The following is a 135,029-nucleotide window of genomic DNA, read 5'->3' as shown; positions in this document are numbered from 1 at the left end:
AACCCTTGATAATTTATAGGTTGTTATTTTGTCATATCTTACACTGTCCGACGTCTCCTTTCACCCACTTTTCTGTTGTCCATCTCCCAGGGAGGAGGTTATATGCAGATCCTTGTGATCGGTTCCCTCAATCTACCCCACCCTCCTGGTATCGCCACTCAGCACTGGTCCTGAAGGGTTCATCTCTCCTGGATTCCCTGTGTTTCCAGTTCCTATCGTACCAGTGTACATCCTCTGGTCTAGCCAGATTTGTAAGGTAGAATTGGGATCATGATGGTGGGGGGGAAGAAGCATTAAAGAACTAGAGGAAAGTTGTTTCATGGTTGCTACACTGCACCCTGACTGGCTCATCTCCCCATTACCCTTCAGTAAGGAAGTGTCCAGTTGCTTCCAGATGGGCTTTGGGTCCCTACTCTGCGCACTCCCCCCTCATTCACAAGGATATGATCTTTTGTTTGATACCTGATCCTATTGACAACTAGTGATCACACAGGCTGGTCTGCTTCTTCCATGTGGGCTTTGTTGAATCTCAGCTGGATGGCTGACCATCAAGCCTTTAGATCCCAGAGGCTGTATCTTGATAGCCGGGCACCATCAGCTTTCCGTGCCACATTTGCTTGTGCAGTGGGCCCTTTTTTAGGGCAGAATAATTTCCCATTGTGTGGATAAGGCTATGTTTTCTTATCCATTTGCCAGTTAGACATTTGGTGTTTTTCACTTGTTGGCTTATTATGAATAATTGTTAGAAACACTTGTTTACAAGTTTTTGCATGGCTGTATTTATTTTGTCGAGTTTATGAATATTTGTATACATATGTAAGAAATCGTGGGCTCATGCTAACCACGGTCAATCTTTTGAGGACCTGCCAGACTTTTCCAGAGGCTGCACCCTTTTACGTTTCCAGGAGCTGGGTACAGGGGCTCCAATATTTGCATATCCTGATCAACAGTCTTGGATTTGATATACGTAATACCATGAAGCGGGACCCGAGGGCCACCGCTAGCAGCGCTAGCTCTCCCAGCCTAAGAGCGCGCGTGAGCGGGGCCAGTGTCAGCGGTGGGGCGGGGCGTACTACCGTTAAGGGAGGCGGGGCGTCCGGGCTCGTGCCCCGGAAGCGGAAGCAAATGCCCGTTTCCGGGCGGCTGATTGAAGGGTTGGTTTTGTGATCCGCGGCTCCAGGAGGCTGCCGCCGGTCCCGTTATGCCTTCCGAAGGCCGCTCCTGGGAGACCCTGCGGGCGCTACGCAGATCTGACAAGGGCCGCCTGACCTACAGCCGTGATTGGCAGCTGCGAGGCGAGGTGAGCGGACGGCTCCGGAGAGGGTTCGAGCCTTCGGCCCTCGAGACCCCTCCGCCTCGAGCGGGACCCAGCTCTTCTTCAGCCCTTGGCACCTCCTCTTGTCGGGGTCCCGAGCAAGCGTTCCAACCATCTGTTTCTCTCGTTCCTCCAGCGGTCCTTCCATTCCCAGCCTCGTTTAGCTGTTGGCGGAGCTCGCAGGCTACACTTAGGCGCCGCCTAATTCTGCCTTCTCAGTAACCGCGTCTCTCACGGCCGCAGGCCGGTGCAGGACTCCGCAAGGTTTCGTTGGGTCATTTTAAGTTCGAGGCCACTCCACGGCCCCTACCAGCCTCGTGTGATCATTTCAAATTCTTCTGGTCTCCTCTACCAAACGTAGTGCTGTCCAGCGAAGGCTACTGCAGAAGCAGCCGAACTCTAAGAAGGAGGCCGAAGGAAATGTGAAATTAAAATGACAAGTGGCGGGGGTGTGTGTGTGTCTTGTGTTCGGTTCTTATGTCCAATTAGATTGCTTTCAAAATAGACATGAGTGTCAGTCTGTGCCTTGTTCCTTTTTTTTTTTTGAGCCAGGATTACTTAGCCTGATATTCTTGAGAGGAGGACTAAGAATCAGGATCATTATCAAGGAAATATTTTCTTTTTATCTCTGTTTGTTAATGGGATTACTTTGGGCTTTGTGTTTTCTTAGGCCCTTGGATACTTCCAGGGAGCCGGTGTGTGTGTGTGTGTGTTCAGCACTGTGTGTGTGTGTGTGTGTGTGTGTGTGTTTTCAGCACTGAGCTGCTACCCACAAGGTTGGAGGTTTATTGTTTTTTTTTTCTTCTTTTACATTTTATTAGGGATTCATACAACTCTTACCACAATCCATACATATACATACATCAATTGTATAAAGCACATCCATACATTCCCTGCCCCAATCATTCTCAAGGCATTTGCTCTCCACTTCAGCCCCTTGCATCAGGTCTTCTTTTTTTCCGCCCCCCCCTCCCTCATATGCCCTTGGTAATTTATACATCGTTATTTTGTCATATCTTGCCCTATCCGGAGTCTCCCTTCCCCCCTTCTCTGCTGTCCCTCTCCCAAGGAAGAGGTCACATGTGGATCCTTGTAATCAGTTCCCCCTTTCCAACCCACTCACCCTCCACTCTCCCAGCATCGTCCCTCACACCCTTGGTCCTGAAGGTATCATCCACCCTGGATTCCCTGTACCTCCAACCCTCATATGCACCAGTGTACAGCCTCTGTCCTATCCAGCCCTGCAAGGTAGAATTCGGATCATGGTAGTTGGGGGGAGGAAGCATCCAGGATCTGGGGGAAAGCTGTGTTCTTCATCGATACTACCTCACACCCTAATTAACCCATCTCCTCTCCTAAACCCCTCTATGAGGGGATCTCCATTGGTCGACACTTGGGCCTTGGGTCTCCACTCTGCACTTCCCCCTTCATTTAATATGATATATATATACATATATACACATACATATATACATATACACATACATACACACATATCTTTTTTTTTTTGCATGATGCCTTATACCTGGTCCCTTGGGCACCTCGTGATCGCACTGGCCGGTGTGCTTCTTCCATGTGGGCTTATTTGCTTCTGAGCTAGATGGCCGCTTTTTCACCTTAGGTTGGAGGTTTTAACCCACAGACTTTTCCTTGGTAGAAAGATGCGGCCGTGTGTTCCTGTGAAGATGGACAGACTTGGAAACCCTGTCTAAAGGGGCCTGTGAGTCAGAATTGAATCAGTGGCTGGCGATGGCTTTCAATATAGTCCACTGAGCATAACTCTTCTTTCCTCTGTAGGATGTTTTAGAAGAATGCATGTCTACTCCCAAGCTGTCTGCTTACTCTGGATGGGTGGTAGATCATGTCTTACCCCATACGCAAGAGAACTCCCCACCTTCTGAGACAGCAGCATCACCTGAAGCTACTGCAGCCCGAGACCAGCTCTCATTTGTTCCCAAATCCCATAGCCAAAGTCCCGAATTCTCACCAGCTTCCCCAACACAACCACCAAATGGAGCCAAGGTAAAGTTTCAGTCATGTTAAGACCAAAGACTTGGTGGCTACAAAATGGAAGTGTCTAATATTGTCCTATGAAAATGACATGACCTTGGGGATATGGCTTCTTATTGCACCTGTGTGAATTGCACCTGTATTGCACCTGTTGGGACATGACTCATTACGTCTTCTAGTGAGTGGTCTCTGTAAGAAGGCCTAAAAGGAGAAATTCCTATTTCAGGTGCTAAGAATAGAGTATCTTTTGACTTACAGCCTGCTCTTTAACTACTGACCACCAGTGCTGCTAACCTGAGCGTTGGTGGTTTGAAACCAACGACTGCTTTGCCATGAAAGATGTAGTAGAGTGCTTCCAGAAACATTGACAGCTTCGCAATCCCTGGGAAGCAGTACGACTTTGTTGTTGTCCAGGGTCCTTCTAAGTTGAAATCCACTGGACAACAGGTTTGAATTTTTTAAAATTTATTCCAAAGATAACTCTGGTAAGACTGAAAAAGAATGTACACTTAAAACCAGGCATCCTCAAACTATGGCCTGTGGGCCACATCCGACCCGCCAAGGACATTTATCCGGCCTGGCGGGTGTTTTTGCCCCATTTGTTTTTTACTTCAAAATAAGATATGTGCAGTGTGCATAGGAATTTGTTCATAATTTTTTTTAAAGCTATAGTCCGGCACCCTGTTTAAAAAGTTTGAGGACCCCTGGTTAAAACTGTTCACAGCAGTATTAACCATATATAATAGCAAAAGATAAGAAATAATGCCAAAAACCATTCAAAGGGATTGGCTTAACAAGCTTTGGCATTCCTATGTAGCTGGAGTAGCATGAGGCTAAAAAAGAATGAGAGACACATATTTATTTGGTGTGAGCTCCAGAATATATTGCAAAACAGAAAACAAGATACAGAATAATATTTTTAGAACTCTACTTTCTGTTCCAGAAAACACCCCCTAAAAATAGAAAATAATCAGAAACAAGCAAACATTGTTTTATAACAAGTATAACCCACAAAGAGAAAGTATAATTACCCAGAGTGACATTCAGACACAGTACTGACAGTTTTAATGGCATTGGGATATTGTAGGATTAATAATGTTAATAATATAAAAAAACATTTCTAGCATTGAAAGAACTACAAGTATAAAAATCAAATATGTTAGGGTAAAACCAAGGTAGTCTTAACATTTTCAATAAAAATATTAGTGTGACCAGGGGCTCAAATAGAAAGGAAATGTTTTGAGAATGATGGCAATAGATGAGATGTGCTTTACACAATGGATGTATGTATTGTGATGAGTTGTACTAGCCCTCAATAAAAATGATTTATATTTCTATATATATATATTAGTGTGAGCTTGTTTTTTTTTCCTTAAAAAAATTCTTTTAGCTCTAATACAAAAAGAAGAAATAATATAACCCCATAACAATGACTAAACAACCTTAGTATCCAGTTTGAGGTGTTTAAATATCTTTCACATTAGAGCAACCAAAAATTTGGTGAGGAAATGGTAGATTTCAGGGCTTAGATGAGAACTATACAAGATAAGCCTGGGGCACAATGCAAGGAAGCTGTCAAAGACCACTGAGTTATTCTGTTTCCTTCTCTTAATCTTGCTCGGGAGGTCTTAGCCCAGGAAACGCTTCTGTTTGCACAGTTCACAACTTTACTATCTTTAACTCAGAACCTAATGTTTTGCTGTCTGCACGTTGTTTCCAATCAGTAATCTGAAGCTTCTTGAAGTATAAATAGCACTATATGTAAAACCAGATTCTTATTTATCTATCCTTCTCTCTTATCGCCCCACTCTGGAAAAAAGCAGTAGCAAACCCAACCTGGTCATGGACTGGACTTCTCTGCCCTGTTATTTAAAGCTGAAACTTAAGTGTCATCCTTAGTGATTTTGTCCTTGTCCTCCATATCTAATTTATTATTGTTATTGTAATAATACCTTCTTGTGTTTTGGTGAAGTTAAGTAGCAAATTAGCTTGTCATTAGACACTATATAAACTGTTGCATTCTATTAACTACATTGTTGGCAATATATTAGTCTGGTTGTTTCATTTCTAGTACTCTGATTTCTCTGCTCCTTTCTCTTTCACCTTGGCTTTAGAGTAATGGTTGACCTCTTTGTTTTTACAATGGCAAACTACTCACAGGTTATATTCGCTTACAAAATTTTTAAAGTGGTTTTATTGATGTACCATACAAGGCAGTGGTTTGAATGTAAAGAAAGTTGTTTAGTCATCATGAAATTTTAAAATCTAAAATCTATTTTAGAACATTTTTTTCATTTTTGTACAATACCCTTGACTTTGAGTGCCAATCAGGTCACAGTTTAAAGACTATCTCAGGCAGTCCGTTAGTTAACTGGTCGAGTGAGTCTGAACTTTTTAAGAATTCTGTGCTGTTTGTCTCCTGTTTGTCTCTGTGGTCTTGAATAGTCAGTGACTTGGCACCGTCTGTGTCTGGTCTGAGGGTAGATGAGGCGGTGGCTTCTGTAAGCTCTTGGCCGTGCACACTTACTTTTCTCTGGGGCTCGGTTTCCTTCTTTTTCCTTTGCTCCTAATGCACAGAAGCCACTGGGTGTGTCTTCAATGCCTGCTCACAGCGTTTAAGGCCTTGGGCCCCGTTCCCCTCCCTGGGATAGACAGCACGAAGATTGTCGTGTCTGTCGATGACGCTGTCCCGGGAGACTGAGGCCTGAACCCTTCAAAACCGAGAGAAGTTACTGCACCCTTAAATCCAACCCCAGCCTTGCCACTGTGGGTTGGGAAATCTTTATTTTTCTTTGCCAACAAGTAGGGGTTTATTTTTTTAAATAGAATTTTATGTTGAAAAATGAATAAACCAGGGCTCAAGTAGAAAGCAAGTGTTTTGAGAATGGTGATGGCAACAAATGTACAAATATGCTTGACACAATGGATGCATTGTCAGAAGAATTGGACGAACCCTCAATAAAATGATTTTTAAAAATAATGAATAAGCCAAACTTGTTGCTGTCAGGTCAACCCTACAAGGCAGAATAGAACTCTTCTGGGCTTTCAAAAATATTCTCTGTGTAGACGCTGCTCCTCAGAGCGCCCGCTGGGTTCACACCGCCAGCCTTTTGGTTGGCAGCCAAGCTCTTAACCAGTGCGCCACCAAGGCTCTCAATATGAGTCCAGTATTTCAGCCTCTTGAAACAGCAGGAGGGCAGATGGAGACCAGATTAGTGCTTGCCAGGGAGTAGGGAAGAAGAGAAGGTGGCTGTGGGTGCCGGGTGGTGATGGAACAATTTTGTAGCTTGATTCTGGTGGTTATGTGATTCTACACATAGAATAAAATCATACAGAAATGTATGTACACTATTTTGTTCTGTTGCTATGGATTGGAACCAATTCAATGGCACCTAGCAATAATAACATACAAAGGAATAGGTGTAAAAACAGGTGAAATTTGAATGAAGATTGGAGTGTGGTTTTCACCAGTTTGCTTTTTTACATATTTTAGAATATTTATGAAAGTTTTTTCCTATTGGAGGAAAGTAAGTGAAGAATACACAGTACTTCCCTATATGTGTGTGTATATGTGTATAATAACTTCCTATAATTACCTGTAGTTACTTGAAAAAGGAACGTTTCCATGAGCAGCCTCTCAGGAACAGCAGCGTGTGAAGGAAGGACTCAGGGTGTAGTAGTGAACTTGACATTGTTGGGTTAAGCCATTGGACAGGTCTTTTCCCCCTCATGGGCCTCAGTTTACAAATCAGTAAATTTGATAACAACCAGAATGCAGAGATCCTCTCCAAGCATAACATTTCTTAATTCTTGTGGTTTAAATAAACTCCCTAGATGATCTTACATAAGGAATTATTATTATATCATTTAGGAAACTTTTGGTACTTGAATAACAAACTCATTTTAAACTAGCTTAAGCAAGTGGTAGGCTCATATACCCAGGAAGTCTAAGAGTGGGTCTGGAATCTAAAAGATGGACATTTGATTTGTCAGTGCTTGATGTAATTTCTGACTTGATCCAGTGACCTAGACACAGGGTGTTGCCTTTTCCTATCCCTCTGCTCCTCTGCCTGGGTCTCGATGGTGTGATGCACTGTGGGAGGTTGCCTGCCCCAGGTGCACATCCTCTTAGGTTACCAGAAAGAGAGAAGGCTTCTGGGAAACTCTGCCCCAGCTGGAGTTATAGGCTATGTTTCTGAAGTAGACAGTGGGTACAGAGGGATTGCCTGGTTGGTTATAGGTGCTTGCCCTTGTAGCCAGGAGGGTGGAAAAATAGGGGTTATAGTTGGCTCCATCTTAATTGCCCAGGATAAATGGACTCATCAGAAGAAAGGAGAAAGATACATGATATACAGCAAAACAAGCAAAAACCACCAAAAGCAATATATTAATTTCCTAAGGAAAACAGACCAATGTTACTGTTAGGGTTCTCTAGAGAAACAAAACCAGGACACTGATGATTTTATATTTATTTATATAGATAAACAATCTATAAATAGCCCAGTGCAACTCCGTGAGACAGCTAGTACACTGGCAGTCGTTCGAGTCTTGAGGGCCGCCGGGTCGTCCTCTGTAGAGCAACTCAGGCTATCTGGGCACAGGCAGCAAACAGCAAGGCAGCTCACCAACAGCCAGATGACAGGGTTTGACAGTCCCCAGCTCAAGAGATGTAAATTCCAATGGTGTGGCAAAGCAGATTTTGAAGGAATCTCAAATTACAGCGACACAGTCCACGGGTAAGCTGTCCCACAGGTAGTGTAGCTTGAAAATGGAGGCAGAGAGCAAGCTAGGGCAGCCGCACACTGGTCTGATCCTCAAAGTGCAAGAGACAAGAAAGACGAGGCTTTCCAAGCCATTTATCTCTCCACCCTTCAATTAATCCCACATGTGTTCATTGGCCAGCTTGGCACAGTAAACCTACCTGTCACAGCTACTATCATGAAGTACACATTGGTTCTAACCCAAATGGTTTAGTTGTTGTTTGTAAGTAAGGATGTAATCTTCATTTAGAAAGGATAATAACTCATTCACCATCTTAAAAGCCTAACTCCTTATTTTCTATTTAGGGCAAACATAAATCCCAGTTTACGGAATCTTTGTTGCTTCGGTCCTCCCGGGGAATTGAAGTGGAAGGTTGCATCCGAATGTGTGAACTGGCCCACAGGATGAAAAGAACAGTAAGTGAGCCGTGAAGTAAGGCAGGCTTGACCACGGAGAGCCATACTTTAATGCAGTCCCCAGTGTCTGTGAAAGCCACCGTATACTAATCTGTACACTCTGCCTGTTTGCAACCAGTACTTCCCGTAAAAAGATAATGAAACAGAGCTTTTAAGAGTGGGCACTTTCAAGTCATATCTGATATTAAATCCCGGCTCTTCTATTTTATTTATGGCCATGGTAAAATTATTTAGATTCTCCTGATTTTTGTTTACTCTAAAATTTGGAGTTAATAGTGTTATGTGAAAATTAAATGGGATATGTATATGAAGCACTTAGGGCTTGCTGTTCTTGGGCATAGGATCACACGTCCTGTGTCACGTGGTCGAGTCAGATGGCAAGTTCTGAAACACGCATTCAGATCATGTGATATGCTGTAGGAGTGAGCGGCTGAGTTTGGCTAGGTAAATGAGCCAGGACGTCTCTCTCAATATGAAAAGATTCATTGGTTTTAAGACAAGTGCTTGGGACATGTCAGGAGAGACTCCGCCATGGAGAAGGACATCGTGCTTGGTAAAGTAGAGGGGCGGTGAAAAGGAGGAAGCCCTTCATTGAGGTGGGCGACACAGAGGTGACGAGTGGGCTCAGGCACAGGAGCCACTGGGAGGACGGCGCAGGACCCAGGCAGTGTTCCCTTCTGTTGTGCACGGGGTCCCTGTGGGTCGGAGCCACCTCGATGGCACCTCACCACAACATTGGCAGCATGTCTTGAAATCCCTTGAGACCATGCTAAGGAAGGACTGCACTAGCTTTAGATACGCTCCATGCCCAGGAGGGAATTACGATACAGACGGGAGCGAAGAAAGGTTTGAACACCTTTTTGAGCAGAGACTGTTGCGTAAATAGAGTGATAAAAGCAGTATTGGACAGCGTCCCTGCAGTTAATCTGCTCAGACTGGGAAAGCAAGACGTCTGCGTAAGAAATCTAAAATGCCTGCTGAGAGGTAGCAAGTAATTATTATTACTACTCAGTCATTCTGTAGGGATTTTAAGAATGGCATCAGGGTGGGTTGGGATTCTCGGATAAGCTTCTACGGAGAAGATGGAACTTATCAGACTCTTGGGGGAAAAGTAGCTCATCTTAGTAAGTTTATTTTGCCTTTTAAAAAAATTGGAAATAATACATGCTTTTTATAAAAATACACTTTTTTAAGTATACAAGTTTATAAATTAAAAGCCATATTAATGGATTGAACACCTGTGGTTAATAGGTATGGGCTGATAACCACTAGGTCGGCAGTTTGAAACCCCCAGCAGCTCTGCAGTAGAAAGATGAGGCTTTCTGCTCCTGCAAACAGAGTCTTGGAAACCCACAGGGACATTTCTCGCCTGTCCTATGTGGTCACTAGGAGAAATTGAACACCTGCATGGGAGAGACATTGTAAATAGTGAGGAAAGTAGTCACAAACCCATGCTTCCCTTGAACTTGCATGCTGGTGGGAGAATAAGATGCAGATAACTAAAATAGATCATGTTTTAATTATACTGAGTGACGTAAGTTAAATGGAGAGACATGTACAGGCAGCATTTCTTAGTGCCCACCAGAGGCTCAGGAATGGGAGTGAGTGCCTGTGGATGGGGTGGGGGTACTGGTAATGGTGGTGGAAGAGCACCTTTGTGATTACAACCTAACCTCCCTAGCTCAGGGTTCTTAACCACATCTGCAAAGTCCCTTCTGTCTGTAAGGCAAAATTATACCCAGCTTCTGGGAATTGGACAGAGGCCTGGTGCCATCGTGGGTTACACGTTGGGCTGCAACCACAAGGTTGACGGTTCAAATCCACCTGCTCTGCAGAAGGAAAATGAGGCTTTCTACTCCCATAAAGAATTAGTCTTAGAAACCCACAGGGTTTGTTGTAGCCTGCCCTATCGGGTCACTTGGAATCAGAATTCACTTGATGGCAGTGAGTTTGCTGTCTGGCATTCCCAGCTTATACCTTGGGCACGTTGGAGAAGTTTCCCCAGTGAGGTGAGTTTCAAGATAAACCAAAGGAAAGAAATGACTCCTGAAAATTGAACGGTGATTCCCTGTCCCTGAGTATCTGATGTTGTGAGGGGCTTTTGGCTGGGTGACATGTCAATGAGGAAGGTACCCCAAGCATGCGCTCGCTGACCCTTTCCAGGAGGGCCTGCGGCAGTGGCAGGAGAAGCAGGAGAGGAAGGTGCGAGCGCTCTCTGAGATGGCCTCTGAACAGCTGAAGAGGTTCGATGAGCAGAAGGAGCTGAAGCAGCATAAAGAGTTCAAGGACCTGCAGGAAGTCATGGAGAAAAGGTGAGTCCGTGAGTTAGGATGAGGGTGTTGGCGTGGTCAATTGAAACGTGTTCCCCCGCTGCTTCTGAGCGCTTCCGGAAATGACCGTCCTTGGGGAAGCCGCCAGTGCGCACCCAGGAGCGAGAGCCTGTCAGGAGAGGAGAGCATTTTAGTAAGCATGTCTGACCCGTCCTCCTGTTTTTCACTCAGCACCAGAGAAGCTCTGGGCCACCAGGAGAAGCTAAAAGCTGAGCATCGGCACAGAGCAAAGGTCAGCCGGGAGGATCAGTGTGGGTGTCAGTTTGTTGCCACTGTATAAGCTGCCGGAAGAGTACAATTCTGGCAAGCAGTCATCGTGGACGACTTGACGCTCCTATGTCTCTTTGCCCATGCCTTGGGGAGTCCTTTTCCTGCTCGGGGCCCGTCTGCTGGTTTGAGACTGTCCCGCCTGCAGAGGGCTGGAAGGATGTAGGAGAGAGCCCAGGAGCCCGTTGGAAGAAGTAACTTAACGGCCCTTTCTGTAGATTCTGAACCTGAAACTGCGAGAGGCAGAGCAACAGCGCCTAAAGCAGGTGGAGCTGGAGCGGCTTCGGAAGGAGGAGGGCCAGGTCCGCCTGCGTCGCCTCTATGCGCTGCAGGAGGAGCTGCTGCACCTCAACCAGCAGCTGGACTCCTCTGACACGCAGAAGGACCTGCTCAAGACGGACCTAGCTGCATGCCGGACCCGAGGCAACCAGCTCTGCGGCCTCGTCTCAGAGATGACGCGGGCCACTTCCCAGGTGAGGGGGCTTCAGAACAATTCTCTCGCTTTGAAACAGGGAATGTTATTTTCTGATTTAAAAGTAAAGCGTGCTCATTGTAGAAAATGGTGAGCATTACTTGCTAGAAAGGAAACCTGCTCATATTTGGGTTTGTTTCTCACACGATGTTGTGTACGTTTGTTACCCCCACAGCAAATTGAACTTAGGGTAAGGTATGTCACATCTTGGGTGAGCCAATAAATTTCTTCTGATCACAGAATGCTTGTGCTTATTCAATAATGTACCTCCTATACTTTTCATTTTAAAGATTCTTCTGAGCTTTTAGCAGCCATGACTGATTGTTGGTTAAATGAGGGCAAATACTTAAGATAAAAAATGAAAAAAACTTAAATGTATATCATGTTTTTCAGTTAACATTGTATTTTGAACATGTAATTATAATTGTTAAAAGCAAAGTTTTTTATGTTTTTTAAGGCAATGTAATTGTAAGTGTTGCCTTATGAACTACTGAATAGTAGCTATTCAATAAATATTTAATGAAGAGGTAGAATTGGATACTTCTAACATATAACCATACCAGAATGTATTGAAATACGTCTATTGTTGAACATTTAATTCCAGTATTTTCATTGCACACATCACACTGCAGTGATAACATTTCTTAGACATTTCATTTGTACATCTGATTATTTCTTTGATGTACATTCCAATTTACTTAGAATCTTGAAGTTCTCAGTTCAAACAATTTTACAGAAAGTTTGTACCAGTTCACTTGCACTAGCAGTGTCTGGGGCCATTTTTCACTACATACTTGGCAACATTGGGTATTGCTGTATTGGATCATTCCCTACATCTTTGCCCTTTGGAGTGATTTTTTTGTTGTTGTTATCATTCGCCTTTTAAAAAATTACGGCTGAAGCTGAAGGATTTTTTTTTTCATACTTGCCTGTCTTTTGCACTTACTTTGTGAATTGCATATTCTTGTTCATATTTCTGTTGGGAGTTACATGTTTTTTAAAAAGCCAATTTATGTGAGTTTAAAATTTTAAGAACTCTTTAAGTACTTACCCTACTTGAGACAAGTATATTTTTGTTATGCTCTTTGAATTTTCTTTATGGCCTTTGTTAACTTTTTGTGGAATTTTAAATCTAAATAAAAGCAGAGAATAGCTTCAAGACACTTTATGCGCCGATACCCAGTTTCAACAAAATAGTCTTTCATCTCATCTCCATCTGTGTTTTTACCCCACATTGTTTTATGGTAAATCCTAGACAAATATTAGTAAATCTCAGACATACTGCTTCATATGAAATGTACTGTAGTATTAATTGCTGAAAGATGAAACTCTTTGCTAACATAACCAAAATACCAAAATCACATCTAAAGTTAATTTCTTTAATAGGATCAAACATCTAGTCAGTGTCTGAATTTTCTTGGCTGTCACAATTTTATTTTTTGGAAGCAATTGCTTTGGAAATTAACGTCCACACAAGGTTTGAGCTAGGACTTACACTTGGTCAAACAGTCCCGTAAGCCTTTTACTCTCTAGACTCTGTGTCCCTTGTCTTTTTGTCTCTTGCTACTTCTTTTTGAACAGGTTCAGAATAAGGTTTGTTGTCCTGTAAAATTGCCTATATGCTAGAGAATTTCAGAATGCAGTTTCCCCCTGAGGTGCCTTTTAATGCTCCCTGTGTTCCCCATGTTGTTTGTGAGCTGGGGGCTGCATGTCGGGGATCACTGCCCTGTAGGATTTTTGTCTGCTCCACAGTGCAGTAGTGACTCATCACAGGTGGCTATGGACCACTGCATTTCTAGTTTTGAAAATTGTAATTAGAAAAATGTTATAAAACTAATTTGTTTAAATAGCAGCTTGTTGCTGCCTTTTTAAAAAGAAATTTATTTTATTGGGGGCTCTTACAGCTCTTATCACAATCCATACGTATATCTGTTTTGTCAGACTTCTTTACATATGTTGTCATCATCTTTATCAAAACATCTTCTTTCTACTTGAGCCCCTGGCATCAGCTCCTCATTTTTCTGCCTCCCTCCCCACTCTCCCTCCCTCTCCAATTCCCCCTTCATAATTTATAAATCATCCTTTTTTCCCCCCATGTATTACACTGACTGCTGTCTCATTTCACCCACTTTTTTGCCTTCCATTCCCCTGGAATGGGGGCCATACGTCGATCATTGTGATCGATTCCCCATACTCGCCACACCCCACCCTTACCCTCCTAGTATTGCTGCTCCCCTTATTGGTCCTGAGGGGTTTATCTGTTCTGGATTCCCTGTGCTTCCAGCTCGTATCTGTACCAGTGTACATATTCTGGTCTTGTCAGATTGGTAAGATAGAATTGGGGTCATGGTATTGGGGGTGAGGGGTGGGGAGGAAGCATTAAAGAACTAGAGGAAGGTTGTGTGTTTCATCGGTGCTATACTATACACCCTGACAGGCTCTTCTCTTCCTTGTGGCCCTTCTGACAGGGGGGTGTCCAATTGACGACTGCTGTGCTTTGGGTCTCCACTCTGCTCTCCCCTCATTCCCATTGATATGCTTTTTGTTTGTTTTGTTTTGGATCTTTGATGCCTGATACCCATCCACACCTCGGGATCACACAGGCTGATGTTGTTTTGTTTCCTTTTGTTGCTCTGTTTTGCTCTGTCTTGTTTTTGTGCATGTTATCTCTGCAGGTCTATCTAGGTAAGATGGGGGGGGGCGGTAAACAACCTAGAGGAGAAAACAACAGGACCAAAGGTCCCAGGGGTACATGGGAGAGGGAAAGGTGGGGAAAAGGAAGTGGGTGTTAACAAACCCAGGGACAAAGAAACAACAAATTATCCAAAATCAGTGGTGAGGAGGGTATATGAGGCCTGGTAGGGCTTGATCAAGGGCAATGTAACCTAGAGGAATTACTGAAACCCAAATGAAGGCTGAGCATGCTAGTGGGACAAAAGGAAAGTAAAAGGAAATAGAGGAAAGAACTAGGATGCAAAGGGCATTTATAGAGGTCTAAATACAGGTATGTTCATATGTAATTTTATTTATATATGACTATGGGGAAATAGATCTATGTGCATATATTTATAGGCTTAGTGTTAAGGTTGCAGATGTACATTTGGCCTCCACTCAAGTACTCCCTCAATACAAGAACACTTTGTTCTATTAAACTGGCATTCCATGATACTCACCTTCCCGACACAATCACTGGAAGACAAAGTGGATGTATAAGCAAATATGAAGTTGATGGTGCCCAGCTATCAAAAGATATAGCATCTGAGGTCTTAAAAGCTTGAAGATAAACAAGCAGCCATTTAGCTCAGAAGCAACAAAGCCCACATGGAAGCACACCAGCCTGTGTGATCACGAAGTGTCAAAGAAATTAGGTATCAGGCATCAAAGAACAAAAAAATCATCATTGTGAATGAGGGGTAGTGTGGAGTGGGGACCCAAAAGCCATCTGTAGGCAACTGGACATCCCCTTACAGAAGGGTCTCCGGGAGCTGACGAACCAGTCAGGGTGCAGTGTAGCAGTGATGAAACATACAACTTTCCTCTAGTTCCTAAATGCTTCTATCCACCCCTCCCCTACTATCTTGATCCCAATTTTACCTTACAAATTTGCCTAGACCAGAGGATGTACACGGGTACAGATAGGAACTGGAAACACAGGAAATCCTGGACAGATGGTCCCTTCAGCACCAGTGGTGAGAGTGCCAGTACCGGGAAGGTGGAGGGAAGGTGGGGTAGAAATGGGGAACCGATCACAAGGATCTCCATATAACCCCTTCCTGGGGGACGGACAATAGAAAAGTGGGTAAAGGGAAACATTGGACAGTGTAAGACATGAGAAAATAATTTATAAATTATCAAGGGTTCTTGAGGGAGGGGGCGGAGAGGCAAGGGGAAAAATAAGCTGATACCAAAGGCTCAAGTAAAAAGCAAATGTTTTGAGAATGATGATGGCAACAGATGTACAAATGTGCTTGACACAATGGATAGATGTATGGATTGTTATGAGTTGTGTAAGTAAAATGATTTGGAAAAGAAAGAAGCAATTTTCTTTTCTCATTACCCTATATACTCGAGTATAAGCTGACCTGAATATCAGCCAAGGCACCTAATTTCACCATTAAAACTGCATTAAAAATGTGCTGGGGAAAAAAGTGTGCTGATAAACCTCAGCTTATACATGCGTGTATATGGTATTCAGGAAGTAGAAACCCAGGAACACTGCAGTCAGGGCAAAGTTTTCTCTCTTTGACCATAGAGAAGGTCATTATTTTTTCAGCTTCTTCACTGTTCTGTAGACATCTACATCTACGTGGCTTAGTATCAGTCTTCCCCATCTGACTTTTTTCACTTGCTAATTTAACTTCTGATATTTCAAAAGAGATTAACTTAGATGTACCCTATATGAACTCATTTCACTAATATCACAGATAGTCCATTCCCAAATGAAGTTATAACCACAGGCAAATAGGTTAGAATCTACAACAGATATTTGTGGAGTGGGAAATATACTTCAATTCATACATAACATGCCACCCTTTGTCCCCCCCCCCCAAATTCATATCCTTAGCATATGCAGAAAACAGTTCAGCCCATTACATCACCCCAAAAGCCTTAAATCAATTCCATGCTCTAAGTCTTATCTTCTGAACTGTCTAAGTCAAATATGGGTGAGATTTAATTTATTTCAATTGGTGTAAATTCCTCTCCCATTTGTGAACTTGTGAATTCTAAAATACTAGTCATTTACTTCCAAAGTACCATGGTAGAACAGGTACAGGGTAGGTATTTCAGTTACAAATGGGAGAAATTAGAAGGGAAGAAGGGGCAACAGGCACCAACAAGTCCCAAAGCCAATTATATTAGCTCTCAAAACTTGAAAATCATCTATCTGAGTAAAGGCCTTACTCTTGACCCTGGACTTCCGCTCTGCCTTCCAAGCCTCCTAGAATGGCAACTATGCTCCCTTGACTTTGGGTAGCCACCTTGTCCTAGTCCATGTGAATGTGGCCGCCAACCGCTTCATCCCTGCAGGCCTTGTCTCCCTTGGGCAGGACAGCCCTGCTGTGTCCTGCCCTCTCAGTGTTAGAGTGCAGATGCACACTCTGCTCCTCACTGCTAAAGCTCTGACTCTGAAATGTAGGTGGCTGTGGCCTCCCCTTTGCAAGCAGAAGGCCTGTGCTTCCCACTCGCCTGCTCTACCAGTGCTGCAGGGTGAGCATTTCCAGGGAGGACGGCCAGCTAGCTCCTTCCCTCTGTGTCCTGCTGGAGAGTTCCAGGAGGCACTCTTTCTAGATGTGGACCTTTGTTTTCTTTCTTTCTTTTTTCTTGAAGGTTTCCTAACAAAACTAAGGACAAGTGTATTGCCAAGAGAACCTGGCTACAGCCACCCCCTGAGTACAAAGACACATTTCAGCGTGCTTTATTTGTAATAAACGTGTGCATATATGAATTGGAACACTACTGTAATTTTCTCTGTTTCTTCATTAGGTGTGGTAAGATTTCCATTTTTCTAATTCTCACATTTTTCCTCCATTCATTTAGAATTCTCTACAAAGAAGACATTTTTCCTATTAACTGTTTATCTTGAGGTGCAGTTGGAATAGAAAAGGCAAAGTAAATGTGTGATTCTGTCCTTTTGTGAGTTTTCAAAATAATGAGCTCGTTTCCTGTCCTGAAGCTGAAACTGTGACCTATGTGTTTATATTGCTGTGGTTTTTAACATCATTCTAAGCTCAGAGATTGTTATGTATTTGATGTGAAATATGTTTCAACCTACTGTGATTTTTTTTTTGTTCTTCAAATTGTCCCATCTTTGGCCCTTTTGACGTTGGCCCAGGAGGAGGAGTTCTAACAAGGAGCGGCCATTTTCCTGCCCAGACCTGGAAATAGCCATTTTGTTAGGAAAGGCTAGTCCCTTTTAGGAGGAAAGTATTGAGAGGCCACGGTCTGAGAGGGTTTGTCATATTTCTAGGCCTTTTGAGTAGACAGAGCTAAGAGAGATACCTGTTTCTTAAGGGAAAACTTTAACTCATACTGGCCTTTCCACTCAAAATATATGATTACGGCCTTTTTTACTTTGATTTTTTTTTTTTTTTTTTGCTAGTTAGTTCTTTTATTTGGCTTATTGGATGTAGGGGGCAGAAATTGTGGTACGGATAATAAGACTCAAACATCCACTTGTGAGAAGAGCCGTCCGGGGATGTTTTTCTTCCTGCATGGCTTTTTGCCTCTCTGTGTTTAACAAATTTCTGCTGGGGAAATGAATGGCTGCCCCTTCAAAAGAACATTTTTTAAAAATATTTTATTAGGGGCTCATACAACTCTTATCATAATCCATACATATACATACATCAATTGTATAAAGCATGTCCGTACATTCTTTGCCCTAATCATTTTCAAAGCATTTGCTCTCCAATTAAGCCCTTTGCATCAGGTCCTCTTTTTTTTTCCCCTCCCTCCCCACTTCCCCCTCAGGAGCCCTTGATAATTTATAGATTGTTATTTTGTCATATCTTGCCCTATCCAGAGTCTCCCTTCCCCCCCTTCTCTGCTGTCCGTCTCCCAGGGAGGAGGTCACATGTGGAGCCTTGTAATCGGTTCCTCCTTTCCACCCCACCATCCCTCTACTCTCTCAGTATCGCCCCTCACACCCCTGGTCCTGAAGGTATCATCCACCCTGGATTCCCTGTGCCTCCAGCTCCCATATGCACCAGTGTACAATTTCTGCCCTATCCAGCCCTGGAAGGTAGAATTCTGATCATGGTAGTTGGGGGGAGGAAGCATCCAGGATCTGGGGGAAAGCTGTGTTCTTTATCGGTACTACATCGTACCGTGACTGACACATCTCCTCTCCTAAACCCCTCTGTGAGGGGATCTCCAGTGGCCGACAAATGGGCTTTAGGTCTCCACTCTGTACTTTCCCCTTCATTCACTATGGTATGTGTATATATATATTTTTTTTGGGGGGGGGATGATGCCTGGTCCCTTTGGCACCTCGTGATCGCACAAACTGGCGTGCTTCTTCCATGTGGGCTTTATTGCTTCTGAGCTAGATGGCCGCTTGTTCACCTTCAAGCCTTTAAGACCCCAGTCACTATCTCTTTTGATAGCCGGGCACCATCAGCTTTCTTCACCACATTTGCTTATGCACCCATTTGTCTTTGGCGATCATATCATGGTTAATTTGATTTTTGTGTCTTTTTTTCTGACAGTGAAAACTTGGTTCCTAAAAACATTAAGATTGCTCAGTCTTACTTTATGAATGATGTATGTAACATTAAACATGCTTGTAATTTCAGAGTAATTCCAATGGTGACAGTGTGATTGCTGAAGACACTTAGGATGTCTTTGCGGTTCTTTTTGCCATAAGGCTCTGTCCCACGAGATAGAGCAAGTAATTACTGCTGCGTTTCACAGGACAGCATCCTACCAATTTCAGAATCAGTTGGGTTTGTTAGAGTGTTAAGAATTTTTTTTCATCTGGATTTGATTTGGGTTTGAAAATATGTGAAATATTTGCGCTGTTCCAATGTCAAAACTATAAAACCATGTATTCAGAGAAGTCTAATTCCAAGTGACCATTTCTAGTAGCTCTGGGTTTTGTGCCATTCTTTTAAATGAAAGCAAATAGATACATACCATATATTCTCGTGTATAAGCCAAGTTTTCCAGCCCATTTTTTAATGTAGTTTTTGTGGTAAAATTAAGCGTCTTAGCTGATACTCGGGTTGGCCTATCATTGAGTATGTACAGTATGTATGTATCTCCTTCTTCCAAGAGAAAAGGTAATTTCCCTTGGGCACTATTCTGTGCCTTTTTCCACTTAGCAATATGTTTTGGGGAGCACTTTTTATTAACATAGAGAATTTTCCTCATTCCTTAGATAATCACATAGTACGCTTCTGTGAATACATATCATTTAATCATAATTGGACATTTTTGATGTAAAGAGGTTAATGGTTTGTTTGGGGTTTTTTTCCAACTTCAGCTAACCCACCTGAATTTTATTTGAAGTTTTGTGGGAGATAAAGATCTTCATTTTTTAAAAATAGTTTTATTACCTCTTCTTCCTAATTTGTAAGTATATATCAATATCTATAGGGAAAGCTAATTATGAACTGATAGATCTTTGCACTAGAACTTAGTAAGCTAGAATTTTTTCTTTGTTCCTTCATTGCCTTGAACAAGGTGGTTTAAAATGAGAGGTGTGGGTGATTATAGAGGAAAAAAATTACAAAGGGAGACATTGGTAAATATGAGTACATGAAAATTAAAGACACATATGAAACCAAACCTTAATATCCTTGATTACAAAGAAAGCTCTTGCAATTTATCGGGGACAGGGAAGTCATATCCCATTCACTTTCTACCTCCATCTCACTAGAAAAATGAGCCAAGAATAGGATGAGCTAATAAAAGCTTAAGTAAAATTGTCCAATAAATAGGAAAATAAGTTCTAGAGCACCTTTAACATATCAAATACAAATTAAAACATTTTATTTTTTGTATATTGCCAGTTTTTTAATTATTGGTGAGAGTATTAAAAAACCTATACTTTAAAATACTGTGTATAAGAAGCTAAAATATCTTTAAGAGACGATAAATAAGTTTCAGCCTGCTGAATGTGGGCATTTTGCTGGTGCTATTTTGGGAATTTATTCTAAGGAAATGAATATGTAAAAATCTATATGTTAAAATATCACTTAGAGCTAGTTATGATAACAAATTGGAAACAAATACCCTTTATAAGGAGTTGTTTAAATTATTTTGGTGTATCCATATGGTGACTCATGATGCAGTTGTTAAAACCACAAGCTACAGTGCTGTGTGTGTGTACGCACTTTAATAACTGACTAGGGTGCGGTCCCCAGGGACTAGCCACTAAGCTCTGCTTCTGTCACTCTGGCAGAGCGACTTTCCCTCCGTTGAGGACCAAGCTGTGGCTGAGCAAGCTCTGCAGGAAATGCAGGACCTCCTTAGGAACTTGCAGCAGGAGATGACCAGAGCCTGCGAAGAGAAGCGGAGGCGGGATGAAGAGGCAGCCCGGGTCAGACAGCAAGAGGCACAGGTGCAGAAGCCCGAAGCCCAGAAAGCCTTCCCAGCTCCAAGCGCGGGTCCGGCGGGGAAACAGAACGAAGGTAGGTTTCACTGTGGCATGGATATAGTTCTTTAAATTAGCTCATGTTTTAGAAGAGGAAGGGAACCAGGATTGTATTTTGAATATTGTGTTCAACTGTAGGGCAATGAGCCCACCAGGGCCTTTACATAAGTTTGGTGGAATTGGAGTCTGACTTCAGATTGCAGCATCTTTAATGAGGTGTTGCCAGTCTCTCTAATTCTAGTGAGATATGTTGTTCCCAGTATTGCTTCTTCCGAATGTCTTAAGTAAATGCTTCAAAAAATTCATAAGTGTAATTGACAGAGAATAGAATTTTCCATGAACCTTTGGAAGCTGCCTTATGTGCGTATTCGTGGCTGAGAATGCCGGCTCTGACGTGAAGATCCGTGGGAGTCCAGTTCTACTTCACTAGTCAGGTGATCGTGGACAAGTTCCTAGAACAGCCCGGTGCCTGTTGTCTAATCTGTAGAACAGACTTTAACAGTATCTACTTCATAAGGTGGCTGGGACAAGTTCATGAAACAATGAGTACATCTGTAAAGTGATGGGAACAGGACCTGGCCCATGTAAGTGCTGCATAATTACTAGCTATTCCTAAAGCCTCTCTTATCCTCAGACCTCACGGTGAAAGTACAAGACAGTACAATGCAGTGGTACCAGCAGCTGCAGGATGCTGCCAGTCAGTGTACGTTGGCCTTTGAGGGACTGACCAACAGCAAAGACAGTCAGGTAGGAGAGAGCTGTACTGTGGGAATTCTGTGGGCCCAAGAACCACCCCCCCACAAAGGGACAACTAGTGTGGCACACTCCCTTATCCTAAGTGGCATCTGCTCATCTCTTCAAAACGTTCTCTCCCGGCAGACCAAAAAGATCAAGATGGACCTCCAGAAGGCTGCCACCATCCCAGTGAGCCAAATCTCTACTATTGCAGGTTGGTGAGAAGGACTGGGAACATGGCTCTTCACTTTATTTATTTATTAACTCATCACCCTCTTTATTTTACTTTTGTAGACACTAGAACTATTTGTCTGTAAACTTCCTGAACACTGAGTATGCTTGAATTAATGCTAATAATTGGAACATGACTTGTGCGTCCTATTTTACTCTCCTTTGTTTCTTCATCAGCACACAGAAGCTAACACATGCATGTTGGTTTGTTTTTATAAGCTGTACATTAGTACCATGTAGGGATGAGTCTGCACATGAACCTGCTGTACCCCTAACTGAAGGAGCCTAGGGTGACTTAGATTCTTTGATTTTGTCTTACAACACTAGCTTTTCCAAACTTGAAACTTGCCTTGTTTATACTTTAAGACTCATTTCTTTTCTTCCAAGAGACTGAGCTTTAGAAAAAAACAAACTAAGAGCTATGGACAGAGAACAAAGCTGCTCTCCCTTCCTTTAGAACCAGAGGCTGGATTGTTTGGAGCACCAGGCTGTGCTGCCAAGTGGCCAGGGGAGTGTGTACACCTGGGGAGTCACTCTGGCTTATTATCATAGGCTCTGGTACCTCCATTGAATTTTGTGATATTGTTACCTAAAAAGAAGGTGCAGTTCCTACTCCTAAAATTAAATGACAACACTTAAATACATCACTCTGCTGCCTAGAATGCTGCTCAGAACAGGACAAGGTAAGAGTAAACACACGTGTCCCCTTGTTTGCACTTGCAGTGCAGTGCCTTTGATAGCATCAGCAAAGAGAGCGACTGATGCGACATCGACAACCTGACTCCTGGTCCATCACAGGTGCGGGGTCCGCGGGATCCTGCCCTTCACCTGTGCAGAACTTTCTGCCGTGCTGCCCGCTCCTCCTGGTCTCCTGTTCCACACATGAGGGGCCTTCCTGCTCACGGCTCCCTTGCTGCTCTCTCCCCTTCCATCTCTGCCCAAACCGTGCCCTGTCGTTTGCCACCTTTCTCTCCGTTGTACAGACTTAAGGACAGCGTAAGGCAGTCATGCGCTCGGTACTTTCCTTGTGATTGTATTCCGACCTCCTGCAGACGTGGCCTTCCTCTGCAAATGCTGCTGTTTGGGTGTCGATGGCAGCACCTGTGTGGCGCTGCTTTCTCTCTCATGGGCACCTCACTCTCACACAGCCTCAGTGTCGGGCCCCGCGTGGGATCAAAGATTACCGGGGTGTATGTGTGGAGGATCACCAGATAGACCTCTGGTTCATTCCTCCTCCCTGAGCTAAAGATTCTTTGACTCCATTTGCTCTAACTACCTCCAAGACATCTTTGCTTAGAGCTCTCTCCGCTGCCTCAAGTGTAATGTGCCCAAATAAAAATTAATCCTCATCCGTGTACCTGCTTTTCCTTCCGGTTTCTGGAAGTGATCAGTAGCACCTTAGCTAAAAGCATGGCAGTTTCTTCAAGTCGCCCCTGTGTTTCACGGTTTCTAGTTTTGCTGTTTTCATTTTTCTGCATCATCATCATCAGAAGTCCTTTCAAGCAGCCAGCCTCCAACATGGAGCACACTCTAGAGTCAGTGCTTCGTGGGTGTTGGGTGAGTGGGAAAAAAACCTGATTTCTGAGTCTTTAAGAGAAAATAAAGGAAAAAATGGTTCTGTAACCATATAAATGAATATTGCTTTGAACAATGGATCAAAAAGAAGTTGAAGCTGATAGAAGTCTCATCTCCATACGTACAGAAGTGCTTGATAAATTGCTGTAAGGCCCCCAATGGGCTGGTTGGTTGAAGCTTTAAAAGCCTACAGGCAGCTAGATTAGAAGGAGACTGTGCGTGAGAGTACGTTGCTGGAGCAGCAAATGGGAAGGGGGAGCGCGCTTCGTGGACAGGGTCTCGAGTGGACTTTCCCAACTGGAGAGGAGGGAAGAGAGGGACTCGGGTTGAGAGGCAGAGGTTTCGCCAGTGGAGCTTTTGGAAGCCTGTGAAGCAGGACATGGACTCGGCAGGAATAGGAGTAGATGCATTTTTATGGAAATGTGCATATTTTAACATCGGGTTTGGGTCTACTTCTGGGATGCCTCGCCTTCCTAGTGTGTCTGTGTTGTTTCATTCTTTAGTTCTGTTTGCTTCCTTCCTAAGAAATGTGGGTGGCTCTCTCTCCTTTTTTGTTGGGTTTGACGAAGTGGTTTATAGAGGCTATTTTTGAGACAACACTTTTTGAAATGTCTAGGAGCTTGATAAGGTGTTTTTAAACTGGAGATGCTATAGTACTTTGAAACTCTGATTTCAGGTGACAGATAATTCAAGTCTGCTTACACACACACACACACACACAAGACCTTCTTCATAAAGGTAAACCAGTGCTTCATGGGACCCAGCGGCACAGACAGGGTAAGGTCTCGGGGACAAGAAACTTGAGGTCCCTCTCCTCGCTCGTCTCATTCCCTCTGTACATCTCCGTTTTTCCGTATAGCCTGCTTTTCTTGGTCCTTATGGCAAATGTAAGGTGACTGTCCTGTTGCCTGTCAGTGCACAGTTGCAGGGCCAGCCAACCACCTTAGGGAATTGTCGCTCAGCTTGACTGCCCCTAATCTAACTGGAGCAAGTGGGAGGAAGGGGCTACTAAGATAGACCTCTGAGGACCCCATTCTTGTGTCGTTGAGCATGGGGAGAGAGCGGGGCTGCCGTTGGGAGGTCCCTAAGCCCTTTGGAAGGTCTTAGGCCGCTCCTGCCGTCACAGTAACTGTTTTCATATCGTTTGTCATTTGCAAGTAGGACATAAACGCCTTGGGAACAGTGCCATGGCCCATGTTCTTTAGCACATCGCACACATGTCATTGATTGTCATGGATTATTCTGCCTTGATATTCTGCTTTCAGAGTCTGAACTTCCGTAGGGTGATGTAGAGCTGCCTCGTTGTTACCATGGTGAGAACGAGCGTGCGCTACAGCTCTGTCTCCTGTGGCTTTCCCTTTGTCTCTCCCCTACCCAGGCTCAAAACTGAAGGAGATCTTCGACAAGATCCACAGCTTGCTCTCTGGAAGACCGGTTCAGTCTGCTGGACGCTCTGTGTCGGTGTCACTTACCCCACAGGGACTGGACTTTGTCCAGTACAAACTGGCAGAGAAGTTTGTGGTGAGACACCTTGTTTCTCGAGTGATGGGAAGAAGAGGTTGGTGTATAATATTTAAACCATTCTCCGGTAGTGACTGACGGTTGTCCTGTCTGCTTCCAGAAACAAGGAGAGGAGGAGGTGGCCTCTCATCATGAAGCGGCATTCCCCATTGCAGTTGTAGCATCTGGGGTCTGGGAGCTGCACCCCAAAGTGGGGGACCTCATTCTTGCTCACCTGCACCAGAAGTGCCCTTATTCTGTTCCTTTCTATCCACCTTTCAAGGAGGGAATGGCTTTGGAAGATTATCAGAGGTACAGTTGTTTTCTCCTCACTCGCTGTCCCTGCAGTGGGGAAGCTGGATCTTTTACAGGGGTTTCGAGACTGAATGCTTTTTGCACACCCAGCCCGATCTTTGTCCTGTGGAACAGCGGTCAATGTCAGCGACCAGCCTTGTGGTGGTTTGGGTGCTTGTTAGGCGCCATCAGTCTGTCCCTGCTCACGGTGCCCTGTGTACAACACAAGGAAACGCTGCCCGTCCTGGGCCATCTTCACAGCTGTTCTGACTTTGGAGCCATCACTGTAGCCGCTGCGCCAGTCCACCTTGTCCAGGATCTTCCCCATGACTTTACCACGCACGATGTCCTTCTCCAGGGACTGGTCTCTCCCGACAACACGTGTGTCCAAGTACATGAGATAAAGTCTCACTATCCTTGTGTCTAGGGAGCATTCTGGCTGTACTTCCACCAAAACAGATCTGTTGGTTCTTTTGGAAGCCCACGGGACTTTGAATATTCTTTGCCAGCACCATACTTCAATTGCATCGGCTCTTCTTTGAATCTCCTTATTCAGTGTCCGACTTTCTCATACATAAGAGGCTATTAAAAATATCATTGCTTGGGTCAGGTGCACCTTAGTCCTCAAAGTAACGCCCTTGCTTGCTAACACTTTAAAGAGGTCTTGTGCAGCAGATTCACCCCATATGAAGTGTCATTTAAATCTTCTGATGACTGCTTCCTTGAGAATTGATTTTTGGATCCAAGCAAGACAAAATCCTTTGTCCCTTTAATCTTTTCTCTGTTGCTCATGATGTTAACTACAGGTCCAATTGGGAAGATACTGGTTTTCTATACAGTGAGTTGTAATCCATACTAAATTCTTCATCTTCATCAGCAAGTGCTTCAAGTCCTCCTGACTGTCAGAAAGCAAGGTGGTGGTGTCTGCAGATCTCGATTGTTAATAAGCCGCCCTCTAATCCTGATGCCACATTCTTCTTCTTAGAGTCCAGCTTCTCTGATTATTTTCTCCTGTTTCTTCATGGTATCACTGAATTTTCTCGATACAGATGGAGTAAGCTTGGAGAAAGGCTGCCACCCTGATGCACACCTCTTCAGATTTTGAGCCTGCAGTGTGTGCCCTTGTTCTGTTTGCACCACTGCCTCTGCGTCCTTGTGGAGGTTCTCCATGCTTCTCAAGACTAGCCACCGTTTTTATGTCACACCGTTAATGCCTTAGCATAGCCAACCAAGCACAAGCAAACAGCTCTGTGGTATTCTCTGCTTTCAGTCAAGATGCGTCCGGTCAGCAGTGATAGCTTCTTGGGAATTCGGCATGAACCTCTGGCAGGCAGCCTGTGGTTAGCAGCCCCCAGACCTCCCGCTGCACTAGGCCCTTGTAGGGTGACTGATGGAAGTAAATCAAATTGGAATTCTTCCTCTCCTCCCCACAGCTGCTTTTTACTTTGACGATTCTGTCAGCTTTGGGGATGCTGTGGCAGTCATTATAGCAGAAGCCCCGATTGCCTAGTGGGTACGTGTTGCGCTGCTAAACCCAACGTCAGCAGTTTGAACACCACTTGCTCCACAGGAGAGAGAGGCGGCTCTCTACTCCCATAAAGATCAACAGCCTTGGGAACCCACAGGGGCAGTTCTACTCTGTTCTATAGGGTCATTATGAATTGGAATCAACTCGAAGATAGTTTGGGTTTTTTAAATATATTTCAGTCCAGAATTTATGCTAAGAGTTGATCCAAAATAGTAAGAATGTGGTCGGTATACCCTGATACTGCAGAATGTGTCCACCACCACTGCCCATGGAAGCAGCAGTAAGTACCTCTGCTGTATAAGACCTTTTCAGAGTGTTGAAAGGCAAGGATGTTACTTTGAGGACCAAAGTCCTCCTGACCCAAGCCATGATGGAAGCTGTCTCTTCCATAACACTGACCTTGTTCAGGCCAAACAGCTTTCTAAAACTCTCAGACCATCATCTGTTGGCATTAAATTATCTAGCTTTAGACCAGAGCATGTACACTGGCACAGACAGGAACTGGAAACCCAGGGAATCCGGGGCGGATGATCCCTTCAGGACCAGGGCCGAGAGTGGCGATACTGGGAGGGTAGAGGGAAGGTGAGGTAGAAAGGGGAACTGATCATAAGGATCTCTACATATAACCCCTCTGTGGGGATGGGCAACAGAAAAGTGGATGAAGGGAGACTTTGGACAGTGTAAGATAAGACAAAATAATAATTTATAAATTATCTAGGGTTCATGATGGATAGGGATCGAGAAAGGAAGGAGGGGGGAAATGAGCTGATATCAAGGGCTCAAGTAGAAAGCAAATGTTTTGAGAATGATGATGGCAACAAAGGTACACATGTGCCTGACACGATGGATGGATGGATTGTGATAAGAGTTGTATGAGCCCCCAATAAAATGATTAAAAAAATATTTAGCTTTATATTCTGCACCTTTTGAGTGAAGTTGTTATATAATGACTTTACCTTTTCTAGACTCATTTTAGCCTATATTGCAAAGCAATCCAGTAACCACACAAAAGCTGCATTTTTAAACCAAGGTAAAAAATATTTTAGAAAAAGCCAGGTTGTCACTGGCGTAGCTGCGGTGACGGTGACGGCGTCATGGGCTCCATTCCTGTCTCACAGCAGCCCTAACGCGGCGTCACTTGTTCTGAAGCGTGGCCACCGCAGCCGCAGAATGCCATCTGGTTCTTAGGCAGCACTTTGTACCTTTTTTTGTAACTTCACGGCTTTACTTTTTGGGAGCATCTGCAGTATCACTAGTGGTACTTTATACTGGTCCCATGGTGGTGTTCAGGTTTTTTTGTTGTTGTTGTTGTATACCACAATTTATTTCTATTTAGACATTTAGGTTGTTTCTCATTTCTGGTTTTATGATGAAAGTTACTATTTGGGTTGAAAATAAAAAAGAGAGAAGAAAAAAAGCATTCATATTCTTATTACCAGAAATTACAGCAACAAACATGGCCATACTGTAAAATTTTCTTCAGCACAATTGTAATATTAAAAACAACAACGAAAAATATCGTATTTTTAGTGAGAGAGTTCCCATTAGGACAGAAAAACACCAAAGTCTTAACTTTGCTAGAGTAGATGTCTTGGATGATATTTAAAATGCATAACAGTTTTTCTTTTTTTACATTTTATTAGGGGCTCATACAACTCTTAACACAATCCATACATATACATACATCAATTGTATAAAGCACATCCGTACATTCTTTGCCCTAATCATTTTCAAAGCATTTGCTCTCCACTTCAGACCTTTGCATCAGGTCCTCTTTTTTTCCCCCTCTCTCCCTGCGCCCCCCCCTCCCTCATGAGCCCTTAATAATTTATAGATTGTTATTTTGTCATATCTTGCCCTATCTGGAGTCTCCCTTCCCCCCCTTCTCTGCCGTCGGTCTCCTAGGGTGGAAGTCACATGTGGATCCTTGTAATCAGTTCCCCCTTTCCAACCCACTCACCCTCTATTCTCTCAGTATCACCCCTGGTCCTGAAGGTATCATTCACCCTGGATTCCCTGTGCCTCCAGCTCCCATATGCACCAGTGTACAACCTCTGCCCTATCCAGCCCTGCAAGGTAGAATTCGGATCATGGTAGTTGGGGGGAGGAAGCATCCAGGATCTGGGGGAAAGCTGTGTTCTTTATCGGTACTACATCGTACCGTGACTGACACATCTCCTCTCCTAAACCCCTCTGTGAGGGGATCTCCAGTGGCCGACACTTGGGCCTTGGGTCTCCACTCTGCACTTTCCCCATCATTCACTATGGTGTGTATATACATATATATATTTGCATGATGCCTTATACCTGATCCCTTTGGCACCTCATGATCGCACCGGCTGGTGTGCTTCTTCCATGTGGGCTTTGTTGCTTCTGAGCTAGATGGCCGCTTGTTCACCTTCAAACCTTTAAGACCCCAGACACTATATCTTTTGATAGCTGGGCACCATCAGCTTTCTTCGCCACATTTGCGTATATACCCGTTTGTTCTTGGCAATCATATCAGGGAGGTGTGCAGCCAATGATATGATTTTTTTGTTCTTTGATCCCTGATAAGTGATCCCTTCGGGACCATGTGCTCACACAGGTTGGTGTGTTCTTCTGTGTGGGCTTTGTTGCTTTTGAGTTCGATGGCTGCTTGTTTATCATCAAGCCTTTAAGACCCCAGACACTATCTCTTTTGATAGCCAGGCACCATCAGCTTTCTTCACCACATTTACTTGTTCACCCACTTTGGCTCCAGCAGTTGTGTCGGGAGGGTGAGCATCATAGAGTGCCAATTTAATAAAAGAAAGTATTCATGCATTGAGGGAGTGCTTGAGTAGAGGCCCAAGGTCCTTCCGCCACCTTAATACTAAACCTATAAATATAAACACATAGATCTATTTCCCCATCCATATATATATATATATATATAATATATATATTTGCCTGTACATGTGTTTGTCTAGACCTCTATAAATGCCCTTTGACTCCTAGCTCTTTCCTCCATCTCCCTTGACTTTCCTCCTGCCCTACTACCATGCTCCGTCCCCACCTGGGTTACAGCTATACCTCTTATTTACGTAACCTTACCCATGATCATTCCCTACCAGGCCTACCATTCCCCCCTCACTACCATTTTGGGTCCCATGTTGTTCCCTTGTCCCTGTGTTTGTTAACACCACTTCCTTACCCCACCCCCACACCCACACCCCAAGTCCCCCCGGAACTGTTGGTCCCATTGTTTTTCCTCCAGATAGTTCATCCAGCCTGTCCTATTCAGACAGACCTGTGGAGACACTAACATGCACGAAAACAAGACAGAGGAAAACAAAGCAACAGTATACAACCAGACAACAAAACAACAAAAACAAACCACTGACAGAGAACAAAACAAATCAAGAAAGAAGAGCTTGTAGTTAGTTCAAGGATCGTTTGCTGGCCCTTAGGAGCGTTTTCCAGTCCAGTCTGTTGGGGCACCATGCCCTGGCCCCAAAGTCCACTTTCAGCATTCCCTGGGGACCTTGCCACTCCATTCCCTTGCTGTTCTGCTGCACTCCCCCAGTGCTTTGCCTCGGTGTGGTAGGATCAGGTCGGGTGCAATTCCCACACTGTGTCTCCGGTGCTGTCCCCTGTATCGCCCTTATCACTGAGGGGCATCATGTCTCATAGTAGGGCCAGCCATGTTGTTCTCTCTGTGGACTGGCTGCTTTAATCAGGAACATCATCCTCACGGCCTCGTGGGCCAGGCTGTGTTCCACTGTCTCCTCCTCCCCCTTCATCTGCTCCCGTGTGCTCTGATCAGATATATCCATCTCCCAGAGCTGCAGAATCAATGTCGTCCTTTGAAACAAATTATTCTTGGGGGAGGGGGCATAACGGTTTTTCTAAAATATTTAATAGTTTAAAGCTTCTTGTGTTAAAGTGAATAGGATGTCCCAGAAGCACAGACTTATGAGCATACTTGTTTTATTGCAGAACATTCCTTAAGATGTAGATAATAAACAAAAATCAATTTCCTTCTAATCCCTTGATGGTGGCTAGGGTAGCAGGAGAGTAATCACTGAAAAAATGCAACCAAACTGACCTCTCCTGACCCTTAGCAGAACAAAATCACTGAAAGGTTAGGGATACACTCATAAAATCTCTGTCTAACTGGCACAGCCAGAACAAACCTGAAATTATGTCCAGAAGCAACTCTCTTCGGTTTGTTGATGTGTGAAGTCTTCAGTCTTTGAGCTGAAGAGGTGCAAGGAGTCTCCGGGAGAAGGCGCTGCTGGGAGCGCTGGCTACAACGTGCTGGAGTTGCCTGCGCTCCTCTGGCTCCACGCGCCGGTGTTCAGGTTTATGGTGTTGGGGAAACTAAGAGAGGGCTGTTGACTGGGAAGTGAGCTGTCCCAGCAGAGATGATTGGCATCACACGGTGGGTTGTTTCTGCTGTTCTCGGTTTCACCTCCAGACTTAATGTCCGTTGCGATGGCTACAGTTCCCACAGACGATATTTATGAAGACAAACTTCTTTAAGGAAGAGAATAGGTTGTGGCGCAAGTGAGACCCACTCAGGATACAATTATTCATCAGGACATGTGGCAGAGTTCTAGGTCTGCTAATGCTTGCGCAAAGTCACCCACCACTCCACAGACACGCGCTCCATTCCCACGGTCAGCAAGCCGTTGCCCCAGTCGAGTGACAAGAGGAACTCCACTCCACAGCCAGCTTCTGCCCCAAAGCACTCAGCTTTCCTCGTGCTGTGGGCGGGAGCCCACCACTCTGTCTTATGTTCTGTCTCTTGTTCTGCGGCTGCTCTTCCTCTGATGTCACAGCTGTCCTCTGGATCCAGGGGGGGTCACCTTTGGTCCAGAGGACACCCTCCAATGCTGGCTCTTCCTAACTGATCCCCCCTCCTGCTTCTCAGAGGGCACCTTGTATAACAGCAGCATGGCTTCTAGGGAGTCCTGTTCCCAGTTACTCGGAGGTGAAGCCTATCACTATCTCCCCCCCACCTTCTTTTTAGACCCATGCAGGAAAAGGTCCTTTTTTGAGAGTTAGACTTTGGCTGAAAGTGCCCCATTAAATCATTTCCTGCAGCACGGGAAATAGAATCTCACCACCACTTGAGCTCACAGCAATACCAACAGGTAGTAGCGAATGCAGTTTTTATAGTAGTACAGTATTTACTATAGTTATTTTATGCTGTTATGATTAATACCCATCTTTATGTTTTTTCACACTTCTCTATTAATGGCACCATGTACATTATGTGTTTATGTGACTTTATAATAGACTAGTATATATTTTATGGTAATAAATGATAAAATAGGTTAGTATGTACATTTATGAATTCATGACATACCAACTTTTTCTCAATTTTTTGTTGTTGATATTTCTAGGTTATGCAGTATGACAGTGACTTTTTCAAATTGTTGCCAATCTCCAAAAAGTTTTCTCATGTATTTATTGTAGAACATCTCTGTATAAGTGGTCCCATTCCGTTCAGACTGTATTATTGAAGGGCCAGCTGGAGTTTACAAATGTAATCGTATATAACAATGTGCTAATAATCATCCTCAAAACAGTACTGTAGGTAGAAAAAGTGGATAGACACTGCTTGTGGTAGCAGTCGCACAGTTCTACTTGATGTGATTGAAGTATGGAATGATGTGTTATGTGTTTTAAATCCTAACTAATGAAAAGACCCAGTTTTGGTAGTTGCCTCTTGCAGCTGTGAGAAGTCATCTCTGAGTTGTCGCCCTCACTGTGGCTTTGTCACAAAGCACGCTTTCTTCCCACGCAGGATGCTTGGGTACCAGGTGAAGGACAGCAAAGTAGAGCAGCAGGACAACTTCCTGAAGCGCATGTCTGGGATGATCCGGCTCTATGCTGCCATTATCCAGCTCCGGTGGCCCTATGGACACCAACAAGAGGTGGGTAGAAAAGGCTCTTCCTTAGTGTCGCCACCTGCTTTCAGAGAGGGTCGTCTAGTTTAGTCATCATAAGGATGTTGCTACTTCGTAGGTACTCTTCACAGAAATTATATTGATTATTTGGATATGTCTCTAGATCATCAGAGTCATTTGTTCAAGGTCCCAGCTTCTGTGCTAAGGTACCAAGAACGAGAGGTGTACAAGGAAACTGTTTGCATATGACTTCTGTAGATGATAGGTGTATTTAAGGGATCCTGTCAAGAATGTACTGGTTGGAGGGAGGGTGGGGTGTACCAATTACAGGGATCTACATATAACCTCCCTGGGAGAGGCAACAGAAAAGTGGGTGAAGGGAGAAGTCAGACAGTATAAGATATGACAAAATAGTAATTTATAAATTATCAAGGGTTCATGAGGGAGGGGGGAGTGGGGAAGGAAGAGAAAAATGAGCTGATATCAAGGGCTCAAGCAGAAAGCAAATATTTTGAGAATGATGATAGCAACAAATGTACAAATGTGCTTGACACATGGGATGGATGTATGGATTGTGATGAGTTGTACAAGCCCCCAATTAAATTATTTTAAAAAAAGAATGTATTGGAACATTTAAAACCAGTTCAGTTGGTTTGTAGCATTTTTGACCTTTGTTCCTTGTTTGAAGCAAGCAAGAGGCCATGCCCCTTGGTAGTCGCTGTATAGTGACAGTAGGAGTTTAAGTTGTGGCATAAAGTGAGATCCAATCATGACCAAGTTTCTCCCCTCACAGATTCACCCTCATGGCTTAAACCATGGCTGGCGCTGGTTGGCACAGATCTTGAACATGGAGCCCCTGTCAGACGTGACAGCCACCCTGCTCTTTGACTTTCTGGAGGTGTGTAGTAGAACAGTGAGCCAGTGGTTGAAGCAGCGAAGAGCCACTAGACGACATGAACAGGGAGGAGTCACAGAGAGAGGCATGCATTTCCCCTTAGCCTTAGGACAAATTGAGCTTTCGCTTTTGCTTCCAACTCTACTTCCCTTCTCTGTGTGGACGTCTTTAAATTGCAAGAAGAGATCTCAACTGTGTGTGTAGCACACGTAGAAAGGAGTTTGTTGTAGCAACGGAGAAGTCACTTCCAGAATTAAAGCGTGCTCATTTGAATCTTATCCAGGCATGTAATCAGAAACTAGAATGACCAAGACAGAATCTCTGTGGGGCCATAATCAAGTGGCATTTCACATCTGCTCTCCCTGTACAGTTCTCTGTACACAGAGGAGTTGACCACCGTAGAGCATGCCACTCCGAGCCTCACCCAGCCAGCTAGTATCCCCTTGTTCTCATTTCCATTGGACAGCTTGAGTCCTTTCTCTCCCTAATCCCAAACTGCACAGTCCTGCCCGCTTAGGGAAGACCATGCTTGTAGGGTGAAGAATTTTATGGAGAGGAGGCATGTGTTAAAGAAGAAAGGCATGGGGCATGTGTCATGGCAACTCTGAAAACACATGGCCCGTAATGCCAGTAGGTCCTGGTCACCTTAGTATTCTCCAGTTACCCATGAGAACATAGGTGACACTTCCATCTACTACCGAAAGCTGGGAGGTACGTCCTACCTTTAGAAAACTCTTTATTCAGTACAATAAAATAAAGATAGGTACTTGGATTTGCTTGTACCTTTTTGAACTACCTGGCTTCACGGGTATGCTGGCTACATGGAGATATTACCAGATAGATAGAGATATAGATAGATAGATAGATAGATAGATAGATAGATAGATAGATAGATAGATAGATAGATAGATAGATAGATGAGATAGGTAGAGAGGATTCTTTAGGAGAGAGTTACAGTTTTCATTGAAATCCCTTGGTCAGCTAGCTATAAAGCATTGTGGCCAAATTATTATATAAAGGTAAAAGGCAAAGATTTGGCTGGACATCTCATATGAGTATGAATTTTCATTTTTGTGCTGACGGTATCCGTCTTTCCCTATAGGTGTGTGGCAATGCTCTCATGAAACAGTACCAGGTCCAGTTCTGGAAGATGCTACTTCTCATCAAAGAAGACTATTTCCCCAGGTATCAGACTTGTTGAGCAGGTAACAGGGGGTTCAGTAGGCAAAACTCGTGACTTAGGCACCAGGTAACCTTGAGTGCTGTTACTTACTATTTTTGGCTCAGGTCAAAATATTCTATGTTAATATGACAACTTCTCTATATTATTATGACAACTTCCTACTCCTAGCTGCCTTTTTGATATATGAATGTATATTTTTAACTCTTTAATGACAGTATTTTTTAAAGTATTGCCTAAACAAAAATAAACTAGGAAGGTCTTGCATTAAGAAACCTAGTAATTTTTTATTACGGTTGTTTTCTAACTCCTTCAGGTAATAATTGGGAGTTTGACTTCATGTAGGCATGCATTAAACCAGAATCAAGTCTCCTTAACAAATTGATTGTAGAAACTGACTTGTCAAAATTTAGCTGTGGTCTGATATATACCTCTAAACACCCTTCTCTTTCCATTGAATTCTTTGGCAGTTCAAGTGGCAGGGGAGGGAGGCCTTGGGAAATCCCCTTCCCCTGGCTGAAGATGCCTTGGAAAGGGATGGTTTTCTTCTCTAGCCCCTTGTTTGTACAGGAGCTTGGGACCATTGGGAAGAGCAGCCACAACCTTGGTCTAAAAGACATCTCTCCGAGTCACCTGATCAACGTTGCCAACCCAGAGTTGGCAGTACCACTCCCAGGGGACTCGGGAACACTCTATGCTGGATTATGGGCTATCAGACAAAAACTCTTCATTGCTGGGGGGGCAGGGGAGGGAGTCTTTTTTTATTTTCCTGAAAAGGGAGTGTTAAGCCAAATAAGTATGCGACCCTGTGTTGTAGATCAGCAATGTCTATGCCCCCCTCAGATGGTAGGGGGAATCATGTGCCTCTTTTTTCTCTTTATAGAATTGAAGCCATCACAAGCTCAGGACAGATGGGTTCCTTCATTCGCCTCCAACAGTTTTTAGAGGTAAGATGTCCTGAGACCAGCCCGCCCCACGCTGCTGCTGGTCTGACACACACCTATGTCTGAGAAGTGTGAGACTTAAACTCTGACTGCCAGCGTCTTCGTTTTTCTGAGCCCTTTTATTTTGTCTATGATTCTCCTTTAATGTTTGCACTCAGGATTGCTCTGTCATCATTTTCCTTGTAAATGTAACTTACCTTTCCCCTGTTACATATTAGAAGCAGATGCATCAGAAAGTAATTCTCTTTTGTTTATCTTTTCCTGACCAGAAGTGTTTGCAACGCAAGGAGGTTCCTCTCCCCAAGGGTTTCCTGACGTCCTCCTTCTGGCGCTCCTGATGTCAGCTCCATCACCCGTGCGCCCCATTATGTTGTTCTGTATACAGAGTGGCAATAAAGAAAGTCCCCGAAGACAAACGATCACGTCAGATTTAGAGATCTGCCAATACATGTGTTCGTATATTTGAACCTCGAGGCCACAAAATCTAGGAGTGCTCTTAGACTTGGTAGCTTCTCATGGGGTTCACATGACAACAGAATCAGTGGCACTTAGGAGAAGAGTTATAAGGAGAGGCATGCAGCACCCAGTGCCATCCTTTATTTCCCAGGTCTCTAGTATCGTTCAGAAAATAATTTATACCTTAACTACTTAACTTGGCAGAAGTCGGTCCACCACGTTCACTCTCCTCCCCACATTCCCCACTCCGGTTCAAATGACTTTCCAGGAAAAGCAGAGACTCTTGTGGCCCCTTCATAGATGTAACTATTTCAATATAATTTAATAGTGGAGACCTAACTCTGTGCATGTACGGGTGGTGGCGGGTGGTGCGCCTTTCCAGCCTGTGAAGTACTTGTAAAACCAGAGAAAAGGCATGATGCAGACGGACCGTCCCAGGTCCCATCAGGATGGCCACGCGCCTGGGGTGAGCACTGTTAGCACGTGTCTGTCGGACTGACAAGCACACTTTGCCTCCGTGTTTTAGGTACGGTCCCTGAGGGCTAGGCACACACGTACCATTTTTGTTTCTCAGTTTGCAGTAAGATGGGCTGAGATGGGGTTTTCAGCATCTGTAAGTAATGAATCAGGGTTAAATAAAGCTATTAAGGAGGAATTAAGAGTCCTCATTATTAATATTTTTGATGTATTCTGCGTAATGGAAGATGATAAATTTGCATGATTATTTCCGACGTGTTCTCTGTAATGGAAGATGATAAATTTGCCTGACTAGAACCACTGAGAACTTGGAGCTTGAGTGTTCAGCTGAGCTGAGGCGGTTGTGGTTTTTTAATCAGAGCAACAACCATAGCGCATGTCCTGTGTCGACTGAATAGTGTTCACCACACTCTTCCATGGACTGTTGACTGATGCCAAAGCAAAGGAATAAAGCTCGGTCTCACTGAAACCCAGTGTTGACCTGTAGTTGGCTCAGGATGGCCAGTTTCCCGTGCCCTGAGCTACTTAAAGCGTTAGAGGATCGGTAGAGGCCCTACTTGCCAGTGTTTTCTCCTTTTTGGTCTTGATCTTCACCTCGTCGGTTTTCCTGTCATCCTGTTTCTGGAATGATGCAGCAATAAGCCACCCCAGTGTGTCTGCTAGCACTCAGCGTTTCCATGCAGACACACTGGGTGAACACTGGGAGGCATCAGGAGACCTTGCACAATTCACTTTTGGGTTTGTGGCCTTGAATAATTTTCCCTCTGAACCTCAGCACCTCCATTCGTAAAACAAAACAACTGGACCAATCTGATCACTTGATGAGTAGTTTTCAAATTGTCCTCTCTAGCATTGTGTGTGTGAGGGCATGCTGATCTTCAACCCAGGGGCTCCCAGGTGGGGCCTTCAGTGGCCAGAGCCACTTCCTTCCAAACAGCAGCACCCCCTGGGTGTGTCACACCAGGCATGGCTATTGGAAAGCTTTGCCTTGAGAAAGAAAGGGTATTGAGTGTTGCATGCTCTCAGGTGGGGCCGACTGTCAGCCAACAGACGGATGTTTGTGCAAAGTTGAAAAACCACCCCTTCGAGATACTGCTGCCATCTGCTGGAAGATTGTCTTATTGATAACTATAAACATCTACGACTCTGCTGGGAGGTGCAGGGTAACCCCTGGAACTGTGCAGTTAATATGTTGCACGACCATCACATGAGCCCCTCATGGAGCCCTCGGGGCCTCTCTGCTCTGACATGTTCACTTTGCGCGCTTTCTGTCATTAGACCCCACGCGTGGGAAAAGTCCCGCTGCCGAAATGGCATGTGGCCACTACCTGGGCAAAATGATCTCCCTGTGGAAGAGGCCCTCTAAGGTTTGTATATCCTTTCTGTAGACATAGTTACTGGTTTTGCAGGTGCCATTTGATGCCGGGGATTCTTTTTTTTGGTGGTCCAAAAGGAAAGGGCTTTCTTGAGTGCTCCATACTAATGCATATGCTGAAGTTCAAGACAGTAGACCTCGGATTCATTTGTCTCAATTTTAAAAAGGACAAACCTATTTAGTGCTGCCGGCCCCTGAAGACTGAAATGAAATTCAAGGATCACACTAACCAAGGCCAACTCACTGCCCTCGAGATGCTGACTCATAGTGCTCGGGATTCTTCATGATTCTCGAGTCAACCAAGAAAGGAGGGCACTGGGGACACCAGCGTTTTGATAGGGATAACGTGGTAGCGTTAGATTTTTTTTTTTTTTGCGTTAGATTTTTAAAGGAGAACACTAAGGACGCATTTCGTTTTCTATCCAAGTACTCCCTTGTCTGCCTGCTTCCTTTCAATCGTGACCTCATTTCTCAGGCTGAGTGCCCATGTTTTTGTCCTACCACTGCCCTACATCATCTTAAGGAAAATTTGATGGTGACTTGAAAATGGCAATAGGACAAAAAGGCTAGAAGAATTAAGTTATTTTGGGGATTCCCCACCCAGGCCTTGGGAGCCCTTTTCTACATCTCAAGCTGCCTGTGATTACCCAGCCCGCTGCCATCAAGTCCGTGCACACGTGTAGCAACCCTGCGTAGACTCGGAACCTTGACAAGGGCAGGCAGTGTCATCTTGTTCTCCGTGCGGCTGACGGGTTGGAGCTACTGTACCAGCCATGCAGTTAGCACCCAGTGCTTAGCCAGCAGTCCTATGATGACAGCTTGTCAGTTCCAGAGCCAACAAAATGGAGCCACAGAGCTGTGTGCAGCTGTCTTGTCAGATCTGGTCATTCACTCGTCTCCCTTTCCTCTGTCCTACCTACTGATTCTGGGTGGTGTCCCATTTCCTGTGGAGCTGCAGGTATGGGCCTCCAGCTCTGATGGATTTATAGATACCCACAGAAAGGAACTTAATCTGGTAGTTTGCAATCAAGCTCCCCTTTATCAGTTTACATACATTTATGTATTCAATTATAGATTTTTTTTAGCTCCTTCAGGATATTTACAGTGAATGCAATTGATAAATGATTTGGATAGGTGCTCAGACCAGAAAAAAAATTATAGTTTAGTTTTTTTTGTTTTTGTTTTTTTTTTGCTATAAAGAATCTTAGAGCAATTTGCAAAACTCAAAGTCTACATTAGAAAATAGTATTACATCAATGTTAGTTTTTTTCCTTGATCTTTATACTGATTATGAAAATGACTATATTCTTTTTTTTGAAGGCTTAAGAAATTTTATTAGGGGTTCGTACAACTCTTATCACAATCCATACATCCATCAATTGTGTAAAGCACATCTGTACACTCATTGTCCGACTGTCTTTATTCTTAAGGACCATGTATTTATGTCAAGCAAACAACCCCACTGCCATCGACTCAGTTCCAACTGATGTGACACTCTATTGGGTTCAAGACTGTACATCTTTACAGGGACACACAGCCTCATCTTCCTCCTCGGAGCAGCTGGTAGTTTGGGGACACTGACCTTGGGGTTAGCAGGCCAGTGCTTACCTGGTAGCAATGGACATGGTGTCTGTTACTTATCCTCACACAGTTCAAGGGGAAAGACACGCATACAGAGGCATGTACGTACACAGTGACAAACAGTAAAATGTTAGCAGGGAATCTGGTTGAAAGGTTTATGAGAGTTCTATTGTAACACACTAGCAACTAAAAGTTATTTCAAAATTAAAAGATATCCTTTCCTCTGTCACCCCCCAAATTTACTTTTCATAAAAAAAGTTATGTACACAAAATCAAATTCTAGCACCAACAACCCTGAAAACAAGAAGGATCCCAGTGGTTGAGAGAGAAATCTTGGTGTCACAGTGGTGAAAGCACTCAGCCGCTAACCATAAAGTCAGTGGTTCAAACCCACCAGCTGCTATGTGGAAGAAAGATGTAGGCAACTCCCAGAAAGATGGACAGCTTTGGAAAAGACGGTTCTCTGTCCAATCATGACTTGGTGAGTCAGTTTGTCTCACATGTTGCCATGGAGTCCGTTCCAACCCACAGAGACCCTGTCAGGAGAATTGCTCCTTAGGGTTCTGAGATTGTAAACCCTTCTGGGAACAGAAAGCCTCAGCTTTCTCCCACAGAGAGCTGATGAGTTTGAACTGCTGACTTTACGGTGAGCAGTCCAGTGCTAATTGCAAAGTCAGCAGCAGTTTGACCCCACCAGCTGCTGCTCAGGAGAAAGGCGATCCAGAAAGATGTGTCTTAGAAACTCCAAAGGGGTAGTTCGACTCTTACATGGTGCCGAGTCAGAACTGACCCAAGGGCAGTGGGTGAAGATGTCCTTGACGCTATTAACCTATAGCAGGGAAAGTTGACTAAATGTGCTTTTCAAAGAGCTTATTCAAACAAAAGAGGTGACATGAGGGTGAAAGTTCACCTCAATGGGGAGTGTGATTTAAGTACGAAGCAGACTTGCTGTTTCAGTAAAAGCAATGAGCGAGCTCACAGAAGAGATTCATTTCAACTAGGCCAACCTTTCCCAGTGTTTCTGCAGGATCCTAGCAGAATCTAAGCATTCTTTGTCGGACAATTTGGGGAAATAGAGCAAACTAGGGTCAACCATGGCCAGCCCTGGAGCCATAATTCTCAAACTCGGATGACGATCAGAATCACAGCCCAAATTGCTGATCTTTCCTGACCCTGCCAATTCTGCTGGTCTAGGGTGGGCCTGAGAACTTGCTGCTGCCTGGGAGCACACCTTGAGAACAAGTGCTTTTAAGAGGAAAAAGGCGAGCTAATGCCTATGAAATATTGAGACCGTATCTGGCACAAAGAAAGCCCCAACGAATCTCCTTACTTTTAGTTCACTGATAGTGCTTCCAGGGGTCACCTTGGCAACTACCTGAGCCCATCTTGAGACAGCTCTGCTACCTACTAACAGCTGCCCAGAAATGAATCTCATCTCTCTCCCTAGCCTAGCCTAGGCCATCTTCCCAGTGGCTGCAAGGCCTCCTTTACGTCCTTTTCCTTTCCTCCTCTGCCCAGCAGCCTCTGTGCTAATGTGGCCCTTTGCTTCCTGAAGCAGTTACTGTCTTTTCAATTGATGCTCTTCTCTCAGCCCTGACACTGCAGAATGCCACCCGACAATGCAGGGCTTTCACCTGGCGGGGAGGGAAGCTCCTAGTAGAATTGCTTGCCTATCAGTTTTCGGGAGTGTGTGTGATAGGTAGAATTCCCAAGAATGAACAGATGACTCGACTGGAATATGAGAAAACATTGTGTTTTCTCAACATTTGAGCCTCCTGAACAACTTGGAAAGATACTGGGATTAACTAGCTGTATAATGCCTATCAAACCCTTTAGGGGATTGCTGGAGCTTAGAATTTAGTATTTGGGAGTCAGTTTTAGCCCCTGCTTTTCTGGAAGCCAAGAGAGAGTGGAGTTGATTGATTACAGATCTATAGGTTCCTGCATTTTTGTGTGTGTGTGCCTGTGTTTTTAAATGAATTTGTCGGGAAAAAAAGAGGATCATTATCTGCTTTTCCCTCTCCCTCCACCTAGCAGAGTGGGAGGTGAACTCTGCAGACAATCGGAGAACTCAGGAAGAAGGAGGGCTTTTAAATGTCTCATCTCTAGTGCCAGATGCAGGATGGGGTGGGTGTGTGGAGGGAGGATGGGCTGGGGATACTGTTACTTGGCCACAGCTAAGATCAAAGGACCAGAAAATATTGTTTTAGTTTCAGTATCCATACGGAAGCACTCTCTAAGGTCTCCCTATTTTGCACCTGGCAAAAGAGCAAAATCCCATGTCACTATGGGGACGGGGATTTAAAAGAAAAACTCCCTTTTCATAGCTTCTGCCCACAATCCTGACATCAGTTCTTCGCTGGGCAGATGATCCTGAGAATTCTGGAGAGCCACAATAGGCTAGCCTTTTGCACCCAGAGCTGCAGATCAGATTAAAGACGTTGCTGTGCCACTGGAGCAAAGGCAATGTGTGCGGGACAGCACACCATCATCAGTTCTCAGTAAGACCAAATCGCAGGGAGGAGGGGCAGGGCCCGCTGCTCCTGCAGAGGTGGTTACAGGAAATGCCTCTGCAGCTAGCTGCTACGTTTTTCCTCCAGGGCTGCTTGGGCCACGCCTTTTTCTTCTCTCCAGTCAGAATAAGAATTTCCCTCCTCCTATAGCATGAAAACAGGCAGGTTTTTTCTATCACACCTACCAAGACGCTCTCTAGAGGTGAAGTAGGGGTATGCATTGAGCTGCCAACCACAAGGTCAACAGTTCAAACTCACAAGTCAGTGACTCCAAGGAATAAAGATGAGGCTGCCTGCTCTTGTAAAGATCTATAGTCTTGGAAACCCAAAGGGGCGGTTCTGCTGCATCCTATAGGGATGCTTTGAGTCCAAAGGGGCTTAATGCCAGTAAGTTGAGTTGGGTTTATCATAGATGGCTACAGCCAGGGCAGCTTAGAAACCAGATCCCAGACACGGTTTGAAGAAGCCAAACCAAGGAAGCACAGGCTGGGCCCCAGCCCAAGTTTTGATGCAGTGCCCAATGCCTTTATATTTGTTTCAATAGGAGAGCTGCTTGGTAACTGAGCACGCTGAGACCTCCCTGAGCCTCACAGCTCCCGGTCTGTCTGACTCAGGAATGAGCCGGGTGTTACTGCCAATGGCTGTGGCCCAGCTGTCACCAGCATGGGGGTGGGGAACCGGGCTTGCTGGATAAGGAATTTAGAGCGAGGATCTTAAAATTGCTGGGACTGTACTGAACAGAAATTTCTGGAATCTTCATATTTTCTCTTTCAGCACCCAGGCATCCAGTTGCATCACAATGCCTCTCTCTGCTATGAAAAAGCGTTATAGCTTATTGTGTAAGAGAAAACATTCTGCCTGCCTGAATTATATCCTAGCTTTTCTGCTTGCTACCAGCCTGACATGGGCTAGAGACTTAGCTTCTGTGTCATAGTGCCTGTTTGTAAAATGGGGAAATAATATCTACTTCTTAAGATTATTGCCAAGACAGATATAAAAATGGTAATACACATAAAGTGCTTACAATAGTGCCTGGTATGTGGTGGAGTAAGTAGCCAAAGCATCGAACACACCCAGAGATGCTTCCCAACACAGGCCTGGTATCTGCCTCTGAAAAGCCTATGAAGCAGTCTGCTTGTCCACCTGGTATCAAATCGAGTTGGCCAGTAACAACCCTGTAGGAACAGCAGCAAGAGTCTTGTTTAGAAACTGGCACAAATGAATCCTCCACCTCCACCTGAGAGAAAGCTTTTGCTGTTGGGAGTATAAAAAGCTAATTATTTTTCATATCCCGAAATAGCAGGCTTCTACTGGGAGAAAAGAGGGGCTTTCTACTTCCATAAAAAGTCTTGGAAACCCACAGGGGCAGTTCTACCTTGTCCTGTAGGGTTATGAATCGGGATTGAGTTTGGTTTTGAGTTTATCCTAGTAAACTAGCTGATGCCGACGTTGTTATTATTTTTTTTAATTTATGATCTGGCTGTGGTCTTTTCTTCTTACCCCTCCTCCGCCTCCCTCAAACCAAAGCCCAACATCATCAGCAGCTTCTTTACCCCAGGCCTCATCAGAGTAGGGCTGGGTGGGGAGCAGGCTGATTTGAGTCCCCAGCACCAGCCTTCTGGGAAAAATGGGGAGGAAGATAAGCATAGGGGTGATCTCACCCTTTGGGATTAAACATTTTCTCCTTGCGGCCCGGGCGCAGCATCCCCAGCCAGACTGCAGCCCCAGCCCCGCCCTTCGCTGCAGTCCTGGAGGAGCTCTCGGGGCGGAGGGGTAGGGTGCAGATTCCCTGCAGGGCGGGGTGAAGTAGGATTGGCGGATCTGTGCTGCGGCGAGGGAGGTGCGCCTGGAGCATCTCGGCCCGCCCGGGCGGAGGCAGTGCCTCCACTGCACCATCAACCCCCCTCCCCAGGCGCACGCCCTACTTCCCAAGCCACTTGCTTGCCACTCGCCAGTCGGCCCCGCTCCGCCCGCCTCCCCATCCCTGCTTCGGCTCCTTCCGGGAGCATTCGACCCTTTCCGTCGGGAGCCGGCGAGGCGCGTCAGCGAAAGCTCCGCCCCCGTAGCTCCGCACGCTCTGTCCCCCCGCCCATCGAGCCCGGCTTGGGCGCTTCCCTCGCGCTCGTGCCCGCCCTCCTCGGGAGCGCGCGCGGCCGCCTATAAAAGAGACCGGGAGCGCGCGCCGCCACTACCCGCTGCGGAGCGAACGGCGAGGAGCGGAGGCCGCGGAGGCTCGTCGATCCCTCAGCACCCCCTCAGCCCGACGCACCCACGCCCTCACTCCCCAAGAGCTGGTGAGAAGGGTGCGGGGAGACCTAGGCCGGAGCGGGGTCCGAGGGCAGCCCCACCCGAGTCGGCGAGCCGGGCCTTCGGGACCGGGCCAGTGGGGCAGCCGCTGGGGCGGGGCTGGCGCGCGGACAGGTGAGCCGGGCGGACCGGCCTCGCCGCCCCCTCCGGTGGGTGCGGAGCAGGGCGAGCCGGCCGCGACCGGCTTGGTGGCGCGTGGGCTGCGGAGGAGCCGCCTCGCCGAGCCTCGGCGACTGGAATGTCATTGACTGGGGGGGGGAGTGCAGGCGAGGCCGCCAGGTCCTCCCCGCCCCCTCGCCGCATCCCGGCCGCGGCCGCGCCCTGCCCCATCCGGCTGCGGCAGGTGCGGGGTGGGGGCTCCCCCGTCGGGGTCTGCACCCTCCAGCTCGGCTGGCGGAACGCCACCCCGACGCCCCCAGGCCCGTCCCTAGTGGGGAGCGACGCCTGCAGCTCATTTTCCTAGCCCCCAGATTTGAGGTTCAGCAGCCATGCCGGCCCAGCCCTGGAGGAGGAAGAGGGCTCTTTGACCTGAATTTCAGCCTGTGTGGCGATTCGGGGCCCTCGAGCCGCGGAAAGGGCCAAGAGACCTTGTGAAAAACATTCGTTTCCTGTCCAGTTGGGACTTGCTTCTAAATAATAGCTGGATGCGGCGGCTGGCTTTGTTAGGAAGCCTCCATCAAAGAACTTAATAGCTTAGAATTATTTTTTTAGGGGGGGGGGAGGAATCATGTTTTTGTCGACTTTGTCAACATTTTTACAGCCTTGCCAGTGTTGAATGACAGCGCTGCCTTTTGTTTGAGAGCCCCGTCTGCTACTTTGATTGGATGCTCTCCAAAGGAAATTGCTTTTAAAACTCCTGCTAGGGAACTGCAATAAAACGTCTGTTTTTTGTTTGTTTGTTTAAGACAGGGCTTGTTAAATTTAAGGTTTGATGGTATTTTCTATTAAAGCTGGAATATCTCAGAAAACGGGGCTGAGATGGTACTTGAACCTGCAGCAACCCTCGTCAGATCTCATTTATATAGACCCTCAAATGTGTGGACCCTTTGTTTTTCTCCATCATGACATTTAGAAAAGGTTACCGTCACGGTTGTTAGAGAAGAATAGAAAAGAGACCATATGAAGTATTTCCACAATGTGTCGAGAAATTGCGTTGTCATAGCAATTGGACTTCAGTAAAACAGAATGTGTCAAAGATGGAAGGTTGGGGGTGTCTTGGCAGCCAAAGAACAGAAAATCTTCAGACTAGCAGAGGGAACACCCAGTTGTATGAAGCCATTAGGCCGGTGTTCCTGCTGCTTAAACTAGTCCTTTAGGTTCTGTTTCATTGCAGCTAATGCCTTAGATTTTGAAAGGTCAGATTGAAGTCAGAATTTTAAAATGTGCTGCAGTACGAAGTGCCTCTGTGCAGGAAATTAACAATACTCCTTTTTTAGTAACTGGGCCAATAATTACTCAAAGGGACCCTCGAAGTATGTTAGCTATTATCCAGGGGCCAAGACGAGAGAGCAAGAGAGAGAGAGATCTGCCTTACCGGACAGATGAGAGGCAGCTCATACCGGTAAGCCATCCATTTGAAGCATTTTTTGGTATGCTTTTGTCTTGGCAGTGCGTTTTGTAGTAATCTAATAATTGGAGCAATCTGATATGTCACGAGCTCATGTGAGCCTGTCAAGCAATTTGACGATCAGGTGTAGGTGGAGAGAGAGAGTTGTTTTTCAGTACAGCTTTTGGTTTCCGGGAGCTGGAATTCTCTCTGCTTTTCCCACCTGCTTTCGTCTCAGGGAGGGGCTGGCTGCAGACCCTGCGCTAATCCACCAGAGCCCAGTCATTGCTGAATCAGCATTGAAGACAGTGAACTTGGGGACGCTGCCTGGGCAATCAGTCCTCAGTGGGCTATGGGAAGGCCCGGGTAGTTAGACACTCCTGTCAGCTACAACCGCAGGACATCAGCTGGGGGCAAGCAAGTACAGTAGAATTCCAGGCTCTGGTGGCAAATGCTGACTGCTGGAATGCAGAGAAGGACCGAAGAAGCAGAGCTGGTCACTTGGGGCCAGTGGACTGGAACAGCTGTGCTGGTGAACCGCTGCCTCCCTCCCACCTTTTTTGCATACCCTTCTTGTACCCACTTCCAATAGGAATTAGTACGTTGGGGCCTCAGAAAGTTAGTGGGAAAATTCCACATTCCGTTCTCTCAGGAACCTCTTGAAGTTGCAACCCAGGCCCAGGTTTTGTAGCTCAAGTTCTTTCTCATTTCTGGTATGATTTCGTAGAATCATGCTCTTTTGTTACTGAATCGAGGGGGGTTTGGGATTCATTTAATCATGGGGTTCTTCATGAATTTACTGGAGTGTGGGTGGGTGGGGGTTGCATGTTTAGTTTTAGCAGGTACGTTCAGTGTGCCTTGACCAAGACAGCATACCTAGGTAGACAGTAACCACTGAGACCATAGAACCCTGGTTCTCAGTCGTTGGTGGGATTTAGAAACTGGAGGATATGAAAGAGCAAGGGACTAGGAAAATGTCTGGAAATGGATTTTTACTGGTATTCGGATGTATTTTTTAAAATCTGCTTTTGAAATAATTTTGTCCAGTTTGCCCTTAGAGGCTTGTTATCTTGCTCTTCCACCTCCCTCTGTAGACTCCACATTCCTCCATCATGTTGTCATCGTTTCGTAAACGCAGAGTCCAGGTATTTGACCAGCATGCAGGAAATGTGTTGCCTTTTCGGTTTTGCCTGGCTTGCAGTGGAGACACATTAATGTCAAAAAGGTTAACTGATCCAGAGAGAGGAGGGCGGGGTGGTGGTGTGTAAAACATCTTTCTGCATGACCTTCTGTTAAAGCAGATGGGTTAGGGGGTTATTTTTGGTCCTTTTCCCCCAACCCCCTTTTTTTCTTTCAGTGTTAGATGACCAGCGGTCTTAGTAAATGTACTTTAAATTTTCTAAAGCTCCCTGTTTCTACCTTCCTCTTTTCAAGGCATGAATATTTTAATATCACCTTACTGGTATTTGCATGTAATGTTTGCTGATTTTTCTTGGTTCATAAGAACCAAGAGACTAAATAGATTGTTTTAAGTTTGACAAAAATTGTAAACTTGGGTTTGTTTCCCATTCCCATTTTTCCCCTTGTGCCACAATTCAGTAATAAAATGGAGCTTGCGTTGTCTGTGTTCCAACAGAAAACACAATATATATGTGTTTTATCTATATGCAGTGTTTGCTTGCTACATTGGACCTGTTCCAAAACAAAGGCATATGCTTACAATTAAGGCTTGATTATTCCATAATGAGAAGTATAAGCTTCGCACATTTCTAGTGCTGGGAGGTGATAGTAGGCACCCCGGTGGTGCCGTGGGAAAGAGCCTTGTTGCTGAGTAGAGGGAACTGACCAGCCAGCCAGTAGTGGTAGTCGGCTCGGGCAAGGATGGGCCACCGAGTCCTGTCTTAAAGAGTCACTATGCGTCAAAACCAACTCAGCAGCAGTGGGTTTGGCTTATGTGTTGTTTTTTTAAAAAAAAATAGGTGAGAAATCCAAGGGAGGCCCTTTCATAAATCAGAGAAATTACTTATTTAAATAAGGTGTTGTTGTTTTTTTAAACCCTTTTCCTAGTTTGAATCACTAACAATATATTGCACTTAAATACCTCTCATCTGAATTTTACAGGTTAAAAGGTAAGTAGCAGCAAGATAGTATTTGGGAAGCGTTCAGAAGTAAGTTCTTTCAAAGTTGCTCTGCCTTTCTGCGTCTTGATGCAATGCAGTATGACTCTTGCTTTCTTAGAGCTAAGTCCCTGCTCACCTCTGCAGAATTGTGCTAATGAGTTGAAATGCATTAATCAGTTTGAAGGCTGAGATGTGGCTCCACAGTCCTGATTGGAATGTGGTTTGGGCAAAAACATTTGTTGGTTCGTGCCATTGAATGTCGTAAATTGTGTATTATTTACATCTGTGCTTATCAGATCTGCCACTAAAATCTGCATCTAAGCTGTTTTTGAGTGAATCTGTTTGATTTGAGAATTATTTGGTGTAAAATTTTATGGGTGCTAACCAGTTTCTTGGTGGTTGGTTCTGGTGGGGGGAGCCTTCTTCCACATCCGTTGATGTCTTTCTCTTGCTTTGCAAATCTAAAATTTGGTGACTGGGCTGACGTTAAGCCATGGAAAAATAGCATTGTTGGTTCTGCATATTTGAGCTCTGACTAAGCAACACAAACAAGATTGATGAATGGTTTCTGTGCCCTTTTGTTCCGAGTGACATTTATGAATTTTTCCAAAGGATCTGTTCATCCTGTTAGTGAGTCCCTCAAATTTCTTTCCATAGAAACCACTTTTCTAGTGCTCTTTCAGAAAATTGGAATTCACATGCCGGTTCCATCTGTAATGGTTAGCACTCTGGAGTCTGAACGTTGAAATTCATATGGTAGTGTTACTCCAAATGCCTTTTACACTCCCAACACATTCACCTTGCTGAAAGAATGTCATCCCAAAGCACTTTCTGTTCTTTTTTCCCTGGGGTTCCCTAGAGAAACTAACTGCTGGAGTTGTCCACCTTCCAAGATTTGTGTACGGGAAACGCCAGGCTTGCAGAGTCCAAAGCATTTGACCTTTGCTTTGAAAATAATGTCTGCAGCCTTCTGTATTGCTTAATATGATGCGATCCCCACCCCTGCCCTTCTCCCTGGAGGCAGTCTACAGAAGGAATGCCTTTTTGGTTGATAAGATGTATAAATTTACGTTGAACGTGAGGAGTCATTCTTAGGCATGCTAAAATTTTAGATCAAGCTAGAAATTTCTAGCCAACCCCTCTCTTTCCAGAGGTTTAGCAGTATTGTGGGAATGCTGACACGTCCTTTTTATTTCAATAAGTGACTTAGTTGTAATTCCTGTTCCATCCCTCTGAGATCAGTTCACATTACTTGCTGGTCAACACAGCCAGCATTCTGACTGCTGCATTTTTAAGTTAACTTGCATTTTCATTCCTCTCCAATATTTTTTTATGATTTGAGATCAAATAATAGCCTCTCCAATATTATTTGCAAAAATATGACCACTTTCTAATTGAGAAACTATCCTTAAACAATTGAGAATACAGTTAGCACTGTTGTGGTCCTCCTCCAGGCTCCTGACATACAGACTTGGTTGACAGAATCAAAGTTGACCTGCTGGTTTGAGATAAGCATTTGGTGGGTTATACTCCTAGGAAATCTCAGTTGGGGTTCTTAGGCAGGTGGTAGAATAGATAGAGTTGGCTAAGATTGTGGGGGGTGTTTTGTTTTTCTAGTTATCCTCAATGACACATTTCCCAAGTTTTTCCTTTCCAGGGCTCTCTAAAGGCGCTAACCCCATTAGGGCTGGCAACGGAGGCCTGGAACGTTCTCCCTGCAGTCAGCCTTATCAGTCTGCTGCTTGTTGCCAGGGCTGGGTGGGGTTCTTGCAGCATGAAAGGAATGTGCTATGCTTAGGCGGAGGCCAAGATATTTCAGTAACTCTGACGGACATAGCTTTGGGTGAGAGGTTGTAGCTCCTTTTGGGTGGTAATAGCTTTTGGAAATATGTATAAAATGCCCTGTGTTTACTTGTACCTATAGATATTACCTGTTTGGGAGCGAAAGAAACTGGAACTTGTATAGGTGAACTCAAGACAGTTTCTCATTAGGTTCATAAGAGAAAACTCCTCTTATTAACCCATAATCTGAGGCTCCTGTATTCATGCAAGTGAAAATTCTGAATGCTGACAGCTGTGGGAGAGGATGGGTGGCTTTCAGATGCGCCGCTCCCAGAGACAGCTCGCTGTGGCTTGGCAGAGCTCCCACCCGCTGACGTCAGCTGATCCTGCTGCGGAAAAGGAAGTCCATTATTGCCTGCCCAGAGCACTCGCTGTAGAATTGACTCGGTCTACTTCACTGGGGCCACAAAGAGGGCCTTTTAGGGTGGCTCGTGCCAGCAGCTCACTGGACTGTCTCCCTGGGTTGGTAGGGTCAAATCAGCAAGCAGGGGCACTGGCTCAGAAAGAACCTTTACGATACTATAGTGGGGCTTTTTGTTTTCATCATAAACACAGGCTGCTCCCCAAATGTGACGTCTTAAAGTGGCCATAGTAGATAGAGGGTTTTGGAAATACAGTGTGTCCTGTGGCCGGAGGAGGGACAGAGCCCATAAACATAAAGAGACATCTTTCAGGAACTTGTGTGCATAGTAACCCTTACTGTCCTTGGGAATTTTCTGTACAAGGAAAGTTTGTAAACAAGCAAATGTGGTAGCATTTCCTGCTATTTTTCCTTCTGAATTCTTTCCCCAAAGATAAGATCAAAAGAAATATATAAATGAATGGTGCGTAATCCTAATTCTTCACTAATTTAAGATGACTCAGTCTTAATAAAAATAAGTTTGATTTTAAAAACAATGATTAGTGAGCACTTCCCTTTTTCTCCACCCTCCAAAGTGGGGGTGGAAAAGAGGTATAGTGTGAGGAATTAATAAGCAGCCATCCGTAGAGAATATGTAAGCTGTACACATGTTAGCTTCTGGTAAACTAATCTGGGAACCAGAGGATCCTGGGTCATTGTAGACCAGACACTAAATGACCTTGTGTCTCTCGACTGCTTGTATTAGTTTATTTCCAAATTAAAAATAAATTGACTCTTAATATATTGCCAATGGAGCTCTGGTGGCATAGTGGGTTAAGCACTGGACTGCCAACCAACCACCAGCACTCCAAGGAAAAAAAGATTAGGTTTTCTACTCATAAAGATAGTACAGCCTCAGAGACCCTCAAGGACAGTTCTGTCCTGTTCTATGGAGTCATTATGAGTCAAAATCAACTCGATGGTAGTAAGTGTGTGTGTGTGTATTTTGAATATATACCAGTCCTAAATTTGTGCTAAGTGTGGATCCGAGTATGTAAGTGTGGTGTGCCCTGAAGGGTAGAGAGGAAAAAATACACGAAACTACAGAATGGATCCACACTCGGTGCTCATGGAAGATCAAACTGCGCTGTACATTTGGTAAAGCTGCTACTCAAGGCCTCTTTAAAGCGTTGAAAACGAAGGATGAGACTCTGAGGACAAGCCATGGTGTTTTCTCTTTGTTGAGCCATGGCGTTTTCAGTAGCCTCGTATGAATGTGAAAGCCGGACACCGAATAAGGAAGACTGAAGAAGAGTCCATGTATTTGGCAGAGAATATTGAATGTACCACGGACTGCCAGAAGAACAGACATCTGTCTTGGATGCTGTGCAACTAGAGTGCTCCTTAGAGGCAAGGATGGCAAGACTTGTCATATACTTTGCCCATGTTATCAGGAGCATCCAGCCTGTGGAGACGCACGCATGCTGCTTTGTGAAAAGGAGGAAGTCCCTCAGCGAGATGGACTGGCACTGGGCTTAGAAACAGAAGAACAATTGCCAGGACCAGGCGGTGGCTGGTTCTGTTGTACATAGGGTCTCTATGAAAACCAGCAGAATGTTCTAGTCCTGTCAGGAAAGCACGGCGCATGTGAGGGTTCCTGACTCAGAAAAACATGGGAGGATGAGGCGTTTGCTTTAGGCTTTGCATACTACACTGTAGCGTGGAGAACATTCCTAGCGAAGGAGACTTTCCAAGCATCACTAGGGCATGAACTCTGCTCAGGGCCCATCACTTGGAGTTACTGAGGAGTTTGTGATACGTAATTGGAGGAGATGATGGGAAGGTAAATGGGTGAGATCCTGCTTAACCACCGGTAAATGTGGCTGGTCTATGTACGAAGTAATGTCAAATAGGACTTTTTTGGGCCCTTGTTAAAATGTAGATTCTGATTCCGTATATCTAGTTTAGAATTGCAAATTCTCCAGGAGTCAAACCAGTTCTTTTCTCTGAACCACTGTGTTGGTGATTAATATTAAAGGAGCTCTGATCAGACATTTAGGTTTTTAAAATCATTTTATTGGGGGCGCATACAACTCATCACAATGCATACATACATCCATTGTGTCAAATACCCTTACACATTTGTTTTCCTCATCCTCAAAACATTTGCTTTCTACTTGAGCCCTGGGTATCCGTTTCTCATTCCCCCCTCCCCAAACCCTTGATAATTTATAAATTATTATTATTTTGTTATAGACATTTAGGTTTTAAGGACACGTTGAAACCTATTTTAAGAACAGGGAATATTTGAGACATAGCTTGTCTACAGGTTATGTAGCATTATGCCTCTTGAGATTTCCTTATTGTCACACTGTGAAAAGAGCAGCTGTCCGAAGAATTCAGATTTATGTGTTAGCTTGACACCTAGTCGTATAGACTCTCAGTCTTTGTAGCTTGTCAAGAATTTAGCTAGCGTTTTTCACCTGGATGAAACTCCAATTTTACAATCTGGAAAATGAACTTGGACAATTTGAGTTCTCTTGCCACCCCTTTACAAATGAATTTGGGGCTGGCTGCTGCTTAGCAGTAGGAACACTCAGCATGTACTCAATCATTTGTTCCACGAACATGTCTTAATGACCTCTGTGTGCTAGAAATCAGGGGTAGTAATTATACCATGGGAAATAGATACCAGTGTTCGTGTGAATCTAGGGGAAGATGTGATTCAATCTGAGAAGAAGTATTAAGTACAGCTTAGTAAGGAAGCAAAGGCCTGCACTTACTTGTTTTAGTTGGGTATGTTGAACTAGAAATAGAAGTTGCCCAGGCAGAGAAGAGACAGACTGGTAAGCAGAGGAAGCTTGTGCAGTGCATTGGTACTCTTCAAGGGCATTGATATGGATAAGGAGATGTTTCCATCTGATGAGAAGATACCAGTCAGGTGTATGGGAACAGATCTTGAAGAGCTTTAAGTGCTCCTGATAAAGAAGGTGGTAGATTCTTGTGTCCGAAGAGAGCTGTGATTGGTTTTACAGCACTAGAGGACTAATGGATCACATGAACTGCAGCCTCCACACGCTGAGACTAGAACTAGATGGTGCCTGGCTACCATTGCTTACCCCTGGGGAAGGGGTCACAAATAGGACATGCTGGATAGAGTGGGAGACAACCGTGAAACAAAACTCAAAATGGTCTGATGGAGACTGGTGGAAACTCAAGAGTATGGCCCTTAGAAACCCTGCTGGTCTGGAACTGACTCATCCCTGGCCAGGCAGGTAAAAATTAGCACAGGGAGGAGGGTGTGCACGCCATAGAACTACTGACCATATGTGTTAGTCTGGGTTGACTAGAGAAACAAATTCAGACACTTGTGCAAGAGAGAACTTTATATCAGAGTATTTGTATATTAAGAAAACATCCCAGACTAGTCCAGATCAAGTCCATACATCTGATATTAACCCATAAGTCCGATACCAATCTATAAATCCCTCTTCAAACAATGCAGCCATGCAATGACACCAAATACAGGAAGATCACAGGCCTGTGGGTAGAAAGTCTTGTGAACCCAATGGTAGTAGAGGCATCTCAGCGCTGGCAGGGGTCTCCACATGGCTCCTCCAGCTCCAGTGCCTTCATGACAGGAATTTCAGGGAGTGAGTATGTCCCGCCTCTAGCGAGCTATTTATCTCCTTAGCCACCTCCAAATGAGGTCATCAAGCTGCAACCTGGCTGACAGGCTAAATCCACCCCTACACTCTTAAGTCTCAAGTTTTGGCAACAGATTATGTAACCACCATACCATACAAGATCAAGATCAGAAAGACCGCGTGTGCTCAGGGATGAAGCTCAGAAAGCACAGGGGACAGGAAAGGGCACGTGGAAATGGTGAACATTAGGGGGAATGCTGGAATATGCAGAAATGTCCAGGAATTGTTGCATGGAAAACCAATTTGTAAACTTTTGCCCAGAAAAGAAAAGGTTTAAGTAAAGATTGGCTTTTGTGAAAAAACAGTAATGTAATAAAGATAACTGGTTACTATTTGGAAGAAGTAGTAATGTGCTTGTAGCAAAAATCACCTCATGTGTCCTTCCTTAAGAAGGTAGTCTAAAAATAAATAAATAAATAAAAGAAGGTTGTCTCCTCACCAAAAGGGAACCTTCAGAGTTGTGAGGTTCAGACAGCTTCTCCCTCTTGGAATGGCTTGAATCCCCTGCTGAAGAGCTGGAATGTGAGGAAGCGCTGATCTCACCAGTGTTGTTTCTTATTTTCCTCACAGCTCAGTGTGAATATTAATTTCAGATCCTTCCATTCATGGCCTGTGTATTCTATTACCTGGGAAGGCCTAACATAGATGTGGCCAAATTTATTTGACCTAGTGCCCCTTTTCAGAAAAAGAAATTACTTAGTGCCCTCTGGCACCTCTGTTCCCAGGTAAAGTGTAGGCATCTGCTTTTGCAATCCTGCCCCCCCCCCCCTTGTTCCAAGGCTTCTAGAGGGCGATGTCACCCACTTAGGGAAACACTAGTAGGGTACCAAAACTCCAAACTCACTGCCGTCAAGTCAGTGGCAACGCATAGCAACCATATAGGACAGGGTAGAATTGCCCCTGTGGGTTATCGAAGCTAACTCTCGATGGGAGTACAATGCCCTGTCTTTCCTACAGAGCTGCTGGTGGTTTCGAACTACTGACCTTGTAGATCACAGCCCAACACATAAGCACCACAGCACTAGGACTCCTAGTCCAACGGGTGGGGGATGGGGGTCGGGAATTGCAGGTGGTACCCAGGTGTCCTATTTACCTAAAACACACGTGGCTGATTTTAACAAATACTGTCTTCAGGAGGCTGAAGCCCAAGTTCAGTGCACCCGCTCTAAGGGAATACTTTCTCTGTTAGTAGTGAAGGGAAAGTCTTTGTCTCCTTTCAGTGTCTGTGGGCCCCGTGTCCCTTGGAGATATCCTCTGGATTTAGGGGGTTCTCAGAGCAGGGTCCCCAGGTCCAAAGGATGTTCTCTGTTCCTGACTCTTCTTTCTTGGTAGTAATCAGATCCTTCCAACCTTTGCTCACTTTCTCATATCTCAGAAGTTAACTCAAAATGCAACCTAGTCTTGTGGACTGTATCCTACTAATGAATCACAAGCCCACGGCCAGGGAGTCAGTTCTGACTTCCAATGACTGTGCGAGGTTTCTGAGGTCGTTAATCTTTATGGGGGCAGATCGGCTCATCTTTCTCCCACTGAGAGGCTGGTGGGTGTGAGCCACCAATCGTGCAGCTAGCAGCCCGGGCTTAGCTGACAGCACCCCCTGGGCTGATAAAGAACATAGCTGCCTCTAGTTCAGCCTTAGTCACATTGTAGACACTTACAAGATATGGGATAATTCATCATGGCAAAATGGAAGATGCTGATCCTGTGATTTGTGGCCTAGCCAATCTGACACCACTGTACTAGGGGGTAGATGATTCGACCCATAACACCAGGTAGCAATTTTTATACCTTTTATAAATGATAGAGCAATGGTGAGAAGCAATCGTAAAGCTTTAGCTGGTTTCCCCTACCAAATCTCACAGTCGTCTTCATGTAACTTTAATGTTGGAAGGCATGTGAGATCATCTCATTTGAATGTGCCGTTTTTAGTCCATCTAGGAATTGAAGCATGGAGAAGGAAAGTGGTCCGTGCAAGGTCAAACTGACAGCTCGTGGTCATTCCACTGCACTTGCATCACTCTGTGGACTTCAGTTGGTTAGCGGGTGAAGTGACTTACTCTTCTTAGAGCGGGTAGCATATTCCGAATGCTTCATGTAATAACTATGTTAGATTTTCTCTCTGACACGGAAATCTAGTGAAACTGCTCAGAAGCCTGAGCATTGGGTTTAAAGTACTGCAGAGAATTGCCATCTGTCCAGTTAACCTGCATTTGTGGTTAACTTGAAATTGATGCTGAGCTTTTGTGATGTCTTTGCTTTCCAAAATAACAAATAGAATAGGAGAAATCTTAACATTTTTTTTTAAGAACAGTAAAGTTTGGTTTTCTTTAAATTGTGCAGTTTTTGGGTGACACGGAGCCTGTTCATTGTCCAGGCTCGTGACAGCTTGAAGACTTGGAGGGGTGACAGATGAGGGTCACCAAGGAATCAGTTGCTTTATCTAGGTAATGTCTACTGGGTATTAAGGATTCAATTATTTTGTACTCATTTTTTGAGAAAGACAAAATCTAGCTTAAATAGAAGGAAATTCTTTCTAATTTGCACGTAGTAGATGGAAGAACTTTTGGAAGGATTTGTCGATAAGTCTCAGAGTACAAACGTTGGTGTTTCCATTGAATTTTCAAAACCCCTGCAGAATAGACGGTATAGACTAGCCCTCATTTGTGTTTTTCACTTTTTTTACTGCCATTTTGGTTAGAGCCTTTGGGGGAATCCCTGTCGGCAGGTGGTGTTGGGGTGGAGAGCTGGGAGTGGAACTTGGATTTCACCTCTGTTTTTCTGCTCGGACAGTTTGATGGTCTCTCTCTTTAATTTTGGGGGGGCTCATCCAATTCTTATCACCATCATCCATCCATCCATCCACCCACTGTGTCAAGACATAGGTACATTTGTTGCCATCGTCACTCTCAAAACATTTGCCTTCTACCTGAGCCCTGAATGTCGGCTGCTCCTCAGTCTGATGTTCTCTTGCTGCACTGAATGTATTGTGGTGCCTGTACTTACCTCGGCCATTCTGTCATTTCAGAAAATGGACCCAGCTGGGGTCAAAGTGCTGGAAACAGCAGAGGACATCCAGGAGAGACGCCAGCAGGTCCTCGACCGCTACCACCGCTTCAAGGAGCTCTCCACGCTTAGACGCCAGAAGCTTGAAGATTCCTACCGATTCCAGTTTTTCCAAAGAGATGCCGAGGAGTTGGAGAAGTGGATTCAGGAGAAACTTCAGGTTGCATCCGATGAGAATTATAAAGATCCAACCAACTTGCAGGTGCGTCTAATCTCCCTGAGGTTTTTGCCATATTTTGACAAACCCAGATGTTCTTCAATTAAAATCAGCAAAGAGAATCATCATGTCCTTGGCAGCAGAAAGAATATGGATGCGATATAAGGAAAGACGAATTTTACTATTCTGAAAGCCCTTAGTATATTAGGGTGAGTGTGGAATTTCGGCGGCATGTGTTTATCTTTACTAGGGGCTTTCAAACTAGTGGGTGTTGATCCTTACGCATGTTCAGGATCGAGCTAGCTTGATCTCTTGATACAGCTGGAGAAGAACATGCAGAAAGTTAGCTATGGTTTGCTGGCGCTTCTTTAGGAGTTTCATTGGTCTTACTAAAAGCAAAACCTCTAAAATTATTGAATTATACTTAGGAGAATGAATTTGTTAGTATGGTATAAAGCTCTTTTTAAGCAAAAGAGCAGAGGCTTTTTCTGCTTTCTTAATTGTGGTAACTAGTGGAACATTAAGAACAGAAAATGATGGGTGCTAACTTATCACTAGATCAATACTTAACAGCTCAGTACTTGATTTTTTTTAAGTGCTGAGAAATGGAATGTATGCAGATCAAAAAATGTGACTTCGAAATAAAATAATGAACAAAGTCATGAGTGCATGTGGATAGATTGCTTAAGGATAAACATCGCATGCTAAGAAAATGATTTTTCTCCACAAAGAGTTGACCTGATGGGCAATGAAATTAGGAAAATATATATATATATATATATTTTTTAATCATTTTATTGAGGCTCATACAGCTCTTATCACAATCCATCCATCCATTGTGTCAAGCACATTTGTACATAATGTTGCTGCCATCATTTTCAAAATGTTTTCTTTCTATTTGAGTCCTTAGTGTCAGCTCATTCCCCTCCCCTTTCCATCTCAAACCCTTGATAATTTAGATACATATTTTTTTTCATGTCTTACACCAACTGCTGTTTCCCTTCACCCACTTTTCTGTTGTCCATCCCCCTGGGAGGGGGTTATATATGGATCATTGTGATCAGTTCCGTCTCCCCCCCCCCCCCCAGTTCCCCTTACCCTCCTGGTATTGCTGCTCATTATTGGTCAGAATTAGGGGCATCTTCCAATTTGCAAAGCTAATGATTCTAATGGTCAGACTTATTTCAGTAATTGAGCAGATAAGAAGATGGGTCACATACCAATTGAAGTGTCCATACGAGGGGGATGAGGCTAAGAAGGAAGGGGGGAGAGGGAGGGAGTGGAAAGGAAACCGGAGATGGATGCTGTCGGATTGTGTTTTATGGATTTACTTTTATGGTTCACCAACAGGGAAAGCTTCAGAAGCACCAAGCTTTTGAAGCTGAAGTTCAGGCCAACTCTGGAGCCATTGTTAAGCTGGATGAAACTGGAAACTTGATGATATCAGAAGGACATTTTGCCTCTGAAACCATAAGGGTGAGCATGAGGAAGTTCTTGGTTGAGTGGCTTTCAACTGCTTGGATTAATTCTTATATGTCAATTAGGTTTCCTAAAAGGCGGCTTTTTCAACCTTTACAAGAATTTATGAAGTCTCTTAGAGGAGTTACTGAAATCTTGCCATTATAACACAATGATTCAGCATGAATATAAACAAGTGTTTCACTATTGAGTGAAGAAATTAATATTCTTTTTGTAGGACAAACTAGAATGTGATTACAACCTACTATTCTAAAGAAGGTTGTATAAATTTAACCCTAACATTTCTATGTGGTAATTAGATAGGAGAGAATATGAACAGCTCTAGGGATTAGGATAAAAGGATAAGATCAATCCTGGAAACTATTTTCATTTCTTTGTCGGGACATTTGCTGCTGAATCTCAGTGGCTTGCCCTGGGAGGAGTTTCACTGAGTTCTAGTCAGAAGGCCCAGTCAAGATGCAGCTAGAAGGCCTGACTGCTGAATGTTGTTGGTTACCATGGTGATACAACTGACTTGGGGTCCTCAGACTCTGGTTGATTGGGGCACTAATTGCTCTGTCTCTGCTTTATCATACATCCCCATTATCAAGGTAATTGTTTGGTTTCTTTAGGATATGATAATGAGGTATACCCATGGAGTTTCTCTTAATGAGTGCTCTTTTCTCTCAGATACACAGATACACGCCTCCACCTCTCAGGATCCTTTTCTTGCCCTGTGTCAGTGATCCTAAAGGTTTAGATGAAAGCAGTAGTATTAAGGCCTAGCAGAAGTGTGAGAGAGACACACACACACACACACACACACACACACACTCATCTCTGCTTCTAGATTTGGAGTTCTTATTCCCTTAGGATCTAGTTTAGCAGTTTCAAGAAAAAGATCTTAAATTAATGTCTCACTTTGCTTGGATTCACTGTTACACGTGAAGACTTTAGAGACTTGTAATTAGCCATTGCTTATTACTACTAATTATTATTGATAATAATAGATAGGAAAATAAAAATACATTCTAAATGCCATAATGCCAACTATATATTTATTTACATTTAATCCATTTGGGCATATGTATCTTTACAAACACTTAAAAACAAATGTTGATCTATTTTCCTACTATTTTTATACAGTCTTTTTTCTAAAATCATTTTATTGAGAGCTCTTACAGATATTAAAACATTCCATAATTCAATTAGATCAAGCTTAATTTTACAATTGCTGCCACCATCAGTTGCAAAACATTTTCTTACATTTTCTTTCTTCTTGAGCGCTTTGCTGTCAGCTCCCCCTAGCCCCTCCCTCCCTCCCTCCCTCCCTCCCTTTTTACACAGTCTTCCCGCAGAGAAAGCCAGCATTCCTTTATTTTCCAGATAGAAGTCATTTTTCAAGAGTGAATGAGGCCACCTTACAGTAGTATCACCACCCAGGCTACAGATTCAGACCCTCTGCTTCATTTGGAGATCTTTTAAGGTAGCTTCCCACCAAGTTCATTCAAGTTGAACTCCCTGCCGAGATTAAAGCAGTATTTTAAATTGTTCCTTGTAGAGCCTTAAGTATTCTGGGTAGGCACCTACTAGGCATTTTACATGTTGTCTCCAAGTGTTAGAGTGCTTTTGTGAGGTAGCCATTGTCCCCACATGCTATGCCTAAAAGAGTAAGAACGGAGGCTCACAGTGTTTGTGGTAACTTGCCCAAAGTTATGCAGTAGATGACAGCGGGAATTCCAATCTTACTTTTCTGCCATCATGACTATGCTTTAGTCTTACCTGCATCTCACTCCTGTGTGAATCCGTCTGCAACTGCTGCTCTCGCATCTGCTGTGACTGTGCATGTTCCTCTGAGTCGCTCAGGGATTCCCTCTCCCCTCCTGTCAGCTTTTAGTGGCGTAAGGACACCTGTGGGAGTTAGGGACTTTTTTTAACCCCTTCAGTCAGACCCCCTCTTAAATAGCAAGCTTCTGAGACTGAACCCTCTAGCCTACAACGTTTACGGAATTACAAGATCGGACACACCGGGAGTGAGAAAATTCCTCCAGTACTGGAATAAGCCCTGCCCTAGTTCTTCACTAGAGAGAATGGAATTTGGAAGAGACTAATAATTTCCTGATTGGAGGGTGGAGTTTTTCTAGCTTTCTACGGCTTCCTTCTGAAGAACAAAGGGATCTTGTTAAGGTTCACGCTCATGCACACAGTCCCACAGAGATCTTGGCTGTTTATCAGAGACCACAGACAAGTGCTAACAGAGGGGGGTAGGTGGTGGGTGTAGTGTGAAGGCTGTTAATGTGTCCTGGATAACCTGTTTGTCACTGGTTTAGACTTTCACCCCATACCGGACGGCCTGGCGCCCCATAGTCACTGCCACCCACATTGGGTCCCACATCCGAGTAGGTGGAGTGTTGACTTGCTGTTGATTGCTGTTTTGTTCTTTGCCTTGGAATGCCTTTTGCTTTCTTCTCTGTGGTGGGTTAGGGTGTTAATTAGCAGTGGTGGGAATGAGTTGTGTGAGCATTTACCTCCACTCCGCCACCCCATTCCTTCTCCTTTCAAATGCCACAGCCATTCTTGTCTCTAAGGGAGCCACCCACGTTGACGAGCCCATGGTTTCAACTTTGACACCTACTCCTCACCTAAAGTACTTTCCAAAGATGAGGTCCTTAAATGAAAGCTGGCATTGTACAAGCACGGAGGATTGACCTCTAGATCACAAAGTGGAGGGTGACTATGGTTACGTAACTGCCAGCTTACATCATTAAGTAACTGCCAAACCCCTCGTAGGTAACTCTCGTCCCACTGAGAACCGTGGCTCTGCCACGTGGACACAGCCATCACAGCCGCCAGCACTCTTGCTGCCCACCTTGGCATTTGTTTACTGCCGCACACATGTTGCGGATGTACAAAATAGATACTGGATTGTTTGCCATTCATGTCCATGGGAAGTGTCTGCTAACAAGATAGGTGGCAAGTGAGGAAGAGGTGTACTTTGCTGGGCATGGCAACAGTAGGTGGATCCAGACTTTTCTCTTAGCGTTTAAGCCTTTCGTGTTTGTTGTGTCTGTCGGAGTTACACAGAAATTCCCAGTGTCTTGGGTAGGTAGAACCAAGGCATTGCGGTTGGATTGGAATGCCTTCATGTTTTTGCTAATCTTGAATGATTGTCAGCTCTCCCCACTTAATGCACTGCCTCCCTGGGCCTCAGCTCTCGAGGACCCAAAGATGCTGGGAAGTGACTGTGTTGGGGCCTGTGGTTGCCATTTGGGTGAGATTTGAAATAAAATTAATTTGAGGTATATTTTGCCACAAACTGTGTATGCATATATTTTTAATCAATTTGTTGGAGTCTTACGGCTCTTAAAACAGTGCATACATCAGTTGTCTCGGTCACATTTGTGCATATGTTGGCATCATCACAACCTGCATGTTTTTACAGACATGCTACATTTTCTTTCTGACAACAATCTTTGATGGTTGGTTTGATAGCTGATCTCGTCTTTTCTACGTTTTAAAAATATTAATATTTTTCAAGGATCCCTGGTGGCACAGTGGCTGAGTGAAAGTCAGAGGTTTGACCCCATTGGCTGCTCTGCAGGGGAAGGGTATGTGACAGACTGCCTCTGTAAAGATTGGGACGCCTATAGACAGTTCTACTCTGTCCTGTAGCCACGAGTTGGAATCCGCTTGTGACAGCAATGGGTTTTTAAATCTTTAGTTTTTGCCTCATAATTATTTATTTATGATGCCACTTATTTTTGTTCTTTTTTTTTAAAAGTATATGCGCTGCCGAAGCGAGCACTGTTCTGTTTTAATTCCACGTAGCTCCATGAACTCTAGACATTCTGCTCCATTGCTGTGTTAAAGTCTTATCTTTTCTGCATAAAAGTTTTCTGGCTAACGGGACCTTGGGGCACACTTTCCTGGGGTAAGCTACAGTGTGCTTATGGAAAGATCAGTTCTTCTGTAACTGTTAAGACCTGTCACGCTATTATGTTCTCCCCTCCCCCCCCTTCACTTACATCTATGATTTTTCTCTTAGCTTTAAGGTTCATCTTTTTAAAAGATCTTCAGAGTTCCATGAAGTTTCTACGACAGCCAGATATTCCATGGAACTGGTTGTAACCTGTGAGCTTGGTTTTTAACCTCTAGACTCGCTTGCTGGAACTGCACCGCCAATGGGAATTACTTTTGGAGAAGATGCGGGAGAAAGGAATCAAGCTGCTGCAGGCCCAGAAGTTGGTGCAGTATTTACGAGAATGCGAGGATGTGATGGACTGGATCAACGACAAGGTATGTGTTGAAAAGGAAGCCTTGCTGAATCTGAGTGAAAAGGGAAGAGAGAGGCGCCTCTGACGTTTGTAGACTAGTGCCCAGGTGTGTGGCAGGTGCAGCTAGGGAAGCAAAGCGGGGGGTAGACGTGAGATTGCTGCTCTCTTACCTGTGCTCCATTCTTTGGCTCTGAAACCTGTCTCCCGCCCCATGAAAAGCTGCATTCGCGAGAGCAGAAGCTCGCATGGGTCTGTTTGATGTTGAGCTCTGGGAGCCATTGTTGACTTGTCACGCTGACTCTGTTCCTGGAATAGGAGGCAATTGTGACGTCTGAGGAGCTAGGCCAGGACCTGGAACACGTGGAAGTTTTACAGAAGAAATTTGAAGAATTCCAAACAGATATGGCTGCCCACGAAGAAAGAGTTAACGAAGTGAACCAGTTTTCTGCCAAACTCATTCAGGTAAACAGCAGAGGCGAGCTCCATGATCTCATAACATCACTGTGTTCACTGGTTAGTACATTCAGAAGAAAACCTTGAAAGTTAATGCTTGATTTCGGAATGAGCAAGTTCTCTAAAGCAAGTCTGAGTTGTATTTACACTTAGGAAGGGCACCGGGACTGATCACTCCTAAGTAGAGAATTAACACGGGCAGGGAGGGCAGAGTCCATTTGATCTGTTTTCTCCACCCGTTTTCGGGTAGGGCATGGGGAAGCTTTTATTGGGCTACTGAAGCTAAGTGTCAGAGTTTCTCAGTATAGGCAGTCCTCATATTTCAAACAAGTTCCATCCTAAGTATGTAAGTTGGAACAGGTACAATTAGTTCACATCTTTGATTGACTTGGGTGAAGTGGAAGATGGTGGTCCACAGGGGGAGAAGAGAAATCAAGCATCAGGGGAATGAATGGTAAATTACTGGGGGATTTGATTAGTACACTGTTGAGTACAAAAATGAAATGTAAACCCCATCTAATATATAAGTTCAAAAGATTGTTACAAAAATTAGTTTGAATCCAAAGTCAGTCAAGTGTTTCTTAGCCTAGAATGTACCTTTCTGTGTATAAAAACACATTAAACACTTCCAGATACACTGAGGTGTGTTTAATGTAATATAGTGATGAAAATGATTTGATGTACATTATAAAACAGCACCTGTTTGTTACTAATGAACTATTACATGTACTTTGGGCATTTCCTAGAATAGGCTCTGTAGGAATTGGTTTGTAGCGGGGTGGTGCCTAAGTCAGCAGCTCAGGCACTTCCTGTAAAGTCTTCCCTGGGGCTCACAGACATCACTAGAACCTGGCTGCTCTGCCTTTTCTTTTCCATTCGAAGCTCCCCGCAGTTCTCTAGGGAGTCTGGGAAACTTGGTCATGAAAAGGCACTTCTCTGGTAGATTGGTAGCTCATTAAGAACTATTAAGAGCTGAGTGAGTCAGCCTGCTCTCATTGCCTGGCACTTCTTTACTCTCACCGTGGAGTTTAGAGTACCCCAAAAAATCAAGTAGGAACTAGAGTTAATTTTTAGGGAAATTTTATTTTGAGTGTATGAGTTTGCTGTTTCCTTCTGGGTGGTATTGAAGAGAGTCAGTTTTCCTCAAAAGCACCTCACCCTTCCACAGTGACAGATGTGCCACTTCCCTGTTCAATGACTGTGTGTGTGTGTGTGTGTGCGTGTGTGTGTGCGCGTGTGTGTCAGATAGAGATGCTTTATATCGAGAAGTAGTTACATGTCAAGAAAACACCCTTGCCTAGTCCAGATCAAGTCCGTAAATCTGATACTGGTCCATAAGTCCCTCCTCAGACTCACGAAGCCACAAGCAATGATGCAGAATGCAGGGAGATCACAAGCTGGTGGGTGCAAAGTCTTGTGGATCTATTGGCAGAATCCACTGCCATCTCCAGGGGTCTGGCAGGTTTCCAGGTGGTTTGCCAGTAAGAGAGTCTGGCCCGCCTCCTGGGAGAAAGAGGAAGTTCCCAGAATCCTTATGAAAAGGCCACCCCCACAAGGAGGCATCAGCAGGCTGTGACCTAATTGACAGGCTAGACTCCACCCCTACACTTATCAAGTTGATAAAAAATTATGTAACTACTACACTTCCAAATCCTGTGTCATCTCAAGGTTGTGTGTCAAGGGATGCAAAGTGGCAGCTCGCATCCACTGTCAGTTTCTTAAGCCCCATGAGAAATGGCCTGTGGACGAGACTCGGTGCACTTACTTGAGGTACAGGTAGCACAGGCCTTCCAGGAGGTTAGAGAGCACACAGAGCAGAGGCTGAAGCCTGTGATCACAGCTTTATGCAACCTGTTACCTACCTAAGTACCCTTACTCTAGAGCCATGCGCCTTAGTGGCCCGTTCCTGAAAGAGTGCAAGCTCATCCTGTCTACAGACCCCTTGGAAGAGTTTGAGGAAATGGTGAAAGGCATGTGAAGAAACCTCAGGGGGAGGTCTGCTCCCTAGGAGTCCTGAGAGAACGCATCTGGCTTGGGCGTGGTCCTTATGGTGCCCATGTTCTTATGGATGAGGGCCTCTGTGTTACCGTCACCAGCTCCCCTCCCCACACACAGAAAGCAGTGTACTAAACCATGACATGTCCATGACTGCTTGACAGAGGGTCCACCCTAGGAAACAAGAACCCTAGGCTTTGACCGTGTTCCGTCTCCTCTCCTCCCTTTTGGATAGGAGCAGCACCCCGAAGAGGAATTGATTAAGACGAAGCAGGACGAAGTCAATGCAGCCTGGCAGCGGCTGAAGGGGCTGGCTCTGCAGAGACAGGGGAAGCTTTTTGGGGCCGCTGAGGTTCAGCGCTTTAACAGGTAATGGGCCCCCGCCTGGAGAGGCTGTGTAAAGCATGTGGCAAATGCTGATGAGATGCCTCAGCTCACTCGGTGACCACGACTTTCAGTGAGTCGTCGTCACTGAGCTGAAGTCCCTGTTGTCTTCAACTGTAGGGATGTGGACGAGACTATCGGCTGGATTAAGGAAAAGGAGCAGTTAATGGCCTCGGATGATTTTGGCCGAGACTTGGCAAGTGTTCAGGCTCTGCTTCGGAAGCACGAGGGTTTGGAAAGAGATCTTGCTGCTTTAGAGGACAAGGTGGGTTTTGGAGGCAGCCAAGTCTATAAATAAATGACCAGAGTTCAGGAGAAGAGTTCTGACTGTGTGTGTTTCTAGGTCAAAGCCCTGTGTGCCGAGGCTGACCGCCTGCAACAATCCCACCCTCTGAGTGCTACTCAGATTCAAGTGAAGCGCGAGGAGCTGATTACCAACTGGGAGCAGATCCGCACTCTGGCAGCAGAGAGACATTCGCGTCTCAATGATTCATATAGGTAGAAAGACCTTCAGTGCTCAACACCCACGCCCTCTGACACTGTTTAGACCAGACAGAAAAGCAAACTGTTGTGTGTGCTTTGACCTGATTTCACCTACTAATAAAATGCAAGTGACTCTGCTTGCCTGTATGATTTTAGTTTGCAGACTGGCATTTTAGTATTCTAAGTAATTTTTTTATCTTACTGCATTAAATACCAATGACTTAGAAATATCCTCGACTCTTATCTGAGCAGCACGTGGAATGTCCTGCACAAATTACATAGATCAAGATTTGGAAAGGAAAAGACGACGTCAAAACTTGAGAATAACAAGGACGGTGAAACGAGACTAACGTGTTAGAGGACAGAGCCTAGATTTTAAAGGACAGATCTGACCTCCTTGCTTTCCTTTACAGACTCGATTGGGGGGTTCCATGTTTCCCAGAACTGAAGTGCTTACGTAGTTCGTTAGACGTTTGAGGGCACAGAGGTGCCATCTCTGTTCTTCAGGAACCTCCACCGGCATACTCTTAATCACTTACCTTTGCTTTTCCCAAGGCTCCAGCGCTTCCTTGCCGACTTCCGTGACCTCACGAGCTGGGTCACAGAGATGAAAGCCCTCATCAATGCAGATGAGCTTGCCAATGATGTGGCAGGAGCCGAGGCCCTGCTGGACAGGCACCAAGAGCACAAGGTGATGTCTCTAGGGTCTTGAAGAACTAGAGAGATGGGCTTATCTTGTTAGTACTTCACTGTCCAGAGAAGCCTGTGGTCAGTTGGTGAAACCTTGTTCACAGGTGGTTCTCATAGGGATGGTTACTGGGTTTACCTTGCTCTACCTGCTTCTAGTGCAGGGGGCTTCAGACCTGTTGGAGGGCCGGACTATAGTTAACAAAAACTATGAACAAATTCTTATGCATATCTTATTTTGAAGTAACAAACCGAATTGGGCAAAAACACCCGGCAGGCCACAGATGAGTTAAATGTTGGAAGGGTACCTGTGATTCTTAAAGCCAAGGGACTACCCTGGCGAGGCATGCTGCTTAAAAGGTGTCTGTTTAAATGTTGAATTTCATCATGGGTTTTAGTAAATTCACATTTCTTCCTGTATTTTCCGAACATAAGTTTCCCAGTAGGAAACGACTGATAGGAGATTTTAGTAGGAGATTTAGAAGGGACTTGGAAAGCAGGACGTGTAAGAGTGATTACTACAGTGCTCCTTTTGGAATAAGAGTGGGGAGATGAGCGTGGTCCCTGGGCGAAGATGACATGACCAGCAGAAGTGTCCCTATCAGTGACACCACGGAGAGGTCTTACATGCTCAGTATAAAGTCAGTGTGCAGAAGTCAGGTGTGTTTCTCCACAGTAGCAATAAGATGTAGTCATATCAGGAAGTAGATGCATTTAAGAATGATCCTCACATAAGATGTGTAAGACATTTGTGGAGAAATCACTAAAACTTGAAAGACGCCAAGGAGAAATGAATGCGAGCTGAAAAACAAAACAACTCAGGTTGATTTCTACTCACAGCCACCTTATACACCGGGCAGAACCGCCCCGTGGACTTCAAGGAGTAGGAAAGCTCATCTTTTTTTCCTGTGGATCCGCAGCTGGTGGTTGCATACTGCTGACTTTGCACTCAGCCCAACACAGCACCAGGGCTCTGAATAGACCAGATCGCATATCTGATTTGTACATGGAGTTGACTTTCATAGCGGTATAAATTCTGCCCCAACAATATAAATTCTGTACTTTTCCACTAAAACATGGTTGTGTTGGTTTGTTTTGAGAATGCAACAAGATGACTTAAGAAGTGTTGGGAAGAAAAAATAGCATCCCAAAGTAACGAGGACAATTTTGAAGGATGAAGCTGGGCTGGGGTGTACTCACTCTGCCAAGTACGTAGTGCCGTAGTAACCAGACTGTTGGAATGCATAGGTTCCCAAGGTTACTTGGCTTATCTAACCTTTACAGGAAAAAAAAAATTCTCAGCACCCCTTGGCAATTATAAACTTGCTCCCAAAATGTACTCTAGCCCATAATCCAGGGTAGAGTGGAGGCATCTGCTTTCGCAACCTCTGGATCGTTCCAGAGCCCCCTGGCGGGCAGTACTGCCCACTCAGAAACATGGAGTTCACACTAGGAAGACAGATCAGTGGAACAAAAGGAGACTCGGCCTGTGTGAGTGTATGGAAAGTGACAGAGAGGACAACAAAACAGGTGACGCTGGCGTGTTCAATCCCTGCTGGTTAGTTTCCTTTGAAAGGTGTTGGGCATAAATTGTGTCTTTTTCTTCCCTTATAGGGTGAAATCGATGCTCACGAAGACAGCTTTAAATCTGCAGATGAGTCTGGACAGGCCCTGCTTGCTGCTGGTCACTACGCCTCAGATGAGGTGAAGGAGAAGGTATGAGAGGCAATTGTGGGTGGGTTGTTACTTTGTTTCATCTTCTTGTAAGTTATCCTTGAACAGCCGTTGCATCTCACTATGATAATGTGAGGAAGGGTCTAGCCTGAGTGCCAGGGCAGCTGCTCCAGAGAGTTGGAGAGAAGGTTGTGTACAGTCTGCTGCTAGGTGTCTGGTCTGAGAGAGAACATGCATCTGGGACACATTGCCCACTTGGAATTTTATAGCAAGCTGAGCCCTGTCTGTAGTAATTGTTGGAGCCAAGCGTCAGCCAGTGTTTACTAAAACTGTGATGTGTTTGTTAGTGTCAAACTGCTTTTAAGTCTTAAATTGCCCAAGGAACATTGTATAAAAATAATATATAAAATAAACTAATATATGTAAAATAATATATAAAAAGCAGTATTATATAGATTTATCAGGAGACATTTCACAGACTTGGTTTTTAATGACTTTGGGTGCAAACAGTTGAGTCTAAGGCATTTATGGGTTTATTTAACATCAGCACTCTGCTCAGTTGTCTTTTCTCAGTTGGAAGTCCCTGCTTCTTTTACACTCTCATTTTTAGATAGTTCTTTTTTCTTACCTTGAGTCATTTGTGATAATCTGACAATAAATAGATTAATTAGAACAGGACTCACGAGTATTTGGTATTTGTGACATGGCTTACATATACAGAGTGATTGTTATTCTCCTTTTGGATAGCAGAAACATTCGGATTAAAATTCCTTGGCACCTGACTAGAGGGCGTTAGGTTAGGACTGGCATTTCATACTCCATCCCAGTAGTGAATGCCCCTGCTTCCTGTTCTTCCAAGCTGACCATCCTTTCTGACGAGAGAGCTGCTCTCCTGGAGCTGTGGGAATTGCGCCGGCAGCAGTACGAGCAGTGCATGGATCTGCAGCTGTTCTACCGAGACACTGAGCAGGTCGACAATTGGATGAGCAAACAAGAGGTAACAGTGGAGCACACTTTTCCAGATGAATGACCACTCTGTTTCATCTGCTTCTCAGCTAGTTTACTTGGTTCTAGGAAATCCGTATCTTTCCCGTTCTAACCCAAATGAGGAGCAGATGCGGAACAGGCTTTCTCTCGGCGTCAGCTCTGCCAGCATCTATCCCAAAGGGCTCCAAACAGGCCCCAGGGGTACAAATGGGGACGCTGATAGGAAATTGCTTTGTATAAAGAGAATAAGCTAAATCTAACAGAATCAACAAAAACTATTTGAAGTTTTGGCATAATAATGGAATGAAGATTTTATGGCATTAGTAAATTGGTTTTTAAGTGAATCCAAAAACACTTTAGGCTTTCCAGTGGAACTCTTTGGAATGTGTTAGCTAGTTGTATTAGCTAGTATCTCTTTCCTCCTTTCTGCATTTTGGCCGAGTTGCCATTTGTTTTCTGACTTTCTTAGAAAGTCGCAGGAGAAGACAGTCTCCTGAGCAGTTTGCTTTCTTCTGCAAGGCGTTCCTGTTGAACGAAGACCTTGGAGACTCCTTGGATAGTGTGGAAGCACTTCTCAAGAAGCATGAGGACTTTGAGAAATCCCTGAGTGCCCAGGAGGAGAAGATCACAGTAAGAGCCCTCACTGGTCCCAGTGCCTTCAAAGGAGCTCTTTGTCCGGGTAGTGCAGACCCTGCTGCAGCTGCCCCAGTTCTGGTCGTGTGGAGGGGGAGACACAGCATTATAGAATGAAGTCATTCACTGGCTGGAAACCTCCAAATTGAGATTCGCCTTGCACTAAAAGTAGTCAGAAGTTAATCTGAGACGTGCTCTTCCTTTGAAAACACATCTTCGCTGTAGTGTTAGTGAGGCTTTGAATCTGCATCAGGCCTCGATGAGATCTTGATGGAGCTAATGCCTATAATCTTGACTAAAGCAAAAGTAATATTATATCTGATGGATACCGTCAAGCAAAAACTCAGACGTTAGGGAGGAAAGGTCATAGCTAGCCTTAGAGTGAAACGTTGAAGAAAAAAGGGGGGGGAAATGGTTGGCTTGTGACCTGCTCATTGGTTACTTTTCTCTACTGACCATGTTTCAGAATAGTGCACTCCCCGTGTCATCCTTGCCCCCCCTCAAGTCCCCCCCCAAAAAAAGACCACTCATTGCTGAGGAGGAATTGATTCCAACTCCTGGCCACCTGATAGACTTAGTCAGAATCCAACTGCCCCAGAGGGTGTCCAAGGCTGGGGGCCTCGCAGCATCAGCTTGAACCCTGTGCCCCAAGGCTGCTAACGGCGCACTCTCCTTCCAGGCCCTGGATGAGTTTGCAACCAAGCTCATTCAGAACAACCACTATGCGATGGAAGATGTGGCGACTCGCAGAGATGCTGTAAGTCTTCAAGTTCTCCTGTGCTCCCTCCCGCGTGCCCGGGAGCGCTCTTCCCAGACTAAAGTTGAAGCGTTCACGGGTGCCCGTGGGGCTGGCTGCATGCTGCAGAGTCACCCTGTGACCCTGTTCTTTCAGCTTTTGAGCCGCCGCAGCGCCCTTCACGAGAGAGCCTTGCATCGCCGCGCCCAGCTGGCTGATTCCTTCAACCTGCAGCAGTTTTCCCGTGACTCTGATGAGCTCAAGAGCTGGATCAATGAGAAGATGAAGACGGCCACCGACGAAGCTTATAAGGTATCCTGCTTTTTGTTGAGACGTGTGGCATTTTGGCTGGTGTGTATAGCTTAGGTCAACCTTTACCCGAAACCCTCACAAAGAATCACTCGTAGCTGAACAAAAAGAAATTACCATTACCTGAGGGGTTTGGGGCTCCTACTCACCTTCAGGAAGTGATCCCTGAATTATGATAAGGGTGCTACCGCAAAGTGTAGTGAAGAAAGCAGACGGTGTCTGACTATCAATCGGAAATAGCGTCTTTCAACTTGTATCAAACGAGCGCCATCTAACCAGCATATGTGACTCCGAGGTGACAGTTACAGAATTCTAACACGGTGAGGAGAGAAGCATCTGAGCAAATCACCCAATTTGTGGAGGGCTATGGGGCATGGTGGGAGCCCCAAACCCCTCAGCACAGTTTCTAGTCTGCCTGAGCCACTGGCAGCTCCGCTCTAGCCGCAGGCAAGAGTCTCGAACAGCCTTCCTCTCAGGCAGAGACCACTATCATCGTGATTCTGCTGCATCAACCTGGCCTCTTGGCCAGCTGAGCACCCCATAGACAGGACATGAGCATGTTCTGGGTGCAGGTGTCTCTCACTGGTTCCATGACAGGCATTTCTTCCCTGGGTTTTTGAATGTTGTCGGTGGTTTGCCCCTTACACGTCAGTTGCGTCTTTGTGTACTGCTGTGTTTTTATCCTTATTGCCTTAGTGCTATTGTGTCTTTTCTTGTTTTCTGTTGGGTCTCCCAGCTGTGAAGCACAGGAGGAGTGGATGCATAATGGGAATAACTGATGGAAGGGTTTCTAGGGAATGCAGGGATGGGGGGATGGTTGATAGGGAGGGAGGTAAGGAGATCTCAGGAGTAAATGGTAGACGGGATGGGAGGGAGGGAGCACCAGAGGGGATTGTAATTGCATAATTTATAACCATGGGAGGAGGGATGTTCTAAAAACTGATGTGGGGGTGGCGGCACAATTCTCCTTGATAAGATTGAATGATTGAACTGTTGAATTCTATGATATGTAAATGACTTGCCAATAAAACTTTTTTTTTAAGCGATTCCAAACATGTTGCCATTTAACGTAAACTGATTCTCTTATGCAGCTTTCCGTAAAGATAGTTGTGAAAGGTAACCAGGGAGTGATTTGACGGTGCCCCTCCTTCTGTTGATAGGACCCATCCAACCTTCAAGGCAAAGTACAGAAGCACCAGGCTTTTGAGGCCGAACTCTCGGCAAACCAGAGCCGCATTGACGCCCTGGAGAAAGCGGGACAAAAGCTCATAGATGTCAACCACTATGCCAAGGATGAAGTGGCAGTTCGTATGAACGAGGTCATCAGTTTGTGGAAGAAACTATTAGAGGCCACTGAACTAAAAGGTAGGAGTGCTTTTGCTGGATTCTGATGAGGACTGTTGGGAGAAAGAGATAGTCTTTCTTAGTTTGGTGCTTTAGGGACACCTGCTTCCCAGTTCAGTGAGATGCAAACTGCTTGGCAGTCGGGCTCTGCTCCTGCATACATGTTAGTCAGCTTCGTTTCTGATTCTTTGCCCATTGGGTAGATGGGGTTGAGTGGAATGCATGGGTCCCATCACTGTAAATGAAAATGTAGCATTTGCATCCAAGGCATTGAATAACATTCAAGAGCCTCCTCCCTTATGGCTGTGAGTGAGCATGCTTCTCAGAGTCCTTCCAGTTCAGCCTCTAGAAGACGGAGAAGCGATTGGAATTTATATTTCAATTATTTGATAGAAATAAACGTAAAGTTCTAGCCCATAATTACTGACTGTGACAGTATTTCCTGGAACCGTGCTGGTCAAAGGGTATTGGTATGAGAAGGAAAGTTTGCCTTGCCCTTTTGCCTAGGAATCAAGCTCCGCGAGGCCAATCAGCAGCAGCAGTTTAACCGCAACGTGGAGGACATCGAGCTGTGGCTGTACGAAGTGGAAGGACACTTGGCCTCCGATGACTATGGCAAAGACCTCACCAATGTCCAGAACCTCCAGAAGAAGCACGCCCTGCTGGAGGCCGACGTGGCCGCGCACCAGGTGGGGTGAACGGAGGGAAGAGGCCGCAGACACAGTGAGAGGGCGGGGCAAGCCTAGCTTTAGGCCGTGTCGTGTACTGTGTGCTCAATATGCTGCTCAGATCGCACGAAGCCGCCTTCCCTCAGCTTCCTGGGCGCCTCAGGACATGGCGTGCACAAATAAGCCTCTGCTGGGGGTAGGAAGAGGACCCGTGTCCTGGGCATCCCTAGACCATTGCCACAAAGGGCTTCTTCTTAGTGCTCAAAGGACGCCTGTCCAACACGAGTCCAAGCCTAACAGCCCTGTTCCTCTCATTCCCAGGATCGAATTGATGGCATCACCATTCAGGCCCGCCAGTTCCAAGATGCTGGCCATTTTGATGCTGAGAATATTAAGAAGAAGCAGGAAGCCCTGGTTGCCCGCTATGAGGCGCTCAAGGAACCCATGATCGCCCGAAAGCAGAAGCTGGCAGATTCCCTGCGCTTGCAACAGCTCTTCCGCGACGTCGAGGACGAGGAGACGTGGATTCGCGAGAAAGAGCCCATTGCTGCTTCCACCAACAGGGGTCCGTCTGCCCCGCCGTCAGATAAGACTCGAGTGGAGAAAGGGCGGTTATAACCCTGAGAGAGTACAGACTGCACATTTCAGAATAGTCACAGTGCTGAGGGTGGCAAGGCTTGTACTGACCTCTTTGTTCACGGCTTGACTTTTCAGGGAAGGATTTGATTGGAGTCCAAAATCTCCTAAAGAAACACCAGGCCTTGCAAGCAGAAATCGCTGGACATGAGCCTCGTATCAAAGCAGTTACACAGAAGGGGAATGCCATGGTGGAGGAAGGTGAGTGAGTGAGTGTAAATTAGGAACCATAAAAGGGGCTTTGGTTTTGCCCCTTGTGTCTCCCTGTGAAGTTGATGAATGTATTCAGACTGGCCTGGAATAAGACCATCCCCCCTTGTTCCTAAGCTAGACCCCAACTCCTCTGAGCCTCAGTGTTGTCTCTGTCAAAAAGAAGAGAACGCTACGTAAGCCTGCATGAGCTCAAGCAGCCAAAGAGCCCGATACTGTGCCTGACTCATATAAGTCTTGTAACTGTGAGCTATGGAGTCCCAGTATTTTTATTCACTCTTTATGATAGATTCGATGCCAGCTTAGAGTCTGGACAGAAGTGTGGGTTGGACGAGGGAGAGAGGAGACAGGGTGGGGGGAGAGGCAATTTGTTAAAGGTTCGAGTCACTCTTAGGAAAGAACCTGGCTCACCAGAATGCAGTCCTGACCGTGAGCACACGGCATACTTTTTTTTTTTTTTTTTTATGAAGTAGCAGACTTCATTGTCCTCTTTCCCTCCTGTTCGCCTTCCAGGCCATTTTGCTGCTGAAGACGTGAAGGCTAAGCTTGACGAACTGAACCAGAAGTGGGAGTCCCTGAAATGCAAAGCCTCCCAGCGGCGGCAGGACCTCGAGGACTCGCTGCAGGCCCAGCAGTACTTTGCCGACGCCAACGAAGCCGAGTCCTGGATGCGGGAGAAGGAGCCCATCGTGGGCAGCACCGACTATGGGAAGGATGAGGACTCTGCCGAGGTAACTCGTGCACTTCCTGGGAAACTGCCCAGGGGCTTGGACAGGGAAATGGCATGTGACATCGCAGCTGTTTTGGAATTGGTTTGTTAACTTCGTTTGGGAGGGTACATCTTACCAAAGCACAGGGGAGATTGTCAGCCATTGGTAACACTGGCCTTGCTTGTTTCACTTGTTCCCCCGCATATGCGCTCCTGTATCCATAGGCTCACGTTTCTGCTGGGCTCTGTTCTCACTCAGACATTGAGGCTGTATTCATGCAGGTCTCCGTGTCACGCTTGTCCCCACCTCCTCCTGCCCCTATCTTCACAAAATCCAGAGTGAGCTGAAGGGTGACACAAACCATATATGATTCTCCCCAAAGAGGGAGTGACACGGAAAAGTGTCGAAGATGGTAGGGTGGTGGTGGGAAGTGACAGGGCACGTGTTGGGATTGCTGACGGCGGTGAACTTGGCCTCCTTGTGCAGCTGTGACGTGAGAGTTTGGTTTCAGGCTCTGCTAAAGAAGCATGAAGCTTTGATGTCGGATCTCAGCGCCTACGGCAGCAGCATTCAAGCTTTGCGGGAGCAAGCACAGTCCTGCCGGGTAAACTTGCCTTTGTTTCTTCGCTTATGACTTGGGGAGGGGAGGGAGACAGGAAAGTTGAGGGGCTTGGGATTTGACCAGCAGATGGCAATTGTCTTAACACTACATTCTTGGTACACAAAGGCTTATAGATTGCTTAAAAACAAGCTTGCTTAGGATACTCAGTAGATAATTGAATAGAATTGTATTGCTAGCTTCCAGGAAGAGCGCTCATGAGTGTATATCTATTATATTTGATCTTGGGGTCCTGTGTCCTTAAATGACAACGTGGACAATCATTGACCCGTGTGTGCCTTTGCTTTGGGTTGGCAGCAACAAGTGGCCCCTATGGATGACGAGACTGGGAAGGAGTTGGTCTTGGCTCTCTATGACTATCAGGAGAAGAGCCCTCGGGAGGTCACCATGAAGAAGGGGGACATCCTCACCTTGCTCAACAGCACCAACAAGGCAAGGCATCGGCATTGACTGTGCGTGTGTGTGTTTCTAGCTGCGCCGCCCTGTGTGCGGAGCTGGGTGTCTTCTGAGTAGTAGATCACCCCAAGATGAAACTGGTTTCGAATTTGAAGAGAGACTAGAATTTTCTAGCATAATCTTCAACCTCGCAAAACCTCTTGCTACCTTTGAGTCAGTAGGACAGAAGATAGTTCTAAGCCTCTAATAGTAGAAAGTTTCATCTTTTTCCTGCCAAACAGACCATGGTTTTGAACGGCTGTCGTTGAGGTTCGAGCCCACTGTACTAGCAGGGCCCCTGTTTGACCGTGGTGCAGGTTTGTCCTGTACTGCAGGTGGTGGAGACAGGAGTGCATTTGTCACCTTGAATTCCTGCAGGTACTCAAGGATAGCTTTTTTCAGATCGAACTTCTCCAGACAAAATTCTTTTCCTTTTAAGGTGAAGTCTGTTTGTGTATAACTTGTATCTGTCTGTTGGGTCTTAACCTCTAGGTCAGTGGTTCTCAACCTGTGGGTCGCAACCCCTTTAGGGGTTGAAAGACCCTTTCACAGGGGTCTCCCGATTCATAACAGTAGCAAAATTACAATTATGAAGTAGCAACTATAAAGTAACGTGGTCGGGGAACTGCAGCGTTAGGAAGGTTGAGAACCACTGATCTAGGTACTCGGCTCAGCAGATGGTTGAAGGATAGCTGTGACGTCACCCCACAGGCCTTGTCTTGGAGTTCTGTACAACTTGGTTTTCCAGTTTCTCTTCCTTGACACATCCTGACTTGACAGTTCCTTGAAGTGAGGTACATGGTGTAGGGGTTTATGTAGGGGCTTTTCAAAGCCCATGGGAAAATTCCATTATCTCCCACCCTTATCTTTTGGTTCCTGTTTTCCATGAACTTCGTAAAGCTTCACTGTATTATTCTCACGACAGAGACACTACCTCCCAACTTTGTCAGGGTCTGGAGAAATGTGCTCAGTCATTTTTAGGAAGCACTCTATGCCCAACTCGCATTTTCCCTGAGTCTTGAGAAAACGACTTACATCTTTCTTTCTGCTGGATCTAATTAAAACCTAGACCAACTGCACTGGTCGAGAGTAGGTGTGTTTGAGCAGAGTTGAGCATTCAGTAACACTGTGTGGACAGAAATTTAATGTTTATGCTGCCCATGTAGTAGCTACTAACCACGTGGGGCTATTAAGCACCTGAATGGGGCTAGAGTCACTGAAGAACTGAATTTTTTTTCTTACTTCCCTTTTATTTAATTGTAAGTAGCCACATGTGGCTGGTCAATGGCTCCAGCATTGGATAGCACAGTTCTTCTCAAGTGTCAAAGCACAGAGAAGGCTGTCCTTCATACTCTGATGGCATCGATGCCCACGCCTGACCTCCATGCCTGGCAGGTCATGAAGAGACAAGGCTGAGAGTCTACTCCTTCTGCAGTGACTTGGCCAGTTCTGGGATTCTCTTCAAAGAATTAGTGGTCTCTTTAGTGTGAGTGTGTAGAAAACCCTTTTCTAAACAAAAATTTCTCCCAGTGGTTACACAACTGAAGAACGTAGTCACTGTCGCTGAAAAGACATGTGGAAGCTGTTGAATTGCTGTGTGTTTTGCTGGGTTTGTTTTCAACACCAATAGAAAATGTCATTGTCAGTCTCTCCCCCTGCCTCTTCACTGTTCAGGACTGGTGGAAAGTGGAAGTGAATGACCGGCAGGGTTTCGTGCCTGCTGCATATGTGAAGAAGCTGGATCCCGCCCAGTCAGCCTCCCGGGAGAACCTCCTGGAGGAGCAAGGCAGCATCGCAGTGCGGCAGGAGCAGATCGACACTCAGTAAGGGCCCAAACATCGGCTCCGGCCACCGAGGATGTAGGCAGAGTATCCTCAGGCTTCTCAAACACCACGTGTTCTTCAGATGCCGCCTGCACTCTAGGACACACACTCCTGCTTTCCCCAAGTCACTTTTTAACCCACAGAATGCCCTGTTTGAGACTAAAGCCATATCGGATATTTTACTGCCCTTTCCCCCCCATGCTGAAGGGTTTCTTTTTCTAAACAGCAGTTTTCTAATCGTGCCATCTTAACCTTTTGTCTCTGACTCGAGCTGCCTACTGAAATTGGACACCGAGGTGTTTGAAAGCCTCTCCCTCTGCCACGGCTCTCGTCTGAGAGAGGAGTTTGTCACCGAGCACATTCCCTCTTCCCTCATGGAGGAGTGACCTCCGTATGGCATGTCTTACTCAGCAGCTCTGAACATTTGGGAAATAGCCAGAAAATACATTCCACTAGACCATAGATTCTGTTGAATTTTTTTCACCCTGACAATCCCTGGAAAGATGTCAGGTACTCGACTCCTTACAAACTAGTTATTGTTGAAACAAGAGTGAGAGGTTTGGGTTTGCTTTTTTTTTTTTTTTTTTGGTGGCCTGAATCAGAAATGTGGGCTAAGTAATTGACTAAAGTTGTTCATTTAGTTCTAAGGGGAATCATATTTTATCTCCTGGCCCTGCTCTGTGAAATAACCAGTGTTTCCGCTACAGGAAAACCTACTGCCTTAAGCAGGGCAGGATTTTCAGGTGCATGAAGGCTAACTAAACCCTCCGATTTACTGTTGCTGCTATTTCTTTACCATGGCTTCGTTCATGGCCAGGCCTGCTTCTATTGGCTTTTGAATGATTCCCTGATTTTCCCCACTGAAAGCATCCACCGTCTCGGCCCTGTCGGAGCTGCCGCTTCTCAGCCCGTGGATTAATCCCACTAATTTGTGCATGCTTTTGCTGTGCCCCCTCTGTGCAGGACACGCATAACTAAGGAGGCCGGCAGTGTATCTCTGCGTATGAAACAGGTGGAAGAACTGTGAGTAGGCTGAAAGCCTTGCTGAGCATCCTGTGTCCATTGCTATACCTGTCCATTCCCCCTGCTGCTTCTCTCGAAGCCAGCCGCGCATCAGAAGAGATGAGGTGGTGGGAGCGAGTGTGGGTCCGTGCAGCAGCTTTGCTCCCAGGGAAGAGGTTCTGTCTGGTGCGGCTGTGCCAGTCGACGGATGGCTGCTTGCCTCGGTGGTCGCTTCCCTGTGTGTTCAAAGTGGTGTGGAGCCCCTCCTGTTGTTTCTTTGTGGCTGACCAGCTACCATGGGCTGCAAACCTGGTTCTAGAACACTCGTTGGTAGGAGAGAAACTACAGAGCCCACTTTAATGAGCTCTGATTCTGGGTAGTAACTCACTGTTTTTTATTTCCACTTGGGAGATTTAGATTTGATGATTATACTAGGATCTTTTTGTTTTCACTTTTTGCTCAGTTTTATTGAGTTTGTCATTTTCATGTGTCCAAAGGTAAAGAATTTAGCTCTTTGTATGTTAGTTTCCAAGGATAAGAATAGTCTTGGATTCTTCTTAAGAAACCTCACAGATAGCATGATAGACCTGGCCTAATTTTCCTTATGAAGTTGCCAAAAGTCTTAGAGGTTTTATGATTTTATCATTTCAGAAATGTTCTCTTGGTCTAGCAATACAAACATTCTAGATCAGGGTTTTTAAAGCTCATTGGCCTCTCTCCCACAGCCCTTACTCGGGGCCTGTTTGGAAAATTTCAAGAGAGGAGAGGGAAGAAATCATTGTATACATCATGCTCAGCAAGTCCATGTCATCTCTCAGCTGTAGTCGTGTGGCCGTGTGTTACTGTGCCGGGCGCTTGTCTCGGCATCTTCCGAGGGCAGAGGTGGCCTGCGGTTGCAGCCGTCCCCTGTGAACTCGACCGTGCCTGCTTTTCCCTGAGGCTGTAGCGTGGACATTTAGGAGCTTCATCTTCATCTGCATTTGGATACTTTGTCACTAGGACATCATCCTTACCAGCACGCAGCCTTGGACCCACGTGTTGGAGACACCCGGTGGTTTGCCTTTGTGTTCTCATCGCTCGGACACTAACGGCCTCCCTTGCCTCTTCTTGTCATCCTCTTGAATCCCATCAGATACCAATCTCTGCTGGAACTGGGTGAGAAGCGGAAAGGCATGTTGGAGAAAAGTTGCAAGAAATTCATGTTGTTCCGAGAAGCGAACGAACTGCAGCAGTGGATCAATGAGAAGGAAGCTGCTCTGACCAGCGAGGAGGTCGGCGCGGACCTGGAGCAGGTGGAGGTGCTGCAGAAGAAGTTCGATGACTTCCAGAAGGTACAGAAGGTCTTGCAGCTTGGCGGGGTGGGGGAGGGGGGATGTATTTGAGAACAGTTTTGATTTTTAACCATGGATTTGGAGAGTTAAAGTAGGTTGTGTTCCACCATTTTAAATGCCCTCAGTTGAAACTTAGGCCAGTTTTGTTTTGTGGATCAGTTTTTAGTTTCAAAGAGATGGCAATTTTCATTACATGTTGTTTTAAGAAAATGCTAAAAGGCATAAAACTTTTTATATGCAACAAAAATGTGGCTCCTAACTGTGATAAGAATTGTATGAGACCCAATAAATTGTTAAAAAAAAAAAATGTGGCTCCTTCCCCCTCCCCCCAAAAAAACAAGATTAGTGCTTCCTTATTGAGGTCACTATCAAAGGAATTTTTTAAGCAATTTATAAGATATTTTTTACTGAAAACTAATTTCATGTCATTTCAGACTATCCTCCTCTGACTTGCTCTTGTGACTTTTGTCTAGGATCTGAAGGCCAACGAGTCCAGGCTGAAGGACATTAACAAGGTGGCTGCAGACCTGGAGTCCGAAGGCTTAATGGCAGAGGAGGTGCAGGCCATACAGCAGCAGGTGGGTGGTTGGTCCCTCTGACCTCTCACAGCTCAGTAAGAAGCAAGCCCCGTGTACATTTGTGGCTTAGGTACAGGCTCCTGTGGATGATCAAAATCATCTCATTGAGCGTCCATGTGCCATTACCCCTGACCTTCACGTCATGGGGAAAAAAACAGCGCCTGCCTTCTCCTTAAGCCACTGGCTGTGTGAAAGTTGTTTGATGTTTGTGTAGCCCTTAAGTCTTAACAAGCTCCTGCGTGCCTTGTAAAAGGTATTTACATTGACCTGTTTGGTCTTTCTAATCGATTTTGAAAAGCGGTAGCCGGGGATTATTTGGGTATGGGTTTGGCGTTTTGTAGTTCTGCCCCATCGGGTTTGGCTGTGAGTAGTCCTGAGAGGTGTGGAGTGACACGGGCCTCCTTTCTCCTTGTAGGAGCTGTGTGGCGTGATGCCCAAGGTAAGTCCCAGTGCTGCGGCCGGGGTTAATCTTGAGAAGACAGCAGAAGTCAGTGCAGAGACTAAAAGCTGCATTTCCGTTTGTTGTTCTCCAAAAGGTCGCCTTTTCTAGTCCTTCAGTTTTCTTTTTAATCAATTTATTGGGGGCTCGGACAACTCTTACCACAATTCCATCCATCCACTGTGTCCAGCACATGTGTACATTCGTTGCCATCATTCTCAAAACATTTGCTCTCCACTTAAACCCTCATTTCCCCCCCCTCCCCGCACCCCTCTCCCTCTCTTCCTTCAGTTTTCTACAACTTCCTCACTCCTATCATTCAGGTTTGTTTTACCCTCTTTGAAAGGGTCCTTCTTAGGAGTGTAATGTAAAGAAACACTGTTTTGTTGTTAAATTTTCTCAATCTGACCAAATTTTACTGTGATAGAAAATAAGAATTCAAATCTAATTTCCCTTCGCCAGCCTTGCAACTTGATACCACCATAAACTATAACATTATACCAATTATGGGGGTCTGATTAGTCTATCTGCTCTCCCCCTGGGGCGGTCATGGGGTTCTTCCCACCCCTCATGCATTTTAAACACCGCATCTCTACTGAAGTCCGGAACTTAATATACACACACTCACAAGCAAAGCAAGCTTCCCCGTTGAGAGTGGCTAAACATCTCCTTTTCTAAATTAGGACGAAACTGATTCCAAGACAGCCTCCCCATGGAAGGTAAGAATTCCTTCATGAATTATTCTTTCCAAAGGTTTTGCAAGAACGCAAACATGTTTTATGTTCTTTTTCTGAGTACTTCTGCTTGTTTGGATATGTTCTTATTGCTGGTGTTATGAGGGGGCTTCCATAAGTATGGAAAATTCCATTTATCTTTTCATTGTTTTCCTCAAAATGCTTAAAGCCCGCCCTTTGATGTCTATTGCAGTGTGGAACTTATATATGTACACACAGCAAAGTGACCCCACTTCACTGTGGAGAGTGCGTGCTCAGGCAGCCTGTGGCGCAGTGGTTCAGGGGAGGAACGAGAGCTGGGACGGCCATAGGGACACAGTATCCCAGACAGAGTACCACCAGGGAAAGGTGGTTGTGAAATATCTGTAGTTACGAATGCGATTTTTTTTTTCTTACCCATGTTTCATGTGAGTTATTGGCAAATTGGGGAGATGGTTACTTTACTAAAAGTATATTTTCCTGAAGTGCACAGAAAGGATAAACACAAAAGAAACCCCACCCCACAGATAACCACATCTCCTAAACTGGTACTTTTTACATCCTGTGCGACTTGTAGGAGGATTTCGGCTGGTAAAGATTTGGGGGTTTTGGCTTCCTTCATCCAACTGGGCTCGTTAAATATGAGCATCTCCAAATCGGGGCAGGGGATAATTTTTTCCTCGATTCATTTTTCTCCCTTCTTAGTCTTCGTTACCTTTGTACGACGGAAGCTGCTGGTGGGCTGATAGGAGATGGGGCAACAGCTTTGTCTGTCTCATCTAACAGCAGAGTTCTTTTGGTAGCATAAGGTTTTTTTTTTGTTTCTTAGTAGGTTTGTTTGTTTGTTTGTTTTTAGCGATTTCACAGCCAGCAATTCCCATATTGTACATTTCCATAGTTGAGTCACATTCATAAGAGTTGTGTGGCCATCGCCACAGTTAACTCCAGGACACTTCTTCTTCCTTGTCCTCGTTGTGAGATGGCCAGACTTTAACACTGGTAAAGGGGGACACCAGCGGGACACCATTGATAAAACTCACATCCTGGTGAAATAGCCACGTAGCAGCCGAAAACTGTATACCCTAGCTTGTCGTGCATGCTTTCCCCAAATCAGGACTTTTTGAAAATGCCGCAGGACGCAGGAAAAATTGTTAAGAACCGGGACGTCTGGTTACCTCATTTAGCATCCCCTTTCCTGCCAGCCTCCCTTGTCATGGCCCTTTGAATCTATCACTCCAGTGACCGTCTCTAGACTTCCCTAAGGCGGGCTTCCTGTACAGAAAGTCCTGCAAAATAAGGACAGAATCCATGAAACAGCAGCCCGACAGCAGTGACTCCCTGAAACCAAGAAAAGCCCCCATCGGAAACAAAGCCAAAAATAGTACATGGTGGAGCAATTCCACCTTGGGTCAGAGGGAGGGCAGCCACAAGGTGTCCCATGGCAGTCACCCACCTGCGATGGACTCTGGTAACAGGACCTTTCCCATCTCTGCTCCAGAGATAACTTCATGTGGGGGTCCTGCGGGCTTTCCCTGTCATCCATGGCCTGCAAGCCAGGTGTTCAGATGTGAAGTGAATACCATTCCCTCCTTTGGGTTTGGGTGTGATTCTTTACAGTTCTTGGATGACGCAGGCTGGTGTGCTGCTGCTGTGGACGTAGATGCGAACACGGGTTTCTCAGATGTACTTCAGATAGCCTTAGATAGACTGCCCGTGTCACCTGAGGTGGTCACAGAGACCGCTGGAGCACTCTCCTGCATCCCAGCTTAGGGTCGCCTGTCTTGATATACAGGGAAGGGTTATGGGTGGGCCCTAAGATCCTCAGGGACATTTGGTTTTCAGGTGAGATGACAATGTTGAGGAAACGGTTGATTCGTTGGAACAACGGTTGCCTTCGTCAAAGACCCTGAGAGTGATCCGCAGCCCCGTGCCGGCACTGCGTGTGTTTAGCCAAGCCCTCTGCCGGTGGCGTGGACAGGGAGAGGGCTCATCAGTCCTCTGAACTGCTGCTCCCGCCATTCCAGCCGTCACTGCGTAAACCCAGCCGTGACTTGGGTCTAATTGTGCACTTGGAGTATTTTTTTCATGACTTGCTTTTTTTCCCCCCATGACTTTCTTTTGGTCTTTTTTTTTTTTTTTTTAATTCTTCTGGTCAGAATTTTTACAACATTCCTTTAAGATCATTTTGGTTGGCGAATTAGGGACCTAAATTAGTAGCACCCACATCTTAGCTGTCTCTTAATTGGCAGACACATAATTCGTTTTGTTCTCTGCTCTCCTTCCTATTTAGTCGGCTCGCCTGATGGTTCACACCGTGGCCACCTTTAATTCTATCAAGGTGAGAAACCGGGCCCGTCCTCGCCTCCCCCAGCCCCCGTCACCAGGCTGCTTCTCTCTCAGTCTGTGGCGGAGCTCCTGCCCTACTCATTGTAGCAGGTGGGTCCCAGGCACCTAGCAGTCTTCATGGCTGCAGGTTAAACGTTGGCAGTGTGCCAGTTTTCAGACATAAGTACTGGCCATGGAGGTGTTGGCTGGATCTCAGCTTGAAGGAAAGGTCTGCGGTTTGCAGTCCTCTGATTGGAGGTTTGTCTGGGGGGTTTTGGGTCATTAACATCTCCCATTTTGTAAACAGTTTACTCTGAATGGTTAACTGCTTTTTGGTTTCCAACAGGACTGGACCGGTCGGGGGCACAGTCTCGGGAAAGCAGTGATTGCCTTCCTGCCTCCTCACAGGCTCCTCCACTCTTTATAGCTCCATCGCTTTTGGCTCCCCTGGCCAACATTCTCAGGCCTGCAGTGGCTGAGTGATGGAGCCAGCTGTGCTCAGCGTTTAGAAGCAGTTGACTCTTTGGAATTTATCGGTGATGGTTTATGGAACAGTTGCTACATGCAGATGGCAGGCTAGGGTAGAAAGAGAAGCTAAGTCCTGTCACTGCTGTTAGAGGTGGTTCCTGACAGGTGTTGGTGGCTGTCTAGGCCACTGAGTTCAGCCAGCTCTGGGATTTGGGGAAAGTTGTATCCTAATTTCTTCAAGTAGGAAGGTGAGACCCAGGAAGTGCTGGGTCCCCTAACGTTTCCTTGCAAGCTAGGCCTCAGTCTTCTGGCCCCTTTCCTGAAGCCCTCTCCCGCATGAGCGCAGCACAGCTGTCACCCCACAGGAGCTGAATGAGCGTTGGCGGTCCCTGCAGCAGCTGGCCGAGGAGCGGAGCCAGCTCTTGGGCAGTGCCCATGAAGTGCAGCGGTTCCACAGGTAAGGAGGCCAGCCCAGCAGAAGAGGGGAAAACAGTGGACTGACCGGCTCGTCTGCAGAGGAGCGCTGGTGTCAGCCACCCTGAGTTAACAGTGGCCTGCTGACTGCAAGCTTGGTGGTTTTAGCCTACCAGCCGCTCCTCAGGAGGAAGTGAGGCTTTCCAGCCTCCCTCATGTAGGGTCTCTGAGTCAGAATTGACTCATAGCGCGTGTGCGTGTGTGTGTGTGTGTGTGTGTTTTGGTTTTATCCTTTGGTTACTTAGTCTTCAAACTAGAACTTTGAACCTCTTCGTTCCAGTTCAACTCACTTCTGAGAGTTCCTCTCCACCCCAGATCCAGAATTGAACACCATCCCTACATGATTCTTAGACACACACACGTAACTTGGAGAGCTTGTTAAAATGTAGTTGCTGATTCAACAAGAAGGCACATTTTCAGCAGCAGGTGGAATCAGAATAAAGTGGTGGAAGCTGAGAGCCAGAAGAGTAGCTGGGTCTCCGAACACTGTGCTCCAGCACTGAGGGTGCACCTGACACCCTGGGTGTTTGACAGGGACTGGTAGGACTTCACACCTGTCCTTGGCTCACCTATGGCTGATAACGCAAAACCAGAGTAGACCCAAATCTGGTAGAATCAGAGTTCACTAGAATTACAACCAGAATGGGAAATTACAGGTTGACAAACTGAAAGTCTCCCGCTCAAGGAAGCAAGAGCCATGTGTGTTTTGCAACCAGAAATTTTGGCCACCCATGGGCGACCGCTGCCACCGGCACCCTTTGCACGAGTTGTCACTCTCCGAGGCCTCCCGGCAATCCAGCGGCATGCATCAGGCTCCTACACCTCTTCCAGGCTCCCACCCAGCTCTACCCAGGCTTCACAAATTCAGGTCCATTCCACTTCCACTAAACTGGCCATGACTGACCCGGTTCCCGTTGACTCAAAGCCCTGGTCTCTTGCGCTCCAGCAACTGACAGATAGATGGCCAAATGCCAGCTAAATAAACCACAGTCCCGCATTTGTCCTATGACCAAGGCACACGCATGTGTTGTTTGTTAACGTGAACACGCGTCTGCTTTGTCTGTAGAGATGCTGACGAAACCAAAGAATGGATCGAAGAGAAGAATCAGGCTCTAAACACAGACAATTACGGCCATGATCTGGCCAGTGTCCAAGCTCTGCAGCGCAAGCATGAGGGCTTTGAGAGAGACCTCGCTGCTCTGGGCGACAAGGTGAGAGGATGCCCAGTGGGCTGCTGAGACCTCCCTGCCTTCAGACTGGCAGGCCCTGACCCCTGTGTGCCCACCCCTACTTCCTGTAGGTCAGTTCCCTGGGAGAGACAGCAGAGCGCCTGATCCAGTCCCACCCCGAGTCGGGGGAGGACCTGCAAGGAAAGTGCACCGAGTTGAACCAGGCCTGGACCAGCCTGGGGAAGCGGGCGAACCAGCGCAAGGCCAAGCTGGGCGACTCCCACGACCTGCAGCGCTTCCTTAGTGACTGCCGGTAAACCCTCGGGGCTCACTCTGGGTCTGGGGCGCAGAACCTTCTTTCTAGTGGCTTTTATTGTGAAATGCTTGAAAGATGGGAAGTAAGCCTTCAGTCTCGTACCCTGCAAGTGTGTGCACACAGATCCCGCGTCCCTCGCCAGGCTGCATTCTTTTCCCTTCAGCTTACCACTTGACCAACACAGATAAGCCTGTCTTTTCTGCCAACGTTTTTATTTAGAAAAATATTCAGACCCACAGAAAAGTTGGAAGAATTACACAATGAACGCTCATGCCCCATCAACATGTTACCCTTTTACTGAACCTCTGTATGTACATGTGTTGGTTTCTCCAAACCACGTGAAAGTAAGTTGCAGACACTGGCAGTTAGCCCTCGAATACTTCAGCATCTGTTTGGATTGTACTTTCACGTATCCGCAATATGTACTGGACATAGGTGGACATTCTTGGAAATAATTACATTTCTTTTGTCATACCCAAGAAATCTAATACTACTTTTCATCTGCATTTCCTCTGAGTTCGTTCTTTTCTTTGTTTTGTTTTTAATACCCTAAAGCAAGGGGTGTTTTACGTTAGATTAACCCAGAACGTTGTGGTGGTCTCTCTTCCTGGGGTGGAGGCCTGCTTAGCCGACAGTGTTAACTGCCCTTCCTCTGCGGGTCTGCTTTCCAGAGACCTCATGTCTTGGATCAATGGAATACGGGGGTTGGTATCCTCAGACGAGCTGGCCAAGGATGTCACTGGAGCTGAAGCTCTGCTGGAGCGACACCAGGTGAGTAGCCCTGGGCTGAGGACGCACACCTTGCTCCCCACCCTTCCTGATGAGACGGGCAACCACTGCCAGTTATTTAATCCCTTCTCTCCTCTTGGCAGGAACACCGGACAGAAATTGATGCCAGAGCTGGCACTTTCCAGGCATTTGAGCAGTTTGGGCAGCAGCTGTTGGCTCATGAGCACTACGCCAGCCCAGAGATCAAGGAGAAACTAGATATTCTAGATCAAGAGCGTGCCGATCTGGAGAAGGCCTGGGTTCAGCGCAGGATGATGCTGGATCAGTGCCTTGAACTACAGGTACCTGTGCTCAGGACAGTGGCTGCCCCTTTGCCCCAGGCTGTGTCTGACCAGCTGCTCCTTGCTCAGGGCTGCTGCCTCTCACCAGCCTTCCTCCTCCTCTAGCTGTTTCATCGGGACTGTGAGCAAGCTGAGAACTGGATGGCTGCCCGGGAGGCCTTCCTGAACACCGAGGACAAAGGAGACTCCCTGGACAGTGTAGAGGCGCTGATCAAAAAGCATGAAGACTTTGACAAAGCGATTAATGTCCAGGTGAGGCCTGTGGGCCTTGGAGTCCGAGTCTGACGTTTTCCCAGACAGCCTCTCTGCTGCTCTCTCCATGAGGTGGAATCGCAGCTTCCTCGCGCTAAAGTGCTTGCCAGGAAGGAAGAGATGAGCGTGAGGTGTGCGTTTTGTAGATGCACAGAGATAGAGCAGGCTCTGAAAGGAGAAAAGCCGGAGTGGCTAAGGGAAAACATGAGCAGAAATGGAAAGGTAGAAACCGCGTAGCTTCCTAAACTATTGTGGTTAAAATCTGCCCACCTTTCTGAGTAAGCGGGGTTTTTTTGTGTGACATCCACTGGTGGTCTAGCCTTTGCCCCACCCCTGTGTGACCTGGACTCTTTTTGCGTTAAACTCCACTCTAGTCATGATTGAAATCAAGCTTTCTTCTGGCATTTTGCACTCTTGCTTCTAAAGTGTCAGTGTATTCTGATCCTGTCACCCACTGGTTCGCTGTCACCCAAAATAACCACTCTTCTCCGGACTTGCAGTCCGAGCAGCTCTGCTCTGCCCCACCTTGACCTTGGCCTTCGTTTCCTGACAGGAAGAGAAGATTGCTGCTCTGCAGTCCTTCGCTGACCAGCTCATTTCTGCCGGTCACTATGCTAAAGAGGACATCTCCAGTCGCCGTAACGAGGTTTTGGACAGGTGAGTGTGCTGTGGGGCCGGCGGCACTTCTGACGACTCCAAGAGAGCACATGCCCTCGGGCGGCAGCTCTGCTCCATCACCTCCTTCCTGGGGAGTGCCACACTCTGCTCAGCACGAGGGAAGGAGTGCCACCTTTGATCTGGTGGCTGCTCTTTCTCAGGTGGCGACGTCTAAAGTCCCAAATGATTGAGAAAAGGTCAAAGCTGGGAGAGTCTCAGACCCTCCAGCAGTTCAGCCGGGATGTTGATGAGATCGAGTCTTGGATCAGTGAGAAGTTGCAGACAGCAAGCGATGAGTCCTACAAGGACCCCACCAACATCCAGGTGAGCTGAGCCCATAGGCACCTGGTCTCTGAAGGAGCCCTGGGGGATGGGGAGATCCGTCAAATGGAAACTGCAGTAAAAGGTCGTACTGGTACCACTCCTCTCCCCCCCCACCCCCCCAAGCTTAAGAAGCCAGTGAAAAGTCCCAAGAAACGGTCAGAACCACTGTACTTTAGCACTGCGGTATCTGATTCGTATGACAGACTGAAACCACTTCTGCTGTAAGAGTCCCCCTGTTAGCTAGCACCCCCAAGTGCAGCCGATCGCCGGCCAGATGGGTTTCTAGTTGATAGCTGAAGATGCATATTCACATTGGCGTACTGAACTCTTAATCTTTTCAATCTGTTTTTGTAGCTTTCGAAGCTGCTGGTAAGTTGATTTTTAACTAAGAGTTTTTGTTAATGAGCTTCAGTATCTGTGTTCTTCCGGGCAGGTGATTGCTGTTGTGATCACCTGCCGTCTGCTAGTGTCCCTTCATCCACCCTTCCCATTTCTAGTCATCCACCACCCTCCATTTGCGTGTCCCTGTGGGATGTGGCTGTCTCTGTTTTAATTAGCCTGCAACCCTTGGCTCCCTCCCCCAATTTATCACGGAGGCAAGTCCAATGTTTGATTTCGGGGCAGTAGTTGACTGCTCTCTTTCAAAGAGTGCTTGCTTGAGAAAAATGCAATAACCAACTGGTTCTAACGGACTTGGGCCCATTCTTGCCATGGGATTCCGTGCCCCAGGCAAGCAGGCCAGCCAGGGTGGACGTGCTTGAATGCACACCTGCTGTAGCACCCACAGGCGCTGATCACCAGAGAGCAGCAGCAGCTAGGGAGCTCTGGAATGTGGGAGTCAGGAAGATGGGATAAAAGGGGATCTCACTCCAACTGTGGCGTGGGCTTTCCAGTCAGCACATAACTCAGACGTTGCTCAACTGCGTGAGAGAGAGGAAGGGAAAGGGCGGGTGGGAGTTGGAGAGGAGAAGTGGACATTTTGAGTCCCTTGCTGTTCTTGTGTCGGGAGGTAGCAAGGACACTGCATATCATTGCCCAACTCAGCCAGCCTGAGGGCTCTGTTCTTGGACAATTGCTGCCTCTGAAATGAAACGTTTGGTGTGGAACCTTACCCACCTGCCCTGCTCTTAGCTTCCCCAATAACACGTCTGAGACCCTGTGCTTCCCCCTGGAGCCGTGCCTCCTCGCAGGTGTCTCGTTGGTCATGCAGCCTCGTGTTCTCCTTGCCTGTGCCTCTCAGAAACCTGCTTCAGGCCCCGGTATCCAGACCCCGTGAACCTCCCAGCCTGCGCCCTGCTGAGGTCACCGAGGACCCAGGAGTGTTATTGAATGAACACCAGCAAAGCCCCAGCTTGTAGCGGCCGTGGCCTCTCACGCTGCCTGGCCGTGGGTGCTGCGAGGCGTCCCTACATGTGCGCCTTGTGAGGGCTGTCATAAGAGAAAGGGTCTTGGTGGTGCAGTCATTAAAGCACTCCTCTCCTAACCACAAGGTTCAGCAGTTTGAGTCCGCAAGCTGCTCTTGAGAGTCATGAGCATCTGCTTCTATAAAAGTAGCTCATCTGGGACACCCCTATGGAGCAGTTCTACTCTGTCCTATAGGGTCACTGGGAGGCAGAACTGACTCGACAGCAGTGGGATTGGCTTTAACTTGGTTTATAATCTTGTTAGAAAGTTGGCTGTTCACTGCTATCTTTAGCAGAAATATTAGTGTATAATGTTAGGGCTTCTTAAAAGCTAGTCTAACTGATTTAAGAGCCAATTCACCTCTTAACTGGTACGTTTTTTTCTCTCTCTGGCCCGTAGTCTCTGTACTCCCTCCCCAATGGACCGACTCCTAAATTATTTCCCACATATTCAGTGATTGATTGACTTCTGTGAAAAGGTTGTTGACTCTTGCCCCCAGGTCTCTTGCGAATGTCCTCCCTCCTTATGAAGGTAGCCTAGTGGGGCCCTGTCTTTGAGAGGCTGTCGTTGACATTTCAGAGCAAGCACCAGAAGCACCAAGCATTTGAGGCAGAGCTACATGCTAATGCCGACCGGATCCGTGGCGTCATCGACATGGGCAACTCCCTCATCGAACGTGGGGCCTGTGCTGGCAGCGAAGATGCCGTCAAGGTAGGCCTGCAAGCGCCGCTCCTGCCGACTGCTAACGGATGGCACTTCTGAAATACAGTCTTGAAACGGTCAGATGAGAGAGTCTGGCCTGTTCCAGACAGGAAGTTCCGTGAGGGAGGCTCCTCAGTGTTTCCCACTCCTGCTGGTTGTTGTCCGGTGCTGCTGGGTCGGCGGCCTACAACAGAACTGACTGCAGCCCAGCCCTTAGCCGTGCGCACAGTGGCCGGGGTTGAACAGCTTCTCGAGGGCCTTCCTCCAGGGGCTGGTCTCCCTGACACTGGCCAGAGGACAGGACCCGGAGTCGCGCCACCCTCCTTTTCCAGGCCGATCTCCTCTCCTTGATTCTAGCCGATCAAGCTCTAAGAGAGGAGGGACTTGTTCATGGATTCCAACTTCTCTTCCCCAGGCCCGGCTGGCTGCCTTGGCTGACCAGTGGCAGTTCCTGGTGCAGAAGTCAGCCGAAAAGAGCCAGAAGCTGAAAGAAGCCAACAAACAGCAGAACTTCAACACGGGCATCAAGGACTTTGACTTCTGGCTCTCGGAGGTAATGCTCAGTGGTCTCCTGAGTGGGGGGGTCAGTCTTTCGGGGCTGAGTGAGTGCAAAACGTACGAGGCAGGTTCACTAGACATCCCTTTCGATGGACAGCTAGCTGCATGATCAAGTATGAGTTGTGTGTTGAAAGGGATTTCTAAGCAGAAGGGTTGATGTTGAAAGCCGAGAGCTCGTTTCTTGGTGGCTCGTGGAGCACTGCCACGGGCATGGACCCAGGGGCGTTTGAGGGCTCTGTGTGGTCGGCAGCTCTAAGCAGTCTGTGCTCGGATTGAAATCCAAACTGCAGTGCATTAGCAATGTGTCCTCCCTATGAACAAAACACACACTGAGCTAGTACATTTGTAGAGCTCACTGCTCACTGCTGATGTTTCAGAGCTTCCCTTTCCAGTCTTTCCTTTTAAAATATATATATATACATATATATATATATACACACACACACACACACACACACAGTTTTGTATAGCATTGAGCTTGCAATGTAATTTTCATTTACTGGGTAGTTTGTATTGGAAGTGTCACATCAAATCACTAAAAATTCCTCCTAAATATTTAACCATTCCAAACTGTTGGACACTCCCCGGCTTTTGTGGATACTCGTTCATCCGTACATATTAGACTTTGTCCACACCACGGATTCTCTCCCAGGGGGTTGGCCTGCTGCGTGTGTTGTCCCTGGAGCGCCATGAAGGCTCACTGTCCTTTGCCTTTATCTGTAGCGTGTAGTGTGCATTATTCCGTTGGCTGTGGTTGTAGGTGTCTGGCCGCGGAGGTGCAGGATGGCACAACCAGAGGAGGCGCCCCAAGCGTGGGATGGAGAAGTGTCTGAGCACGGGCCTGGAGTGAAATGAGGGCACCCTGCATTGTCTTGCACACTAAGTGTGCACTGCGCAGTCACTCTTCCCCTGTGTTTCCACTGCTAGGTGGAGGCCCTTCTAGCATCTGAAGATTACGGCAAAGACCTGGCGTCTGTGAACAATCTGCTAAAGAAACATCAACTTCTGGAGGCAGACATCTCTGCCCATGAGGTAAGCAGAGCGAGGCAGACCAGGCCACAGGGACACAGCCCCCCTTGGCTCCTGAAAACCACGTAAAGCCGAGGTTCTGTCATCGAGGATCCTAAAAGGGATTGGGTGGGGGTGGGGTGGGGGCTTATCTGTCCCTACTTAGCACACTGGCGAGCGAAAGCTCAAAAGGACTCGTGGTTCCGTCTGGCAGTGTGAGCAGGTTCTACAGGGAAGAGCCGAGCGGCTGCCAGGGATAGGTATGGGCGTGACCACGCGGGGTGGTGAAAATCCTTAGTGTAATCCATTCTGGAGGTGCTTACCACACATCGACACGCACGAGACTGCACAGAACACACTAGATAGACGGGTGGGATGGGAGTGTGGGCTAGGGGTTGTACCCATAACCGTGTCCTGGGCTGGGTGCTGTACTGCAGCGATGGAAGGATGTTGGGTCCGGAAAAGGGTCCACAGAAACGGTACGCCCTTTGTAACTTCCTGTCCATCTTACTATTTCATAAGGAACAAAGATGAAAACTGGGAAATGTTAAAATATTTAATTGTTTCAAATAATAAGTCAACGATAAGTTAACAAAAATTACATCGTAATGAGCAATAATTACATATTTTAAATAGTGAGAAGAATTATATTGATCACATTTTTGCTTAATAAAAAGCAGATTCTCACATGCTTCTGAATTTAATCTATTGTGATAGATTATATTTAATTAATGTAATGCTCTCACACAGGCAGGTAGTTAGAAAAGGTAAAACTCAAAAATCTACCACTATCAAGTCAATTTTGTCTAAAATAGCAACCGCGCTATAGATTTTCTGAGGCTGTAAGTCCTTGCGTGGGCAACCCCCTCAGGTCCTCCCTCAGAAAGCAGCAGCTGCTGAGTGAACGGCCAGCCTGGAGGTTAACTGTCAGCACTTACCTGCAGAGCCGCCCAGGGGAATATTTTAATTTAGATAATTGCAGGCGCTCCTTTTTGATATTACACAAGCTCAGTAAGCAGTCGCTTCTTAAAGAGCCTTGTTGTCATGTGGACTCGGAAACCACATTAATGCTCTTCTCAGAACCATCCCCAGTTGACCCAGTTTAGAAGGCAGGCAGGAGGGAGGAGAGTGAGGAGGAAGGGGCAGAGGGCGGCCTAACCCAGGGCGTGCAAAGTGTTCCTGAGCCGTCGAACGGAAACTCGTGCTCGTTAGCATCCGTTCAGACCACACGCATTTGGAAAGAGCCTTCACAGCAGACTGGAACTTGTGGGCCTGTGGTCACACCAGCCTGCTTGACCTGTTGGGTGCTGCCTGCTGGGGGAGGAATATGTGCGGGAAGCCAGATTTGTGAGCTGCCCTTGGTGCCCCAGGATCGCCTGAAGGACCTGAACAGCCAGGCAGACAGCCTGATGACCAGCAGTGCCTTTGACACCTCCCAAGTGAAGGATAAGCGGGACAGCATCAACAGTCGCTTCCAGAAGATCAAGAGCATGGCGGCTTCCCGGCGAGCCAAGCTGAATGAGTCCCATCGCCTGCACCAGTTCTTCCGGGACATGGACGACGAGGAGTCCTGGATCAAGTATGTGCTCCTCACTCTTCCGGTCTGCGTCACCCGGTCATGAAGTGTGCCGGAGGGGAGGCCAGCTCAAACCATCCTGGGGCTTCCCCCTTTGCCACCCCCGGACTGGGGGCACCACCAAGGCTTCTTCAGGGGTGCAGGGGGACTGCTTAGCAGTGGACAGTGATTGCATTCGACCCTGTCTAGATCCTGCCCTTGAGGCCACTGGGAAGTGACTGCGTTTATGTCTAGAAAACACAGTCTACTCCGAGCATCTGGAGGAAGGAGAGTTGCAGAGTTTGAACCCCGACCAAACCCCACCACTCTCCCTCAAGATGTCCAACTGATGTACCACAGAAACAAGCCATGTTTAAAGATTAAAATCCTCTCTTAGTTCCTCATTTCCATCGACATACATAGGCCCCAAAGACCAGGTCGTTTTGCACAAATATTGGGGGACTACCTCATTAACAACTGCTTAACCACTGAGCTCCTGACCCAGTCCAGTTCACACGTGACCCTACTCCTCGCTGCTCAGGACTCATGACCGGCAAACGTACGCCGCTGACGCACAGAATAGTGGGGCAGGGTGCTTTTCGTGTTCTGCTTTGTGTGCACCCTGCGGGATGGCAGGTGTGTGTTGAGATGTTTCCATAGGGAGATGTAGGCGGGGCTTCAGCAAGTGAATGAGAAAGTTATCCGACTACCTTCCCGCTGCCTTTGCCACGAAACCTTGGAAGCCTCCTCCCCCAGGCAGTGTCTGGGCCTGTTCCCCAGTATCCCCGCCCCTGAAGTGCCCGACCCCGTTGAGCTCCTGACTGCTTGAAGGAACAGAGGGGATTCCAGGAACAGTGTGGAAAATAAAGCCAAGGCTCGCTCTGGAGCGATTGGTAGATGAAAGATGAGGGCCTGTAAAATTGGCACTTCTTTCGACCAAACTTGCTAAATAAAACCGGGGAGGTGCAGAGGCTGACACTGGGCCCGTCTCGTCCAGGGAGAAAAAGCTGCTGGTGAGCTCCGAGGACTATGGCCGTGACCTGACGGGCGTTCAGAACCTGAGGAAGAAGCACAAGCGTCTGGAGGCGGAACTGGCTGCTCATGAGCCGGCAATCCAGGTGAGGAGGGGTCTCCTGCTGGGGCTCGAATGAGGCTCGGGTGAATAGAGTGACCCTCCTCTGTCTCACTGAGGTCTTTTCGGTGTTCGAAACCCGGAGGGAGTTGGGATTTAATGCCCCGCCCCTTTCCGGGAAGCCCTGAACCTAGAAGCAGTCAGGTGACGGAGGAACTGCCTGTGTGCTCACCTCTTTCCTGCCCGTCAGGGTGTCCTGGACACGGGAGCGAAGCTGTCCGATGACAACACGATCGGGAAGGAGGAGATCCAGCAGCGTCTGGCCCAGTTTGTGGAGCACTGGCAGGAGCTGAAGCAGCTGGCAACTGCCCGGTGAGTCGTCGGCCCATTGCATGCCTCACCACCGTGCAAGCTGACCCAGAGGCCCCTGCTCGCACCTGGGCCACTTTCTTGGGCCTGCAAGCACATCAACTGGCTCCCGAGCCACCTGCAGCAGGTGGACACTGAGCTGGTGCCATGGCATACCTGGAGACCCAGTGTATACTGCCAGCGCTTCACATCTGAGGGCACACCTCTCGGTGAATATGTGTAAAGTGTGTGTGGAACGGTCAGAGCTGGAATGGGCCGTGGCTGATGCCGTGCTCCTGGCTCCTGTGTTACCAGGGGTCAGCGGCTGGAAGAGTCCTTGGAGTATCAGCAGTTTGTGGCCAATGTGGAAGAGGAAGAAGCCTGGATCAATGAGAAGATGACTCTGGTGGCCAGCGAAGACTACGGAGACACACTTGCTGCGATCCAGGTCAGAGGGAAACTAGGTGGTGCCACCTGCTGCCCTGTTAACCCTGCCCGCTTTCCCACTGGCTAGTCGAGTGGCCTGGCTCTCAGCGTGGAGAACGTGCCGGACCAGCAGCCAGGCCTCCCCAGTTGATCCAAGCCCTTGAGCTCCTGAGCTCGGGACATGACCCTGTAGCAAAAGTGGCTTGACTCTGCCTGTGAGCTCAGAGTCTGCACCTTCCAGTCAGCCTCCACGTGGAGCTCTGGAGGAGGTCAGGAACCAGTGCTGCCCAACGCCAGCGCCCACCCCCCCAAAAAAACCTAGCCAGAACCCCGCCTGGATGCTTCCTCGCCGTTTCTGCTGCTGTTGGCACTGGGGCACCCAGGCAGCTGTGTTCAGGTGGGCGTGTGGGTCAGCTGAAACAGTAGAGGTGGGTTCACCTATAGCTGGGACACCTCCTTTCTCCCGTGTCCTGGCGTGCCCTCAGAGAGGCAGAGGCAGATGTGGTGTACCACCTCGTGATGTCCTGTTGGGCCAAACAAGTTCCGAGACAGCGCGGAGTCATGGGGTGGAGAGAGACTCTCTTGCTGGGCAAGGCTGGAAACCCAGCCAGGTCTTCTGTTTGCCAGACCACATGTTCCAGCTTCTGCCACAGGTGTGGAGGCAGAGTGTACATTCCCAAGAATTCCCACACCCCACCGTGGGCATCATCGCCCACTAATTGAGGAGGATTTGGGCAGAATCAGATGAAGTCAGTCATGTTCCATCTTACACGGCATAGAGCTCTCTAGAAACACGCGAAAGGAGTCTTGTCTCAAATGGGTTAATTGTGCTGAGGGAGAAGGAGAAACGGGAGCTGTGCGTGTGGGGTGGGGAGATCGTCCGCCACTTGCTCTGTGTTCATCCTGGGTGGTCTCGAGGGAAAGAGGACTCGCTGGTTGGTTAGCAAGAGTGTGAGTGTTCTTCCACGCCCCAGCAGTACTCTGCCTCTTACTCTAATCCCTCACTTGTTCCTCTGCCTGTCGTGTGTGTGGCAAGAGCCCTGGGGCAGTGGAGACCCAGTGGGCAGCCCTCCCTCTCTCCTCACTGCCATCGAGTCAGTGCCGACACAGAGTGACTCTAGGACTGGCTGGAACTGTGGCTCTCTGAGTTTCCCAGACGGTAACTCTCTAGCGAAATCTCCGTCTTTCTCCCACAGAGTGGCTGGCGGTTTCAAACTACTGGCCCTGGGGTCATAGCAGCCCAAGGTGTAGCCACTGGGCACCAGCACTGGGTGGCAGCCCTACCCTTCCTAGGAGGGTGGCTGCTAGTGGGACTCAGCCCACCGGCAGCACTGGGGGTAGGGTTTGGTTTAATGGGTGGAGGGGCCTACATCCAATTCTCAGCAGCTGCTGGCTTGTTCCACTCTAGGGCTTGCTGAAGAAGCACGAGGCTTTTGAGACAGACTTCACGGTCCACAAAGACCGCGTGAATGACGTCTGCACTAACGGACGAGATCTCATTAAGAAGGTGAGCCCGGCCCACTGCAGATCCTCCCTCACCGGGGCACCAGCATCCTGGCACCACAGTCCCGGCGTAGTCATCAAACGGGTTTGCTCTGAGAGGCAGTTGATAGAGCCACCCTGGGCTGCTGCTTTTTGTCTGCCTCGGCTGAGCTGGCAGAGAAGCCACCCTCCTATCACCTCATGAGGCCGGCCCTCCAGTGGCATTGGCACTCTCAGTCTTCTGCTTTTCAGGTAATACAGCCCAGCCATCGAGCGAGTAATCTAAACGAGATAAAAACTACTTAGGGACTTGATGGCTGTAAGGGTCTTAGAACTTTCCAGTCCTTCCCCCCCACATTCATAGAGATGCCCACCCACTAAGTCGGTCACATGCAGTAGGCTGACACCATCCACAGACCCAGCAGAGATCGGACTGGCTCTCGGGACGCTCTGTTGGACGCACATGGTTTGTCAGTCGAACAGCACAGGCCTTGTCCCCACCTCAGCCACATGCAGAGGGGACGGCTTTGTTCCAGAGGAACTGACAGTGTCGCTTTAAAAGGTTTCCGTCCTTGTCCTTTTTTGCAGACTGACCACTGCTTTGTGATGCAGGCGACATGTGGGTGTAAATGTAGCTGTGGGGCTGGGCCGTCCTGTGTATTGACACACGCCGCTGGCTTGTTTATGTTCCTCAGCTGCTAGCCAAGAACCCGTGCGGCTTTCTCAGTATCACTTGATTCAACCATCTGTGTTTCCTCCCAAGATTTTTCTTTACATTTGTAGAGTAACATCACTTGGTTTCATATAAACCCGATGGAACAGAAGTGTTTTCAGCCTAGCGGGTCAATATCTGCAGTGTCACATGTTTTTGACACCGTTTTCTGTCTATTTTAGACACTGGATATAGGGGTTTTCACTAAACGGGCTATTGTCTTCCGCTTTCTGTAGTGAGTACAGCATTGTCACCTGACAGTGGAGCACATGGCCTTTCCCTCTGCGTTGTGTTCCGGGAGGTCCCCCGCCCCCACCCGGCCCCGGCAGTGGAGGCAGCGGGCTGCCGCAGGGGCGAGGCTGACACGGCCTACACTTGTCTCTCCCTGGCCCAGAACAATCACCACGAGGAGAACATCTCCTCCAAGATGAAGGCCCTGAACGGCAAAGTGTCTGATCTGGAGACGGCTGCCGCCCAGCGCAAGGCCAAGCTTGATGAGAACTCAGCCTTCCTGCAGTTCAACTGGAAGGCCGATGTGGTGGAGTCGTGGATCGGTAAGCCCACCACTTCTCCTTCCTGGTAGGTGTGCTGCTTCCAGAGTCGCAGCTTGTCCGTTTCCCGGGCAGGTCTGTCAGCTGGGGCCGCAGTCGTGCCTGGCCCGTGCTGACACCGAGCTAACAAAGCCAACCCATGAACACACAAAGCAACAAACACCACCCCACCCCCCACCCCGAGAGAGGGACCAAGACTCCATCAGAACTGAACCACTGGCCACACAGGCGCGGGCTACGGGTGGGAGTTGCTGTGTGACCCACGTAGGGACTGAGCCCACGCCCAGGATGGGCTGAGAGGGACTGTGGGCCGATGGGCGAGGAGCTCGGAGGCTGCCATTAGCGGCCCTGGGCCAGTGTCAGCAGTCGGGGTTTGGTGTTCCCTCTGACCGCCTCACTGTCTACTCTGCATGCTTGCTTCCAGGGGAAAAGGAGAACAGTTTGAAAACAGACGATTATGGCCGCGACCTGTCTTCTGTGCAGACCCTCCTCACCAAACAGGTCAGTTGCGGCCTATTGGAGTGTCGATGGAAATGTTATTCAGAGTATTCCCTCTGGTGGTCAGCACTGAAGCCAGCAACCCGGCGTGTATGTCTGGTGGCAGCGAGCTCTTGGCTGCCCACGAGGTCCGACATGAAACTGGATGAAGGAGGATGGATGGATGGATGTGTTCAGATAGCCGGAGGGGGGAGAGGGCCCAGGTGGTTAGAGAGCTGTGGTGCACTCTGCTCAGAACCCCTTGTGCTGGGCTGGAGGGGACAAGGCTGAACTGAGGAGCCAGGAGGAGCCTGCTGCAGGGGAGAGGGACGGGGTGTGAACTGGGTACAGGAAAGCAGGCTGGTGTCAGGAGAAGGCGGGGACCACCTCGCCTCGTGGCACTCACTTGTCCCTCCTTGCTCCAGGAAACTTTTGATGCTGGCTTGCAGGCCTTCCAGCAGGAAGGCATTGCCAACATCACTGCCCTCAAAGATCAGCTGCTGGCCGCCAAACACATTCAGTCAAAGGCCATCGAGGCCCGGCACGCCTCCCTCATGAAGAGGTGGGGCCAGCTCCTGGCCAACTCAGCCGCCCGGAAGAAGAAGCTGCTGGAGGCTCAGAGTCATTTCCGAAAGGTGAGGTGGGCCGAGGAAGCTTGACTGGCCCAAAGACAAGCACTAGCACCCCACTTCTGCTGGTTGTGGTCTGCCATCACTGTAGGAAGCAGCTCAGCTGTGCCGTCTCACCCGGGGTGCAGATCAGCAGAAGCCAGGCCAGTGGGACCTTTGCTGTCATGAAGGTGCCATACAGAAGCACATGGGACAGACTTGGAATTTACATGTTCCAAAGGAGCCTTGGGTGGTGCAGAGGGTTGTGTGTTAGGCTGCCAACCTCAAGGTCTGCAGTTCAGAACCACTAGCCACTCTGGGAGGAAGATGCTTTTCTTACCCATAGAGTCCCAGAAACCCACAGGGGCAGCTCGACTGCTGCAGTCTACTCTGGCAGTGAGCTGACAGGGTGAAAGGTTGGGGGGCGGGGGGGATGAGAACATCCCGGAGGCCGGCAGTACGCCCTGCCCCACTGTCCTGCCCTAGGCAGGCAGCTCTGTGCATCTCCCACTTTGGCTTTCAGGTGGAGGACCTCTTCCTGACCTTTGCCAAAAAGGCATCTGCCTTCAACAGCTGGTTTGAAAACGCAGAGGAGGACCTGACGGACCCTGTGCGCTGCAACTCCCTGGAAGAGATCAAAGCCCTGCGAGAGGCCCATGACGCCTTCCGCTCTTCCCTCAGCTCGGCACAAGCCGACTTCAACCAGCTGGCTGAGCTGGACCGCCAGATCAAGAGCTTCCGGGTGGCCTCCAACCCCTACACCTGGTTCACCATGGAGGCCTTGGAGGAGACCTGGAGGAACCTGCAGAAGATTATCAAGGTGCTCTGTCCCCCTCCCCTGTCTCTGTGCTCCTCCTGTGACTGGAGGTTCTGGGTAGCAGAGGTCACATCGCCAGTCTAACACCGCTTGCTCCACTACGACCCGTCACTTCCTTCCCCCCCACCCGACCCCCTAGCGAGCTCTGAGCAAGGGGCTCTGCAGCCTTCTGACGCGTTCATGTCTCCCCGACTCCCTCTCCTAACTTGGGGTTGAGGTTACTCCCTAAAGTGGTCAGTTATTTCTTGTGTTGAGCTTCAAGCCATGTAGTGCCTGCCCCTGGAGGTTAAAGTCAGCTTTGAGGGCCGCTGTCTCTCCCGGCCGGGTGCAGCGTCTCAGGCCCACCGTCTGTCTGCCTCCCTGCATGTGTAGGAGAGGGAGCTGGAGCTGCAGAAGGAGCAGCGCCGGCAGGAAGAGAACGACAAGCTGCGCCAGGAGTTTGCCCAGCACGCCAACGCCTTCCACCAGTGGATCCAAGAGACCAGGTGCCCGCCCTGCAGCTCACCCCACTGTGCTCAGGCCTGAGGGTGGGCTGGGGTCCCCAGAAGGCAGGCAGAGTGGACAGGGTCAAGTGGTGGTCTTGGCAGGCCAGCTCTCCCGGGTGCCGCTGTGTTGGGTCGCAGCCAGGCCCCGAAGCAACCCCAGAGCAGCACAGGGCTGCTGCAGTAGTTGGCACTGATGTTCTTGGTTTTGCCTTTTCTTGTCTTCTCCCCTGCCCCACCTCCTGACGACGGCTGCCCTGACCACCACACCACTGCGGCTGCTCGGACCTCCCTCACTGCCACAGGACATACCTCCTCGATGGGTTAATATCGTCTTTCTTTCGGGCTCATGGTGTGGTGGCGTCTCGTGTGCTTGTCCCCCTGCCCCTCTGTCCCCTGTGGCCTGGCTTGCTGAGGACTCCAGGATGGACCTTCCTACGCAGGATGGGCTGCACGTCCCTCAGCCCGTGCAGTGCCCATCCCACCCGCACACCCTGTTCTTGTCACCTTAGAGTATGTGTGTCTTGTCCCACTGTCCTGGTGGGGCCTGTGGTCTGGGGAGGGGAGCCACCCTGCTTCCCTGTCAGACCCCAGGGCGCTCAAGGGGCAGGGTGGTGCTAGGAGGCCGAGTGGCGTAGTCCATATGCCTTTGTGTCCCCAAGGTCAGAGAGAGCCACTGTTGACCCCAGACCCCCAGCTGGCTGTCTTTGCAGGCGAGGGGGATGTGTCAGTTATGTGGGCGCCAATGAACCAGCCATGTGATGGAGACGATGGGGCTCAAGCCAGCAGAGAGCAGGCAGCCACTGTGAGGCCGTATCAGAGGCCAGGGCCAATGGGACTGCAGTGGCCTCAGCCAGTCTTTCTAGGGGGGTGGGGGGACTTGGCAGGCTCACAAAACAAATACTGGACAGTGGGTCAGCCTGCATGCGCACCAGAGGCAGAGCAACAGCCAGGGCGACACTGGGTTCCGAGACAGTCGGAGGCCCCCTGCTTGGCTCTCCTCCCCAGCCCCTCCACTTCAGTGGCGCTCCTCCGAGGCCATGCCCCCCTCCCTGTGGCTCCTCCCCAGCCCCACCCCAGCCTGGGTGAGCTGCCCAAGGCTGCCTGTCCTGCGGGCGGCCTGGGCGCTGGGCAGCTGTCTCCTGTGCACTGCCGGCTTGGCCCCTGTGGCGTGTGTCTGTCTGGATGTGCCCGTGCTGCCTGCTCTGGTGTATTCATTTGGTTTCTTTTCTTCGACTAGCATAGCCTATCGGCGGGTCATTCGTGTCTGTCAGTATGAAGTTGGGGATGATCTGTCTGGAAGGTTTTTTCCTCTTATTTCTCTTCTTCCCTCACTGTGGTTTTACCCATGCACTCTTGACTTCCCCAGGCGGCTCTGCTTTCTGACTAACCCACCGCCCTCGGCCGCTTGGGAAGGAGGGGTCTGTCCCCTTCCCACTGCACCGGCACCCAGCCTCCTGCCCCAGCTCCTGGGGGTGTGCTTTTCCCTGGGGGACATGGCGTGACTGTGAGTCTGACCTGCTGGGTAGGAGGAAGCCTGGTGCCTGCCTTGCTATAGTACACTTTGAACGTGAGAACTTTCCGAGCGGACCTGGCTCCCTGGGTTTTCAAAGGGTAGACCGGGGGAAGGAGGGACGAGAGGGGGGCGGGGGGGTGGGGGCGAAGATCCCTCAAGGACACCAGCACAGTGTGAACTTGTCCCTTGCACGCTAACCCCAACTTGTCTGTGTCACTGTTCACTGGTAGCCTCCTGTGGCCTCGTCCTGTGACGTTGGGAAGGTGGTGGCTCCCCAGAGACCACAGCCATCCCCTCTCTGGGCAGAACTGTGATTTAGTACCACTTTCAAAACCCAAGCCTGGTCAGGGTCTCTCAGCCCTTGGAGGGGTCATCCGACTGCCGTTGGCCCCCTCCCCGTCCGTCCCTGTCAGCCACGCTAGAATGTGGCTCCCCTCCTCAGGGACCTGCAAGGAGACGCCAGGGACATGTGGGGGTGGGAGGGTGGTCAGCCTCTCCTCCCGAAAGTCTCCCCCTTGGGGCACTGGGTGAGACTGGTGTCTCAGTTCCCTCCATGGCTAGAGAGTGTTCCTCTCATGTCACCCTTGGAGGGCCTGGCCTGGGTCGGCCACCATATCACACACCACCGCAGACGTTTCCCACCACAGGGCCGACTAGGACTGGTCACCAGCACAGGGTGTGCCTTGATGGAGGGGCTGCGGAGTGCCAGGCAGCTTTGGCCGAGTAGTCCGTGGCGCTCACTGCCAGCATGCGGTCAGGCTGCCTTCTTACAGCGCTTCTCTGTTTAGGTCCTGCATGGTGGAGGAGTCGGGGACCCTTGAGTCCCAGCTTGAAGCTACCAAAGTGAGTGCCAACCCCCAGTCCCCCTCCGTAAGCAGGCCAGTCTGCTTAAAGGCCCAGGGACAAGATGGGCAGGCTTACCACAGCCTGGGACCCAGTCACTTTAAAGACAGTATGCCTCAACAGGCATTCCCTGGAGTCCTACAGGGCTGGGGGTGCTGAGGGGACAGGAGCCGGGCCTGGGGAGTAAGGTGGGAACCCTTGCCGCAGCGCAAACACCAGGAGATCCGGGCCATGCGGAGCCAGCTCAAGAAGATCGAGGACCTGGGCGCTGCCATGGAGGAAGCACTCATCCTGGACAACAAGTACACGGAGCACAGCACCGTGGGGCTGGCCCAGCAGTGGGACCAGCTGGACCAGCTGGGCATGCGCATGCAGCACAACCTGGAGCAGCAGATCCAGGCCAGGTACGTGGTCTCCCCCGCCTGCCTGCCTGCCTGCCTGCTCAAGGCTCGTGGGCAGTCACTGATGTGAGACCCTGATGCCCGCCCCATTCTTCTAGGAACACAACGGGGGTGACCGAGGAGGCCCTCAAAGAGTTCAGTATGATGTTCAAGTGAGTCCCCTGTGGCTGCCTCAGGGGCGGGCGGGCGGGCGGGCTCTGCCAGGACCTGTGTGCTGAGCAGCAGCCTGGCTTTCTGCTGCAGACACTTTGACAAGGACAAGTCTGGCAGGCTGAACCACCAGGAATTCAAGTCCTGCCTGCGCTCCCTGGGCTATGACCTGCCCATGGTGGAGGAAGGGGAACCCGACCCCGAGTTTGAGGCAATCCTAGACACTGTGGACCCCAACAGGTGAGCAGCTTTCAGGGGGGGGCGGGGACGTACCCTCTGCCCCAGGCTCCTCCCTGCTCGCTCCTCCCCGCTCACTCCATTGGTCTGCCAGGGACGGCCACGTCTCCCTGCAAGAATACATGGCGTTCATGATCAGCCGTGAGACCGAGAACGTCAAGTCCAGCGAGGAGATTGAGAGTGCCTTCCGCGCCCTCAGCTCTGAGGGAAAGCCCTACGTGACCAAGGAGGAGCTGTACCAGGTGAGTGGGCTCTGGGGAGGGGCTTTGCCAAGCCCAGGCTGCCTGTGGGTCTCGACAGCAGTGCCAGGCCCCAATATTGGCATCCTTTTAAGAAAAGCCAGTTGAACTTAAATCTCGATCACAGTCTTACAACTACGATTTAAACTCACTGCTCCTGAGTTCATGCTGACTTAGACCTTGTAGCACAGGAGTAGAAAGCACACTGACCTTGTTTACTAACCTCCCATGTTACAGAACTCTGTGATGGTGCTAACAGCTTAGCACTCAATTATGGGTGTAAAGGGAAATTTCGGGGTTCAAATCCACACAAGGGCCTCCGAAGACAGGGCTGGCCGCCTGGCTCTATAAGGTCACTGCTGTGAAAACCCACCCGAAAGGCCGTTCCTGAAGCCTGCGCAGGGCTGCGGCAAGTCAGTGTGGACCCAGAGTTCCCGATCTCGCTGGAGGCAGTCATCTAGAGGCACGGCGGCTCTCCCTCTGATTCAGCAGTAGTTGAGGTCAGCCAGGCCCTCCCTGTGCTGGCCGCTGACCACTGTCATCTTTGGCTCCCTCCAGAACCTGACAAGGGAACAAGCCGACTACTGCGTCTCCCACATGAAGCCCTACGTGGATGGCAAGGGCCGCGAGCTCCCCACGGCCTTCGACTACATCGAGTTCACCCGCTCGCTCTTTGTGAATTGAGCCTCAGCGCCTGGCCGGCCCCACGCTGCTTGTCGTCGCCCTGCTGCATGTCAGTTCAGTCCTGTGCTCTTAGCAAACTATTGCAGACAGTGTTCCTTTCACTGTCCTCTTCAGCCTGCTTAGCTTGGGGTAAGACTTAGTCGATGGTGCTTCGATAAAAATGCTTCCGGTCCAATCAGAATCGCCCTGAAACCAGCTGCCCTCATTCCGGCTTCAGAGCACCCTCGTCCCCCTCCCACCCCCCATCTTGTTTTCATGTAAACCCCAAATAAAGGACTCCTCAACACTCCCCCTAAAAGCTTTGCTTTTTCTTCATTGACGCCACGCCCGTACAGCCTCACACCACTTGCCTGTGGACTTGGGGCCCCTCAGGTGGCCCCCTCAGTTAGCAGCTGTTCCAAGTCCTCTGTTTCTCGCGGCCCTTGGCTCGTGAACTCCGAGCTCAGCTGCCAGATCTTCACAGTGCCCTTGGCGTCCCCGGCAGCGAGCAGCTGAGTCTGTTGGCTGTTGAATTCCAGACAGTACACAGGGCTTTCATCTGGGGTTTGCTTGATCAAGACGGTGGGTTTCTGGGAGCTCCTCTGGAGGTCAAAGAGCTGCACATCACCTTCGGGGAGAGCCATGGGGTGAGAGGGCGGCGGGTCCTTGAAAACTACGTACACCTGTGACTGATAAGGCGCCCTCAGAGGCCCACGGTATAGCGGTCTCCTCCCAGGGAAGCCTCCCCAGACCAGGTGTCCCCTACCTTCCCCAGAAGCAGCTGCAAACACCAAGGGCCGCACAGGGGACCAGCGGGCAGCAAACAGGTACTTTTGGGAGAGCTGCAGCGAGGTCAGGGGCTGGGCTTGCAGCATGGAGTACAGGTGGACGTGGCCGTCAGTGCTGGCACTCAGGAAGAGGTTCCTGGGAGGGACGCAGGGCAGAGGGAAGGCTGCGCCAGCTCTGGGAAGCCACTCTGGCCCCCAAGCCTGGGGGGGGGCCTCTCCCCCCAAGGCTCCAAAGTCACGGAGGGCTGGGAGATGGCTCACCTGTGGAAGGGGGAGCAGCTGACCGAGTAGACGGGCCCGCCGTGGGGGGAGAAGGTAAACTGTGCCGGGGCCCGCAGGGGCACAGAGCTGGGCCTTCGCGTGAGGGCCTCCTCCTCTGCGGCCAGTGAACACTTGAGCGGGAAGCCGCCCTCCGTGCCCAGAACAAACAGGCAGGGGTCAAAGTTGGAGAAGGCCAAGGCCGTGATGCCCACCTCGGTCTCTCCCCGGGTAGGCTGTGGAGGAGCGGGGCTGGGTCAGAGCCAGTCACGGCTGGCGTGTGGCAGCCTCCCGCCCCAGGCTCTCCGCACCTTCTTGAGCTTGGTGTTGCGCGGGAGCTGCTGCGCGGCCAGGGCGAAGCCCTCTGCGAGCTGCAGCAGGCCCACGCCCACCCCCCGCCAGAGCAGCACCTTCCCGTCGGTGGACGCGCTCAGCAGCTGGAAACGGTGGCCGTGCTGAGACCCGGGCAGCCAGTCCACCTGGGAAGACAGGGTGGCAGGACACGATCAAGGAAGGGGCACTGGTCCCATCCCTCCTCCTCCATAGCCCTGCAAGCCAGATGGCTGCCCCAGAAGCCAGGTGCTCAGCCTCACCCTGGGGGCGGACATGGGACTTGAGAATCCCAGCACGGGCTAGGACAGGCACTCCCTGGGGCTCCTGAGCAGGGCCTATGAGGGCCACCAGGCCATGGGGCTGGCACCTGTCACTGGGTGGGGAGGTGGCTTGCAGAATGCCAAAGGCAGCTGTAGCTGTGGCTCCCGGGTGGTCTAGGAGCACCAGCTATGCTTGGTAGTGCCTGCCCTGCTCCGCATGGAGGGCCCAGCAGGCCCGCAGCGCTCTGACCTGGTACACAGGGTCCACGTGCGTGTCATCGGTCAGGCCCGTGCGCCACAGCAGGGAGTCCTCGGGCCGGCTCAGGTCCCACACGAGCACCTCGCCGCTGTACAGCCCGCCTGTGGCGACCAAGCACAGACCCACACCCCTGTGCACTGCTGACTTGCCAGCCAGCCCCTGCGCCCCCACTGAGGCAAGGCATGCAGCCAATTCTCCAACAGCTGACCTCTCGGCCCACCCCTGAAACCTTTCCCGACAGGCTGCCGTCCATCCTACAGCCAGATACCCCTCCTCCACCCACCCCCCTCCAGCAGCCCAGAGGCCCTTCCCCAAAGGAGCCGTAGCCCACCATGCACCACCCCAAAGGACCCCCGACTTCCTCCAGCCTTTGGTCCTGGCCTGTCCAGGTGCCAGGATGGGACAGCCAGGTTCCCTCTGCCTCCCTGCCGAGGGTCTGGGAAGCTCACCTGCGATGAGGGCCGGCTGTGAGGGGTGGAAGGCCACACACATGACAGCACTGGGCACCTCGACCACAGCGGCCGGCTGCCGGGGGTTCAGGCTCCGGCGGTCCAGGTTCCAGGTGCACACAAAGGACTTCAGCGTGCTCCAGTCCCCATCGTCCAGTCTGTGCAGGGACCCACCTCAGCTGGCGCGCCCCTCTGATAGAGTAGCCCAGATTCTAGACTTGGGGTCAAAGGGGTGCAGGCTCTTCCATGGCACCCCAAGGACATATCTGCCACTCTCCACCCGCCACTAAGGGTGGGGCAGGGACTCCATGTATTAAGGAGGGAGACAGGAAAGTGAGGCCCAGTGGCTACACTCGCAACTCTACCCAGACCCCCTAGAGAAAGAAGAGGCACCTGCAGAAATGGCCAACGTCTCTGGGCCAGCCCTTTCCTGGGCAGACAGGGAGACAGGCCAAATAGGGTGTATGGTCTTAGAGGCTCCCGCTGCCCAGCTCTCTGCCCCGCGGCTACTCACCGACCATAGGCGCAGGCCACCACAGAGCCGGTGGAGTTCCAGGAGACGCTGGTCACATGGAGACCCTGCCCTTGGGCTGGGGGGTAACCCAGGGTGTGCAGGCAGGACACCTGTGAGACGGGCCCCCCCAACTTTAAGTTCCAAGCAGGGCTCTGTGAGCTCCTACCAAAGGTACACAGCCCTGGACAGCACAGAGCAAAGAGGTGCCTTCATCCCGTCGTCTCCCCAGCAGAGCTCTTCCACAAAGTCAGAAAGCAGGGCCCCAAGGCCGGAGCAGACCGCAAGCTCCACACCAGAGCCAGACCCATTCTCCATCCGTCCTACACACAGTCTACAGTGCCGGCCACACGAGGGACTGGTGCTGCCTTTCGTTTTAGGGACGATTTACAGCCCTGGTCCAATCTCCCTTGAGAGCTGCCAGCTCAGGCCCTCATCCCAGAAGAAAACAGGCATTCCAGTGAGCCAGTTCTGACTCCTGAGACCCCACGTGCACAGAGTGGGACTGCCCCCACGGGCCCCTCCACTGCTGGGAGAGCAGAAATCATGCCCTCACTTTGGAGGAGAATCTATTCGACGAGGGGGTCCTACCCAAGAGAGGCGGGATGGAGCCCACACAGGAGCCTGTGCTGTATGCTCACCCCAGCACTGCACCACGGGGGGTGGGCGGGCATGAGCAGCGCCCATGTGGGGACACTATGCCCAGTGGAAGCTGCCAGTGCAAACAGGCCACAGCCCACAAGACACTGACTACAAACAGGTTGTCAAGGAGGAGGCCAGGGCGGGGGTCGGGGATGGACATGGGGACAGATGGGCTACTTTGCGGCTGATAGAAATTCTCCAGAATTGCTTGTAGCGATGTGCTTGCACCACTCTGTGAAGCAACCCAAAGCCCCTGAGTTGTACACCAGAAATGTGTGACCTGTACTTTAAGAAAGCTATTCTTTCCCGACAAGTTATACGGGAGGGAGACGGTGGCCCACAGGGCCTGGCAACACTCGGCTGCTTGCCCTTTGTGACTAACTGGGCTTGGGCATGCGAGAGGACCTGCAGCAGCATGGGGAGCAACACAATGCAGTCCCCAGGGAATACCAAAAATATACTGTGGGGTCACGCGTGGCAACCCCTCAGACTCGACAGGAAAGCACTCCTAAAGGTCAGCAAACAAACCTTGAACTACTTAGAGGCTTTTTTGTTGTTGTTGTGGTTGTGGTTGTTGATGATGTTGTTGTGTTTTCCTCCTCCTTGTTTTTGTGCTTATTGTCTCTGCAAGTCTCTCTTTTGATAAAATAGGCAGGATAGACAAACCGGAGGAGAAAACAATGGGACCTATGGTTCCAGGGGGACACAGGAGAGGGGACGGCAGGAGAAAGGAAGTGAATGCTAACAAACCCAGTGACAAGGGAACAAGTGATCTAAAATCAATGGTGAGGAGGAAGCAGGATACCTGGTAGGGCTTGATCAAGGACAATGTAACCGAGAGGAATTACTGAAACCTGAGCGAAGCCAAACTTGGTATTGGGATAAGAAGAAAGTAAAAGGAAATAGAGGAAAGAACTTTGAGGCCAAGCACATTTACAGAGGTATAAACATATGCACATACATATGTAAATATATTTTATATAATGAGAGGGAAATAGATCTATGTGCATATATTTACATGTTAAGTATTTAGGTAGCAGATGGACATTGGGCTTCCACTCAAGTACTTACTCCCTCAATACAAGAATACTTAGTTCTATTAAACTGGCATTCCACGATGCTCACCTTCCCGACACAATCGCTGAAGACAAAGCAGGTGTATAAGCAAATGTGGTGAAGAAAGCTGAAGGTGCGCAGCTATCAAAAGATATAGCATCTGGGGTTTTAAAGGCTTAAAGGTAAACAAGCAGCTATCTAGCTCAGAAGCAATGAAACCCACATGGAAGAAGCACACCAGCCTGTGTGATCACCAGGTGTCAATAGGATCAGGTATCAGGCATCAAAGAACAAAAAGTCATATCATTGTGAATGAGAGGGAATGCAGAGTGGAGATCTAAAGCCCATCTGTAGACAAGTGGACATCCCCTTACAGAGGATTGTGGGGAGGAGATGAGCCAGTCAGGGTGCAGTATAACAATGATGAAACATACAACTTTCCTCTAGTTCTTTAATGCTTCCCCCACACACACTATCATGATCCCAATTCTGCCCTACAAATCCAGCTAGACCAGAGGATGCACACTGGTACAGATAGGAACTGGAAACACAGGGAATCCAGGGCTGATAAAGCCCTCAGGACGAATATTGAGAGTAGCCACACCAGGAGGCTAAGCGGAAGGTTGGGGGAGAAAGGGAGAACCAATCACAATGATCTACATATAACCCCTTCCTTAGGGGACAGACAACATAAAAGTGGGTGAAAGCAGACATCAGTGTAAGACATGAAAAAAATCATAATTTATAAATTATCAAGGGTTTGTGAAGGAGGGAGGGGAAAATATGAGGAGCTGATACCAAGGGCTCAAACAGAAAGCAAATGGTTTGAGAATGATGATGGCAACAAATGTACAAATGTGCTTGATACAATGGATGGATGGATGGATGGATGGATGGATGGATGGATGGATGGATGGATGGATGGTGATAAGAGTTCAACGAGCTCCCAATAAAATGATTTAAAAATAAAGACTGCAAAGGGATGGGGGATTTTGGAAAGGGGTCTCTAGGTCTTCACCCCAGCAAGCTGTGTGTTTGCCAAGACTCGGTGCAGTCAGAGGGCTTCTGTGAAAGCCGGGCCTGGGCACAAAGGGAAGGAAGGAGACCATGGGGTTCCCGAACATGGGCACGGGCGGGTCTGGAATGAAACTGGGAACGCTCATTTCTAGGAAGAGGAGGCTCCACCATGACCCCCGCTCTGTAAGGTCCAAGTGGAGACCAGGGAGGAGGTGAGGCTGCCAAAGGACAGTCGGGTGCTCCACCCCCCACCTCCACCACAAGGGGCTCTCTTCCTTCTAATTGCGAAGTCTTCAGTCGTGTTGCTATTTGAAAATTAGACCTTTTCATTAGGAGTGACACCTCGGCCCTGGTAAAGACACCACAGTAGCACCAATGGTGTGGGGAGGGGTCAGAGCTGACACCACAGCAGCAGGAGGGACACAGGTCTGAAATGTCCAACATCCGGGGTCCTAGGAGAGGATGGCATGTTGTGCACGGGGCATGGGGCAGCTGCAGAACTGGAAAAGCAGTCTCAATTTGACAAGGGCCCAGTCTGGCCCACTTCCGTGTCCAACATCTCTAACGACCACAGCACACACAGTCCTGACCTGCACACACGCACGAACTTGGGCATAGCTCACTGTGACCCTGTGCACACAGAACGGAACCCTCCAGGCCCAGCGCTGCCCACACCATCACGGTGATGTCTGGGTGAGGGGGTAAAGCCGCCAAGGCAGGTGCTCCTGGAGCCTTTTCCACTGTCTCGGAGCCTCTCCTTGCCCACATTGGAGTCCTTCTTGGGTACCGTTCCGAGGCGTGCCATCCTCCCTTCTAAGGAGGACGTAGTTCCAACCCAAGTCCTTCTGGTCTCCCGGCAACGCGTTCCTTTGCCAACAGCAAAGTCTTCCCTGTCCGCTGTCCAATTATCGCATGCACAGGAGTGAATAAGAACACCATTGCGCATGCAGACACACAAGCACACACATCATGACTTGGATCAGGGGTACCCACGGTGACATCTTTGCTTTTCAACACTCGCGAGAGGTCTTTCTGCAGCAGATCCAACCGCTGCATCAGATCATGTGTCAGTGGCCACGCCCACAGGTGTCCATCATGCACTCTGGGAGTAAGAGTCCTTGAACGCTTTGCTCTCTTCTCCCTCTGAGACAACACTGCATCGTGGGCAATGCCAGCTGGGAGGAGTGTTGTTGCCTGGGGGCTGAGGTGTGGTCCAGTTTGAAACCTTGGGTTTTGATCTTCATCCGTCAGTGCTCTTCACTTTGGCCAGCTGGCGGTCAGCACCCATCTCAGGCCAGTCCTGCGCCTTCTCCCAGAGACCGCGTTCTGCACACCACTTCACAAAACTGAAACCGGAGTGTTAGCCTTCAGGATCCAAGTGTTACCTGTGCAAATGCTTAGATTGTCACGAGCATGTTTTACCTTTGTAATCAAAGACAGCAAAGCTACAAGGGAGGAGGAGGTGACCACAGTGGAGGTGAATCCACAGCAGATGGAAGAGGTCTAGGGACAGTGGCCACCACCAAATGCCCTGTGCACAGCACAGTGCGCCCGAAACCCTCGTCCTTGTGCCCTGCTGGAACCGGCACAACGACCCCAGGCTTTGGGTGGCACCTGACAACTGTTTGTCAGAGCAAGCATTTGTGGCCGGTTTCTCTCAGTCAATTAACTTTGCCAACAAGTGCAATGCGTCGCTGGCTCCGGGACTGGGGCACAGGGAGAGGAAGGGAGTAGAATGTTGTCTATACATGATGACCTCACCCCTCAGTGGGCACAGCTGCTGCAGAGGACAAAGGTGCCCCTAACCCTGGCCTTGGACTCTCCCCTGTGCGGCCGGGTAGGACAATGAGGAGGGAAGGCAGAAGGACTGGGCATACTCAGACCACAGTACTGGCCAAGGTGGAGGGGACGCCATGGGCTAGACGAGGCAGCCAGCTGTGAGTGAACCCAAGCAGGAGGACAAGACCTCACTCGCCCTGAGTGAGCCGTGTCACCAGGAAAGCCACATCACTGGAAAGGGGCATCGTGGTTGCTGACGGCCCAGGGCTGCAACAACAAGAGACGCTCTCAGTGAGCTGGACAGACAGATGGACACCGCGGCTGCAGGGATGGGTTTCAGCAAACCTCCGGCATGAAGATGGAGAGGACAGGGGTCAGGTAACGCTTTGTCCTAACTCGGAGCCATCGTGATGGAAGCTAACCAACAAGTGACCTCCCAAGCTCCCAGTGCTCGACAGCCTGGGCACCTAGGGTGGGGTGCACAGTGGGGCTGGGGGGTTGCAAAGGCTGAGGGCCCCCCAGAGGACCATTGTAAGGGTGTCCTCTAACTTGACAAAGAATCAAGATCCACAGCCCCAGGCTGATTCTTCAGAGGCCAAGGCCAAATCTCTCTCCTCTTTCCAACCTTCCTACCAATTCCCACGGCAACCATCGCCCCCACAGCCCTCTCCTCTTCTCCCCACCGTCTCTGCTAGGCTCCATCAGTCAATGCACCCACCAAACAGAACCCGGGTCAACAGTCATGCCCACGGAGCTTCTCAGTGAGGGAAATGGGCACCCACCGGGTTACAAAAGGTACATGAAGCAAACCACCGCCGGTGCCACCAACACATGGACGGGACACAGCACGTGGGGCAGACACGCAGTGGAGTACCACTGGCGCTAAGAGCTGATGACGGGCGAGTCTAGAAGACTGGCAATCAGGCCATCACAAAGGGACAAATATGGTATGGAAACCTCTTATGTAGAAAATCAAGCGCAGGTTTTGCTGGTAACAAGTTACAACACTGCCTGACGTGACCAAACTATGGAAAGTTACACCATCTGTAAGAGCTCGCAATAAAATGGTAATTAAAAAAAAAAGAAGCACCTCCAGGGGGGAGAACAACAGAAACCACAGGGGAAGAGACAGTGGTCGGCGTGAGATATGAAAATAACAATAAATTATAACCTATCAGGGTCCCAGAAAGTAACTCAATAGAAAGTAGCCGTCTAGAAAAGAATGACGGCAACATTATGTGCAAATCTGCCTGATGCAATTGATGTGTGATTGGAATCAGAACTGTAAAAGCCCTCAATAAAATGATCCCCCAAAAAGAGTTTCATCTGGAGAAAGCTGCATTTGCTGATGGTTCCCAGGAAAGGGAGGTGGGTCACCTACCAGACGGCAGAACAGCAACCCCCAGCCCCGAGGGCGACGTCAGCACCACCACACCACGCAGAGGACAGAGGCTCAAAAGAATGCAGACTGCGGACTGCGACCGCGGAGGGGCAGTGGGGAAAGGCTGCCCCGTGGCAGAGGGCACACAGGGTCCTCGGAGTCCGGCGCCGCTCGAAGGCACCCGGACCTCGCCTACGACGTGATGCCGTGTGGTCTTCAGTCCGCAGGAGAAGACACACCCCTCTGCTCCCAGTACGATTCACAGCCTGGAGACCCGAAGGGCCGGCACCACCGTCCCTACCGAGTCAGAATGGAGCAGTTTCTGAGTTATTCCACAAGCGCCCACCCAATCATTCCATGGGAGTTACAAAGACTATCTGAGGGGGCTCAAAAGGTCACGTGAAAGTGACAATTTCCCACCGAGGCCATATTAAGGAATCCCCTGCCCTGCACCTGCCCGACTCTGACCTGTGCCTCAGCAGAGAAAGCAGGCGACCAGGATTCCAATCCCCACCGTGCCCCACCACAGGCTGGTGTGAGGGGCAGCCGCCTGCACGGCACGGGGTGGGGACAGGGGCAGCAGAGTGACTGAGGGAATGAAGTCCAGATCCAAACAGCCTAGGTTCAAATCCTGGCCCTGCCACTCGCTCCAAACCCACTCACCAAGTGAATTCCAATCCTCAGCAACCCAATGTGGGGTTTCCGAGACTAAGTGTCCACGGAGCAGACAGCCTCATCTCTCTCCTGCGGAACCTCCGGTGGGTTTGAACCGCTGCCTTGGCACATGACCCACAGGGCCACCAGACTCAAACCAAGCCCGCGCCAACTCACGGCGACCCTGTGGGACACCCTAGAAGTGGCCCAGTGGGTCTCCAAGGCTGTAAATCTCTAGATCAGTGGTTCTCAACCTTCCTCATGCCGCGACCCTTTCATACGGTTTCTCGTGTCCTAGGTGGTGGTAACTGACCCCCAACCATAAAATTATTTTCGTTGCTACTTCATCACTGCCATTTTGCTACTGTTATGAATTGGGTGACCCCAATGAAAGGGTCGTTCAACCCCCCCCCCCCGGGGTCGCGACCCACAGGTTGAGAACCGCTGCTCTAGGGGACAGACAGCCTCATCTTTCTGCTATGGAGCACTGGTGGTCTGACCTGCTGACTGTGTAACCCACTAGATACCACCATCACTCATTAGCTAGGTTTCATTCTGGAAAAGTTACTTCCAGCTCTGGGCCTTTAACTCCTCAACTATGAAGTGAGGGCAATAACGAGACCTGTTTTATTCTATTTTTTAATCATTTTATTCAGGGCTCATACAACTCTTATCATACTCCATCCATCCATTGTGTCAAGCACATTTGTATATCTGTTGCCATCATCATTCTCAAAATATTTTCTTTCTACTTGAGCCCTTGGTATCAAACTCATTTCTCCCCTCCCTCCCCCACCCTCCCTCCCTCAGGAACTCTTGATAATTTATAAATTTTTATTTTTTCATGTTTTATATTGGCCAATGTCTCCCTTCACCCATTTTTCTGTGGTCCATCCCCCTGGAAGGGGATTATATATAGATCATTGTGATCGGTTTCCCCTTTCTCCCCCCACCTCCTCCTTCCCCTCCTGGGTTTATCTGCCCTGGATTCCCTATGTTTCCAGCTCTTATCTGTACCCGTGTACATGCTCTGGTCTAGCTTGATCTGAAAGGTAGAATTGAGGTCATGATAGTGGGGGGAGGAAGCATTCAAGAACTAGAGGGGGAAAATAAATAATTTTTTTTTAATTTTTAAAAAGAACTAGAAGAAAGTTGTGTCTTTCATCTGTGCAACAAGACCTATTTTTAAAAATCATTTTATTGGGGGCTCGTACAAGTGTCATCACAATCCATACATCCAACCATTGTGCAAGAACTATTTCAAAGGTTGAATGACTTCTTAGAAAACCTTGCAAAAACGCACTTTCAGTGATGTGATTTGGGTCAAGGAGGAGGAGTTAAAAGAGGTAAAGGCCAAGAATAGCACCTGGGCCTTAAAACAAGCAGTCATCTAAGAGAGACGTCAGCCAAGTTCCACACAGACGAAGCACACCAACCTGAGTGATTCAAAGACTGTAAATAATAAAATCCAAATCCAGAGGAGGGAACGGTATTATAGCTTAAACTTGGAAGACAGTTTGAAGGAGGCTGTGGATGACAAGAAAAACCCAAACCCACTTGCAGGGTCCTCCGTGTGGATGAAGCCTTCCAGTGAATCCCATCTGACCGAGAGCCAGGGAGGGGGACAGCCGTGTTATCGACAGTGCACTGTAGGGTGGATCACTGAGATTGTAGTAGGTTAAAGTGGGATACCTTGCCCTCTGATCTCACTTTTGATCTAATGTATCCAATGTCCCAGCTTTTAATATTTTCTGCCTTCTTTTCAAGTGAGGTTTTTCTATATCTATTCTATCATTGTTGGGTTTTTTGTCTGTTTTTGTTTGGATTTTGCATGTTTTTCTGTATAAGAAATGCGAGCTAGATAAATCTATAGTGACAGCAACTGGATTAATAATTTCCTATGGGGGTGCAGCAGAGGGGGTTATCGGGAAGAGCCAATGTGGTGAAACTGATGGTGGCTTCTGAACTACTGAGATGTGTGGGGTGTGAATGATCTGTCAAGCTGAACCTGTTGCAAACAAAGGGGGGTAGAGGTTTGCTGCCTGAGCCGACCACGGGAGCTCCCTATGTCTCCACCACCTCATTGCTCACCGTCTGCTGCGGTTCCGTCCAGTTCACCTCAAAGCCATCAAACGCGTGGCTCTGCCTGTTCTTGTCCAGCTCTCGGATGACCATGCCCTCCACCCTCCGAAGGAAGGCCGCCAGCTTTGGGTTGTCCAGCTGGCACGCAGGCAGAACGGCAACCGGGCCCGGTGGCTCGGTCTGCACCTCGGCATCAGCACGCTTCCAGACCTGGGTGGACACCTCAGCAGTGGCAATGCTGGCCGTCTGGCAGCTTCTCTGGAGGGAGATGGAGACACATGGCAGTCACCAAGAGCCCAGTGCACTGGCAGCAGCACCCACCTGGCTGTAGCCTCGCCTCAGGCCAAAGGACTGGGGCTCATCTGTCTGCCCCCCCAGGGGCCCTTTTACTTCCTCAGGAGAGACCATGCTCGGGGGCTCGAGCGACCCCCACATTCCTCCACCCTTCTGTGTTCCAGTGGGGTGGGGCATGAGCTCATGCTATCCACCCCAAATACTGTGGGTCCCTCCCTGAGTCACAGGAACCAAACAGCCAAGCAAAAGCTGGTCCTGGGGCTTCAGGCCAAACTGGGGGCAAGCAGACAGGTTCCTCTTTCATGGTGGGACAACACGCACAAATACACACCCCTCCAGCCTTCTCACACGGACCACTCAGTGGCCTTCACCAGGTTCCCATGAGCAGGTTGTACAAGCGTCCCGCCATCCATTTTTTAATTTTCCCACCATCCGATCTTCCCTACCCAACAGAGGCAAGCACTGCTCTTCCCCCAACCCTGCAACCGTGGGACGGACGGACAGACACGCAGGGCGAAGTGGTGGGAGGAGAGGAGCGCACAGCCTGAATGCATAACAATTTGACAAACGGTATTTGTGTGCATATGGGTATCTACTTTGGCTGCAAATCTATGAAGGTGATGACGTATGGGGTGGGGGGCACGGTTACAAAACTCCTCAGACACAGCAAACCCTCGAGGGAACTAACCTCTGGGTCCGAGAGATCAGGACCAAGTCTCAGGGGACACTAAGGTTCATGACATGACAGGTCTACCAGATCCATGTTCCACATGCTGATTTGGTGACCGGCAGCTGGGGTCTTGAAAGGTTGCCAGCAGCCATCTCCTCTCACCCAGAGGTGGCCAAGGATGGACATCAAGACACTGGGAAACAATTAACTAACTAAAGGGACCCTGAGAACATTAGTCTCCACCACCCTAAGACCAGACACACTAGATGGTGCCAGCTACCACCCTCAGCCCCTCTAAAAAGGACCACCTTAATTAAAAAGATCTGAAATTGAGTGGGGAGAGCCCTGGGGCTGTCAGGTAGGCTTCAGGCTGCTAACCACAAGGTCCAGGGTTCACGCCCTGTGGGGTAAAGATAAGGCTTATCAGTTCCTATAAGGAGTGATGCCCTCGGGAGCCCAAGACTCAGAATCAACTTGAGGGTAGTGGGGAGGACAGAATGGAAGAACAATGTGGGACAGAACTCAAAATCATCAATGAGAGAGACCTGGCAAAGACGTGCCTGGCCCAAACCATGGCATCTTCGGGAGCCTCGCATGCATGTGCAAGTTGGACAGTGATCAGGAAGACCAAAGGGCTGATGCATCTGAGCGGCGGAGCAGGTGAAGAAGAGTGAACATACCGTGGACTGCCTAAAGAACACACCCATCTGTCCTGGAAGCAGTGCAGCGAGTGGCCCTTGGAAGTGGGGATGTCAAGACACAGTCCCACATACGTTAGTTCTGTTGCCCAGGGAGACCCTGGGGCAGGACATCCCACTTGGTAAAGCAGAGGCCCAGGGAGACACAGTGGACTGACACCCTGGCTTCCATACCGGGCTTCAACAGCGAGGACGCCCAGGGCCAGCATCCATTCTGTGGTGGTGCATGGGGTCGCTGTGAGCCAGGACTGACTCGCATACGGGTGTGTGCTGTGAGGGTCTGTCTTCTTTGGGAAAAGCAGCGCCACAGGAAGCATGCCACCCTAAGAGGCAGACCATGGGAAGACCCTGAGCTGGTCACTACAAACCCCGAGACACCACAGCTTCTCCTGGCTCAGTCCATCCCCCTCCACCCTGTCCTTTGTCTCCACCTCCTTTTCCCCCTGCTCCTCTCACCTGGGTGCAGACCTGCCCTTTCCTGGAAGGATCTCTGAGCTTTCCCAGGAGAGGGCTCTGGCTAGGGGCTGTTCCCATGAGCATGGTTGTTGACAAGTGTGACCCTCCTCACGGTCCGCATGGGCACTCACAGGCCAGAAGTCTCTGGACTGGCTGACTTCCCCCCCCTACTCCCACCCCCACCACTCAGGCCATTAGGGGTGGGGCTGGGGATGAAGGCAAGGGGCTGGGGCCAGTCTGGCCATCTCCTGGCATGCCTGAGGTGGTTGGCCCCTCCCAGGGGCAGGTCACTGCAGACCAGGGTATACTCTGCACCCATCTTCACCTTCTAGCACCCCTCTAACTTGCCAAGGGAATCCATCCCTAACACATCACAGGTCCGGTAGACACAATTGTACAGAGATAATAAGTAAAGATGATAGTAAAGTTATAGAGAGCATGATAGAACAGAAATATTGAAATAAATGGAGTCAGACAGTTCATAGTAGCATGCTCACCTCAGCCCCACTTGGTGGTCCACGTGGAGAGAGAGAGAATCTTTAATGCTAGCCCAGGCTTTTATATTCTCTGGTGATATGCAAGTCCCCTAATTACAGGAAGACATACTTTACAGGAAGGGGTTGCACTATGTTACACAGCAGTGAGAGGGGGTGGTCTAGAGGTACCCATGCAAAAGGAAGAGGAGGGATTGGGGGTATACATGTGGCAGGATGGGCAGATCCTAGATCCAGGATGGCAGCCTAACTTTGGATGTCACAGAGCCGGTTTGGCTTGTTCCCTGGCTCAATTGATAGAGACCATTATCTGTAGGGTGTGAACTCCACCTACAGGAACCAAGCTAATGGTCATAAGCCTCAGGGAGAAATAATCCATTGCCCCCAGCAGCAGGGAGCAGACCCACCCCTGTGTTGGGGCAAGACAGCAGTCTGGCAGAACTGCCTTCAGTAAAGATGTCTGTAAGCAGCTGACCTCCTCCCACACTAACTCTGCTAGCCAGTCCCCACAGCCTCCAGCACAGAGGCCCACGTGCTCCTTCCTTGTCTGCGGCTCACAGGTGATGCCCAGTCACACAGAAATGCAGAAACCTGAGAGCCAAGGTGCAGAGCTGGCACTTCCTCCAGCACACCCTACAGGAAGGTGTTACACAGGCAACACAAAGAATGCTGCGGAATCAGCTCTGGCCATCCTAGGAGGGCAGAGCCCCCGGGAGGGAGGCAGCTTGAAGCCCAGGTGAGAGTGACAGTGGCAGTGACAGAGATGGAGGCAGCAGAGCTGGGGAGACACAGGTGGCTTCAGGTATTTTGAAGAGAGTATTGAAAGGATATGATGGATTGGAGGTCTGAGACAGGTAGGAAGGAAGGAAGAGAGGAAGGGAGGGAGGCAGGGAAACAGAGAGAGAGAGAGAGAGGCAGCTACACTCACGAGTCCATGCTGAGACTGAGGCACCTCCTCAGCACTACTAACCACAGGTTCAAGCCTGCCTGCCGCTCCTCCGGAGAAAGATGAGGCTATCTGCTCCCATAAAGATGTACCTCCTGGGAAAGCTGAGGTGGGGCCGCTCATAATCAGAATCAACTCTAGGTCAATGGGTCTGGTTTGGGCTTGTGGACATAGTCATGGAGGTGTCAAATCTTCCCAAGAGGCCACCCGGCAGGCCCTGGAGGCTCTGGGAAGGCATCACTCAGAGGGGGGCCTTGAAGCCACAGGCCTGCAGGAGGCCCTCAGGGGAGTGTGCACACAGAAGGCCCCATAAACGTTTGCTGAATCAATGCATGGACATGGGGACCAGATTGTGCAGATGCTGAGCCAAGCTGGAAAAACTCACAGGCTTGCTGCAAGTCACAATGAGAACAGTGGCCACCGGGTGGTCACGTAAACAGCCACTGTCCTCGGAGCCTTACCCGAATCCTCCTTCTCCTCCACACAACCCCCTCATGATGTCAGTCCTTTCTTCACAGGACAAACGTGGGCACCGAGGCACAGAGAAGTTAATAAGGCAGTCAAGGTAACACAGTGGAGTCCAATCACAGTGGCCCTGAACCCAGGCAGTCGGGCTCCAGTTCTTGCTCACGGCCCCAAGTGAGTCAGCATCCTCTTCCAAACACTTCCATCCTGCAAACACAGGACAATGATTCCAGCAGAAACCTGCCGAATGTAAAAATTAATGCGAAACCAGAACCACAGGCGAAAATATCCGTGGATGAGCAAGTGCTCCATGGGCCCCTTCCCGTTACTCTCCTGTGAACAGGGTATAAGATTACAGAGCAGATCAGCGATTCGGCCTCCAGGAATTCATGGACACTGTGTTCCACACCATCCACTGCAGACCCTTAGATGTACCGCTGTTCATCCCATCCCCCACTTCCCCCCGCTGCCCCCACTTCCCACCTCCACGTGCCCCTTCTGAGCATTGTCAGGGCCATGCTGCCCCGTGACCACAAGCAGCACGTCTTTCTCAGGTGTGCTGCCTCACGAGGGTTACTGCTCTCCTGTCTGTCTTTCCGGCTGATCACTGAGTCACAGTCGAAGGGTCAACGTATGGGGAGTCCACCAGACTCTATCTGACCAGCAAGCCTAACCCATTTCATGCTCTTTCAGGTATTTTTGTTACGATGCCTTTCCACTCACCTCCCTGCCATCGAGTCGATGCTGACTCATCGTGGCCCTGTGGGACAGAGTTGAACTGCCCCTGTGGGTTTCCCAGGTGGTCACTCTCTACGGGAGAGGACAGCCTCGTCTTTCTCCTGAGGAGCAGCTGGTGTTTTCCAGCTGCCGACCTTGCGGTTAGCAGCCCAATACGTAATCATGGTGCCACCACGACTGCCTCCTTATTCAGACAAATCCTACTGCCATCAAGCGGGTCCCAGCGCCTAGTGACCCGGTAGGCCTGAGAAGAACTGCCCTGTGGGGTCTTCCTGGGGGTGGGCAGCGTTGCCAGCCCCCTCGGAGCAGCTGGGAGGTCCAGTGCCAGCCTGCTGCTGGCAGCACGACTGAATCCACGACAACACCAGGGGATGACAGCGCCAGAGGTAAGTTTCAGTATCAGTCAAGGAGAAAGAAACAGCGGCCTGGGATTCCGCCTTTGGCTGGGCCCACCGAGTGGAAGGGCCTGCCCCTCCAGCCAGGTCAGGCAGTCTGTGGCTGGGACACAGGTGAGCCTCACCTGAAGGAGGAGCCAGGAAGGATCCTAGGGTCAACCAGCCCTCACTTTGGGGGCTCTGACCCAATGGGACTCGGAGCTGGGCGGGGTTGAGGGAGGAGCTGGGGGCCTGGGACCCAGGTTTGACATGAGCACCCTGGGAGGCTGGCTGAGGGAAACCAGAGAGAAGCTCCTCAAAGGGGCTCTTCAGGCTCCTTACACTTGGGCCTGAAACCAGCCATCAGAGTCGGGGGTGGGGGGTGGACTAGGGGAGTGGAGAGCCTGGGGAAGCCTAGGGTCCGAGGTTGGGGTGGGGATGGGGTTGAGGATGGAGGCTTATGGCCTAAAACCCAGTTCTCCTGCTCTAAAAGAGCCCGAATGTGGAGAAACCAGACAGGTAGGGGTTTTCTAACTCTTGCAGCTTACTGGCAAGGATGCTGGGGCCCAACAAGGGGAGGTATACCACCTTCAGGAGACTCTGTCCACCCCAGATGGCCCCCTTCTCCAGAACCTTCTTCTCCAAGCCATAAACTGGCCCAGCAGACATGTAATACTGAGGCCTACTGTACCCAGACAGGGACCACGACCTGGAGAAGGGGCCACTAATTCAGGTGCTTGGGGAAATTCAGAATGGAGACTTTCACCAAGTGAGTCTGACCATTTGTGCACCTGGAAACACATGAACCTGGGAGCAGAGGAAGGTTAAGCCAAGCTCCACATGAAGGATCTGCCTACAAGGGACTCTAGAGGATGAGCAGAGTGGAAATGGGAGGGAAGCCAGCCCCTCAAGCCTTCTGGTCCCTTGCTCAGGACCAGTCACCCTCCTGCACGGAGGTCCTTGAGACACCTAAGTGTCTCCCACTGGTTTCTGTCCCTTGCTGCCCAAGTGTTGAAGGTGGCCAACAAGTAATCTGGGCACCCAGTCTCCCAAACAACCCCCCAGCAAGGCCTCCCTGCTGGAAGGGCTGGCCATTGCAAGCACCTCTGTCACACAGCAAATGGCCTGGCGGCTCAGGGCAGGCCCCACTCAACCCAGCACTGGTCCAAGGGCCAAGAGGAGAGGCCTGGGCTCTTCCTTGCCTTCAGTCTCACAGGTGACAGGCAACTCTAGTGTCTCCTTTTTAACTACGAGGGGTTCTGTCAGACACTCTCCACCCAGAGAAGCTCATTCATGAGGTGCTACTTTGAAGTGGGCAAATGCCATGGTCTTATAAAGACAGGCATCACCTTCCCATTAAAAACGCAGTCTGGATTTGCTTGTCTACAAACGATGTCATAATGCCTCTTCTTCTGAACCTGTCAGTTGTGAGGCTGAGACAGCCCTTTAAGGCCGGCGGTGGGGGCATCTAGGATGAACACAGCTGCATGCCGAGTCTGCTGCTCAGCGCCCTGTGGTAGCAACCACAGGCATCACTTACTCGGAGCTAGCCCCTCTGGGACCCCTGCTTCCACAGCAATGCTGCCCCATCTCCACCACACAGGGGCTGACCCAGCAGGTCTGAGTGGGACCTGAGCTTGCTCAGCTAACAAGCTCCAGGTGATGCTGCAGCTCCAGGTGAGAGCTCAGGATGGAGGCCTGTCCCTCATTTGAATGTGGAATGCTCTCTCAGCCCTGAGAGGAAGTAGTGGGTGGTACAGTTTGGGCTCCACTAACCTTGTTGCTGACAGGTGAGCCTAACTCACAGGGACCCTAGAGGCCAGGACAGAACTGGCCCGCAGGGCCAGGCTGTAGACCTTTGCAGGAGCCAACTGCCTACTCTCTCCACTGTGGCTCAGCTGGTCGTTCAAACTACCAATCTTCTGCTCATAGCGCTCTGCCACGAGGGTTCCTTTGCACCCGACCACTAGCTGTGACAGAGCTGGCAGTTTGCATCTACTCCGCAGTGCCTAGGAAACCCTGTTCCACCACTTCCAGAAAGATTCCCACCAAGGACGCCCTGGGGCCTACTCACCTCTCTGCCCCCAGAGTCAAGAGGGCTCAGAACAGATGTAACCACAAGGGCTTTGCTTTGGGTTTCAGGCCCAGGGCCCCCCCATCTCTAATGAGGCCTCTCAGTCACATGCCTAGCATGCTATAAGCAATACTCACATCACTACCCACCTGTGACTGCCCACCTTGAGCACCTGCCAGCCCCGCTCTATGGACAGGATTCCACCCAGAGTGGGGCCGGGCTGAGAAATGCTGTGGCAGGGAAGTCCACCCAAGGGACACCTCGAGACCGTGTGGGGTGGCCCATTAGCTGGCTCCTTCCACTCAGGCACCCTGGGTCCTCCTTCCCAGGACCCTCCCTTTATCTTCACGTCTCCTTCACCCCCTTCCCTCCCAAGTCCTGTCTACATCCCCAGCCCTCCATCCAACCAAGCAGAGCAGCAATTTAGCAACACAGAACACCTGAGTGAGGATGCCCACACAGAGCCAGCGTGCGCTGCGAATTTTGAGCAGCCAGTGGGATGGGCATGTCCTGTCCGGGACCAGGCAGAGCTGACTGGGTTTGTGGATTCTCCCTGAGTATGCAGCAAGGGACAGCCCGCTGCTGTACACTTGAACTTGCCTCCTGAGCACAGGAGGGCAGCACCCAGCAGCTCCAATGACAACCTGGAGCCGAAAGGCAACCCAGTGAAGCGGGCGCTACCCCACAGCCGCCTTGGTGCTGTGACTCCTGCCAGTGGGGCGGTGTCTTTTCACTCATGCCCCTGAGCCTCGAGACAAAGTGAAGACACAAACTTGGCTAACACGTGGTCTCAGCGCCAAGCTGAAAGCCCAGGCGTGGAGGCGGGTTGAAGACACACAGGCTCCAGCAGGGGGTGCCCTATCCTGCAGAACCCCCTGTGGCCAGGGAGATGCCAGTGGTGGGGAACCCTGAAGGGACAGCCTCCCCTGGGAGTCCAGCACCCAGGCTTGATTCAAAGCATAAGGGGAGACATTCTACAGACGCACATGGGAGGAAAGGGCGCCAAACCACTTCAATGCAGTACTTCCTGGTGCCTTCCAAAATACCTAAGAGCCCCGCCTGCCCTCAGGGAGCTAACAGTCCTGGGGAGCTGGCCCTGAATGTCAAGATTGCACCCTGAATTCCTGCTCTAGAAGCCACTCTCTGCTGGAAACAAAAGTATCAAGGTAGTGATTCTGAACTTGGCTCCTCGTGAGTCACCTAAGGAGCCAGCCCACCACCCACCACCACAGGGACCCTGAAGGGCAGAGTAGAATTGTCCCATAGGATTTCTGAGACCAGCTCTCTGTGGATTTGAACCAACACCTTGGCAGTCAGCAATCCAACACTGGCTCTGAGGGTCTGACCATACATCACTGATGGCAGGATCCCTGGAGGTGGCACCCAGGACCTTTTCAACTATCCTGAGCATTCACTGGTAGGGTGAGAGGTGAGTGGCAGGGGGAGGGGAAGGAGGATTAGGAGCCCTATCATAGGGAGCTGGGCCCAGAAGCCCTTCCACCTGCCCAGCACTGGGCTTTCCAACAGCTGTTTTTAAATCAGTAATCTCGGTGACTCCGGCTTTAAGTTATTAGAAGACCCACTGTACATGAGTCCTTGGCAGCTGGCTCAAGGCCAGATCCACAGCAAGAAAACCCATAAAAACCCAAACTCACTGCCTTTGAGTTGATTCTGACTCATGACAAGAACTGCCCTTTTGGGCATCCAAGACTTTAAATCTTTACAGGAATAATCAGCCTCATCTTTCTCCTGCAGAGCAGATGGCGAGTTCAAACTAATGGCCTTACGGTTCGCACCTCAGTGCACAGCCTATCATGCCACCGCAGCTCCAGTCTCTGACTCCTTGTCTCTTTGTGAACTAATCAGGAAATGACAAGAAAACTTAGGTCAACTTAGGTTCAAAACCACCAGCCACTCCACGGGAGAAAGAGGAGGCTTTCCATTCCAGTAAAGAGCTACGGGCTCACCACCACCACCACCACCACCACCACCACCAAAAAAAAAAAAGAGCTACGGGCTCGGAAACGCACAGGAGCAGTTCTTTCTACCCTGTGCTATGGGATCAGTAGGAGAATTGACTCAATGGTAATGAGTTTGGGTTTAGGTTTATCGTGTTATGCATAATGTGACGCCCTTTTTGTTTTTTTCAATAGAGTAAGGGGATCTAGTGAAAAAAAACAAACAAGTGAGCACGTGGCAATACAAATATTTATTTGAAAAGCTGAAAAAATCCACAGGGAAAGTGGGACCAGACTTCAGCCCAGTGTCGCAAGGTGTGAATGCAATATCCCAGCGTGGAGGAGGGAACCGGTGGAGAGGTCTGGGAGGCTGGCCCCAGCACCATAAATTAAGTGGATTCCTGCCCCTCCCCCAAAAAGAATTTGTTCCAAAGGACGACATTGACTCTGCAGCTCTGGGAGATGGACATATTTGATCAGAGCACACGGGAGCAGATGAAGGGGCAGGAGGAGAGAGTGGAGCACACCCTGGCCCACCAGGCCGTGATGATGATGTTCCTGAGTAGAGCAGCCAGTCCACAGAGAGAACAACATGGCTGGCCCTACTATGAGACATGATGCCCCTCAGTGACTAAGGGCGATACAGGGGACAGCACCGGAGACACAGTGTGGGAATTGCACCTGACCTGATCCCACCACACCGAGGCAAATCACTGGGGGAGTGCAGCGGAACAGCAAGGGAATGGAGTGGCAAGGTCCCCAGGGAATGCTGAAAGTGGACTTTGGGGCCAGGGCGTGGTGCCCCAACAGACTGGACTGGAAAACGCTCCTAAGGGCCAGCAAACGATCCCTGAACTAACTACAAGCTTTTCTCTTGTGAACTGTTTTGTTCTGTTCTTTGTCAGTGGTTTGTTTTGGTTGTTTTGTTGTCTGGTTGTATACTGTTGCTTTGTTTTCCTCTGTCTAGTTTTTGTGCATGTTAGTGACTCCACAGGTCTGTCTGAATAGGACAGGCTGGATGAACTATCTGGAGGAAAAACAACGGGACCGACAGTTCCGGGGGGACTTGGGGTGGGGGGGTAGGGGGGCTAAGGAAGTGGTGTTAACAAACCCAGGGACAAGGGAAAAACATGGGACCCCAAATGGTAGAGAAGGGGGAGTGGCAGGCTTGGTGGGAAATGATCAAGGGTGAGGTTGCTTAGAGAAGAGATATACTCTAGCCCAGGTGGCGATGGAGCATGGTAGTAGGGCAGGAGGAAAGTCAAGGGAGATGGAGGAAAGAGCTAGGAGTCAAAGGGCATTCATGGAGGTCTAGACAAAGACATGTACATGCAAATATATATAGGAGGATGGGGAAATAGATCTATGTGTCTATATTTATAGGTCAAGTATTAAGGTGGCGGAAGGACCTTGGGCCTCTACTCAAACACTCCCTCAATACATGAATACCTTCTTTTATTAAATTGGAACTCTATGATGCTCACTCTCCCGACACAATGGCTGGAGCCAAAGTGGGTGAACAAGTAAATGTGGTGAATAAAGCTGATGGTGCCCGGCTATCAAAAGAGATAGTGACTGGGGTCTTAAAGGCTTGAAGATAAACAAGCGGCCATCTAGTTCAGAAGCAACAAAGTCCACATGGAAGAACACACCAGCCTGTGTGATCGAGTGGTCCCAAAGGGATCAGTTACCAGGCATCAAAGAACAAAAAATCATATCATTGACTGCACACCTCCATGATAGGATCGCTGAAGACAAATGGGTGCATAAGCAAATGTGGTGAAGAAAGCTGATGGTGCCCGGCTATCCAAAGAGATAGTGTCTGGGGTCTTAAAGGCTTGAAGGTGAACAAGCGGCCATCTAGCTCAGAAGCAAATAAGCCCACATGGAAGAAGCACACCGGCCAGTGCGATCACGAGGTGCCCAAGGGACCAGGTATAAGGCATCATGCAAAAAAAAAAAAAGATATGTGTGTGTATGTATGTGTATATATGTGTATATGTATATATATATGTATATATGTATATATATCATATTAAATGAAGGGGGAAGTGCAGAGTGGAGACCCAAGGCCCAAGTGTCGGCCAATGGAGATCCCCTCATAGAGGGGTTTAGGAGAGGAGATGGGTTAATTAGGGTGTGAGGTAGTATCGATGAAGAACACAGCTTTCCCCCAGATCCTGGATGCTTCCTCCCCCCAACTACCATGATCCGAATTCTACCTTGCAGGGCTGGATAGGGCAGAGGCTGTACACTGGTACATTTGAGGGCTGGAGGTACAGAGAATCCAGGGTGGATGATACCTTCAGGACCAAGGGTGTGAGGGGCGATGCTGGGAGAGTGGAGGGTGAGTGGGTTGGAAAGGGGAAACTGATTACAAGGATCCACATGTGACCTCTTCCCTGGGAGAGGGACAGTAGAGAAGGGGGGAAGGGAGACCCCGGATAGGGCAAGATATGACAAAATAACGATGTATAAATTACCAAGGGCATATGAGGGAGGGGGGAATGGGGAGGGAGGGGGAAAAAAAAAGAGGACCTGATGCAAGGGGCTTAAGTGGAGAGCAAATGCCTTGAGAATGATTGGGGCAGGGAATGTATGGATGTGCTTTATACAATTGATGTATGTATATGTATGGATTGTGGTAAGAGTTGTATGAGTCCCTAATAAAATGTAAAAGAAGAAAAGAGAAAAAAATGATTAGGGCAAAGACTGTACAGATGTGCTTTATACAATTGATGTATGTATATGTATGAACTGTGAAAAGAATTGTATGAGCCCCAATAAATTGTTAAAATAAAAAATTTTTAAAAAGGAAAAAAAAAAAGAAAAGCTGAAAAAAATCAAGACAGATTGGACAGATACGAAACAGTGAATAAATGAGATTGAGGGTGATTTTCATTTGCACTGCTATGCTTATCTGGTTTGTTTATTTCCCTAATTTTTTTACATAAATTACCTTTATTATTTTTTAAATTAATTTAAAAGACAATAACGTACTTTTAATTTAAAAAATGAATGAAACAAAATAAAGTTCATTTGGGAAAGACAAATTACCACTTTTCTCATGCTCCTGCGGTGTTAAAACTTATCTAGGAACCTGACCCTCCGTCAGCAGGACTGGAGGGGCTAGATTCAAGAGAACCTTCCTTCATAACCCAAGGGTTAGTTAGCCTCAGGTCTGAAGACCCCTGGAAGTTAAAACCTATGAAAGCCATCACCTGGACAAGGCAGAAACCTGTCGGAGACAAGACGGACAACGAAAATGACTTTTCACGGGACAAGCCATAAAAAAGTGGGCAGTTTGGGAAACTAATTACAAGAATCTACGTGTGACCTCCTCCACATGAGATCTCCTCCCTGGGAGATGGACTGCAGAGAAGTGGGGGAAGGGAGACTCTGGATAGGGCAAGATATGACAAAATAACAATCTGTGGATTATCAAGGGCTCATGAGGGAGTGGGGAGCGGTGAGGGAGGGGAAAAAAAAAGAGGACCTGATGCAGAGGGCTTAAGTGGAGAGCAAATGCTTTGAGAGTGATTAGGGCAAAGAATGTAGGGATGTGTTTTATACAATTGATGTATGCATATGTGTGGATTGTGACAAGAGTTGTATGAGCCCCTAATAAAATGTAAAAAAAGAAAAGAAAAGAAAGGAAAATTATTAGGGTAAAGAATGTACAGATGACATGAGGGAGGGGGGAAAGGGGAGGGAGGGGAAAAAAAAAAGAGGACCTGATGCAAGGCGCTTAAGTGGAGAGCAAATGCCTTGAGAATGATTGGGGCAGGGAATGTATGGATGTGCTTTATACAATTGATGTATGTATATGTATGAACTGTGATAAGAATTGTATGAGCCCCTAATAAATTGTTAAAATTAAAAAAAAATGTACAGATGTGCTTTATACAATTGATGTATGTATATGCATGGATTGTGATAAGAGTTGTATGAGCCCCTAATAAAATATTTTTTAAAAAAAGAATCTATGTATAGCCTCCTCCCTGGGGGAGGGACAGCAGAGAAGAGGGCAAGGGGAGACGTCAGACAGTGTAACATATGACAAAATAATAATTTATGAATTATGAAGAGTTCATGAGGTAGGGGGTGTGGGGAGAGAGGGGGAAAATGAGCAGCCGATATTAAGGGCTCAAGTAGAAGGCAAATGTTTTGAGAATGATGACTGCAACAAATGTACATGTGCTTAACACAATGGATGCATGTATGGATTGTGATAAGAATTGTACAAGGCCCCAAAATTAAAAAGAAAGAAAAGTGGGCTGTGGTAGAAAACCCTAGAGACCTGGAAGAACCCAGCCCTCCCAGCGAGCCTCCACTTTCACAGGTCTCCCCCTGCAGGCAGACCCCCGTAGTGCGGGAGGTTTGGCTCCAGACCCTCGAGACAAAGTGAACAGACTGCCCTTTGTGGCTTCCACGTACATATTAAGTGGAAGGAAAATGGGGCTTTCAACCCGAATAGTCTGGGAATCCCACAGGGGCAGTTCTCTCCAGTCCTATAGAGTCAGTGTCTATTCGATGGCCGTGGGTTTGGGAGTGCATATCGAGGTTACGTTTATGCTGTAATCTATTAAGTGTGCAATATGAAAACGGCCTGAAATATTGTGAGAAGAACCAAAGATTCTGGAAAATGGCACCATGAGACATGCTCAGCCACAGGGTTGCCACAGATCCTCCTTTGGTTAAAAAAACAAATATGGATAAAATGAGGTGTGCCTACCTATTTACCAAAAAAAAAAAAAGGATTCTAAGAAGCTTCAATCTCTGCCTGCAACAGCAGCAGCAAACAAACAAACAGAAAGAGCTAGGCTGAGACCAGCAGTTCTCCAAGTCCTTCTAAAATCATTCTCTTCAGCCAGCAGGAACTATTTTTGCATATTTTTTATACCAGTATATGTGAATTATTCACTGACCAGTCCTAAGGATGGGCAGACTTAACCTAACTGCCTACTGCCTTGGCCTTTGAGCAACTAACTAAAAACAAAGCCATCGCCACTGTCCAAGGGCACTGAGTGGATTCCAACTCACCGCAACTCTGGACAGCGACCTGACCCACGGGCTTACAGAAGTAGCCCGCCCCAGCTCCCCTCACCCTACAGCTCTTGGGGTCGAACTACTGACTTATCAGAGAGCAGCTGGGCACTTAACCACTACAGCACCTGGGCTCCTTGTGGGAAACAAAAGGATTTTTCCCAAGCTGTCTCCCCCAAATATATGCCAAACTTAGCTGCTTGCGAATGACTATACATTTGGAGGTCATAAGATGTAGGTCAGGGGTTATTCTCCCTAAGAGCTATCAGCCATCTAGAGGAGGCAGACACCACTGTTTAACCCACAAGTAGGGTACCACTCCCTTCTGAAAAGGATAGTAGTTGTCTGTTTCCTTGTAGGAGACCCCAGAGAGGTCAAACCCATCCAAGGATGACCAAGGTTAGGCTGCCATCCTGACTCTAGGATCCGCTCATCTTGTCACATGTATACCCCCAATCCCTCCTCTATTGCGTGCATTCCCCTCTCATTACTGTATTACCTATAGCACAACCCCTTCATGTGACATATGTCCTCACCTGTAATTTGGGGGCTTGCATGTCCCCAGAGAAGATAAAAGCCTGGGTGAGCATTAAAGATCTCTCTCTCTCTCCCTCCACGTGGACCACCAAGTGGGGCTGAGGTGAGCACGCTACCATGAATTGTGACTGACTCCATTTATTTCAATATTTCTCTTCTATCTCTCATGCTCTCTATAACTTTACTATGATCTTTACTTATTATCGCTGTACAATTGCGCCTACTGGACCAAGGATGATGTGTTAGGGGCTGGCTTCCCCTGACAGCTCCTCTGCTTCGGATGGGAACCGTTTGATGCAGAATGGACACTTGAGGACCAATGATTCGAGGTCAGAGCAAATTCTGGCCAGCGACCTTGCGATTTGGCCTGACTGAAGAAACCGGACCTCACCAGACTTCACGTGGGAGCTTTCTGTGGGTTCCACTGCCCACGCGGCAAGTGACCCCTCAATTCCCTCTTCCGTAACAGGGGTGCGGTGTCCAGCACTGTTCATTTCCCACTCGAGGAAAAGCCAAATGAGACCTCCTCCGACCTCATCTGTGGTCACTCTTGGCCCTTCAAAAGCAGCACACGTGCTCCAGGCGCTTCGCACTGGTCACTGGCTCGGCCTGACCCACAGATTTCATCCCAAGTGGACAGTCCGCTGGGCCTGACATACTCCGGCGCAGGTGTCCAAAGATCGCGCTCCGTGCGATCCACCTTTGGCCATCCTGCAAGCCCACCTCCCAGACCCCAGCTCAGGCAGACCTCCCGCGCGCTCATCGTTTTCTTGGATCCGCAGGTGTCCACCTCCTACCGTACTTACTGCACAAGTTACTCGACGCCCCGGTGAGCTCTGGGGAAGGCGGGCACGCTGCCCGGCTGACAGCACGGCGCCCACGGAGCGCGCTCCCGGGCGACACGCCCTCACCGGGGAGGGAGCCCGGCGCCCAGCGGGGCGCACCGGGTCCGTGTTTGGGCCTCAATAACACCTGGAAAATCAGTTCAGGTAGCCGTTCAGAGGGCGTTTGGTCCATACTCTATTTTAAGTCGTTTGAAAGGCCTAAACACTACAGTTCGCGCAAGTTCCGCCAAGGCATACTGTCCCGGAAGGTTTAAGGCAAAACGACAGCAAACTGAGTTGTCGTCGAAAGACGCGCAACGGATGCCAAGGGTTCGGGCCTAGCTCGAACGACACGAAGAAAGGGAACCGGTGGGACAGCAGAACCGATGGAGGGCACCCCCAGCCCTCCCGCCCGCGCCGCACCCCGCCGCCAGGCTCGCGCCCTCACCGTCTCCCCGCGGACGCCCTGAGCGCCCCTCCACTGGGACGGCACCGACACCACGCCCGCCGTCTGGTCCTGCAGCGGCCCGGGCCGCCCGGGCCCCTCGCTGCTCTCAGCGACAGCCGCCGCCATCGCCTCAGCTCGCGCCCCCCGCGACGCTAAGCCGCCAGTGGTTGCCATGGAGACGGACCCGCCCACTCGCGCAGGCGCCCTCTGGCGTGACCCCGGGGCCCCGCCCACTCGGGCCCTCTGGGAACGCGAGACCCGGATGTGAGGCCGGCCGCGCCATGTGTAATTGGACACAGCGCACCTTTCGCGGTCTGGGAAAGAGAGAGGGACGATTCTGGGGGGCCGGTTCAACGAGCTGGACGGGTTTTAGACGACCTGCGCCCGCCCACGAAGGGCACCCTTGCGGCAGGCTCGGAGGCTGCTCGGCTGAGCGGAGCGCGGGAGCACGGCCCCGGTGCCAGGCTCAAAGATGGCGCTGAGCGGCCCGGCGCGGGGGGCGGCGGCCTTGAGCCTGGGGGGCGCCGAGCGCGCCGCGCTTCCCGGAAGGCCCAAGGCCCGGGGGCTCCGGCCCTGCCGCCCCTGGTCCTCAGTGTTTGCCTCCAGAGAAGGGGGGTTAAAAATGTCGCCTGGGGGGAGGCAAAAAAGGAGCTGATACCAAGGGCTCAATAGAAAGTGAGGTTCTAGGAAATCGTGATGGCCACGTATGTGCAAATGTGCTTGATACAATTGATGTGGTTGTTACAAGAGCTGTAAGAGCCCCCATTAAATGATCTTTTAATTTAAAAAAATGATCACTCTCACAAATATATATATACAAATATATATATGTATATCGTCTATGTGACTTCCAAGTATGGTTGAGTACTTAATGCCCAAATGAGGTCACAGACCTCTATATATGTATCTATACATAGAGATGCATTTGTTTTGTTTTTTAATCGTGTTATTAGGGGCTCATGCAACTCTCACAATCCATAACATACATCAATTGTGTAAAGCACATTTGTACAGTATTTGTTATATATATAATTTTATTGTATATTATGTATTTCTTACATTGAAATTACAGAATTTAATAACTTCCAATTATCGGGAGCCTAGTGTATGTTAATACACACAGTTTAATGCATGTTTGTTTTGTTAAACTCTTAATAATGCCCTGCAGAAACAACTAATATTTACAAATATGTCACATGGGAGTGCTGATGATCAAAGCAGTCACACCCTATAGTGGCCCACTAAAACTGAAGTCAAATATGCCTGACCCCAAGAAGAGTTGACTGAGCCCAGACCCCCTTCCTGAAGCCCCAGCCGAGCCTTCGAGGCTGAGTCCTCCAAACCCCAGACCACTCATGGATGGAAACCTGCCCAGCTGGGGGCCCTTCATGAAGAAGACCCTGTTCAACCAAAGGCCAAGAGGGCTAATTAGATAGCAACTCTGGAAAGAATGGAATGCAACAAATTTCTACAAAGAACTGGACAAAAATTTCCTTGTGGGGCACTAGTAACACTAAAAGAATTTGCAAACGTGACCAAAGATTCAAAAAATCACTAAAAAAAGAAGCTCAAGGCTCTGGGAGCACAGAGGTCTGGATGTGAAGCCCGGACAGTGTTCTAGCTTTTTGAACAGACTTGATTCTTGTCTAAGTCTTGGTTTCTTAGCTGGAAAATAAAGGCAAAAACACTAGACCTGCTTTAGCAGATCAAGAAAGATCATTTGGAAAGACATAGGTGTCCCAGGGTATAAAATGCCACCCACGCCAAAGCCATTGCTGAGTCAGTTATACAAGCCAACTAGCATCAAACTTCTGGTTAGCAGTTACTTCCATTAACCACTGCACCACCAGATGGAATGCTACAAGCAGGTAAAGAGAAGACCCCGGGGGGCTCAATAGAAAGTAAATGCCTAGAAAACAACAATGGCAATAGATGTTCAAATATGTCAGATACAATTGATGTATGGATTGTACCAAGAGCTGTAAGAGCCCCCAATAAAATTATCTTAAAAAATAAAATATTTTTATTGACATTTTGAACGATTTCACTGGAGTCGTGGGGACAAAAGAAATGCCCATTACTGGGAAGCTAGATGGAATCCTGGTGGCATCATGGTTACACATGAGGCTGCAGTTTCCAGGCTCCTGTAGTTCGAAACTGCCAGCCTCTCTGAGGGCGAGAGTTGTCCTGCGGGCTTTCTATGCCCATAAACAGTCTCAAAATTAACATGAGCAGTCCTACCCTGCCAGGGTACGATGAGTCTGCAACAGCTCGAAGGCAATGAATTTGGTTCAGTTTTGGGGAACCATGGGAAGAGGGTGTGTATGTAAATTAAAACCTCATTGAATATCATCCCACTGTCCTTCGCATGCCTGCTCAGCCTGCAAGTCTATGCATGCATCTACTCAGAGATCACCGTTACTGTAGGGCTGTGTACATAACAGTATTTACCTTTGTTGCCTTTAAGTTCTACACTCCTCCCAGGAGAGTGAGACTACACCCACAAATATACTTAGATTTAACAGGGTATTTACACCTTTAAGGGAGCCCTTGTGGTGTGGTTACGGTTGGCCTGTGATCTACATGGTCAAGAGTTCAAACCCACCAGCAGCTCCTCGGGACTGAGCTCTCTCCTCCCATCCACAGTTAATCTTAGAAACCCACAGGTAGTTGCCATGAGTCAGCATTGACTTGATGGCAGCAACTTTGGTTTGGAGTTTGTCATTTTGCTGCAAATA

General features: G+C 48.4%; 3 protein-coding genes across 4 annotated transcripts; 2 read left to right on the top strand and 1 right to left on the bottom strand.

Annotated features, from left to right (window-relative positions):
* The first annotated feature begins 1,141 nt into the window (after positions 1 to 1,141).
* GLE1 (GLE1 RNA export mediator) lies at positions 1,142 to 36,558 on the top strand. 2 transcript variants are annotated; one of them, XM_075560691.1, is made up of 16 exons: positions 1,142 to 1,300; positions 3,113 to 3,337; positions 8,392 to 8,502; positions 10,666 to 10,814; positions 11,004 to 11,064; positions 11,318 to 11,572; positions 20,477 to 20,705; positions 21,303 to 21,415; positions 21,548 to 21,617; positions 24,588 to 24,730; positions 24,831 to 25,021; positions 32,308 to 32,437; positions 33,204 to 33,308; positions 34,408 to 34,490; positions 35,369 to 35,432; positions 35,702 to 36,558. In XM_075560691.1, the coding sequence occupies exons 1-16, from the start codon at positions 1,202 to 1,204 to the stop codon at positions 35,765 to 35,767; spliced, it is 2,094 nt and encodes a 697-aa protein (XP_075416806.1). In that variant the 5' UTR covers positions 1,142 to 1,201; the 3' UTR covers positions 35,768 to 36,558. The 2 variants fall into 2 exon arrangements, with proteins under 2 accessions (XP_075416806.1, XP_075416805.1); XM_075560690.1 differs by having other exon boundaries at positions 35,699 to 36,558.
* A 7,408-nt stretch (positions 36,559 to 43,966) lies between these two features.
* On the top strand, positions 43,967 to 105,119 carry SPTAN1 (spectrin alpha, non-erythrocytic 1). The gene is made up of 55 exons (XM_075560688.1): positions 43,967 to 44,125; positions 56,719 to 56,958; positions 58,264 to 58,389; positions 62,527 to 62,667; positions 62,961 to 63,107; positions 65,329 to 65,462; positions 65,598 to 65,742; positions 65,821 to 65,975; positions 66,516 to 66,651; positions 68,262 to 68,363; positions 69,181 to 69,318; positions 69,828 to 69,938; positions 70,621 to 70,698; positions 70,834 to 70,989; positions 72,147 to 72,351; positions 72,838 to 73,019; positions 73,320 to 73,563; positions 73,713 to 73,835; positions 74,358 to 74,575; positions 75,066 to 75,158; positions 75,471 to 75,605; positions 77,283 to 77,431; positions 79,566 to 79,764; positions 80,238 to 80,342; positions 80,758 to 80,781; positions 81,465 to 81,500; positions 83,785 to 83,832; positions 84,653 to 84,744; positions 85,828 to 85,972; positions 86,062 to 86,243; positions 86,918 to 87,017; positions 87,119 to 87,316; positions 87,422 to 87,568; positions 88,122 to 88,225; positions 88,387 to 88,549; positions 90,533 to 90,664; positions 91,071 to 91,208; positions 92,141 to 92,245; positions 93,592 to 93,800; positions 94,774 to 94,894; positions 95,099 to 95,220; positions 95,512 to 95,644; positions 97,031 to 97,129; positions 98,211 to 98,370; positions 98,792 to 98,868; positions 99,270 to 99,479; positions 99,976 to 100,272; positions 100,642 to 100,754; positions 101,057 to 101,074; positions 103,056 to 103,110; positions 103,318 to 103,514; positions 103,610 to 103,663; positions 103,755 to 103,901; positions 103,993 to 104,140; positions 104,696 to 105,119. Exons 2-55 carry the CDS (start codon positions 56,722 to 56,724, stop codon positions 104,819 to 104,821), a joined length of 7,359 nt encoding a protein of 2,452 aa, XP_075416803.1. The 5' UTR covers positions 43,967 to 44,125; positions 56,719 to 56,721; the 3' UTR covers positions 104,822 to 105,119.
* DYNC2I2 (dynein 2 intermediate chain 2) lies at positions 105,115 to 132,470 on the bottom strand. The gene is made up of 9 exons (XM_075560689.1): positions 132,292 to 132,470; positions 116,279 to 116,527; positions 107,662 to 107,771; positions 107,148 to 107,305; positions 106,690 to 106,799; positions 106,158 to 106,325; positions 105,850 to 106,082; positions 105,567 to 105,724; positions 105,115 to 105,428 (listed from the first exon to the last, which is right to left on the bottom strand). Exons 1-9 carry the CDS (start codon positions 132,463 to 132,465, stop codon positions 105,190 to 105,192), a joined length of 1,599 nt encoding a protein of 532 aa, XP_075416804.1. The 5' UTR covers positions 132,466 to 132,470; the 3' UTR covers positions 105,115 to 105,189.
* Positions 132,471 to 135,029: the final 2,559 nt, after the last annotated feature.

Source organism: Tenrec ecaudatus, chromosome 10 (assembly GCF_050624435.1).
Source record: "Tenrec ecaudatus isolate mTenEca1 chromosome 10, mTenEca1.hap1, whole genome shotgun sequence".
NCBI classification, from domain to species: Eukaryota; Metazoa; Chordata; class Mammalia; order Afrosoricida; family Tenrecidae; genus Tenrec; species Tenrec ecaudatus.
This window is presented reverse-complemented; position numbering and strand designations above follow the sequence as displayed.

What these genes read in the sequence shown, in the direction of transcription:
- GLE1 (XM_075560690.1), top strand. Translation starts at nt 1,202, where the DNA reads ATGCCTTCCGAAGGCCGCTCCTGGGAGACCCTGCGGGCGCTACGCAGA. An exon ending in GCTTTGGAAGATTATCAGAG is followed by an intron (nt 25,022 to 32,307) that starts GTACAGTTGTTT and finishes CTTCCCACGCAG; the next exon opens with GATGCTTGGGTACCAGGTGA. An exon ending in TGCTCTTTGACTTTCTGGAG is followed by an intron (nt 33,309 to 34,407) that starts GTGTGTAGTAGA and finishes CTTTCCCTATAG; the next exon opens with GTGTGTGGCAATGCTCTCAT.
- SPTAN1 (XM_075560688.1), top strand. Translation starts at nt 56,722, where the DNA reads ATGGACCCAGCTGGGGTCAAAGTGCTGGAAACAGCAGAGGACATCCAG. An exon ending in TGCTCAACAGCACCAACAAG is followed by an intron (nt 75,606 to 77,282) that starts GCAAGGCATCGG and finishes TTCACTGTTCAG; the next exon opens with GACTGGTGGAAAGTGGAAGT. An exon ending in GAAGTGCAGCGGTTCCACAG is followed by an intron (nt 84,745 to 85,827) that starts GTAAGGAGGCCA and finishes CTTTGTCTGTAG; the next exon opens with AGATGCTGACGAAACCAAAG.
- DYNC2I2 (XM_075560689.1), bottom strand. Translation starts at nt 132,465, where the DNA reads ATGGCAACCACTGGCGGCTTAGCGTCGCGGGGGGCGCGAGCTGAGGCG. An exon ending in AGGGCGTCCGCGGGGAGACG is followed by an intron (nt 116,528 to 132,291) that starts GTGAGGGCGCGA and finishes ATCTCCCTCCAG; the next exon opens with AGAAGCTGCCAGACGGCCAG. An exon ending in GTGGCCTGCGCCTATGGTCG is followed by an intron (nt 107,306 to 107,661) that starts GTGAGTAGCCGC and finishes GTCCCTGCACAG; the next exon opens with ACTGGACGATGGGGACTGGA.